The following is a 144,179-nucleotide window of genomic DNA, read 5'->3' as shown; positions in this document are numbered from 1 at the left end:
ACTGTGTTTTCTAGTTTTTTATTATATCCAACTGTGCTCATGAACTGTCTCACCTTATCACCTGAGCTGTGTGAGCAGCTCTGACTGACCGCCGCTTAAACTCGAGGGGTCTGTGATCCAACACAAGAGTCCACACTGACCTGAATAAACAGTTGCTGCTATGATTGGGGTGAAAGTAGCTCTAACCATGGTAGTGACATTTCTACCACATTCTGTATCCACAGAAATGACATTTCCACCAGTGGTGATGATGTTTCCACACACTGCTGTGCTGTGTTTGCCCACAGAAGACATTTCCCACCCCAGCAATGACCTTGCTGTGATAGCATTCCCACACATACCCTGTGTTTGGACAGTGGAGGCTTTGATGGAATATAATCTCAGTTCTTCAGAAAAGACTGCCCTTTGGCACAGTCGCCATGATCATACGAGGCCTTTGTACCAAAGTTTCTGCAAACCATGAATACACAGGAGTTTACATCTCTGTGATTTACCTACATGTCTACAGATTGCAGCCATATCAACAAAAAAAACATTGTTTCCATTACAAAAGCATGACAGCACTAAAACAAACAGGATGTCCCCATAATGCCTTAAAACGTGCTGTGTCACATGATCTGAAGGGCGTGAGCTTTGGTCTGCCGCTGGGCCTCCTTCTCGTGACATCACTTGATGACAAATGATTTGTAAAGAGAATATGGCAAAGCATTAAACTGAAGTATTTGATTGTATTTTATTTATTCTAATGTTTTCTAACAATGTATGACATTTTCCCACAGTAAAACTGTGCGAACTGTGAACTGTCAAGCGATTAAAGAAAGTGAGCGATTAACTAATTATGATCTGTAATTAATTAATCTAATTATTCTCTTTTTTAATAACACCTAAAAATTACTTAGAAAAGCCCTCGACCTGAGGTTTTTTTGTTGCAGCTTTTTTAAAGTGCTTTATAAATAAAGTTGGATTGGATTGGAATTGTTTATGCATTTGCATGTTTGTGTTTTCTCTTCTTTTTGTTTGACATAAGATTGTGGGAGATTTAAAGCCTCACACCCTGTAGTCCACAGTTCTCTGTATGTATGGATGTATGCATCATTACACATGTGTGTCTTGACAGGCTTGTGATGATGAACAACACACACTGTATGGAAATATGGACATGCAGCTGTGATGTGGGCAGCATTACTCATACTTGACTGTGTTCTCTGTACCTGGAGGATTAGACAGAGTTTCTGGTTTATTAGGTTCATGTGTACCAGCTGAGGACGTCTCTGAGGGACAGCACTCGAAACACTGTGAGTTGAGTAACTGCTCCAATTTCATCACCTTTTCTCTCTTTGTTCTGTTTGCGTTTGATTTGAAGTGTTTTTCTTTTTCTTTGATTGTGTTCTGTAACATTTCTGTTGAGCAGCTTATGTTTTTCACTTCACTTGCAGGTGTGTGGTAATGTCAACACCCTGAAGGCCGGTGGGTCTCATGAACGAGTGAATCAAGTGGAACACATTTGTTTTATTTGCATTTGTCAGTAGTATTTCACTTTGCTGGTGAATGGACTGCTTGGCCTAACATGAAAAAGACATTTAAATATCAGCATATTGAGGAGACAAGAGCAGTGCTGTGCTGCATACCTCTGCGTAAAGCCTGCACTGAATTCTGACATTTGTCTCTAAATACTCGAGTTAACTTCTGCATCTTTGGCCGAGAGCGTACTGGAAATAGTCCGGCTGGCTTATTGGAAACCAGAAAGCTGTGCGTATAGTCAGTTTAGATCACAGTACCCTTTTAAACCATAGTTGCATATCTTGATTGAGATCTACTGTGGGGGCGTGGCCTCAGTTGGGAGAGGCGTGGAATCATGAGGGGCAGCGAAGGCGGAGGAGCTTCCTCTGTCATGCTGCCTTCAGGAAACACAGGAACTGAGAGTAGTACGCTCAACGCCTTCCACACACCGTGTTCATGTGACATTTAAAAAGTTATTTTTGACATCAATTACAGTTGAGGATGGGTAAAGAAGCCCAGATTGTGCAGATATACATGACATGGTCAACACACCGCAGCATCAAAATATCTAAAATATCAGAAAATACAAACATTTTCAAAACTTTAAAACTTTTATTTGAAATTTGAAATGTTGTATTTTTTGAGTTCATTAGTAAAACTTAAAAATAAAAAATATTATAATATAAAAATATTATAATATAAATAATAATATTATATAATAATAATAATAATACAAAATTTGGCCCTGCTCTGCCTTCATAGAATAGTGAGAGGCATTGAGTACGGTGTCGAGGTCGGAGAAAAAGCCCTAGTGATCCGAGGGAATCTTTTTTTGATAGATTAGTTCTCTCTGTGTACGCTGTTGTGTCGGCCTGCACTTCTACCTGCATGAGAGCCGTGGTCTATTACAGGTCAGAGGTGCCGCGCCAGCGGGATCATATTTAAATTTGCAGGATTACGGCTGCTGACACAGGTGGTCTACAAGTGGTTACTGACAGTGTTTGTGAATTATGTGAAGTTACGGTATCTCGCCTCAGTTTTCAATCTGTCAAAATGACGGACAGCCTTCCCATTTTTCTGTCATGACGGACAATTCTCGGTTAAAGGGACCGCTGTGTCACAGTGTCTTTGCCAACAACGATTCCTCAGCACTTTATCAGGATTGTAAAACACCCACTCAACAGGATTTTAACATCATCATGGATCACACACTGTATAATACCCTCTGTGGGGATCACTAGACCCTCCCATACACATCAATCAGTACAAGAGTGTGGAAAAGTAGACTTCATTAACAATACTTTTAGTTGAAAAATGTGCTTGAAACTGGCATAAAATCCATTATGGATGATGACGTGTGCATGCAGAATGTATTATTATAGTTGGAAGTAATAAATGTGATGTAATTGTGGCAGAACATTTTATAGTTATAGCTCTTCCCTGCAGTTTTGTGAATCACACAAAAAAGTAAAATAAATGTAAAATGAAGGAGATAGGTAGATAGATAGATAGATAGATAGATAGATTGTTCTATTTAAGATTGTCAGATTTTCATACCAGATCTTAACAGGGCTACACATTGTTTTTATTTTCACTGCAATGTGATGCATTGCATCTTCGCATGTCTCTGCAGGAAACATACAATAAACCATATAATCGTCATCATCCTTCAGTTATGTAGAAATTGTCCTTATGAGCAAACCAACTGTCATGATTTCCACATGAAGCCTTGTATCGTCATTCTCCTGCTCTGCTGTCACATCAATGCATTCTAGACTGTTACACACATGTTCTTGGATGCACATGTTCTGAACATTTTCTCAACAATGTCAATTCAGTATGTTTATTTATAGACATACTCAAAGCCGCTATTGACTGCAGCCACCCAGCAGCGTGTACATCAGCTTAAAGCAGTAACACGATGTGGAATTAAACCATCAATGCCTGTTCCCGTGGATGATGACTTTTTTTGCAGGTAGCACGTTGAAGGGCAAGTGTGGAGGCTCACAACAAATGTAATGAGTCTGTCCTGACATGGCTCTGAGGATGGCCTCCAGTTAGCAATATTTTGTGTTAATTAAAATGTTAATTAGACTGTGCCTGTAGCCAGACTCAGATTTGCAGTGCACTCCCTCTAACCTCCCGTGGTCACTACAAATGTCACAACACAGCAGGGAGGAGACTTTGAAGTCCTTTCAAAGATGTAATTTGAGTCAAAGCAGTAAAACAGAAACATGGACATCTACGTCTCACTATAATTAAGAGGATGCGTATATACAGTGTAATACAAAATAAGTACTTTGTTAGATTTCTCACTATGATTTAATAATGAGGTGGACATCATCTTTCCTTGAAATAACTGTAAATAAACTAAATACCTCTTTATCCTCCACATGAGGGTTAAAAGTAAACATGACGCCACCAAATTGTCCCGAAATGTCAATTTATATGTCCATTGCATTGTACTACTCCTTCACATGAGAAGCACAAGAGCTCTGGCATGTCACTTCTAGTGGTGCCTGCTGGATATTTTTTGATTTATTTATTTCTCTACTACTTCCAGAACACAGTGTATCCAAAGGGCCAGTTCAACCTCCTTTTTTCTTAAGGTATCTAAAGGAGTGTCGCAGGGCTCGGTCTTAGGACCCATTTTATTCTCTATTTCTTTATTTATAATCTGTGTGACAACCTGTCAAACACCATCTACCATTTTTATGTCAATGACACAGTACCCTACTGCTGCTCTTCCTCGTTTGGCCAGCCTGTAAAGTTTTTAAGGTCTGCTTTTAATATGTTTCAGTCTCATGTGCAGGCACTGAAGTTGGTTTTAAAGACAAAGGCAAATCGATAGACTCAGTCTCCAGTTATAAATACCTGGGCTTTCTGCTGGATCAAGAACTGTCTTTCAAAGGACACATTGCTAACTTGGTTCGCAAATCGAGGGTGAGGCATGGGTTCTATTATTTCTTCTCCCTCAAAGCTCCCAAACTCCTTGCATCAGCTACCCTTTTACCTTTGCTTGATTATGGTGATGTTCTAGGTTAATGCCTCAACCAATGTCTTCAGTGCCTGAATACTGTTCATCACTGTGCTTTATGCTTTATTACAGGTTGTACTTGCGTCACTCACTACTGTGACTTGTAGTGATGTACTCAAGACCACCTAAACTGAGACCAAGACTTTGAGGGGTCGAGACCGAGACAAGAGCAAGACTTTGAGGGGTCGAGACCGAGGCAGTAAAAGTTGGACGTGATCCCAGCCGTCTCCGTAAGTGTCGCTTTGCCGAGTTTTCTTTTATGCACAAAAGTCTTTGTGGTTAAGGTAACCAAATTTTATTATAGATGAGTTGGCTGACATCTTCTCACAACCTCTTCTCCTGTCACACACATACACTTTTGTGGGGGTGTGTGAAAGGGGGCGGGAGGGGTGACAGCCGCTAACGGTGACAAAAATTTCAAATGATGAATGAGTCAAATTATTGGTTGTACCCGAAGCAATACGATTTACGCAAAATCACAGAAAGAAGTTAATCCAAAAATGCAGAGGCAATTTATTGATATCAATTTATTGATATCCCCACAGTTGTGGACCTGTCTTGAAATAAAATCCAGAGTCCGCTTTGTCCGAGTCTGAGAATAGGCAGAGTAAAAATTCAGTCGATTCCGAGATGAGACCGAGACCTTTAAAAAGTGGTCTCAAGACCGATCTCGAGTACTACAACCCTAGTGACTTGTATGCCAAGCTCAGTGGCCTTATTTGAGTATACGAGGGTATACTCACTGGATGACATTGATTTAGAAGGCTATTATGCATTATGTTCTTGTGGCATTTATCACTTGATCGTTCCATCTTAAATGTTAGACAACAGGAATTCATTGAACAGTGCCTGTGTTTTTAAATTGTTACAGTGATCATAATGACTGCACTTTGTTTGGAATCCCTAAATTACTATTTTAGTCATTTAGGGTCTATTTTAATGTATTTTTTGTAATCTTTTTGTACTTGTATTTATTATGACATGTGTCGCAGACCTCTAAGCCAGGTCGCCCTTGTAAAAGAGATCTTGAACCTACAGACTTTGATCCGGAGCTGCAACTGAAAAGTTGTTTATGAATCAGAAGAAAAAAAACAGCTGACATGGTAAGTCATCGATTAAAGATCAAACATGATGACTGTTGTTTGGAGCTGTGAGGGAGAGACCGAGAGAGAGAGGAAGGAGGAAAGAGAGAACAGCTGCAAAGGTGTACGAGCAGAGGAGAGCTGTGCGATAACTCGGCTATCTTATTCGGGTTATTCATTGCCGGAATAAGAGCTTATTTGGGTAATGCTTACAGGGATAAGCTTTTTACATGAGGCTAGCGTTACCGGACTACTTCATGTGCATGTTAACATACTCACTCACTCGAATACATCTGTTTGCTTTGGGACTGGACACCAGTCCAGGAGAGTGAATGACATTTGTTTTCAAAATTGTTTTCGATCTGCTGACACTTTTTCTCCTGTACATAGATTTCTGTTTTTTTCTCCATCTCCTCAGTCCACACCAACATGGATGTCCAGCCACCTGATCAACCTGCTTGTCCTTTGTTCATCCAACCATTTTTGGGTGCAAATCAAACCCTACAGCTACAACAGAACAATCTGGCTACAATGGACCCAGCAGACTCAGATCCATGCAACCCGGATTCGCTTTGTCAGGCTTTGGCCAGCCTGGTGAAGGAGGGACTGTGCATCTACTGTGGTGAGACTGGTCATTACATAGCTTCCTGCCCCCTTTGACCAAAAGAAAAGGCTCATACATCAATGGAGGGTTCTTCCTCCCTCACAAACCTTTTCAGTTTAAGGCTTATCATATCTGGCACTGATATTCCATTCCACTACATCCATGTGGATTCTGGTGCAGATTATAATTTTAGTGACTCCTCACTGAAGCCCTTATCACCAAGGGGGTCCATTATCTAGATGGAACACTTCTGGCTCAAGTGACCCACCACCCTGTACTACTCAATCTCATCCTACCAGTTACTCACAGAGAAACCATTACATTTCTGTTAATTCCTTCACCCCATGCTCCTGTAGAGTTAGGTCTATGGCTCTGTAGTTGACTGGAGCATGTTCTATAATCCCATCTGCCTTCTCTCTTGGTCCGTGGTCAGTTCACTCCTATTCCCTCCCCAGAATCACCTGACCTCTCTTCTGTGCACCCAGTATCATGTTCTAGGGTGAAGTGTTCAGCAAATAGGCAGCCCTAGCTTTGGACCCTCATAGACCACATGACTGTACCATAGACCTGGTGCCCCCTTGCCTACTAGCCTCTATATCCTCTCAGCCATGGAAACATATATTGATGATTCTCTGGCCGGTGGACTAATTCGCTAATTATTCTTGGTTGAGAAGAAGGATCATACCATACAACCCTGCATTGACTGTTGTCTTAATGCTATAACCATAAAACATATAGTCTTCTCCTCATGGACCTTTGAGCCCCTTCACAAAGCCACAATATTTGTTGGGTCTCCGCAATGTGTACTACCTCATTCTGCTGCAGGAAGGTGAGGAATGGAAAACCGCATTCAGCACTCCACTTGGCAACTTTGAGTATTTGGTCTTGCCTTTCGGCCTGACACATGCCCCTGCAATCTCATTGCCCTGGTCAATGACGTCCTCCGTGATATATTAAACCGCTTCATCTTTGTTATTTGGATGATTTACACATTATGGGAAATAAAATAAGGCGATGGGGTGTTTTTCTTTAACATTTTTTAAAAATATTATGAAAAAGCAGGTATTTGTTATTTATTGATTGCTCATTACCATTTATTTTCACACTTATTGGCGTATTAACGTGCTGCTGTGTCGGACTCATTGAGGAGAGAGTTCAGCTGAGGAGGACTGACATGATTAAGTTTATCACTTTTTCAGTCATCGTGAGCAGCTAGTGACACGGGGCAGATGGTGGTGTGGACTGTGGAGCTGTGACCGTGTGATGCACTGAGACCTGCAGTGACTGCACCAGTGATTCCCGGGGAGGCTGCTTGTATTATCATCACTATCAGTTCATAAAGTCTGGAGTTGTAAAACTACTCTTAACACGTTGTTATTGTTCCTAATAATATGATCATGAGTCTGCAGGTGGGCCAGCAAGAAGACCCGGGTTGGAGCCCCCGTTGGAACAAGGGCCTTTCTGCATGGAGTTTGCATGTTCTCCCCTGTGTGTGCGTGGGTTTTCTCTGGGTTCTCAGAGCTGCTCTGCACACACCTTGAGGACCCGCCCGGGGACCATCTGGCCCTGCAGAGTTCCTGCGGTGGACCCTGCTCAGTTCCCTCTGCACATCAGTGCTGGTGGAGGAGTGATCTTGTGACGGGTGGTGGTGTTGTCCCTGTCAAAGCAGGCATAGAAGTGTTTTTTTGGGGAGGGAGGCGTCAGATGTGCATGGAGATGTTCTTGACAGTTTGTAGAGTGATGAGTTAGATGCCCTGCCACATGCGATGAGGATCTGAGTTGTGGAAGTGATCCTCAGTCTTGTTGTGGTAGATTCTTGTGGCTGCCCTGATGGCCCTTTTAAGTACTGTACTTGTCTGCATCTCCTGATGTGAAAGCAGAGTCTTTGGCGTATTTTACTGTCATCCAGGGCCTCTCTCTAAACCAGTTTGAGGAGTGCCTACATGGCCACATCTTTTTTCATGTATTTTCAGATTCCCATGTGTTAGACATTGTTGGAAAACAGTTTCAGAATCTGTAAATAACTCAAAATGCCCCTTGCAAAACTTATTCCTGGTTGTTCAATGGATGGGCACATATGTGGGGAGAAGGAGACAGTGTTCATGTGTTCAGCTCAAAGACCATCGTCAAGGAGCACGGAGGAGACTAACACCCCTCCAGACCTTCAGAGTTACCCCTCCATACATGACTCCAGCTTCTGGCTCAAAGGGTTTTGGCATTTATTTGACTCTTCAACAGCTTTAGACTCAACATATGCTTCTCTGCTACCACAGACAGTCTCATATACATAAGAAGGTTTGTGCCGAGTGTTAGCACCACTTAGCTTTCACATTAGCATCACACCTAGCAACCTCATACTCTTTGTTAACTTGCAGTGACTTTTTAATTCCACTCTCTTGCAGTAGTACCACAAAACCCGGGCGAACCCAGTGTAATGGAAATACTTTACCTCAGGGACATACACTGAGCTTATAGCGGCTGAGTATATGATGCTAACACATACATTTACAGTTCAAACCCAACATAAATGAAACGTGGTGTTAGTGGGTTATCTGCTTTTCTTAAAGTCAGCAGTTTGATTCTCTTTCCTCTGGTCTGAATGTCAACATGTCCTTTGGCAGGACAGTTAAACCCAAACTGTTCATGGCAGCTGTGCTGGCAGGACATGAATGGCTGTGAATTGCAAATACCAGAAAAGTGATGTATAAATGTACATGTGTTTGTGGATATCTACAGAGAAGCCAGAACAGACAAACAGTTGGAATGTTTGTATACTTGTATAATTGTGTCAAACCTTAAGCCTTTTTATAATAAAAGCTGATGCTGGAGATTCTATACCATGTAAATTATAACATTTTAAATCATTGTTTTTATACAGTTGAGTAAATGGTTATTAACATAAAAGCCAATTTGAAAACATGCACTGTACATTTATTCATGCACATGTCTGAAACTGAATGAACTTGAGTAGAATAATAAACAATTGAATTATACTGGAATTATCATTAATTATGTTCAATGGTATGAACCTTCTGTTTTTGCTAATTTGCCAACCTGCTACATATGGTCACACTGACACACTCGATCTTACGTATAATCACTTAAATAGATAAAAACACAAATGTTCATTGGATTATTCTGATATTGTCTCGTGTCCTTTTTTTAGCCGGAGTTAACTGTGAGAGATGTCAGTGGCTTTTGAGTCCACACTGCAGCTCAGGAAAAAAAGGGACAGGGACGCATTAGTGTCCTATTCAGCTGCAGCTCTTCAGTCTATCCTGTATCCTGATGTATGACATCTATTACAATGCTAGTCAGTGAGAATCAGAGAATGGCAATGAATGGTTCTCCCAGTGTCAGCTCCCCTATCTCTGAAACAAAGTCATGAAATGAAGTGATTAAAAAGGAATAAAGATGAGGGAGCAAGAGGCAGAGGTGGTAGAGAAGCAGCCAGAGAATGAGGAGATTTCTGCAGTGTCGCTGCAAAATGACAGCTGGGATTCTATCTTAGCGGCCCAGCAGGAAGAAATCACAACTCACTACAGTGTTGTAATTAACTATTAGACATATGGTTTGCCAAATATGCCGCTCCATTAAAGCTGTAGACTTTATAGAAAAACATGGACGTAATCTTCCCTTTGCCAAACACATTCCTGTTGTAAAGCCTAAAGATTTGCGACGTAATAAGCTCCATATCAGTTTGAAAGTGGGCATTTACAGATGTTACCTGCAAATAGGCAAATAGCTTTTGTAGCTGACGTCCCATAATGCAACAGTCAGAATATAAACAACGCCATTTTGACGGGAAGCTGCACTGTTAAAATCCATAGATCTACACACTGCCATATTCACTGCCTCAGAGTGAGCATAGAAGACATTAGTGTGCCTCCAAAATAATATTTACCTGCATGTACTGAACTCTGCATCCACTGATTAGTATCAGTTATATTTACTTTTTATTCATGTATTCATGTGTAGCTTGTAGTGTTTACAATGTAACTTCAGTGAAGCAGGTCAGATCCTGACAATCATATCTGGATTTTTGGCTGAACCCAGCTTGACCCAACAGGTCCCATCGGGTCCAAATGTGCTCAGTTTGGGTATCCATTCTGTCCACATATGAAGTGACCACTTCAAATCAGGTACAGAATCCAACATTAACTATTTAAAATATCTTTATCTTACATGCTTTAATTGTGATGTGTAAGTGTTTTTCAGTGAAGAATGAGGGTTTGGTTTATAAAGTAAAATATGTTGGGATACTGGAGTAATGTCCTTTCCAGCTGTTTCCACACTCATGAAAAGCACTGAGCCTGGATGCCTTATATGGGTCAGATATATTCAGTCTGTTAAGTTCTGTGATATCCCGCTTGATCTCTGTGCCTTTAAAGTGCACAGTTAACTCTGACAGTTTGATTTTTGCAGCTTTCCTTTCCACCATAGTGGTTTACACAAACTCAGTCACATGACAACCAAAGCTCGATAGCATGTTCCATTCATAAATTGAAACATGATTTGGACAGCCCAGGGCTAAGTGGAATGGGAATGTGGCTTGTAACCAGAGGATTGCCAGTTCAAGTCCCTATCAGGTCAAAGGACTGAGGTACCCTTGAGCAAGGTATCCAATCCCCATTACTCCCTGGGATGCTGCTCAGTAGTTGACCACAGCTCCTAATTCTGTGAAGGTTCGGAGAAGAGGTTGGGTTTTCGAATTTCCCTACGAAGATGAATAAAATATAAAAAATCTCAACAAAAGCTGAAACTACAGATTGAGACCATTACCTCCTCTGGAAAATGTTAACTGACATCATAAATCAAGTGAGAAGTAGAAGCCCAGATTTCCACTCAAACTAAGTTATTTTTGCAGCCACTAGATTTGCCCCCTGGTGGCTAACTGCAAACCATGCTTCCTAAGCGTCACTTTTTAAACTAGAATATTACATAAATTGTCCACTGTGATTGAAGCACATTTTTGTCGGCGTTCACTTAAAGATAATGACACAGTCCTCGTGTTCACTTGATCATTTCCACCATTTTTGTACATTTGAATTTGAATACACTTTTCAAAGCAGAGTCACATTTTTAAGCAGGCTTGTGATTTAATAGTAGCAGAATAATGACCTCAGTTCACTTCAGATACAACATGTTCGCTCTCTCTCTGCATTTCCGCTGGACAGGAAATGGACAAAGCACTCTGATGTAGAAAAAAGTCAGAGCCCTTTATTAATGCATGGAAATAAAAGATGTTATTGAAAATTATTAATTCATTAAAAACAACAAAACAGGGACATGATAACATAATAAAAAAAATTACAGGGTTCTAACCAGGATTCTATTTTAGTGTAATGCAGGGCTCTCAAGTTGAAGTGAGATGGGGGGGTTTGGGTTTGAAGATAATATGTTAATATAATATATAACATTCCACTAAACCTAATTTTGCCTTTCCTATGAATAAAAGAGACATTTGACCCCAAATTGTCCCAGAGCATTGGTCGCTGTCTGTGTGTGTGTGTGTGCATTTAAAAAAAACAATCAAATGTTAAGTTCATATTCTTTACACTTCAAACTTATACTTTACTGTATTAAGCAGCTATTATAATAAATGAAGGGATATAATTGGAGTGATTACCTGACCGTGCTCTTTCACTCAAAACCTGTGCACACATTCACAGTATTCATCCTAGAGCGAGTACTTGCAGCGGAAACCCATTTTCAGACTTTACCCGGCAACAAGAAATGCTATTTTCAGATTGGCTGATAGGTTGCTAATTCAAGACAGCTGTATGAATGAACCACGCAGAGCAATCTGTCTTCTCATCATCGATTCCCAGATTACTAATGTATGTGCGGTAAGTTTTATCACTTCTCAGTGTGAGAGATGTCATGTGTGGAGTGAAATACGATGCGATACTACACGTGAGTTTGTTCTTAATTACCACACTTCCATGCTGGCATGATTAGATCAGTAGCCAAGAACATGACACGTTACAACAAGGAAATCGGCACAGCACTGATGCACAAAATTACCGTTGGCATAATGCTTCTCAATTTAGCGCGTCAGCCGCTAATCACAGCGTAACGGGCCGACATGCTAGAACCCTGAATTAAGCTCATCATAAAACTACCTTAATTGTGTTAATCATCCTTTTATTTTCCAAGTGGTTAACCATGTGATCTTATCAGGCACAGGTTCCCTGTATATTCTTTCACTTGTGTTCCCTTATTTAGACTAGAGCTGCAACTAACGATTGTTTCGATGAATCTGTCGATCTCGATTCATCGATTAATCGTTTGGTCCATAAGATATCATAAAACCTTAAAAAAATGTTGCTTGTTGTTCGTCAAACCTGGAAATGACCATCTTCTCAAATGTCTTGTTTTGTCCACAAACCAAAATGATTCACTTTGAATGATTTCTTTGTTATCCAGAGCAAAGAAATTAAGAAAATACTCACATTTAAGAAGCTTAAACAATCAGAAAATCTTGTTTTAACCATGAAAAAATCGATTATCAAAATAGTTGTCGATTAATTCAGTAATCGATTAATAATCCATTTATTGTTTCAGCTCTAATTTAGACAATTTAAAACACTTGTTCATATTAGTTAGAGAATATAAATGAATCAATAAAATAATTTTACAATATTTACATCAGCGTGCCTCAGATACCTTTTTTTTATATATTGCTGGACTACTTCTCACACTTGATGAACTGTCCCTTAAGATTAATGGGTTGGTAATTATTGTGAATTTTGAATAGACGTTTGTTATATACTTTATATAAAGCCATTTATTTATTTATTTAGACCCCAAATCTTCCCCTAAAGCAAGAAAAGAATGTTGCAAAGTTATGTTGAAAAGAGTCATTTGTGTGCAGAATATTGTTATTTGAGACATTTTAAATGTAAATGAAATAAATGATCTATTTCTTGTCACACATACACGTGAAATTGTGGGTATGCAGACGTCCTCCCCACACCACCACCACCACCACCACCACCTGCAGTGAAACCTTCAGAGGGTTTCAGATGTTGTTGGATGACCTGACAAGCACTTAGTTCAAAGTGTACGGTGGCCTTTAGATGTCATCAGCAATGCAAACAGCCATCAATGGGCCCAACGCAGCAAGAGATGCAAGACTGAAGTGTCTGAAAATAATCAGCTCACGCTACTGCAGATTCTAGACGAATAACATCCACCTCGTCTCACTTTTATTAAAGCTTTGTTCACTGTGCTTAACATTTAATACACCATTGACATAATCCCCCTCATTATCAGATTACTTCAAGTTCCTTTCATTACGACAAAGAAGGAATCCGAATGGGATGAGTTTCAGATCTGTCACTTTCACTGAAGTGTGGTGAAGGTGTGAGGGAGAAGAAGGAAAATGGCCGACAGCATTAAAGCACAATCAAGGGTGTCAGTTTTATTTGTTGTTATTTCCCAGGAAAAAGGACATTATATATACTGTATCTTTTTGTTGGTTCATTTGTGAACATTTTGAATTAAATATTGAATATTGAATTAAATATGATCATATATGATCATTACAAATCATGAGGTGCAAGAATAACAATAGAGATGCAGTCGCTCTCTTGTGGCATCAAAATAAGTCACTGTATGCTGGCACGCGACACAGTGTTTTCATGACGATCCCGATTATGGAAATTCACCACAATCCACTAACTGAGTTAGTTAGCTGCAATGTCACTAAAGTAACTTTTATTCACATTTCTCTCTCAGGAAACACACGTCTGTGTGTCCATGATAATCAGCAGTCACTACATGAGATTTACCTCATCGATGCCGTGCCGCTGCTGATCCGGGCTCGGCTTTGACTCAGCTTCTGATAAAAGAGCATCCTACAGGGATTTCTTTCATCAAACACTTCCGCTCCGTCATCGTAAATCTGTTGATTGGATCCTGCAGCGGATTTGACACATCAGGAAGCTGCAGCAAAACAACACCGTGGTTCATTCCAGCTCTACCAGGATAAACAAACCAGAGCAGCCCAGGTGAAGTCTTTCCAACTGTTCAATTCTATTTGTTTTCTCCTTCCTCTAATTATAATTATTGGATCTGTGCTAAGTGCAGGGCTTGAACTACAGGACCATGTATTCCATTTTTTCTTTGTTTCTGTTTTGTTGCATCATTCTAATGTTTCTTGTTGAAAGAAAGCTACAGGAGGAGGAAGATCGGTAAATGAATTTCAGCCCCAGGCTGAGTTTTGAGTTTAATTTTATTCCGTGATATTTTTTGTTGTGACTGTTTATCATAATAGAATCTCACCTGCGTAATAACATAATCGCAGACTAGAATTTTGAATTTCAGGCAACAATTTGTAAGGAGAAATAGTTCCTGTCATTAATATAGTGTAATATAATTTATACAAAAGTACAGCCAATATACTGTTCATACAGACAATTTGGAAATGTAGGGTATAATAATTCATATATTTATCTTTGCCTGCAGCAATAAGCTGCACCATTATAAGTCAATAACAATTTTATGAGCTCAAATTAAATTTACTGTATGCTGATGGATGACTCATGTATATAATAAATCATAATAGAATAAATGGACCAAATTAGGTTTAAGAGATATTAAATTTTCTCTTTTTTATTATATAAATATAGGAATCTCTGGGAAATTGCTTGTCAAATGATGAATATGACACACAGATAACAATGAAGTGGCAGTGTGCTGCTAAAGAGTACTTAAAGGGACAATTCAGGGTTTTTCTTGTCTTTGGACAGCCTTCTCTAACAGTTTTTAAAAATTCCATCATTAAAGTTTTTTTTTTGCATTATAGCACACACAGTTGGTGTTCCAATGCTGCCTCGATCTGTAAGATCAAATGAGATGTATTGTGATGTCAGTGTTTGAAATAAGTTGATTTACTTCAATGACAGGAAGGAGCAGATGGTTTTGGCATACACTGATCAGTATGAACACCTTGGTTTAACACTGGAGGAGCACATTTAAAGATGGTGTTAATGTTCTTGCCCAGTCTGCAGGGACAACACTGCTGGGACCTGTACTCAACAGGGTTAAAGGTTGTGATAACCTACAGTAGGTTCCCATGCCTATACACAACTGTACAACACATGTGTATGCCCTGTGTCTGATTATGCTTCTGGTGTTTGGGGCTTCCATGAACAAACAGGTTCCAATATGGTGCATTATAAAGCGATTTCATAAACTGACATCAGGTTTGGCTGTTTGTGGAGATATGGGATGGGAACCACCCAACATAAGACATAAATGTGAAATGCTTAAGCATTTCACAGACTCCAAAGTCTCCCTCACAAAGGAGACTTTTTTATGGGATGTCTAACATTGCCATCCCTGGGCAAAGGAGCTTTTTTTTACATGTACAATTTGACTTATGTTTTTCAGAACAAGTTACTTAGTAACATTCAAGAGATAAGGAGTAACATGTTTCAAAGGTTTAAAGATAAATGGTCAGTCGATATGTGGGACAAGCCAAAATTAAGAACATATTGTTCGATAAAAAAATGTTAAGTTCAGAACTCTATGTAAATTAAGCCGAGCTGTATAATAATTTGTATTTTGAATGTAGTGTACTATGTGATGGTGTCTTATAAACCAACTTTGTGTGCAGGACCCAAAAAACAACAAAAAGAAAAGCAATTAAATGAAAAGTAGACCAACAGCTTCTGTAATACCCAGAACTAAAAATTATGATTTCTCTATGGACATTGGTGGGAGAGAGTGAAAGTTCTGATCACATTTGACTTTATCGTCCCACAGGAAAATGTGTTTGTAACCACCTCACCAAATCTGAGTGATTAAAAAAGTCCCTAAGTGTTAAAAAAATTGGTTTTAAATCATGTAACATGTAGCTTCATCCTCTGCTCAGAGACTGTCAATGTCACATTTTCTCAGTGTTTGTACAGAATATTTACATAAATGCTCTGGTAACATGTAGAGAAGCGGCATTTTTGCCATTTTGGTGCTGCACTTTATCCTGCATCACCTCGACCAACCAGGGACGTACGCCTTGATCCTGTTCCTGGACTTCAGCTCTGCCTTCAACACCATCATCCCAGACATCCTCCACCAGAAGTTCAGCCAGCTCGCTGTACCTGCCCCCACCTGTCAGTGGATCATCAGCTTCCTGATGGACAGGCAGCAGTAGGTGAGGCTACGGAACCAAAATCCATCACTGACCCCACTGCTCTTCTCCCTCTACACAAATGACTGCCCTCAGGAGAGCCATCTGTTAAACTGCCGAAGTTCGCGGACGATACCACCGTCATACATCTGATCCAGAACGATGACGGGTCCGCATACAGGCAGGAGGTGGACCAGCTGGTCCACTGGAGCAGTCAGAGTCACCTGGAGCTGAACCCTCTCAAGACGGTGGAGAAGACCGTGAACTAGACAGTGAACTTTAGCAGAAACCCTCCCCCACACACTCCGCCCTCTCACCATCCTCAACAACACGGTGTCAACAGGGGAGCGCCACAGATTCCTAGTGTAGCACTCTCCCAATTCAACGTTAGTTTAGATTTCTCCTTAATGGAATGTCCCTTTTATCTATGAAACTTTTACATGGGAGGCAAATTGGTGAGAGCTACTAATATTGAATTGGGATCAATTACTGTAAATACACCTGTTAAATAAAATAGAAGATGACTCGGGTTACCATGCAGAGAGGCCTGGTTAGCTTATTAGTGTAGCTATACTGTTATGAACATTTACATTCCCATGCAGTAGAGTAGGATACACGTACCCTAACTGTAACTCTCCACTCAATATGACCTCTTTAAACTCACCATAAAACATGTCAAAACACAAGAGTTGAGTGCAATGATGAATATGTGGTTCAACTCCCCTCTGTTTTCTTTGTTTTTTTTTTCTTTCAATTAACTCTGAAAAGCTAAGACACACACACGAACAACCATAATAATACCCCAGGGTTTAGAATATGCAGTTAATGGTACCAGTTGGCGCACATGTTGGAGCTCAGTGAAGAAATCCAACTTGAATTTACATTGAAAACAGACAAACTTACACTCACATTAAAACCAATTCACAACTCGAACACCAATGTGAAAATCCGTTTGAATAACATAAAAGGGCGCTACACTAGGAACCACCCTCTCATGGGATCTGAGGTGGCCCTCACAGCAGAGACTGTACTTCCTGCAGCAACTCAGGAAGTTCAACCTGCCACAGGAGCTGCTGGTCCTCTTTTTACACTGCCATTGTTTGGCTCAGCCACAAAACAGGACAGGACCAGACTGCAGCTGACAATCAGGTCTGCAGATAAGAACACTGGTGCTGACCTTCCCTCCATCCAAGACCTGTACATCTCTGCAGACCCCTCACACTCCGGACACAAACAGTTTAAACTGCTGCCTGTTGGGCAGGCACTACAGAGCACTGTCTGCAAAAACAAGCCGCCACAGAGACAGTGTCTTCCCCCGTGCTGTCTCTCAAATGAACAGTTAAATGGACATCTCTGCATTACACACATTGCACACTGTTTATATATTTATTGTGTGTTTGTATTTGAGAGAAAAGTGGAACCAAGTCAAAATCCTTGGTTTTGTGCACAGACTTGGACAATAAAGTTGATTCTGGATTCCCCAGTTCTCTGAGGAGCATGAGGGAGTGTCTCACTAGACCACCAACTTGCCCCAGAAGTGAGGAAGAGGTGTTTTTTTTTTTTTTTTGAATGAAAACTAACACAATGCCAGCCTACTACGTAGAAGGGGTTCCTTTGTTCTTCTGATGAGGTCACACAAAGGGTGTTTCCCATAGTGAGACACTCACTTATGCTACATGGAGAACAGGGGTTACACAAGTAACCTAAAGATCCAGATGATGTTTGGTTAATATAATGTTGTCTAATTCTCAGATAATAGCAGTATGTGACAAAGATCTACGGTTTGTTTAACAGCACACTTGTTGTCAGTGTCACAGTGGATGTGGGTTCACAATATGCAACTTCTTTCACGTTTCATGTCACTCATCAAGAAATCATTTTTGAATGGCGTGGTGCCACAGTCACTCTCCTGTGTCTGCTGTTAGCTTCGGTGAGGATTTGAATGAGGTTTTGGAGGATTTTGCTCCAAGGGTCTCCCATATTACATGACATTTATATTTGGAACTGTTGTGTTGTATACAAAGATGCAGTAATGGTTGGTAGACCGCATGTACACACACAGGGTTCCACAGCTATTTTTCAGTGACTTTTATTTGAACAGCCTCAACAAAGCTTTATTTTATAACCCTCATATCCAAATCTTAGTCCAAAACATAACCAGTTCCTCTGACATGAGGTTATGTTTGTTTCATTAGGACCAGGTTTTAGTCTCCTTAAGGACTACTGGCCCAGATAAGTTTAGTGTTTATGTGAGGAATGGTCCGAAAGAGGACACAAATACAAGTACACACTCACACAAGAGACCAGTACATGTCTGTCCCCTGTTATATAGTTTAATGAGGCAGGCTTCACATTCTGTCAACACACATTCAACACTCAATACTCTCAGGCTGTCTTTTTTAATCAACCCACCCACTCACTTACAGCGGGTACAGCACATTTCCATAACTGCCTTCACGCTGCCTCATCTGTGGCTCTGCTGTTGACATAAACCCCATAGCTTTTTATTCACACATGTGGAGGTGACATGGCTGTCACTGTTGGACCACCATTCTAAAGGCTTTTGCACTCTAGATGCATTTCTGTGCACTTTATTTGTATTTTTTTTTTTTTACAATCTGTATCCAGTCACTGCAAGCTTCCAGATCAGTGACAAACATTTCCTGAGTAGCAATATTACTTTATTGTTTTTGACTTCCAGTGGGTGCACATGGTGTAGACAACGTAACTTTTGTTATCCTCAAGTAAGTTTAGTGGTAGAGATTGTTTTCTCTCTTCTTCTGGTCCGACATGAGGGTAGAAGGGGGCAGTAATTCAACAAATTACAAATGCCAACTCCTGTAAAAAAACACCAAATAAAAAGTGTTGTGTGTACATTTATCTTGTTATTATACCCTTTTATCACACCCTTAAAAGATGTCAGGAAATTCTACCTATCTTATCAGTAATATATTATGTCTCTGACTCGCTTTGGTAGCTGGTCTGCCTGTTGCATTTGAGAACCGTCTTCATAGCTGAACCCTGCATTCAAACAAGGTTGTTTACCTTGTTCATGGATCAATCACATGTGAACACTCCTCCATCGTATTCATGTCCTGTAAACTGTACAAAGCTCCCATCTCAGGATATCCTGTGTTGTATCCTGTGTAATTACACATTCCACTTGAACGCAACAGCAGACACAGTACGATGTCCAGTTAGAGGCAACCCTCTGGTTTTACTTCCAAAGAAAACCCTACTCCTTCTGGACTTGTATGTAACTTGATGTGTACATAATGTTACATTTCTGTTTTCCTGTCAGCATAGCTGTCATTTTTCTTTTTTTTTTTCTGATGTGCTGATGGTCAGCTTTACATTTTAATCCAAATTAGCACCAGTTCATCATCATCTTCTGTTTTTTTCCTGGTCCAATATCATGAACTGAAATAGCTTTTAAATTACTTTTACTCTTTAAACAAATTAAAAATGTGCTTGGGGTGTGTTGTAGCCTAAAACACAATGGCTGAACAATGTGAAAGGCTGCAGGGCAGCTGAAGCAGGAGGAGAGATGATGATGAAGAGGAGACTCATGTAGCTGATGATCACGGAAAAATCCGAGCTCTGCACTCGGGGTCAGCTCCACACAAGCAACTCCACACAGGTCACTGGTTGCTAGCTTGTTAGCAAAGACCACTAGCAACTAGGTCAGCAGCTAGCTTGTTCTCTCTTCTCGGGTTGAGTCGTCCATTCAAACTGACAGAACAATCAATTTAATGTCTCTAAGGGTCCTGGTCGAACACTCTAATTGAAACTGGTGACAGACTTCAACAAAACAGTTTGTTTTACCTGGCAGCTTCAATCCACTTCCCCGTTGTCTCCCTCATTCAGTCTCTTCCTCCCTCCCTCTCTCCCTCTCTTTTCTCTCTCACACAACTTTCAAAATAAAATAAATTCACAACCCATTTGTGTGGCTATGTTTTCCTATTCTTACAGGCAGAGTTAAACATTTTAACAAACATTCTTAAACAGCAACTCGTGGTGGAGGGGTATGCATGTCCCAATGATCCTAGGAGCTTAGTTGTCATGGGCTTTATACCAAACAGGTCCTAAGTGAGGGACTCTAGGGACGTGGAATGTCACCTCTCTGACAGGTAAGGAGCCTGAGGTCATGCGGTTGACATGTTCCGACTATATATAGTCAGGCTCGCCTCGATACACAGCTTGGGCTTTGGAACCAGTCTCCTCGAGAGGGGTTGGACTCTCTTCCAGTCTGGAGTTGCCCCTGGTGAGAGGCACAGAGAGGGTATGGGCTTACTTATTGATCACCCAGAACTTCAACCACATCCCGAGGGAAGCGGAAGACATTGAGTTCAAATGGGCGATGTTACGTGTTTCCATTATTGAGGCGACTGACCGGAGCTGTGTCCGTGAGGTGGTTGGTGCCTGTCATGGCAGTAACCCCTGAACCGTTTGGTGGACTCCGGCGGTAAGGGATGTCGTCATGCTTAAGAAGGAGTCCCTTTCGGGCCTTTTTGGCCTGTGGGAATCCAGAGGCAGCTGATAAGTTACCGGCAGGCCAAGCAGAATGCAGTCGTTAAGGCAAAAACTCGCTTTGGGTTGGTGGTGGGAGTCATTCGAGGACCTCCTCACTCCCACTGCCACACTTTCCAATGAGGAGCTGGGCCGAAAGACAAAGCTCTCAATTTCCTGGTTGATCTATATTTCTACCCTCAGCTATGGTCACAAGCTATGGGTAGTGACTGAAAGACAGAAATCACGGACAAAATGGGTTTTCTCCACAGGCTCTCCCTTAGTGATAGGGTGAGAAGCTTGGTCATCTGGGAGGGGTTCAGAGTAGAGCTACTCCTCCGCATCGAGAAGAGAGATGAGATGGCTTAGGCACCTGGTTTGGATGCCTTCTGGACGCCTCCCTGGTGAGGTGTTCCGGGCACGTCCCACTGGGAGGAGGCCCCGAAGAAGACCCAGGACTCGCTGGAGAGACTATGTCTCTCGGCTGGACTGGGAATGCCTCGAGATTCCCCCAGAAGATCTGGACAAAGTGCCTGGAGAGAGGGAAGTCTGGGGTTCTATGCTCAAGCTGCTACTCCCGCGACCTGACATCAGATCTGTGGCGAAAATGGATCGATGGATTCTTAAACAACAAATAACTACCATATTAAATGCAACTTTCAATAAACCATTAACATTATCCAATATTAATTTTGCTGGACAATTATTTTAACTTAATTGTATTCTTAAACAACATTCACTGACGATGAACTAAAACTATTTTTTAACCACCAGGTTACATTTATTTATTTTCCAAATTCTTTTGGGCTTCATAAAGCTCTCAGTGTTGAGTGATGCTCCACAATGATGTGGAGCAGACAAACACATTTCCATTCCTTTGACCTCTTTGTGGGACGAAACAATCAAGCAGGGTTAGAAAGTCACACGGTACATTATAGTGACGGATTCCTGAAAGCTCAATATAGACCTTTACATCAATGCCAGTTCCAATTGATTACTTTTAATGAGTGCAAATAAATAATGCAGGACTGTTCGTGCACGCACGCACACACACACACACACACACACTGTGAGGCAACAGAAACTTCAGTAAAGTTTAATGCCCTTCAGTTCCTTTGCCTCTGTAAAAATGTCTTTGAGCAGAATTGCTTGTTAGCACTTTGTCGCTCACTACATCCCCACAACGAAATACAGAAGACTCCTCATTCTGTACAAGTCAGCGTGAAATCAAGAGGAATATTTATCTTCCCTTTTTGCAAATGAGCCCATATAGTACATCTGTTCTGGAAGTATGGTAAAGCCTGGCTTTGAACAATACATCTCAGTTTTTGTATTTATATCACGTCACCTTCCTAAAATAATGGCCTATGTCATTCATTGACAAAATCGCCTACATCGTCAGTTGAAAATATCATACAATTCTACCCCTGTAGGATGGCCTTTGTCAAGAGTGTGACTTTGGCCGTTTTATTTTGCCTAAGTCAAAAGACAGTGCGACTAAAGCAATTTCACAGGCTTTTCAAGAAGAAGAAAATTCTACACAGACAACAATTTGCCACATTAATAGACATCAGTCAAGAACCCAGCAAAGAAGAGCTGGAGGGAGCCTTGAGGAGATGCACATGCCTCCTCAGCATTATGTTGAGTTAGTTTTGTTAGTTACACTTTATTAAAACTGCTTATGTCAGAAAGGCATGTTAAAAAGATTGCCTAAGTCATTTATTGCTCCTATGTTACATAATTGACAAACATTATTAACCGTGTCAATAGTCATCTATTGCCATAACATTTTTGAGTGTAATTACTAGTAGAAAATAATCAATATTTGGTTCAGTTTTTAGTGTTTAGTGAAAAACCTGATAAATTTCCTGATAAAGTATTTACAGAAAAGCTGAATTTCAGCCAGAGTATTGAATTCTTGCTTGAAGTGTTACCAGTAAAATGACTGCACCCCGTTGATACACCCATGCTAACAGTGGGACACCTACCAATTTTGCAGTCATTAGGATTCTTTTTGCTCCCTTTGTCTGCTTATGGTGAGGGAATCTGACAAAGTGCCCTGGGACTAAGACCCACTGAGCAAACACTAGATCAGTGGGAGCTGTCAGAGTATACTTTTATATATTTGAACAGAATTCACTAAAAGCACCATTAGGTCACTTTAGGCTTGGGTAATGGCAACCAGGACCCTGATGTTAACACAAGCTTGCAGTTGGATATTAATGAAATGCAAAGGTATTTCCTGGATAGCGAAAATTACAGAGAGCAAAGATGAAGTGAGAATGTCTACATTTTTCCTAATATAATTATAAAACCGCCATGTGTTAAAAAAGACAATATGTTTTGATGTCATTAAATGATAACAGACACATCATCAACTCTGAGAGGGAGAGAGCATGTGTGTGTATACAGCAGCAGAGCAGAGGTGGGCGCGAACAAACTGCCCAACAACTGTGTTTTTTAAACAGAATTAACTTCTGAAACCTTTCTCTGTATTTGTCTGAAGATTGCCTGAAGAATACATTGCAGCATTGACTGCATTGATTTATGTTGAATGGGTTTGTGCTGAAACGATATTTCATTTTGAGTTAAATTAAATTAAAGGTATACAGATACAAAAGGATAGTAAAAAGTTAAATGTTAAAACTTTACTAAAAAATTTGGAAAATGCATGAAATTAGATTTTCTTTATTCTATTTAAAAGGCTTAAGTGTTTAAAATGTTGAAGCAATGTTTAAATTCATTTAAAATGCATTAAAAAATGTTAAATTTAAATGTTTAATTAAAATTGTAACTTTTGTTTCTGTCTTTCAAGGTTTACAACCTAATTTATTGACCAGACCAATCAACTGACAAAGCCAAAAGGAAAATAAAGATGATTCAGTCGGAAATGTGAGTTGTCCTTGTGTCCTTTGGATGTTGAACAAGAGGAGGACTTGACAGTAATACTAGATCTTGGGTGGACCTGATAGGCTTAATCAGCATTATGTGAACTCATCTGAGAATGGAGAAGCACAGACAGGAGCAGGATGATGCTGTACTACAACAAACCCTAGGTACGAGGTTCACATGACTCATGTCCGATAATGTCATTTGTAACAGTTCTGGAAGGCACTCAGTAAGAAGGGATTACCAACTGGGCAGTGCAGGCAACAGACTCCCCATGGACACATAAACCCAGGTTAATCGTGTGTTAATTGGTTTGTGGCAATTTGATTAATTATTTTATTTGAGAGCATTGGAGTGTCCAGACCTCCTTTACTTCAGCACACACTGTGCTTACACCATCACTCTACAACAAAAGGGCTATTCTACATTAGAATAAAGTCTGTTAATAGGAGTCAAGCTTCAACGCAGTTTTCTGTTGTATGTTTAGAGATGGTACTTTGCATAAATGTGTTATAATGTGAGTTTATTTGAGTCATTTCAAACCTAAACCAAAGTCTAATCTTTGACCTCTTAAACTGGTATTTTAACTTTCTTTGTAAACCCTGCAGATGGTTCTGTGTGAAAATCTCAGTAGATGAACTGTTTCTGGAATATTCACACCAGCCCTTCTGGCATCAGCAACCATGCCATGTTCACAGTCACTTCATTTGCCCTTCTACCCTCATTCCGATGCTCTGTTTGAACTTCAGCATCAGCTTTGGCCATGTCTACATACTTGATTTCTTTGGGTTTCTGCCACGTGATTGGTTGATTAGATATTTGCATGAACAAGCAGTTGAATTTTAACAAACAAAGCAGCTGGTGTAATCTGTCAGTGCTGGTGACAAAGAACAAAGGACTGTGATTAGAAGATGCTCATCACACCAACAGCAACAATTCCACGTTGTTGTCTGAGTTGAAAACCTGTGGCACTGTAACGATGGGTGGCCGTTACCTCATATTCATTGTTTCATTGATATTGTTTGACTAACGATACACTGATTAATATTGTAACACTGAGGTAATATAATCACATGTCTATACAATGTTGTGTTGATTGTATTGTGTTCATGTGCTGCAGCCACAGGAGCTGTGAAGGAATAAGGAGTTGTTCTGCATCCTTCCTCCCAGGGTGATCATGCAAAAATAATTTCCAAGTAGGAAGTGGTTAGAGGGGTGTTTTAGAGACATAACCCATGCATTTAGTGTTGTATATATTTATTTGTTATTTGGGTTGTAGGGTGTTTGTCTAGTATTTATTGTATTTATATATATTGGCATGAGGGTTTATGTAAATATTTATTGTAGCTTTAAAAGGATTTATGATGTTACCTGGGGTTAAAATGGTATGGTCGTTCAATTAGAGTCAGCCTTTATCGAGGAGTCAGCTCCAGTGTTTGGGGAACTGCTGTAAGTGTCACATCGTGCTACTACTACAAAAAAAATAAAAATAAAGAGAAAAGTGATGGAACAACTTTCCACAGTCTTTGTTCTCCACATTTTGAAGGCCTTAACCCCTCGAGCCAGCTCACAGGCACCAAACTTAACCCTGAGCAGGCGGACAAACCTGTAGAGGAGCTTATCTGTGAGCCAAAAAAGTAGAACAACATTCAGCCTCTACAATGTGAGACTTTAGGAGGAAGAAATCATTGTTTTTTTGCAGATGTGTTCAGTGAAGTAAACAGCAGGGTCTTCGCTCCTGTTTCCTCGGCCCAGACACTGCCAGTCCAATCTGCTTCTCTAACCTTTAGGCCACTGCTCCCCTGCAGTGTCGTTGTGGTAAGATCTCCCCCATTCCATCTGACACACTATGTCATCCTTGTGGTGCCAGTAGCGGCTTAGAATACATTGGTGTACACACACAGTGCAGCCAGTGGGGTGCTTTGCATTAAGGCTAGAATCACAGCGGCTCTCTGGCTCTGCATGGATCCTGTCTGTACAATGTATATGTATATTTCATGAGCATAGGAAAATCAAAACTTCACTAACCTCCGTGTTTTGCTTTCCTCTCACTGGAAGCACAGCAAACTACAAGTAGCTCTTGGCCATATGAGATTCAAAAACACAACATACGTGAATATGCAATATTTCTAAAAGCTTATTGTCCTGAAATACTGGACACATACTCCATTTCTCTGTGGCGCACGGTGAGCAGTGCCTTAATTAGAGTGCCAGAGGGAGGTCGGTGGTTCGCTCGCTCCTTGTCTCCACATAAATAACCGTCAGTGCCTGCTGAATTAACAAACGTGGGCCGAGGGTTAATTTTGCATTGTTGCTCAACTCGCCCATCTCTCCAGCCTTTGTCCCTGTTTGTCAGTGTGCCTGCTTTGCATGCTGAATTCACTGATTAAGTAAACCTGATTAGTTGAGCCGCCCCTGCCAAGTTCACTCCATCCTTCCAAAGAGGATTTTTTTTTTTCCCCATTCTCTTTCTCCTCATTTCCCATTTCTCTCCCTTGTCTTTGAACAGATGAGTGGATGATGAGATTTGACAGGCCCATTTCTACCTGCAGAGTGGTACTTTCCTGGTTCTGAGTTTTTTGCTGATGGAGGCTGACTGCCAAATCAAGAGAACTGCAGTAAGACCAATTTGCAGTATCACCTGCAAACTGCTCTTTTCCCTCTGTAACTTCCCAGATATATCTATTACAAGAACTGCTTATATTGCAGCCTGTGGCCAAGTGGAAAGGGAACTTGACTTGTAACCAGAGGGTCGCCGGTTCAAATCCCCACCTGGCCAAAAAGGTACCCCAGAGCAAGGTACCCAACCCCCAATGCTCCCCGGGCGCTACTCAGTGTGCCAGCCCACTGCTCCTAATTCTAGGATGGGTCAAATGCAGAGGAATACTTTCCCTAAGGGGATTAATAAATTAAAACTTTATTATCACAGTCTCTATAGTCTATAGTCTTGTCTTGAGAAGCTCAGTGCCTTGTTTTCCTTGTGTGCTAACATTAAGGCTACATGTTTACCTGACTTGCCATACAAGATGCTGTATGTCTAAACTGTGACTGAAAGACCAGCGGGCATGTGTATCCTGTCAAGTTACTCTGCATGTTGTGTTTAAAGTGGAAATGGCGGTAGGTGTTAGGAGACTGTGAGTCTACGGAAAATCTGTGCAAGAATTTAACATGGCGGCGCACACCTAAACCACCTTTTCTCTGATCTTACACACTGAAAATAAGGTGTTTATCTGTTCTTTTTTTCCTGGCTGGAGGATTTGGAGGACTACATTGATGGGTGTTTCCACTGGCTAGTCATGGGGAAAACAACCAAAATGACTGTTACTCCTTCCTCTAAAAGAAGCTGCCCTGAGGACTTACCTGTAGCTGTCTCTCACCTGATATCCTGACATCAGTCAACAGGAAAGTATCCAGCTTTGATGCCCGAATGTCATTGGTTGAAGTCCTGCACAAAGAGTTTCAGGCACTGTGGGAATCTCTGGAGCTGAGCCGGCTGATTGAAAACCCTCAATCAGGGAATGAGACAACTCTGATTAGTAAATAAACATAAAGGAACCCCTCATTGATCTCCAGGTGAGCAGCATGGAGGACAATCTGCTTTTCTCTGGGATTCTGATGGTGGATCCAGGGAGATTTTAAAGATATTCAAACACACAAGTCATAGCTGTTTCTAAACTATATTACTGAACCCTGCTATACAGACCTGTTTCCCCTCTATAAGTCAAAATCATCTGAGCAGGTAATGCATTCCTCTGAGTACATGCTATGTTTGACCACTATATTAGGTACAATGCACATCCTCATAGTCCAAGTCCTTGATTGTGTTTTTCTGTTTTCTCCACTTATGTTTGTCACTGTTGTGATGTTGTTTATGACCACACTTACACACAGACACACACACACACACACACACACACAGTGCATTCTTAATCTTAATTACTCCATATTCTGGAGGTTGCTCACCTAACATGATGTCACTGTTGACCTGTTCCCTTGGTTCTTCTGTGTTCTTCTGTGCTTGGTTTCAGATCATGTCCATCTTATACCATGAATGGTGGCGCCGGTGTGCGTGTGTCTTCAGTGCCTCAAAAAGCTCTATCAAATTGGCATTTGCAGCTTTATTTGGTGGCTCAACACCAAGCCATGCCTTCCATGAACTGATTTAAAGTGTACAAATGCTATCATCATACATATCGTACACAGGCTTAAGCATGAGCAAAGCTAAATTGGTAACTTAAACCTACAAACAAATTCAACCAAAAATTAACATTATCTTATTTGTGTTTGTTTGTTTTTGTTTTAGATGAAAATAAAAAAAAAATATCAGTAAATCACTGAAATGTTTGTAGGAAATCAGGAATTTTTTTTTTTTTACGATATTAAAGTCTAGAAAAAAGGACCCTTGTCATACATAATTTAAACACAATTTTAAATAATAAATTGAAACACTCATAATAGTGATATTTGAATATTTTGGAATTATTTGAAAAACGTTATTCATTTAAGTTCATCCATTCTAATTATATCAGTCCTACACCACATGCTCAGAATGTGAATGGGCTCTGCTAATGATAATAGTAATAATGATACTACACTGATTAAGTGGAACAGTGTTTATGGGTTATGACATGGTTTTATTCTGTCTCAACTCAGGACATCTGCTGTGTTCAGCTGGTAACTCTTTCCTGTACCAGATACATTTTGCCTTGTCAATATTATTAGTATTATTATTATTATTATTATTATTATTTTTATTATTTTTATTATTTTTATTCTCATGATTATTGTTGAATATGTGGAGAGAAACATTTCAAATGTGGGACAGGTATTCACTTGGACTTTTAGATGAAGTTAGCCTTGGGTCGCCAAGTGTTCAAGGACAACCTTAAAGTGTCTTCCTAAACATGTGTGTGGCCTCCTGAACATTACATTAAAGTCAACAAGGGACATTAAGAGAAAAAAGCAAAAAAGAAAGAAGAAGTGTTCTGTGAAGACGTGTCAGACCAGATGATTTCTAAACACACACCACATCACAATACTATTCAGAATGCGGTGTTCTTGTTAAAGTGGGTTTATTTCTAGTTTATTGTGCCAAACAGACCCTGGTACACTGACCTGAAAGGAAACCAAAAAAAAACACTTTTTCAAGATGTGGCAAAAACCTTTACAAGATGCAAGTTACAACAACAGTTTTGTGAGATTCTGCAAAAGTACATTTCATTTTTTTCCCTTTAATGTCCCTTCCATCTGTCACAAGCACAGATCAGGGGAGGGATACAACCACTGGGCAGGATTTTTAGTTCTTTTTATTTTTTTTCTCCAGATTTTGTATGTTATATAAATGAAAGGCAGAGTGATTTATTTTCATTAGCTGCTTCATCAAATGAAAAGTAACTTTCCCTCTTATTTGGAAACTGGGCCTGTTTTTCAGTAGTGTCAGCACTCTCCCTACAGCTCACTCACTCACTCCACAGCTCAGTGTGTTACCAAGCAGACAGATGGAAATCCCTCAGTGTTTGAACTTCATCTGTGAAAATGATTTATTTAAATATTATTCTGATATTGTCATTATAATACAAACGGTTGCAATGTTCCAGTACAGAAGCCTCACACAATACCAAAGGGAGGAAAACAAAAAAAAAAGAGGGAAGAATTGTAATTCATCAGAGTTTCGACAGCTCAACAAACAGACAGGACCGCATTGGAAATGAAATACATTAGAAGAAACAAATACATCTAGTTTGGGATGAAGCGCGCGGCATATGAAACAGAACAGAGGAATGAATGCTTCTGAAATAACATCTGTGGATAAAGGAGCTGCTGCTTTTTGCCTTCACCCTGAGCTGTTCTCCTCTTTGGTTACAGAGGCATTGTTGCTCAAAAGCACTCCATCGAAACCCCAAACTCACCACTTTGCCTCACACTGATCAGAAATTCTAATCAGTCCTCAGTCTAGTCTGTCATCCTTTGTTATTCAAAATGTTGCAAAAACCCACAGTGATGGTTTCCCCTGGATTAGGATGGACACTTTCATAAAGGAGATGTTTCTAATATATATAGATATAGATATATATATATTTTTTTTTTGTCAAATACATTTAAACCAAGTTCATTTTGAAGAGATGAAGACCCACTTTGGACTCGTTAACACTTCAGTATGAACACATGACACCATTGTTACAAGTACAGAACATCACTGGCCTCTGCCTTTTTAAAGTTGATCTTTAAAAAATAATAATAACATGCTGATTAATTCATTTACAAGTTGTACAGATCCGTGTAACTTTTTACATGAGGGTCGGACAAAGTCAACGTGTCCACTCAAACTGTGCACACTCTCACCAAAGCCCCGCCCCCGATACCTTAAAATAAACTCTTATCTTTTTTCTTTTTTCTTTTTTTTAATTTCCCCTGCAAACTAAACATTCTACATCGTATTACATCACATGGCGCATTTCCAAAAAATGCAGCAGTCTATTTCCAGTCACAGCAGAGTGGCGTATTTATATATTTATATATACTGTATATGAAAGTGACGCTCGATGAACCGTCCAAACACACCCGCAAGCTATTTGGAGCTGGATGGATTTCGACAAGTTTGCCCACTTTTGCTCGCACACCCTGCGCCGAGGAGACGTCCGTCTCTGGCGTGATCCCAAAGTGTGGCTCGCTCTGTTAGCCTTTGAATGTCCCCCCCCCCGTCCCCCCCCACCACCACCACCACCAGTTCTTTGGGCAAATCTAATATGACTATACATGTATGCGCGGAAAAATAGCACACTGGGGGGGCACAGGGCAGTACATGTTGGTAATTACACTTGTATGTAAACAAGTGTGTGATTGTTAAACTGTAAAACAAACAAAAAAAAAACACACTTCAGAGCTGGCACAAGAAAAAATTAAATACAAATAAAAGTGTGTGGTTAGAGAGACAAAAACAAAGTGATGTTGTTGTCATTAAAAAGGAAACTGTAGCGTGTATGACATTCACTCGTACGGCAGCTTTCAACGGACGTCATTCCACTTTTCAATTATTCATCAAATATTCCAGTGTGAATTGGAGCTAGTGTGAAGTGTTGGTGCACACTTTGAGCTCAAGGTTGTGTTCTGGAAGGTTTACAATAGAGTTGTGTCAGATTGTCAAAGAGTGGACCCAAATCTCAATGATCCTGTGTGCCATCGGAAAATAAACCTCACATAAATGAAAGCAGTTCAGTTTTGCCCCAAACATGGAAATGAAGGGTTTGCTAAAACCTTACTAGCACAATGCAGAGTGAGTAAATCCACCCTCTGTAACACTGTGAACATGCCATTTAACTTACAACACAATGGGTGCTGGTCAATTCAAATGAATCACCCAATGGTCACTGATCAGGACTTCGAATGACGCATAAATTGTGACATTGTTGTTCTTTTTTTTTTTTTTATTCCTACACAGGATGCAATACAAATTAAAATGACAGGAGACGACTTGTTTTTGTTTCTTTGTTTTTTTTTCTTCACACCACATGAATAAAACAAAATAAATTCAACATACTACTTATGTGGCTCTTCTCGTTGAAGCCCTCTGACAAAAGAAACGCATGCAGACCTGTCACTAACAAGATGTGACATTACATCATCTGGAGAAAACAACAGAAGTCGACCTGATGGTTAACGTTAACAGTCTGAATGAACATGTACTCCGTTCCTTTAGTTCTTCTTCTCTGAGAGGGCGTATTCACAATGACGCTCCATGGCCTAACAATGGTGGATTTCAGCTACACAGCACATACAGAAATTCTAGGTGTGTCGAGTAAAACAGATATATATCTGGAATCCTATATGATACACAAATATAGATTCTCTTCTCTTTTTTTTTTTCCTTGTACGCGTTTGAGCAATGAACCACATGGACTGGAACATCGAAAACCATAATTAAGTCATTCTTCCGTGAGAATTATCCAGTTAAGATAGAGAGTCCGCCTTCACGCCACAGAGCTGCAGCGTACACGGTGTCGGGGTCGATGTCTGTACAAAAGGTAAATCCAACTGGCTTAAAGGTGACTGGTGTTTACACTGGCTAATAACAATGTGCTGGGTGCAAGAGCGGTGGTGGCTGGGAAATGAGGGCCAACTGTGCTGTCCGTGTGGTGGTGGTGGGGAGAGAGGGAGGGAGAGAGGGAGGGAGGGAGGGAGGGAGGGAGGGGGAGTAGAACAGGCAATTTTCTTGTTCACTTTGGGAGCAAACAGAGAAAGAGAGAGCGAGATCTGGGAGCAAATCATGTCAGTTCTTGGAATTATAACAAGGCACCCCTCGCCACGCCACACGCCAGGAGGAGGACGGTCAGTCCAGAGCAGGAAAATATTCTTGTACCTGGAAAGAGACGAGAAAGAGAAACACAAACGCCAACATCAAATTTCCTGCTTACAGATTCCTCCTTGATAAAGACACACATACACATCTTTTACGGTTTTGTGTAAAGCAAATGCAGAATGTCTCCTCTTCACACCAAAATAGTGGGTGAGAAAATTATGACAAGGTGGAGGAAAGAATTATGGGGTAAAGAGGCAGCAGGGGCTCTTTTCATGGGCCTGAAAAAGTAAAGTGACAGATATTTCACATCTAACTCATGAAAAAGCCAAAGTCTGATTTGATGAAAGGCCTTTAAATTGCCTTCGACAGTGTCCACCTACAGAGACTTCAACGACGGGGCAATAACTGTTGGTCTGTGATGGGTTTTAAAACCAGCTATTATTAGTATTATTATTATTATCATTATGAATTCATTAATTCATTTCACATGTGGTTGCCTGTTTGATTTTCACCCTCGCATGCATTTCCCATTTTTCACCAGATGGCGTGAAATATGACGGAGCATAAGGCTGCAGTCACCTGTAAGAGGTGTCAGCACGGCTTTGCTGCAGATCAGTGCTCAAACACATGTTGAATCAAACATCTGGATCTTTTTCTTACTTACTTAAAAAAAAAAAACCTCCTAAAACTAATCACATATGTGACTGTTCTCTACAGTGATAAAACAAATATACACTTTAATGTTAAAAAAGCTTCATTTGTTAAAGCCCTCTCATAATGTGTGAGTGACAAAAGTATAGATGTAAAGCAGCTTTGAGAGGTCGTCAAGACTGGAGAAGTGCTGCATAAATACAGACCATTTATCTTTAAAAAAAAAACAACAACTATGACTTCATAGGAAAGTGATATTATCCAAAGTCAATGTTTGTTTGATAAAAGTGATTTAATTTGCTAAAAACAATGAAAGCATTTGTTCCTTCATTTATTTTGAGGCCAAACATTTCTGTGCAAAGTGCTTCATTACAAAAAGATCAACTTAAAAAGGAAGGTTTATGCTGCTAATTATCCATTATTATTAAAAATCAAACCAAAAGATAATAAGAGACATAAGAGAGAAGTCTTATTCTCCAAACTCAGTATTATTTAATTTGCTTTTGTTATTCATGTGTTGTTATTGTTACTAAAAAAAATGTTTTGTTTGTTTATATGTTACACATTTATACATTACATATTCAAATGAACCTGAAAATCAACTGTGCTTTTATTGACGGAACCAAAACGTCTTCTCACACATTCACAGATGTGTGATCTGCTGCTGCTCTGGCCTGGACTAACTACCATCACTGCGGCCAGCGCTGACTCTTTCTGCAGAGCATCTAATGACTGCAAACAGGAACACACACCACAGTACATACTGTCTGAATTGTCCTCATCCCAAGGACAGTGAACCTGAAACGATGACAGCACAACCAGAGTCTCTATTAAAGCACAAACTGCGTTTATGTGGGAGGAAAAGGGACGTGAGCACATTGGAGTGAAAGACAAGAAAGGCGAGGAACAGCAGAAGTTGTAATCCAGTGAAAACAAGGCAGTGCTCGGGTAATGGAAGGTGAACTGTTCACTTCATCATATTGACATTTCCGGGATTCGTGTGCCAGAGCGGTAGATGGTTCTAGAATCAAATCTTCCTGGGGAACTCTCTGTTCCTCGTTGGCAAGCTTTGAGTTGCTGCTGGGGATAGAGGAATAAAGGAGGAGGCGATGGTAAGAGGGAAGGAAAGCAGGACGTGGAGTGCTTTGACCCTTTATTCCATCCCCACGTCTCATTTAGCTTAAGGTGATCTGGAGAAACAGTGGTGCCACAGAGGAGCAGCAATCACTCTGGGCCCAAGCATCGTTCACACGGAGAATAATTAATCAGCCTCCAGCTAAGAGCCAGAGCCAAGATGACAAACATACACTAACTCTGTCAGGGTTTTTTTTTTTTAACAATATTATACTCAGGAACATTAAAATGTCAACATTAAAGTCCACAAAGTACCGTTAAAAAAGTGAAATGGTACTTCATTATCTCAGGGAGAGGGGACGTGTCCTTGTCACGTTTCTTCTCTCGTCATGGCTACGGCCTCGGGAAAGAAGCAGCAGCAGCAGCAGCAGCGTTTCCTGCTCTTGCAGGGACGTGTGAGACTCTGGGCAGTTGCCAAGCAATCTTATGCCAATTGGAACACCCTGCTCCATTTTGTCATGCAGTCACATAGTGTATGGTGCTGTAGGGCTGCTACAGCTGTCATCTGCGTCTGTAGGTTTTAGGGAATCGTCTCCCTCGCTTTGTTTTCATATTACATGGCACAACATTCTTTTGGCCCAGCTGAAAGAATGTTGTATTGTTTGGAAGTCGCTGTTTATTTATTTATTTTGTCTCAGGTTAACTGGTCACACAATGTGAACTAAATACCATTAAAACTGTGAAAGGTACTTAAGTTTAAGACACTGAGGCATATATATATATATATGTATATATATATATATATATACATATATATGTATATATATATGTGTATATATATATATATATACATATATATGTATATATATATATGTATACAACAATGCCATTACACGACTTAACAGAGAGCTGTGATCCCGCAGTGAGAGCATTGTAGTAACTTGTGGATTAAATATATTGTTAGATGTGCAGATGTGTGTCAGTTTGGGTGAGTTTTATAATCATCTGAAAACAGTCTCTATCAACATCAGCAACAAACCTGACTGAGGGAGCTTTTGTGTGTATACAGCAGCAGAGCAGAGGCTGGTGAGGACAAGAAATGTTTATCCTGTCAAAGTGGTGCATGAGATTTAGGTCAACCTAGATGGGTTTCTCTATGTTCGTTTTTTCCTCAAATTGATACAAATATAACAATTATTCTTATTCTTAGTCTTCTTATTATTATTGTTGTTATTATTATTATTATTATTATTATTATTATTAATAATAATAATAATAATAATAATAATAATAATAATAATAATAATTGTTATAGTATTGATATTATTATTATTATTATTAATAATAATAATAATAATAATAATAATTCTACATAGAAGGTTTGAATATTTAGAATAAAAACTGGCTCCGAGGAGTGTAGAAAAGCTTGTTTAGGCACATCCAGGGCACATTTGCATTTACACCTAAAATGAAAGCTGACTGTGGAAGGATGTTAACATCAGGTCAGAGTGGAACAAGGTCTATTATTCTATAGTCATTTACTCAAGGTCATTGTTCCGCTGCAGTGTTCCTCTGAGCTTCTAATAATACATACATAAGGACAGAGATGTGAAAGAAAACCCCTAGATAACCTGTCATCCTTTCATGTCAGAATAATGTGTTTCTGATTATTTCCACCACCAGATAAAAGCGGATAATACAGGGAAACGGCAGTAATTATTAGGTCCTACCATGTCAGAGTGGCATGTTTGGAAAATGTTCTGCTGCTGGCTCACTGTGCTATAATAAACCCCGTCTATTGTTGAGACATCTGCTCCCACACCACGTATGTGGGCATAAATACAAGCAAACAGAGGAAATGGACGATAATGTGACCGAACAAAAGAGGAGATAAATAAAGCGAGATAAGACAAACCTGGTCAAAAAAATAGGTCAGTTTTTAGTAACACATTCAACATGTTTTTTAGAACTGTGGATTTACCAAAGGCTCTTGTTCTGACCGGGTCGTGAACCCAGGTCTTCTTGCTGCAAAGACAAGAGTGTTACCCACTACATCGACCGTGTGGCCCACTGTGGAATTATGTCAGAGTTATTATTTTAATAATGAAATTGCACATAAAATCACTTGCTATAACTGTAATTAATTGCAGAGTGACACCGACACCACTGCAGCTGTGTTAACTCACGAGCTGCATGGCTCACTGCTTTTATAGATTGCATCAGGGAAGCTTTCTTATAGATGAACATCTTCCACGTCACATGGTTGGAGAGTCGTAGTGAATGTCTTTAACTGCAGACGTTTTAGTGTGAAAATGACATTTCTCCTGACTAACTTAGTGAGCATAATCAGGCAGTTCATTGTAAACTATGTTCAGGTTGAGTGCTGACATACACTGTTAGTCATGAGGTGAAATGTGCGCTGATTCTTTATTTTTTTATTATTTTTTTAAATGCCTTTGCAGATGGACTGGTAGAACAGTTCATATTAAATTGATGCTGCCTCATTCAGCATTCTGCTGAAGGTCTGCAATAACAGTGGAATTATTGATTCATGCTCAGCATATGAAAAATCCCAAACACTTCAGTGGAGAATGACATACCTAATTAATTTGAGCCCATGAGCGTTATTGTTGTTAAAAGCGGTAACAAACACATCCGTGAGCTTCACTTTTACACAAAACAAAAACGTGAAAAGAAAAGTGTGCTGCACTGGGTCACAACATGCTAGCATTGCATTTGCATTTCCTTACTACGTTTTATCCGTATTTTGTTTTCCTTTAGGATTATTATCGTCATGTTTTTTAAAACTTTTACTTTTCTTCACAGGGAATTGAACAATCTGCGGTGTGCACCTCTGATACTGTAGTCAATTAAAAACACATATTAACTTAATGTGCATGAATTAAACAAGTACTTTGTCATATTGTATCGTGTGCCACTTACTTTTAAGATTGAGAAGACATTCTTGTGAATCTTAAAAATACTATTTATTCACGTTCATTTTTAAATGTGTGACGTGATAGCTTGAACTCCAAAATGCCTATAATAAAATTGAAAAAAATACAAACATGCATGGGTAGCAGTAGCATAAAGGATAATAGACACTGAGGAACGATTTTGAACCTGGTTGAAACCTGTTGACGGTAAACCTGGAGAAGGATTTTGCACAAGGAGTGGAAACGCCGTCAAATCCCATCGGAGAACCTCAAATTATGTAAATTATTTTGATTCTCAAATATCCGATATCATTGTAAAATTCAATGTTGAGTTGGATATGGATATTTTCAGTGTGTGTATGTAGGTAAGTACACACACACACGTGTAGTATTTGCAGTTAGTCATGGGCATTAAAAGTGTTGGCATTAAAAAAGGGCATTCAAACGCTTTCAATTAGATTTGCTGGTACATGCAGAGACCCTGAATAAGGTCAGTGGACGCATACATCATTTCCTACTTCTTTAAGTGCAGCGGCCGTTTTGACAGGAAGCAGGAAAAGCAGAAATAATCAACTGAACGATAGCTCCTCACTTTCCTGTTGCTGACCGGTTCCCTGTCACACTGTGCTGTACTTGAACATTGTTATTGTGATCAGTAACACCTGCTAAAACGTCTCCAAATGGCATTATTGATTTAGCATGTTAGCCTCCGCTACGTGGTGGATCAACTCTCCATCATCTCCTCTGACGGCCGGCTGCGCTCCCTCAACTTTTACCGCATAACAGGCATCAGGGATGGGGGTGGGTGGTGCGTTCCCCTCAGTTTTAATTGCACATTAGATAGCATCATACTTCACATGCCTCACACACACACACACACACACACCACCAGACCATACGCTGGTGGGTGAGTGCTCTCCCAGGTCTCCCCCGTCTCCTGCTCGCTCCTCGGTTGGGCTGAGGCTGGCGGTCTTGTTCTTCCCTCCCTGTCCCCCCTCCCTCTCTTTTCTGTCTTCATCTTGCACGCTGCAGGATCCAGATCCAGTTTGGAGGTGAGTCTTATCATTTATATCGTATCGTCGCCATTATTATTATTATTATTATGCTTAAAGTTGATGTTAGTATAATTCTTTATCAACAGTCTCTGCTGCTGCTTGTATAAATGACATCGTAGTTCTATAAACATTTCATCACTGTTTCAGAACTGTCTCGTCTAAACTTGACCTGGTCTCTCTCTCCCTTCTGTCTCTACCTCACCTCCCTCTTGTCCTTTCTCTCCCCCCTTTCTGTCCCCCTCCTCTCCTATGTCCCAGACACACAGTCAGAACATAAATAATAACAGTATCACAGACTCTTCTAGAGCAACACCACAGACGTGGACGTCTGCATGTCCCAGGACAGGTGTATAAAAAAGGTTGTAAGTGATAGAGTTAGTTGACAGCGAGTTACTTCGCTAAACTAAATAAGCTAAAATTGGTTGTTGTTATTATTTAATTTCCTCCAGCTAATTTCAGCAGCATTAGTTGTGCATATTTGTGCCAGTTGGGAACAAATACGGATCTCGGTGTCTTTGTTCAAGGACACTGCAGAGAGCCAGCTTGACCAACACCTGGTCCAGCAGCAGAGCTGTGGACGGTGTCAGGTACAAGGATCACACTCATTTTCACTGTCAGCTCTGCATCTGCAGTGAATATGGCTGCACTTCCTCTGGAGTCTGCTGATCACGACACATTCAAGCAGAACAGGAGGGAGATTTTGTTCATATATTATTGATTTATTGCTGAGGTAGTTTTTACAAAAACTGAACTCCTATAATTCTTGCTTTGCAGGTGAATAAGACACTGCGGCTGATTCAGGAAGCTGCTGGAGTAAAACAAGGAAATCTCATATTTATCCAATGACTGACTCCTTTGTACCTGTGTCTTCAAATAACGTTGACTGGTTGTTGTTGTTTTTTTTGTGTATATTTTATTGCTCCCGTAGATTATGAGCCATGCAGACACGTCACATCTGGGACAGGTCTGACCGCAGGTCTTTCCCAGGTCCCCAGAGTTAAAATGAAGCATGAGTAAGCAGCTTTCACTTTTTATACTGCTCATGTCTGAGGGAACTCCAGGGAAACTTGAGGTCTCTTGTACATTTCAGTTCTTAGCCTGGAGACTTTTCTGTTTTGTATACTGCAATATATTATTTATATAACTAAACCACCGTCCTTTAATTTACTCCATGAGACACCTGGTGTACAATAGTGGGTTTGCTGTATTTATTAAGTGTCGACATAACTGACTCCAATAATAATAAAACGACCTGTGGTGTGTGCCTGAAGCTGGGGTGTGATGAACAACATTTCTCTGAAAAGAAAATGCAAAATTGCATTGAAATGAGTGCGCTAGCTTATCCAACGAGGTCAGCCTGCATCAAACCTACCAACAAGCTCAGCTTTGGGCTACTCAACACCATCCTGTGACCACCTGATATTCTCCAACCTCACATATACTTCGCCACCCATTGGTACACCCTCATTGTCTCTATCCAGCCACCAATCATCACCTCTTCTCTCCATTATCTCGTTTCCTCCCAACATCCCAACTGCTGTTATCTCGAGTATCATTCAAAAATCAAAACCTTCTACCTGATCTAAGATCTCCCGAGCCACTATAAGACCATAGACCATCACATGCTCATACCTTTTTCTCAGTCGCATGTTTTTATATTCAGGAAATATGGGATTCACTTGAACTGTTATGCAGATGACTCCCAGCTCGATCTGTCTTCCAAGCCTGACTCCGCTCTCCTCCCATCATCCCTCTCTGACTGTCTCCTCAAAGTTAAATCCTGGGTCTCTTTAAAGTCTCTGAAACTCAATCGCAATACAACTGAAGTGCCTCTAAATCAACTCTGACCAAGTCTGACAATTTTTCTCTAGCAATCCACAAACTCCATAGTTCCTCACTTCCCCCCAAGTAAAGAGCCTGCGATTCATACTCGATGTAGCCCACTATTCTTTGAAGCTCTCACATCTAACGACACCAGTATCCTTGTGGATCCCTTCTAGATTACTGTAACATTCCTCTCTGCTCTACCTTCTCCATAAACTCCAACTGGTCCAGAATTCAGCTGCCTGGATCATCACCAGAACACCCTCCATGGACCACATCACCCCTGTCCTTAAACAACTCCACATCGATTATCAGTTTGTCCGTCTCACTTTCCAGGCTCTCCACAACCTTTCTGGCCTCCTTCACGTCTACACACCTCCGGTCCCTCCGATCTTCCTCCTCCTTGCTCCTCACCAGAGCCTTCAATCTTCCGTGAAATGAACTCTATCCTAACCGTATATTATCATTATTCAAAATAGAATTGCTTTTGTTTTAGATGTGTATATGTACGTGTGACTAACAATACCAATTGTGGACTTTTCTATAGTGACATCACCATGTTCCCAGACACAGGAATTAAAACTGAAACCCAGCTCCAGCCACTGTCTGTTCCCTGTCGTCCTGTAACAGAGTATCATTCTATGACACTTATACAACACGTATATGACTATTTCAGCTGTTAGCATGCATGTGTTATATGAGAATGTTCCACTGCTCCTATCCCTGACACTGAAAACACAAGTAACACAACACAACACAACGTCTGACGCTATTACTCTCATGAATGAATCACAAACATTCTGGGGGGGGTTTTATGTGAGGTGTTTTTCACTTTGAAAATAACCTTGCCTGTAAGAATCGTTAAGGTAAAGATGCCGTCTGTGGTCCCATGCTATTTTTAGAAAACAACAAAGTGAGAAGAGTTGTGAGTTATTGTTTACTTTTACAAAGAGAAAATAACATCAGCAGATTCAGCCATATGCTCATAAATCAACCCTCTATTTAGCCAGTGATTCAATCATTTCATTTGTTTGTCAATGAGCACAACTTTGTCCGATTTACAAGGTCGCTGTGTCATTGTAAGTTATATGGAATGAGAACAGATTCTTGTTGTTTTAAAAGTGTTTTCGCTTACGTGTGAGTTGTGAGTCTGAGCCGTGTTCTTTCCAGACTGTTCCGCAAACCGTTGCAAGTATTACTACTTGCTTGTATATGTCGTACAGAAAAAGGGAGGAGTCAGAGTTAGCGTGGAGGAAGATGTCCACCAGGCACAGGCCGAGATCAAATACTGATGCTTTTATGTTGACAAAGTGTGTTTTTTATGGATTTTACGGTGCTGTGAGGACATCGGAAGAAAAAGGAAGCGATGTCTGTGAGATGGTGTTTATCAGCTGGTACCTTAAAGCTGCCATCTGTCCACTGTTGAAAAAGCTGGGACATTAAAGCAATTTAAAGGGATAGTTCAGGTTATGTGAAGAGTGGTGACACAAAGTCAGAGCACAGCGGGCTGTAAATGCATCATGCATTGAATTTCTGTCACTCTTTTGTCCGCCAAACTGAGCACAGTTCCAGATCAACCATCGGTGTGTTATAAAGTCACTGTTGATGATATCTCTAGCAGCAACCACAACCTGACCACATTCACCTGCAGACGGCAGTAACTGTGGTAAAAAAAAAAAAGACATTACAGTATCTGTGGTTTGCAGACACTCACACTGGCAACACACGATCCTGGCACCTGGCGTTCTTTCCTCCTCGGTCTGCATGCACTCAATTATCTTCAGGTGTAATGAATAAGTGTATCTGGCTGAGCCGTTTTTTTTTGGTACATGCTGGCATAGAACAGACCCAGAATGAGCACTCTTCATTTAACCTCACACAACACTGGCACATTTTGCCAGAATGTTTTTGGCTTGGTGAAATGGTGACGTGCCGGATATCGATTTCAGGTCCAGCGAGGCAGTCGCGTTCAGTAAGGTAGGGATGTGAATCGCCACAGCACATCCGCAGGGAGCTCAAACTGGCTTAGTGCCAGCTCCATCTATTCCTGCTGATCCCCGACCGGCTGACTGGCTTGCTGACTGTCTCTTTAACTCGCTGCCTCACTTGCCTGGTGGCTCTCGGCTAAAAAAAACTGGCTGTCTGATTCGCTTGTTGACTGATAGCCTGACTGTCTGCCTCCCTGAGCCATGACTGGATTGTTGGCCTGGCTGACCAGTTAAATACAACTGGATGTCATTATTGTTATCAACTGTGTGTACACTCCAAAATCAACAACAATTCAGAGGATTTTTCTTGGTTCTCTGACAGCACTGTACTCGCTAATCAAAGTATACTAATGACTGGTAAGAGAAGCATGCAGGCTTAATCATTGGTGTCTGTTCTTCATTTCCACTGCTTTGAGGGTCGCTGACACAGGGGAACAGGCAGAGTCACGCCCTCGACAGAGATACCGGATACTCGACTTTACTCGATCAATATTGCCGTTGCCTCCGTCTGCTACGGGAATGTATGAGGAGAAAATCGATGACAAAAAGCTGAATTAAATCCTCATATAGTTGATCACATTCTAGCACATCTGTGTACAGCACCTTTTCATACTTGTTCACACACTCCTGCCACAGCAATCGGCATGTGGCGAAGCCTGGAATCGAACCCACAACCTAGCTATGACAGTTTAGAGCGAGCAGTGCTTCACTTGCTGTCTTAGGCCAATACAGACGTGTGTGAGCGACACTCGTGGAGCTGATGGACATAATTGTGTGAACTCACTTGAGTTCTCCCCACATCCACCATTGCTTTTCCGTGCTGTGCGCTCACAGGCATTAACCACATGTACACGCAGTGAAAAAAGAAAGCAGCGATGGAAGCAATACAGAAATCTGAAGTTGACACGCTGACATCGCATGCGACTGCCTGAGCAATATGAACGCGCGGGTGAGCGGCCGTCCTGCTGTTTCTTACCGCCCAGTGCCTCACTTTTAAAAGGAATATGGTGCTTCTCAAAAACACTCAGCTGCTGTGGTGGTTTTTTTTTTTGTTGTTGTTTTTTTTGTTATGAATGCGTATGCAATCAAGCCGAGGACAAAGGGGCATTTTTGTTCTCCCCTGGTTCCTTTTTTTTCCCCCTGTATTAAGCTCCGGTCACCTCTGAGCTTTGAGAAAACAACACTGCCAGGAACCATGGAGGGTGAGCTGTGATCTAACAGCAGCTGACACACCGGTGGGTAGTCGCTGTGAACAACCACTCTGCTGCAGCCGCTCCACCAGCCAAAGACGCCCCCTCCCCTCCCCCCTCCCCCCCATCTGGAAAGTGCCTCATTGTTTACAGATGCAGCAATGCGGAAAAAGGGAAATATCTGCACTCTCGCAGGTTTAATTTCATCTCAGCCAATTTACCTATTGTTGCTCCGCCGCCTCAGACCTGAGCACAGCGCTGTCGCCCTCAGCTCAACACCTCTCAGTTGCTCATGGAAAGTGGCTGAGGCTGTCTGAGCAGCTTCGGAGAGGCATTTATCAGTGTCACCCACGCCGTGCAGAGGACTCACTACAACACAGTTGTCAGCATAATTTGGCTACCTCATAATCTCCTCTGCAGCCCGGGGGATTATTCAACTTTTTACTTCCATTCAGTGGCAAGTAATATCTCTCTGTGTTTCACTCCAGGGTGCAGGAGGCTATCTGAGCACAGAGCGGGACTGACTTTGTGTTTGAACTGTCTGGCCAGTGAGGAAATGACTGGCATACAAATATGTGGAGGATAAGGAGGAGGACAATTATAACTCAGTCTGATGGAGAATTTAAAATATTGCCAAGACTTAATAAGAGCAGATTTACTGCGAAACACCTGAGGGTAAAAAAATATGGCCTCTAGACAGGGACTGATAATGTTAGACGATGAACCTCCTGAAGGTTCATGGACTTCACCACACAGAGGACAACAACAATAAATCAATTAATAATCCAAGAATAAATAATCACTGATAAGTCTCCTCAGTTTTTCTTAACTATTATTTCTCTAATTTCTTAAATTCTTTCTTTCTTTAAATGGTTCCTTTGTGGACAAAACAAGACACGGGCATTTCAGAACATTGTCATTATGAAGTGTTTTTTTTTCAAAATATTCATGACACTTTTCTAAAAAAAACAAACAACAGATGATTTGATCACTGAAGTAATCATTAGTTTCCGCCCCACTGAAGTCCATGAGAAGAAACTCACTCTTATCTGCAGGTTCAATTATTTTATGAGTTTACAGTATTTCACAAGAATACAGAGAAACAAAAAGACTCAACGTCTCGTGTTCGTGTAATAATGACCGTTGCCATGAGGACGATGCATGATCGTGCACATGCAGACAACTGAAGGGCTATATTGAAATGATCTATAGTGTATGGTTTGAACTATGTGGTGCAAGTGCATTAGAACACAGCACAGTTAGTGTCTGAATAATTCCGTGTTTCGAGAATAATCAGGTTTTGCTTTGCTATTTAAATGGTAAATGGTTTGCATTTACATTTACTTTTCCAGTCTCTACACTACATTCACCCATTCACTCACCCATTCACACAGCACATCGATGTGCAGCACATCCATTCACAGCCGTCAGGAGCAGTGTGTGTCTTGCCCAAGGACACGTCGGCATGCAGGAAACAAGTAAGCGATTCTCTGTTGAGGAGACGGAGCTGCTCTGGTGAGGGCAGTGAGAGTGACGCAGTGGGCAGACGTGAGTGAAAAACACCAGAGACCGAGCTGAAAAAGCTGTGTTTAAAAATGAAGAGCTTAAGGATCGTTAAAGAAATGTGTCACGGTGATGAAACAGTTTTTATTAAGACATTTAGTTGGTTTGGGAATCTATTTTAGCTGAGGGTGAATATTTTAATTTTATTTCGCTTCTTTTCTATTGATTTGTGCACACTCCTGTGGCGAGGATAACTCTTGATTCACGGCGCTCCTCGCTAAGCTTGACAGCCTGAACGAGGAGTTTGAGGAAGGCTCAACTTAATGCAAATATACTACAACACAGTGCAAGTGACACCCAGGCAAGAGCCAATCACGATCATCTTGATTCCAGGGGAAACAGAAACACGGTTGTTTACTACACCCACTCCAACCATGGAAATTACAATGATTGCCACAGTCGCCTGCGTTCCAATCTCTCTGTGGCGACACTTTAACGAGTCCCTGGGACTTAACAAAGAAGAATGACATGTTGGAACAACACACATGCATTTGTTTGTGTGTTTGGTGACCATTTACATATCAGGCCTGTCACCTCCACAAATACAGATACTACTGCAGGATACTGACATGTTCTGAATAAAACTCACATCATGGTATCATCATCTTGTAAAATATTGTTTTTATTTTTTTAAGGATGTTATTTGAAATAGTGAATGTGGGTGACGTTTGAGCTACTGTCATTCAAATCACCTGCTTGAGACTATGATATCTTAAGAATGCGTTTGGCTTTTTTATCTTGATGTCATTTTTAAACCACTCACTCTCCCACACCAAAGGCCGTACAGAAAATAAAAAATTTGGTACTGGAGGAAGTGACAAAAACGTCCTTTTGGAAAAGAGTGTCTAATAGTAAAAAAAAAAATACAAAGCAATGGGCACATTCTGAAGATAATGGTAGACTTAATCGAGCATTGATTTGATTAAATTGGCCCTTTGTTAAGTTGCAGGCATGTTTTGAAAGTGTGCACTCACCAAGACCATTCAATAGACATTAGACTGCATACATCTTTAATATGTTATCTGCGTTATGAACTTAATATGGGACAAAGGTAACAATAATATGCTTTGTAATCTCTGGGTCTCAGAATGGACTTCAAGCGCCCTGAAGCTGTGGAATAAATGAATTACATTTGTATAAGGTAATAAGGATACATTTTCTATGTGATTCAATGAAATTATAATATTCTTTTCTGGTTAAAAGGGTGTAGTCTCTGTGGTTAAGTGTGTTTGGGAAGCACCACAGGAGCTGCTTATGGACCTCAGCATCTGCTCATATGGGAAAACATGAGAGTGGGCGCTTGTCCATGCAGACATTACAAGCTAAATATTAAACATGTTCATTCTTTGTAAAGAGCCATGAAGCAACACTTTGCTTTATCCCAGGTGGAACAGCTAAAAGTCAAGTGCTGCCTCGCAGAAAGCCCAGAGGCTTAAAATGGTTTCTTTCTGGCTGTGATCCTCACCTGAAAAAAAACAAACAATGCTGTATCTCCTTCTCTCTCTGTGATCAATAAAAATAGAGGAATCTGAGATTTGTTTTATTGTTATGGAGAGGCAGTGACTATAGACTCGGAAAACACATACACCCATAAGCTTTAGCGATTTAGTGTCCCTAACTGCAGCTGGTGAATGTCTTACAGAATATGAAACAGTGTAGTCTACAGTCGCACAGACTGTTCTGTATGTTGGTGAAGGGCTGGTTTCTGGTTAACCCTTGTGTTTAGGTTGAACTCGTTTTAACCAATGTAACCTTCCATCAGTGTTTGGTCACATCTGGCAGAGATTTCTCAACTTCCATGACCAACAAATGAAACAGATTTCCACGCACACAGCCAAACAAGCTGGTCCCAGCATTTCAGAAACTGCAGATCTACTGACAATTTCACACACAACCATCTTGGGGTTCACAGGGAACGCTTCAAAGAAGATCAAATAACCAGGGAGTGGCAGTTCTCTGAGATCAGAGAAAACTGACCAGACCAGTGATGGGAAATAACCCCTTGCTACAATCTCTGAATGCTATTGTGTGTCCAGTGTAGCTGACAAAGTGTCCACTGTTTGTGTATGTACATAATATGGATAAATACACCATGCTGGGAGCCTATGGCCCTCTGCACATCATCAGTGTGTGTTGAAAAGCAATGACATCAAACCTCATTAGCGTTCTCACATGCTGCTCAAAGGTCAAACACATTCAACTTTGACATCGTCTGTCATAACCTCTGAAGTGCACAACCAGTCACGATTGAACCCGACAACCGCCCGAGCCGTCCGTTTACAGAGCGTTACTGTAAAACCACCACCGTCTCATGCAACTCAGACATGCAATTCCATGTCTGAGTCACACGCGATGGTGCAAAATCAATTTATTATATAAAGTGTGTCCAACTCAGCTATGCGAGGTGGCAATATGTCCCCATTTGGCTTGTTAATATTTGACATTTTCTGGAAATCATCTGGCGGATTGTTGGAACCAAGTCCAGCTGTAAATTGATAGTTTTACAGCTCTGTACATTTCAAATGTGTAGGGGGTTCTACCACTATCAACTGTGGACCGTCCACAGAGCACCCAATGTTGGGTCAAGTTGAACATAGTAAGAAGTTTCAGACAGACTAACATATTTAGGTGTATTTCAAACGTCCAGTTTTGATTGTACTAACTCAATAACTGGAGTTTTTTTTCTGTTGTCATGCAACCATACTGACTGACGTCATCTCCGGATTCTGGGTTCAGTTTCTGTCTACCACTGCCGTTAGCATTCCCCACTTTTTTTATAATGTTATACTGCTGACTGCAAATTGCACCAAAGGGAGTTGCACTCCAATTTCGTTGTACACAATACAATGAGAATAAAGGCTATTCTATTCTACTCTATTCTATTCAATCAATACTGAACATCCATACATTACGTCACCAGCTTCTCACAACTTAAGAAAACTAAAAAGTAATGAATGAAACGCTTGCCTTTTATCTTATGACCAAACAGTCTAGTAAACAAAGTATATCTAAATCAGATCATCTGAAACCATGACAACCTTTAACATGTTTATACATGCCTTCCTATTTTTATGATTTCAATTTTTTTTATTGTTATTATATTATTATTTACATGCATAAACTGTAGCTGGTCCAAACAAGAACCACTAAATGAGAACACAGTACACATATTTTAGCTTCAATACAGTTGTACTGCTGTCATTTTAGTATTGTAACATTTTAAGACCCGTTCAAAACTCGCACCTAAATCCAGATCAATTGACATGAAACCTGAAGTACTCAGCAAAAGCCTGGTTCTTGGCTAAGGAAGAAAGGGTGAATGTAGTTTGGACACTGTGTAAAACAACCTCCCTAAAGTAATCAGTTTAGTAAGCTTTTGAATGCCTTTAAAAAAGTGCATTCACGTCACGTCAGCTGTCGTGTCATCTCCAGCAGACAGCCTTGAAATATTCTTTTTGTGACAGAGGTAGTTGTTTTCCAAAGCACCACATTAGATGGAAGTGTTGTATACCATCCTGCTATGCTCTGGCGGTTGTTATTCAACCAAATAACCTATTTTAACTAAAGTGCATGGCTCACAAATGAAAAACATCAGGGAGGTTGTGGACCAAAACGTTATGCTGGTAATAAAACCTCTGGCCATATGAGTGTTTGTGTTCCACAACCCTCCCCCGGGGGCCTTACCTGAGCCGGAGTTCTGTTTGTCTGTGTTGGAGGATGTGTGAGAGGTGGAGGTGGAGGCCACCCTCTGGTCTGAACTCATGCTGTCCTGCCCCAGTGCTGAGCTGGACTTTCTTGGTTTCTTGTCAGTCAGGTGCAGCGGGGAGCTCTTCTTTGGAGGCTGCAGTGGTCGCCGTGGCCTGGCAGTGGCGTTGACCTTCAGCCAGGCTTGGACTTTGTACTCCACGATCTCTCCGTAGTTCGCCCGCGTCACCCTGCACTCGTACAGGCCCTCGTCGTTCTTGCTGACTCTGGAGATCTGCAGCTTGTGTGAGATGTCGTTGCCCTGGACCTTCACTGTCTGTTCGAGTAATTAAAAGAGACGGCAGTGTCATAACAGTGAACGCACTTGTAGAATAACACGCTGACAGTCAAGGTGAAGCTTTACAGAGATGACAACGATTATTGCATGTGATAAATATATTGTTTAGATCATTGACTGGCAGCTTCTCAACTGCGTCTTATTAGCCCCGACAGGTTTTTCGTGCATCCTGTGGAGTATGAACGCTCTGAATGACCTTTTCATATGAAATGGAGTCAAAACTTCCCACTTATTGGCCTTGAGCATTCAATTTAGAGATGCCTTGTAAATACAAAGAGTGAATGTATCACATCACATCGCTGATGTATTCAACATGATTCACAAGGAACTTTCTGCAGAGAAGTGTGGGATCGGATGTCAAGAAATAACATTATAGTCTATCCAAAATGTGTTCTTTGGGTGGTTCGTTCTATTAGATTAGCAATAAACGATAATAAAAGAGAACTGAGAGGTAGAGTCAATGCTTACACTGAAAACACCAGGGCAAGGATTTTGTCTGTGTGTGTGTGTGGGGAGGGGGCGTCTTTATCAATGGTAGGGATGGACAATTCAAGCTAAAATCCTAATCAGTCACTGGGGATTATCCTTTAACCCCATTAAATGTTCTTTGATCCTTCAAAGTCAAAGAAACTGCGAGGGGAAGAAAAAGTGTCAGTGAGAATGAAGAAGAACTTTGGACCGTGTTGAAGGACTGTGCTGTGGAGTCTGCCGCAGATTATCACAGGAAGAAGAAGAAGAGCATTGAACTTCTGATTGCATTGCACCTCGTAGTGCACATCCTGCCAGAGCGTTTAGAAGCAGAAGAAGGGTGTTAGAGTATCACAGGTTTAACCACTAACCAACATCCTGTTGGACAAGTATAGAAAGAGAAAGGAAGTAAAAGGAGACTGACATAAACAGCTGTGTATCACAGAGAGAAACAAAACTGTGGGAACACACCTGACATCACAAAGCGGGAGAGGACACAACCACACTTACTGTGTCTCCTCCAGCCAAAGCTGAGATGGTGAGGAAACAGAGTCAGGACGTCCAGTGTGGACCATGAAACAGAAACATTTCAGATGTTGGACAGCAGCACTGAGAGACACTTGTCATCAGACAACTGTGTGCTGCAGGAGAACGATGACTGCTAACAATGCCGCAGAGGGGAGAGCCTGGCGTTCACTGTAGCAGCAGCAGCAGCACTGAAGGAGACACCAGCTCCTCATACTCAGCTGCAGCCTTACAGGAAGGCGATGGCTGCCATCAGCATCTCCTGACAAGATGAGTGAACATAGAGTGCTACAGGAAGATGTGGAGGAAGAGGATGAAGAAGAGGAGGGAGCAGGTGGTTTGGTGGCCTTTGGTACAGGTCATAGCTGCCGCCTTCTCGATGACACGTCACATGAAGTCCTGCGCAATGCAAGGTCACAAGCTGTGAAGATGATTCAGTTGCTATGGGTCCAGTGAGCGGTGCTGATAACCAGGAGAAGCCCATTTCTGTTGAGGATCGAGAGACGTTGATCCAAGAGGAACTGCCTCTGGAAGAAGGCCACCTGTGCCAAATCTGCCACGCAGGTGAGGACTCTCTTTCCAACTTAACCTGGCTGCTGTACATCCACAAGGAATGCATCAGGACATGGATTGGCACTGATCTTACTCGGGAGGAAGCTGTGCTCAGACAAGAGCGAGTTATTCTGGTCAATCTAGCGAATTGTGAGGGAACAATGTATCATCTACGAAGATGGAATATTGATGGAGTTATTAGTTAGAGAAATTTTTCCCACTTGCCAGCCAGAATTGGATCATTATCTGTCGATCCATCTCACAGGTATCACTGTTAGATATGTTTATGAAGTGGAAGACATCAACCTGGATTGATAATCCACATCCACAATTGTGATTATGTGATTAAGGGGAAGACAAACTATAGTCAGATAGCTATTTATACTACGTGGGTGCTCACCCCTTTTTTTATATACGCTTTGACAAGCAGGTAGAGCTAACCACAGAAGATGACTATGACCTGGATGACTGAAAACACCGACATCTTTGAGAAATGTAATCTAGTGCAGAGTACATACCTTTGTTCAAGCAATTTAAATTTATTACTGTGTAATATGTATATATATATATATATATTATTGATCATAATGTCATAAAAAATACAATTAAAATGCTCTTATATACATGTAAGTAAAAATACAAAATATGAATAAATAACAAGCACTCTAATGTGGAAATAAGGCAGAAAAGTACTTTGTAATTTGGATTTACGGTCAGATGCAAAGACATATTTTTAAGGAGAGTAAAAGAGAGTGATTTAACATGTCAGCTGGTCGAAGTGCCCTCTTATTTATCTTCATTTCAGTATCTGCATTTATATATGTATGCTGCAATCTAGTATCAAGGTTTTAACTGGTAACATTTCCATGGGCCTGATTAGAACCGTTTGAATGGAAAGCTCTTCTTAGCGCAGACCTGCACATGCAGAGGGGCAGGAATAAAGGGGCAAACTCCTTTCCCAAGCCATGAAAGCAGAAAGTGAACCAATGTGACAGTAATAATATACTGCCACTGATTTCTTTGATTGCCCCTTTCTTTTGCTGAAGGTGTATTATTAGGGGAAATCAGTTGCTGTTGTGTTTGGATGGGGTGAAATGCTGCCAACTTCGGTTTCCCACAGCACACGTCTAAGAAGCACTGAGTTACAACCGTGTGGGATCAAATTCGTCTCAAATTTGGAGCTTCGAAATAGATTTGCACAACTTACACTTATTTTTGTTCCCTCGTCATCAGGATCAGGCTCTGGTATCATCTCCATCTGGAATAAAAAAAAAAAAAAACAGAAAGCAACAGAGAGGGAGTATTATTTTCAGAGTAATAATAATACAAAAAAGCCACATTGACCACATGATCAGACTGAGTGTGAGCACTGGGGCTGTTCTGCCTTCAAAGATGTCACTTTTTAAAAATGTATTTTTAGATTCTGTAAGTGCTTCTGCAGAGAAATCAAGCAGAGCCTCCAAACACTACAGCGAGCCAGCGAGGGAAAACTGGTTCAGACCAGCATGCTGTGCAACAAACTAACAGCTTTATGGGACAAATGATGCCTCCAAATGTGCATCAGTCTGTGCAGTGAAAGTAATAATACCAATGAAAAACTTATGATGAATAATAAAATGTCAGAAGGTTCAGGATCGCTTTTTTAGTGAGAAAAGAAAGACAGAAATGCATAAAACAAAGAAACACAGAATACCAAAAACCTCCTGCGATCATGAAATGTTCCTGTTTGCGTCCCAGTGGCATCATTCTCGTACGGTGGCAAGCGCTATGTCTACTGCCTACATTATGAGCCCAGGCATCGATTTTAGAGCCTATAATTTATTTATCCCACATCGGATGCCAAATGCTGACTACAAAGCTGAAGTAGACCAATGGTTGTGAAGCTGAAAAGAAGAACTGAGGAGGAGGAGTGAGGAAGTTTCTCCACAGCTGAGAGAGAATCGTTTTTTTTTTTTTTTTTTTAAAAAGGAAGGGCAGGAGAGGGATAAGATGGCTACTTATGAGCATTTGCTGGAGAGAGCATTATTTCAAGTACTGTAATTACTTTGGAGAAATGGGGCGCTTTTCTCTGGAGGATGTTCAGCAGACAGGTGATTAATGAGCAGAATTAGGAGCCGTAACTTTCCCTGTCTGCATGTATGCATGACTCTTACATCTCCACTCCACGGATCGACCTGGCACCCTCCATTGTATCAAGGAGACATCTTTAACAGTGAGGCAGGATGAATGGTCCTCCGACTCGTATTGGACTATCTAGAGCCATCCATTTTTAGCCTTGTCGTCAGTGTACGTCACAGTGTAGGCTGTAGCTCCTCTGGTCTGCACATACTGACTGTTTTGTCAGCGGCAAAGAAGATGGAGCAAAACGCTTTCAATTCTTATTCCACATTTCATTATGGGAAATCCTGTGAGGCTGTTCAAATGGCTTTTCATCACAACACAGCTGAACTCCATTACTCCGTAGCTTCCAGCATCTAATTATTAACGCATTTTTGGTGGTATATATATATCAGTGTTTTTCCGTCTTTGTTTCATATTTAAAAGCTTTTCTATCAAAGCAAGCGAGCAATAATTCACGGCTCAGCCGAAAGGGTTTTATTTTTTCTTACCAAAGACGCAGGAATAGAGTGAAGACTGAAGTGTACATAATGTAGACTGTAACTGTTTTATTCTTGATAAAAAAATAAAAAAATAAACGACACTACCCACAATGCAATGTTATGCAAAATCTCAGGTTGGTGGAACGTCTTTTCTAATCTTGATAATTTGCTCACACTCGTCCATGTGCAGCCCAGTCCAGTACCTGCCATGTTCATGTCTTCAACAATGTGTTTATTTCTGTCTAGTTTATTATTTATGGGTATGTCACATGAAGAATCAGCATAGTGCGACCCAGCATGACGGATTAGAGAAGCGAGAGAGTCTCTTCATTCATGGTGGGATCAGGTTTTGCTCTTGGCCTGGTCTTAGGCGTCATTGTGACGAAAATGTATCCTGTGTTACCACAAAAAGAGAATATGGAGGTTTCCACGTGTTTTACAAGCGGCAAGTGTTAAAAAAGAGTAACATCATTGAACTAGTTCTCTTGCGTTTTTCTTATTCAAACACCGTGAACGTCAGCACTGCACACACGGATCTGTGTGTGATCTGTTCTTTACATCTATACATAAAGTTATTTAACTGTTGACAATTAGAAGCTACAGATTATACAGGTTTTCTTCTTTTTTTTTTCCATTTAACCATTTATTTGAGTCTGCCAACAAAAACAGGTCCGCAACTGGACCAACTTGCCTGTTGCCAGGCAACACAAACAATAAGCATGTGTTTGCACCCAGAGGAAAAAGATATTGAGATCTGTGTTAGTGATTTGTAAGTTCTAATGAAGTTATATTGTTTCCATAGAGTTATCGTTCCATTGCTCTATTGTTTTCTGCTTTTAGTCTCCAGAAATTGTATTATTATTATTTTTTTTGGTTCTTTTTGGCTCTCTATCTTTTGTCACCATGCTCAGAGTGTGTATCTCACCTGTGCACACTCGCTGCCATGTTCTCTCTCACCTGAAGTCCCACTCTATGGCTGTGGTTGGTGTAAGATGTATGTGTTTCTGCCTCTGTGCAGACAGCTGGTTTACCCCCAGGGGAATGTTGGTATAGCAGAAGGTGTCTGTTGCAGCTACCTCCCTCCTGGGCCGCAGATAGAAAGCTTTTGCACCTGTTGGAGTTATCCTCAGGTATTTTGAGATGCCACCGGGCAAAGGGAGATGCTTCCCTCTCACATTGTGCCCCGTTATTTCCCGGAAACAATTTAAATTTAATTATAATGTGAGGTTTCTGTGAATGTTATTTACTGTTAATTGTGTTTAATTTGTAAATTCACAATTTGCAGTGCACCTTTACTGTTACCTTCTGTAGCTCCCTCCCTCTCTCTGCTGTATTTTGGTATCATTGATAACGCTAATTTAAATTGTATAGGTTTAATGGGGCGCTTTTGGCTCGGGTTGGCTGAATTGTTGCACTCAGTGCTACGTGACGCTGCAGAGATTTATTGTGCCTTCACTTGTTGTTGTGCATGTGGGAACAGGAGGTTAGGAAAGAGGGACAGACGACAACTGTGTGCTTCATTGTCTTCTGTGTTCATTTGTGTGTTTACTGCTGTAAATCACATTGTTCATGTTAAGAAAAAAAGATGGGTTTTTGTGCAGAATGTGCAGCTCACACACACACACACACACACACATCATATATTGTTTTATATTGTAATAATGTTAAATGAAAGCTGCATTAAGTAACACAGTGCTGCGATGCATTGGTGAGGGTACTGGTGGATGTAGGAACAGGAGGTTTGTGTTGTTGTCTTCTGCAGAGACCTGATTAAATGCTGAAAACACAGTCTTGAGAGTTGTCATCCTTGGCCTTGACGACACATTTGTACACAGATTCTTAAACATGGAGCTGGTACAAAAGCACCAATCCCTAAATCACCAACTTGGGCTTCAGACTCTCATGACTCGTGACACATGTTACTAACGAGTAAGAAGATTTGATTGGAGGTGAAAAGTGCAGAATCCTAAACGTGTAAATTGGTGTTGTTTTTAAGTTTTGAACGGCCATTTTGAAGCTTTTTAAACTGTGAAGAACAGGCTGTTACCGAGAGTTCACTAATCACCACCTGAACCAGTAACCATGAATGAATGAATGAATGAATGAATGAATGAATGAAACCCTTACTGACCCAGAAAGTGCATTTTTCTTGTACTGAGAGTACCATAAAAACACAAAAAAAACACACACAAAAGGCCAGACAGCATTTGTCAAACATGACTTGCACAAAACAATCAAACAAATTTGTTACAATTTGTAACAAATGAGCAAGTCAGTCAGTGTGTTCAAGTATTTAAAAACAGAATATGAATCATCATTTGTTTTTTGTGACAGTATCTCCACACTCGAAGGTTAAAAATATTATACCCCAGACTGTTGCTTCTAATTCAAAGGCATTGAAAAAAAAAAAAAAAAGGGGGGGACTTTATGAGTCTGAAACCATTATTCACCCAGAACTGTATAAGTGCAATTAACATAATAGTGAGATAATGGATGTACAATATCAATTAAGAATCCTGACATTTATTACCCAGTGTAAAAGACATTTATCTGTCACTGAGACGTTGCTTTGTGTGTCCTTAAAAGGAAGCGATAACATGTTAGATTTATACCTTTTACAGAGAATAATCACTCCTGTTTAATTTAACTGCTTCAATTCATCAATGACTTCTTATCTAAATGTGTACCTGACGAATGTCCCACAAGTAAGTTTTGAGCCTGCGACAGCAATGACACTTTAGTGGAAAGTAAGTTTCCATTATTTTCCCATTTATATTTCATTTCTATCGCGTGAGTGCTTTTCTGAGCCAAAGCTGCAGCTGCTTGAAAGTATCTCAATTTCAATCGCTTGTCTCTTTATTGCAAAACCCTTTAACCATGACATGCTGCCATCCTTCTGCCATGTCTCTAACAGACTCCTTGCAATATGTGCTCTGTGATTACTGGGCATCGTAGACTTTTCAAAGATACACAGGGGCTAAATTACGGTCATGTCAACACCATCATGGACCTTTCTTGTCTTGATGACCACTCAAAGCTGCTTTGCACTACAGTTGTTGCCATTAATCCATTCACACTTTCATCACCCATCTTTCCCATCAGGAGCAACGTGTGGCATTTAGATGCCATGGAAAGGGGGTCAAACTCTGGACATGGACTCCTGTTATCTCAAGCTTACAGAGCAGGGAATATGACAACAGTTATCACCACGCAGTCAACATTACATGATTTATTCAATGTGCCAATGTTATATCTAATGAGCCTTTAAAAATATTATTTTATGACATATTTGACATTATTTTTCGCCCATCTTTGTCTGTTACTGAAAATCAAATGCATTGATTTCTGCAAAGTTTTCTGGAAGGATGAGCCAAGAAAGAATCCATTAAGTTTTGGTGCAGATTCAGATAAGAGGGTGTATCCAGGGGGGAGGTATAATGCTGACAACTTAGAAGCTGTTTATATCCAGCCTGAAACGCACAATGATTCATGTAGTTATATGCAAATAATAGGTAAATATCTTTTTTTAATTATTATTATTAAAGTTAGCATTAAAATTAAGTTTATTGTTGAAGGTTCATGTTGCAACTAACTATCCCTCAACTCACCCTTCCATGTGTGTTGGAGAACCTGTGTGATCTTCAGGTAGCATCAAAACTCAAAAAAAAATGTGTAATATTATAATATAGATAAAGTGTAAACATTACAAATTGCAATGCAGTTTTTTGTAGTTCATACTTAATTTGTTGTTAATTGTATTTTATATAATTCATATTGTACATAGTTTGAGCTAACTCACATCCATACTCAGTACCAGAGTTTCATTAACACAGTCTACAATAGATGTCTCATTTTAATGTTTGATTGGCAGTCATTAGGCTAATTAGTGCTGATAGAGTGCATTCACTTAGTATAATATGAATGCACACATAACAGGAGGGGGTGGATTTGATTATATTTACTTAGGTTGCTTTGTCTTCACTGCGTCTGTGACTTTTCTTTCATATGCTCTGGAAGTGGTTCCCATGTTCAATTTCCAATGTATTCTACAGTAACTGAGTAGAGTAACAGTATATTTTATTTAATTCTACAGTTTATGTTCGGGGTCTTAAGTATCCATTACAAGACCATTTGCTGATCCATAATGTAAGGATTGTGTGGAACGCTCATGTCTACGTGTTTCTATGCAGAGGTTTTAATTTCCTATGACTACATATGACATTAGGAACTGTTACAGAGTAAATAAATGTTTATAATTTATGCCTCTCGTTTGCACGTGGGGTAATGGGATTAGTTGCTCAGAGGCGTTCTTATGGCTTCTCACTGTAATGAAACCATTTGCCGGATGATGGTCTGACGCACAGAAATGTTAATCTATGAATCGTCTGTGCACCTGCCTCACGTGGAAAGTCTTCTTTTGCTCTGAAACATGACTGACTGTCACCTTTTTCACCACGTCGGCAACTTGCATGGACAATACCGTTCAATGTTTGATGAGCTCTTTTCATGAGATCAGCACAATGATGCAGGTATGCTGTGAGAGGAGAGCGAGCGTGAAAGTACGAGCATCAGTGAACGCATCACAGCCAAGCAGAAACAAAGCTGCGAGTCACAGAGGAGAACGGAGAGAGAGAGTGCAGGTGACGTGACCCCAGCAGTCCTGGGACCAAACCTGCGCGCTTGCTTACAATAACAATCCGAGACATTTTTTGGCAAAAACAATCCTATTTTTTACGGATAAAGTTTACACTGCAGCCATCGCCACCTGATGCAGCGGCCGCCCGAGGTGATCTACTGGACCAATTATGAAACTTTTTTAGTTCTATTCACATACACACTCACATTTATAAGCACAGGGCACAGGTCGAAAATTACCGGAATTCCCCTTTAAATACATGAAGTATGAGTAACCTTTTTCCTAATTATAAATCACCGTCTTTATGAAACAACATGGATGTTGTAAGTTCAGACAAATGTAATTTACACCAATCATTTCCAGACTATATATGCCCCTCCCCAAGCCGCCACCATGGTGGATGGGTTGTCGGGGGCTTTATGCTCCTGGTAGGGTTAACAAAAGCCCTCGGTGAGTGACTGGACAAAGAGTGGTTCATAAAGACCTCCTACAAAGAATAAAACAAATGAACATCACTCTCCCCTGCCCAGATGCGGGTCTCCAGGGCCCCCCTTTGGAGCCAGGCTTGGAGGTGGGGCATGATGGCGAACCAGTGGTGGCCAGGCCTGCACCCATGGGGCCAGAACAGGCATAGCCCGATGAGTCAACGTGGGTCCGCCTTCCCATAGGCTCACCATACGTAAGAGGTGCCATGGAGGTTGGGTGCAGTGTGAGTTGGGTGGTGGTCGAAGGCGAAAACCTTGGTGATCCAACCCTCGGCTGCAGAAGCTGGCACTAGGGACGTGGAACTGGCTGGAAGGAGCCTGGGCTGGTGCGCTAGGTTCCCGACTAGATATAGTCGGGCTCACCTCAATACACAGCTTGGGCTCCTCTAGAAGGGTTGGACCCAAACCATTCCACTGTGGAGCTGCCCCTGGTGAGAGGTGCCAAGCAGAAGTGGGCATACTTATCGCCCCCAAGCTCGGAGCCTGTATGTTGGGGTCCAACCCGTCCTCGGTGGATGAGACTGTTGTTTGTGTCTTAGCACCAAACAGCTGTTCAGTGTACACATCCTTCTTGGAGTCCCTGGAGGGGGTGCAGGGAGACTTCAATGCTCACATGATTTTTGTGATTGGGAGGAATGGCCACTCGCTGGACGCCTCAGTATTTCCCCAGAAGAGCTGGACGAAGCAGCCGGGGAGAGCTTCTCTGATCAAGCGAGACTGTCCTCCAATGAAACGTACATACAGGTCGTATGCAGGAATTACGTCCTATGTCTACGTCTACGTGTCAACTCTCAACTCGAAGGTTGTGGATTCGTGCCGATGTGTAGTTTATTGATACCTTTTACAAGAAATGTCATTGTACTTAATAAAAATAAAGATGATTCTGATCCTGGATTTGGAAACTGTGAGCGAGGGAGAGAGTGTGTGTGTGTGTATATGTGTGTGTGTGTGTGTGTGAGTGTGAGAGAGAGAGATTTCATATGATATATTTGGAATTTCTGGCACGAACTTTCAATTAAAATAAAATTGAGTCAACTCACTGTTTTAAATGTACTACAATTATAACACTGCTGACAGGTACATCCCACTATAATTAAAAATGAATACTAATGCAGCCAGTTCTGCTCATTTCTCTGGTTTTACTTAATAATCACCTGTTACACAATAGAAATAGCTAATTTAGACATTAGGGATTTGTTAATGTGATTCACACCTGCTCCACCGTCAGCCACTGTGCAAATTAGCACTTATCTCAATAATTTGCAAACATTACGTTAACAATCAACAAACAACTTTTCTCATGATAATGTGTGTGTTTTTAATTCTGAGTGCTGCAAAAGTGAGATTTATTGTGGTGTAATAAAGGTTTTTCAACATGTCTGTATGGATTCTTCAAGTAAACTAGGCTAATCGTTTATGCCCAAAAGAAAATAAATAGTGAGAATTTGGTGTTTTTGAAAAACAGTCTTCAGTACCGCGGAGTTATTTGTCTTGTCAAAAATCAAAAAGTCAAAAAGTCCAGTGTTCAACTCTTTACTTTTTATGTGTACCACATTATCATATTGCCATGGCAACTGTATAGTTGTGTGTGTGGCCCGGAGATCATTTGCATTAATTCTAACCCAAAATTTGATGTCCTTAGCAACTGAAAATGTTTTACGATGCGTGTCGATCACCTTTTGTACTCATTAACAGATGTAAGAAAAAACATGATCCTAAATCAAAGTATCTGACTTTATTATTATTCTCACACCTCTTGTTCTGCCGTTCCCTTGACATCTGGAGCCATTTTCTTATTAGCTGCTGCTTTGTTGTCGGTGCTGTTAAACTGGCGAAATGTGCTCAATGTCACATAATGTCAGGGCATTTTCTAACGCAGCGTTAATGGGGTTTGATGGCAGGATGTAGCTGCCACATCTCAGTGAAACTCTCTTACTCTCTTTTTTTTCAGAAGACATATAACCACAAGGGAATGTACACATTGTCATTTTATGTTTATTTTCTTGTCTGTTAATGAGGAACGTAGAACATAATGAGCTGGCTGTCAAAATACAGGCCATTTCAGAGGCAAAGTGAAGAAACTGGAGGAATTAAAAGAATGGACAAACATTCTTCTTTATTTGATTTATATAGTGAAAAGACAGCTGTTATAAGTGATGCTAGGGTGTCTGTGGTTGTACAGTGAGGACGAAGTAACACATGATAAACAGGCCGTCTATTCACTATTCAAAAACATGAAATTACTGAAAAACTTCATTACTGAAATAGATGTTTTACATATTTTACTAATCCACACTCTAAAAGTGGAAAACCGACAACCACCTTTATTAAGAAAGCAGAATCTCCAGTCGTCTGTGGTGAAGACAAGGAAATCATTCATCCATCAAACTGTGATCCTGGGTCAAGATTAAAGATTCTTTATTATATTGGTCTGCCATTAGCTTAGATGTCGTTATACTGTATCTTTCAGGCTAAACAAAAGTTGATCTTATTTTTCATCTTTAACAAACTGTCCAATATTACGATTCATCTCACAAACAATTTTACTCATTTGTAGTATTTTGAAAACAGCCCCTGTTAATATGTGTTGAGTAAATATTAAACTGGTAAAGTAAAGTCAACATTACATGACACAATGATTTTTGAGAAATTGGTCACGTCACCAAATTCATGCAGCACACAATTGTTCCGCTGCAGACTTCATCCGTTCTTCTCCGTTTTCATTTCAAAACAATGGTTGCAGTTATGCAGCAGGGCAGACACAGGAAGCTGAGTCTCTTCTCTGCAGAAAGTTCGACTGATGAGAAATGGTAACTTCTTTAAACAAGCCAAATTAAGCAGTGAAACTAAAGCTGCAAGTAAGTTTCAATGTTTTCTAAAGCAGCCATTGGTCAAGGTGTGGTGGATAAGAACCAGTCAGAATTAGAATGTCGGGAACTGTGTTATTTCAAGCTGGGATGGAGGACTGTCTTTATCTTAGTATACAAGCTTTAATGGGGAATTGATTTATTAAATAAGGTGTATCAGCCTCCACTGTACGAGGTGTTGACAAGTCCCCTTTCACTTTGTTCATCATTGCAAGTCTTGCTACCATCGAAGTACTTAGAAGAAGATTCTAGAAGATTTAGTTCTTTAAGCTGAGAACAAAAATCGGTCATCTCAGTCAATACGCAACCAGCCTCTACAAACACCACACAAACAGTACAAATGTTTAAAAGGGAACCAAAGGAAACCAGTAACACACAATAACCCAATACATAAATATTCAAAGTAACAATTCCTTAAAAGTGTGTTATGCAGCCTGACTGCAGAAGGAATAAATGACTTGGAATAGCGGTTAGTTTTGTGAGGGGTTCACTGTAACGTCGGCCCGAAGGCATCACGGAGAATTCCATCACATGAAATGATGTTTTTTTCATGTGATGGCCGATCATCAGCCACCTGTTTCTCTTAAAGGGAACCAAAGGGAAGCAAAGTCCCTCCAGTGAACTTATGATGCTGAATTTTGCCATGTTTGTGTTGCTCTTTTTCTTCTGTTATTTCCTGCTTTAACTATAGTGCAGACTGGGGTCTGACTGAAAGTATACATGTGTTAATCATTCAGCTCATAATGGCATGATCTGTTTGTGTTAGTCTGACTTTGAGTACCACTCCAGGTGGACTTCCATGTTTACATGTATTCTAAAAGTACAGTGGTAATCAGATTTCTCTGTTTTTGTGGCTCTGAAGTGCTGGCGTGTATGGTCAGTGGATGTTTTCAGAGCGGAATGGATGCATTTTTTAAATCAAAACAAAGTAATGTGCCTTAGTTTAAGAGTCTCTCATCAGATTGAGTTAAACACAACAAGGCGTCACAGTCGAACGGTTGAATCTCCACTAAAGCCCAGCTGGAATCCCGCTCCCTGCTGCAGTAGGTGAGAGCGTGTGTTGTTAGTCGGACTGAAGAGCATCTGACTGGACCTGAGCGGCATTTTGCAGGTAGGTTTACATGCTGTTTAATGTGCTGCAGCTGAGCAGCTAATTGGCTTTCGAGCCTGTGAACTGACTTTGGCAGCTCGGGCCCCCGCCGAATGTTTGCTCTGGTCGCTCATCCAATGAGCTGAGGTGCAGGACAAACTGTGCGTTCCTGTCTGTAACTGAGATGAGACGAGATGAGGAGCCTTAAATGGGAGAGTGTGGGTTGTTTATCAGAGTGTGCAGCAGGCTGTTGCTGCTGTTTGGCTGCGTGTGACTGCCTCTGCCTGTGATCCCTCATGCTGATGTTAGTGGTTTATTCAAGATAAGATAACGATGGCAGAAGGGAAAATTACATGGAGACCTCAGTGTGTTGGCAAATAAAACTACAGATATTTTAGTGGAGGCACCAATTTGAAAACACAAAGTTTAAACTAACTAATTAAATAGCTCCCTTGTGGCTCAGTGTTTTACAAAGCAGACAGCCTTTGTTTTTTTGCGGCAGACAAACCAAATGACATTATATCTCAAAAATGTTCAAACTGAACAAAAACTCTGCTTCCAAACCTTAAATATTTTTAATTTGCTAATTGTTGTGCCATTTGGAAACTGAACGTCTCTCACTTCTAAATTGTTAAAACAAACATCCCATGTGAAATCATCTGAACTCTACAATGCAGCCCAGAGTACAGGATCATACCTCGCCACTGTGCGTATCTGCACACCAGAGATAAGTGTGAGCTCACGTTTCTGAGCCAAAATGACATCACTTATCTACATGTCTACAGATGTGCATATAAACGTGACTGCTTCAGGTGCTTCCGGCTAAACTGAGGAGATGAAGGCGATGAAACTCATTTCCTGGTAATGCATGTGGTAAAGTTTAGTCACAGAATAGGTCGAGAAAAAAAGCCTCAAAAATCCTTTCCATAAAAACACAGCAGAATATATTGTACTGTCCTCACAACAATCCAATCCACAACAAATATTTGCATCTCTGTGACTTTACTATGCCACTTTAGAAATGATGATGTGCCACAAAGGAGACCACATTTTTAATTATTTACAGTTGGTCAGAATGTATATTATTGTATGTTTTTTTTTTATTTACTATTGTATTTGCTGTTGATAGCTTTGAAAGTGTTCAGTAATCAAATGTAAGATATTATATCTGAAGAAACAGAAACTGTACAAAGACAACATTGCCATGCTCGACAGAAAAGAGATAATTGCATCATTGTTCCTGGGAGACTGCTCTGCTATCAAGTTGGATTTAACGTGTCCTTTCATAACCACAGCAGTTATTTTTTTTTCTACTCCAGCCGAAACACAACTGTTTGTGAAGTGTTTATTTAGTTTAAAATAAGCTCATTTATCTTGTAGAACTCATATAAACAGAACCCTCAGAGGGGAACACAGTCTGAGAGTAAGTGCTGCATGTGTGAGGTGCATGCATTGATACTCAATGACAGATACTTCACTCCTCAGCTGGTATCATCTGGTCTGCAGCAGTTCCAGTGTTTTGGGTTTTTTGTACCCTCATCAGCTCCCACATGTTCATTGATTTGCAATCATTGCCACATTATTAACACTGATGATTATTCGTTTACTTTTCTAATGATTCAAATCGTATGTCATGTTTACAGCAGGATTAGGGTTAGGGTTATAACTCTGATTCACTTGAGCTCCTCCTGTCTCTTCTCGCTCTGTCTCACCTTTGCACACGCGCACACACACACACACACACACTGACAGCATAAACATCTGTACAGTCACTGACATCAGAGTGTGAGGACATCAGATTTGACCATAAGTGGTATCAGAAGATCTATGGACTATGCATTTAGGTGTGAACAGTCACGTTTGAACAGCCGCCGGCCACACTGCAATGTGAAATTAGTGTGATTTAAAAATAAGAGCCAGGAATAAGGAAAAGCCAGATCATGCATCCAGGACCAGTTTTAATACCAGGTGTGAACAGTCATACTTTACTGTATCTACATGAGATCAGATCACTGAGTAATAAATGGACTGGGCCATCATCGGTGTACATTTAGAGTGCATAAAGAACAAAGTGCCTCCTTATTACAATGCTCACTGACTCCAGCTTAAAGTTGTGTTGGTTCTACCCTCGGTTGTTAACCCTAATTACATCTCACAGCTGACACGGGTCCCATTCACATGCAAACACTAATCCCCTTCACAGCCCATTGGTTTATGACAAGAGCAATGTTAATTACATGTAAAGCCTGCAATTGTGCGTGTGGAAAACATGAAAGTACTCGGATTGTGTACAATTACTCCATTACTTTATCCAGTGAAGAGGAAATGATCCTCTGACAAGCCAATGTTACAGGAATTAAAGACCAAAGGAGCGCATTTAATGAAACGTTAGATGGTCTCAAAGTGGCAGAAGCTGATTCTATGGACGTCACATGACCTGTATCTTCCATCATATCAACACTCTGGCAGCCACATTAGTGTTGGAATGAGGACACATTGGTCCCGCTGCACAGCGCTTAGGTTAAACATCAAAAAGTTTTCACAAATAGCCACAGAGATGCCCTTTAGGCACTTGACTCGCTTTGTGTTGGGGTGTCAAAATCCCAAAAGGTTTAACTCCAACCAATTACACTCAACTGTCTACAATGTGCTGCTGCTGGAACAATGTGAACTCTACATTATTACACCCATAACAGAGACATGTGAAAAAACATACTGGAGGCCCATGGAACAAATAACAACCACACAATAAACAAAGGAAGCAGGAGATCGGTGATGTTTACACATGGGCTGAAATCTAAGAAGATGCAGGTGAAACTCTGGGGACACAGGTGAATCATATTTTGGCAAAATATGATTCAACCTTTGGCAACACATGAGAAAAATAAAGAGTAAAAAAAAGAAAGAATTCATCGATATTATCAAAGCAGACTAACAGGGTTTGTTTTCCAAACATTTAAATGAGATCTGAGAATGTCACACCATTACTTATTATGAATTATTATAATTACTGTTATTATTATTATTATTATTATTATATATGATTATTATAAATATTTTGAATTTTACATTACATTTCTTGTCACACTTTAAGTTTCTTACTTCATTTTTTATGCTACAATGTTCACAATCATCTTAATTTTGATTTATGAACTCTAAATACTGTAGAAATCACAGCAGATTCTTTTAGAAAACACTATTTTGAACTCACATATTTCTGGAAGGGATCTTTTTATTATTATTTTAATTACATTTTATTTTGTGCTGCTGTCATGGCCAAGGAAAAGGTTACGTGGGAAGAAGGAATTGCTAGATTTAAATTTAAGTAATTTAAGATTACATTTAAGTTAAAAAGATGTATTATTTCTACTAAATTCACATTTTTGCTTTTGAAAATATATATATAAAAAAATACACCATTCACTAAAACACCTTAATTACTTATTTATATTTTCCTTTGAGATAACGTTCAAGCCTGGTCACTGTAATATTGCCTGCGTCTGTAATTATTGTAATTAGGCAGCTATGTTTGTGCATATGCCTTCTGTCCCCAGATAGACATTTTAATCAGTATGGTGTAATAGGAATTTCATATTGCTTTGTCTTAAATTACAATCTTCCATTTTCTTGTTTGTTAGCTCTTATCAACATGTTCACAAGCACTGAATACGTCCAAATATAGCCTTGACTGCACATCTTAAAACTAGCCACTGCTTTTACTTCTGCTGCTAATGCTGCTGCTGCTGTTGTTGTTGTTGTTCAAACCATGAAGCCGTGGAAAAGCATATTACTGACTGATCAGATTGAATACACGTACACTGATACATATATACATACATATATATATATATATATATATATATATATATATACAGTGGTGGGCGGTCAGGACAATATCAAAAAAGTATTTTTATTATTATTATTATTATTACTATTTTTTATTTTTTTTAATAATCAAATTAATGTGTGTCTGAACGTGTCTGAATTCAATTACTTTTTCAGTATGTTATGATTATATTTCCAGAAAGAATTATTTTTTGTGAAGCTGAGCTGGATTTTCCTGGATGTCATTAAACGCATCATAGCTCCGTGGACCTACTCTAGTAGTATTGCTGGCCTTTTGTTGAAGCTGCCATTTCCTATTTGGTTATAACTTTGACTGACGTGTGTCGCCAGCCAATCACAATTTGATGCATAGTGACAGAACGCCCCAGGCCCAGCGATGTGTCTGGCGTCAGCCCCTGCTGTTCAAACATCAACGACGTTTGGACCTTTGGAGGGTTTTGAAGTAAGCTATGGCCACTGCATTAACACCACCGATCTATCATGTTTCTGATCTCCTTCGTGTGCACTTTTCACGGCGATCGTTTGGAGAAAAGAAGGAAATTATTTCAAGAGGAAGACCTACACCGAAGAGGTACATCATTTACGGTAGTTCGAGTGTTAATGATACATTGATAACATTTTTTAGAAGTGGTGAGGACAAAACTGTTGATCATAAATAGTGCCGTGGACTTGTTCCCCCGCGTATAGCTGACGCCTATGCTTATGTGGAAGCTTGTTTTTGTGTCATATAGTTGCTTGGGAAATTGCGGTTACTGAGTGACATAACAGGAGATGTGGTGGTAATGATGCAGTAGCCTATAGATGCACAGTGGTGTGCGTGTGCGCTATGGTTGTTGCAGATCAACTGTCTCGTGAATATAGTGCATAATAGGGTGTTTTGTATGTGGTTGTGTTTGTGCATGTTTTTTTTTTTTTTTTTACTGAAGGCCCTGACTGAAACCCCACGGTACGCTACTGTGTATATATATATATATATATATATATATTTTGTAACATTGTGCATGTTAAACAGAGATCAAAGGTACAACGTTCAGAGTTCAAGTTCAAGTAGTTCTGTGGTCATTATGTTCACGGGACAATGTAATTACATTTGCATAACACTTCCTGACAAATACAGCATTTGTATTATATAAATAATCAGTCTTAATTCAGCAGAGGGCAGTGTGTTGTAGCGCACGGTCCCACTTCTGAGGCACATTCATTGCAGAGTTCAAAGTGGGGATGGGGAGGTGGGGAACTGAGGCCCAGGGCCAAACACACATACATAATTCAGTAATGCAGAGGGGCCGGTTTGTTTGGATCAAAAAAAAGAAGAGAGAAAATAAAAATCAAAGGTTAACAGCCCATATTATTAGACAGTCATAAATGTGTCAGAAGAAGAGAAATAATAAATCCGTCAGACAGGAGCACTGAACAAAACTTCCTCACAAGTGAACGACAAAACATCACATTTGTCACTAACTCCATAATCAATACATATGATAGATGTGCTGTTAGACGTGAGGCCACGATCATGACATTGATTGTTATTGATGACAATGATATAACCGGTAGCATATACGTCTGTCAATATCTCAGGCAACGCTTCACTTTAAAGGCAGAACGTGTAGATGGTGGATAGATAGTATCAGGGTCACACAATAGTGATCTCTGGCGACGTTGAAACCAGGACTGGGACTACTCATTTCTGCAGAACCTTTTCCTGCCAACATAGACGAGCACTCTACACCTGATACACCTGAGTGTCAAGACCACTGAGGCAAGGTCTTTGTGGGGGGGGGGGTTGATTCTGCTCGCACATAGAAGTGATGAGGTTGTGCCAAATGTTTCAAAGTCAAAGCACAGAATTGCACAGACTGGTGAACTTGATGTTCCTTTACTTCCTTTGGCCTGACTGCTAGCCCCGCCCCCTTGTTTGTTTATTTCTTGTTATCCCCAACCCCAGACTAAAGAGATTAAAGAGAACACCTGCATCCTTTGTGCTGAACATACAGCATCATTTAACTCCTGTTTATCACACTGCTGAAAAGTAGAGGCACCTCCTCCATTACATTATACTGATACTGGACATAATTACACTCCAAAAATTACCCTGGATGTCCCAACACTGACACACTACTTCCATGCCCATGTTAATAAATTGCCTTGTTCAAAGCAAATGCCATGTCAAATCTGGACAGAACCCCCCCCCCCCCCCCCCCCCCACTAAAAGTCAATTTCAAATATTTTTATTATAAATTGTCCCATGCAAAAGTATCTCATTGTAGCCCTGTGGAATATCTAGAAGACAAAAATGTGTAAAGTTCATAACAAAGGTTAACACATAATATAGTACATTCATACATGGTATAGATAGAAGTTTAAAAAAAAAAAGAAGAAATTACGACTTGCATATTAAAACTACTCAAATGTTAAATGTAATTTCAAGTTCAATTTCTTGTATTGCGTTACTGGATTTAAAATGTATATTTATGTTTCTTTGATATTAAGCTTGTTATGCTGGAAGTTATTATGAGAAAGACATTCACATTTCTATTTCTTTATTTTCTGAGGTCATGTGTCAAAGAGAGAGAGGGAGAGGGAGAGAGAGGAGGAAGAGGAGGAGGAGGCAGCGTGGCACAGTTTACAGGTGCTACGTAATATAAGTTATCAGTGGAAACACATGACCCACATATTTCCTGAAGTTGGTTCCTGTATTATTGGAGTACTCTGTTAGTTCAATGGAGCGACTGTTGTGAACAATTTCATCCGACGAGGAGTCTATGTTCAGACAGTTAGCCACCTGCGTTAGCCTAGCTCTACGGTGAGCAAGAAGCTACCACTCTGGGATGCTAAGGGATGTAAGTTTGCCGACACATAGGAGTAACCATCGACATCTGCTGTGAGCGGCACTGCACGGTATTCGGGAGCGAGGAGCTTTGTGGTCACTTTCTGCTCAGGACACTGTGAGTTACCATCAGTTTTTTTCCTTCTTCTAACTCAGAGAGGGGAGCAGCTGCCTTTTAGGTTAGCTACTACGTAAGCAAGCAGCACATCAGGCCTGCAACAAACTAACATTGGTATTTATAACTATCTTGCCGGCTATAGGGCTTAAGTTTTATTTAAATTTAATGAAGTTTAAAGGAACCATTATTTGAGTTGGGAATTTAATGTGCACTTGAAGTGTGTTTTTGTTTGGTGTTAGTTAGTCCAATAAGAGGTGTGTAACGCAAGTGAACCACACTGTTTTCTTTTAATTTGACCGTTTGAAACGGAATAATATTGATTTGATTATTGGACTGTGTGATTTAAATGTGAACATTCGTAAAGTGTTATTTTCAGTTCTGTGTGAATATTAATGTTCTCATGGTAGGTTGGTTTTGGGAACGATGGGTGAAGGTTGTTGATCATAATATCATAATAATAATCTAAATCTGGTTTTACTGTTCTATTGCTATTGATCACAGTGAAAAGACTAAACCAGACAAACATTTCTATAGTTAGAGATAACACTTTATTTAAAGAACCCAAGCTAGTCACCTCTAATTATACCCAAATTGGCAAGGGTATGTCTGCATAAGCAGAGAAGGACAGTGTGTGTGAGTGATGTGAAGAAACAGTGATATTCAGGGCTGTTCTTCACCAGTCGGGCGTCAAGTTTACAGGATTTTATCTTACATTATGTTGTTTTTTTTTCTAATATGTATGATCTGAGGCACCAAATATTGTTTTATTATCAAAAATATTTCTGGATATGAAAACATCTTGAGCACAGGCTGTGCAAGAAAAACAACGTAAGAGCAGCAAGTCGAGTGTGTGTTTCCAGCTCAGCCGAATAAAACGTGGGCTGAATATAAACTGGTAACCGTTGCATAGCACTCTATTCATCAGTATTTCATTTACGGCTGCAACATGTCAATCTGCTGGTAGCACGAGAGAAAAACTCGCCATAATGGGTCGACTTTATTCAACGTTGTGGCAAACCATGCAGTTGTTTTGATTTATTTCTGTGTGCATCTGAAACCAAACCAGTCGCCAGGTTTATTGTTTATGTGATTATGTGTCGTCAAACCACAGATATGTTTTTCATATTTACAAACTAAACTTATTTACATGTTTACAGATGTGCATATGTTAGTGTTTTAATCATCTGTGTTGCTTTTGGCAGAGATGAGACAAAATATGATGGTTTTCCTTCACCGAAACTCATCATCCATCATAAAAACGTCCCAGAATCCTCTCACAACAATCTGAAAAATAAAAGTATGTAGTCTTGAACAGTGTAGCAGACATTTTTGGAGGTCTTGCTTTCCATAAAAACTCACTGGAATCATAACACAGAAACAATCTGCAACAAATCTTCCACTGCGTGGCATATTTAAGATGACTCATTTTCCATCTTCATTGCACCATAGAATTATGCAACAGATCTTGTGGCATTTGGTGCGGAGCAGGTCTCACACGTTGCTGCATCTTTTTTATTTGGTATAAAACTTAAAACAGTTCTCAAAAAAGCTGTGACTGTGTTATAAAATAAATGCCACTAAGATAATAATCTTGGATTTTAGATTCAACTTTAGATTAGTAGTGTTGACGTAATGCACATATTTCATGAAATAAACCATCCATTATTTGCTACTTTATTTGAATAACATCTAAAATAAACATTAACAGAGCTGATGCCAGAAAAGCAGTCTAAATACTCGCCTGTGAATCTCACATTCCAATCTGCAAGAGATCTTTGACATTTGGTCTCAGACTGCAGTCACGCGGCTTCTCTCAGCTGTTCACTCCACACCGCTGCCATCCCCAAATTCTTGTGCACTGCATGACTTTAGAAATGTTCCCCATTTGACAAAATGAAACATTCAGATATGTTTTTTCTTTGCAAAATGTACAAATGTAATGTTCACATCTGGTTTACAGAAGAATGAAACAGGAATGTTTTTAGGAGACCAGGCTGTAGAGCCATGACTGCATATTATAATATTCATGCTGATTTGAGGCGTCAACACAACATGAATGATTGGATGAAAATATCTAATTGTGATTTTTTTTTTCTGACATTTATTGTGATGGCAGTTAACTTTGTGATGGAAGTTTTATTTTTAATAAGTTTCATTAATACAGTAATGAGAACACATCAATGTTCACTTTTTTTTAAAAGTTGCCTTAAAAAAAAAGAACAAATAAATTGCATCCTTTGTGATTTGCAAATTGCATTTTTTTGTCAAACTGCAATTTCAATTTAAAAGCAATTAAGTGTTCAGCTGTGGTCGACTGAGAAAGAGCGTTGGCAATAATCTAACAATAATTCATTATTCATTACAGAAGTCTATTTTGTATTAACCAGAAATATGTAAAGCAAAGTTTTTACAGTGAAGTGACTGTAAAGTAGCTGCTTTTTGTTGGTCTTGCATTAAAAATTCAAATGAATTTACTTCCACATGAATAAAAAAAACGGTGCTGAATATTAAGACTTGGTACACTGTACCAAGTCTTAATATTCAGCATTTCTCCTTCTTCTTGTTGTCTACGTTTGTAGGTTGGCACAAAGCAGAAGTGCAACCAATAATGTAGTGGAAACATTCACATGCCCAAAAGAGCATGATGAACAAGCATGGAAATGAATCCGCACCTTTGAGGAGCCCCTAATTGATTTGGCAGTTTAATTTTTGTCCTTGCTGGCTAATCCATTTCCAGGGAGACGTAGAAGGTGAAACGGCAAGGCTGAAAATGAGGGAGGACAGAGGCAAAGGCAGCCTCTGATGAATACTGAATGAAATGAGAGAGTCTGAGTGAAATGTCAATTCAAGACGACGGCAGGCAGAATGACAAAGTACTGACTACTCACAATGCGAATGGCTAATGAGAGCAGAGAAGTGCCGTTTGAGAACGCTGCATTGTCACTTCTTCGTCTGAGTTTTTCAGGCGGAGCTTGGAGATTCTTGACACTGTCGACTTCCCCTCACAATTGAGTGAAAAAATAAAAGCAACAGTGGTCTGTCCAAATCCATCAGAACTTACTTACTCCACTGTTAGAGAGATTAAGTCTCCTCTCCTCCTTTCCTATCAGCGACAACACTGCAAATGACAAATGCCATGCCAAAAAAAATAACAATGAATTAGTTTCACTTCACAACTATAGTTAGGTTTAAATGTTTACAATAAACAGTAATGTATCACGCTAAAACATTCAATATTTGAGGTTGCACGTTATAATAACGTGAACATGTTTCACTTTATTATGTGGCACTGATTAGAAGAGAGAATCATATCCAAGTTGGACAAAAGAGAGAAACCACAGCTAAATTAACGGAGGACCCTTTGGTTTCCCTTTGTCATTCTGTCTGGTCAATGTTACATCCATGTTTTCAGCTTGACGTTAAATCTTCAAATGCCTAAATGAACTCTGCTCCTAATCTGGGGAAACCAGTAAACTGTAAAATATAAAATCCATATTAACTTGTGGAATAATGTCTTAACTTAGTATTTATAACATATTTGGACAATTTATTAAGTTTCATGACTTACACTGTTGGCTAGACTGTAGGTTTAAGTAGTGAAGCATCCACAACTGTTGTGTTACTGCGGTGTGATTTAGTGGAAAAAAAACAATATTAAAATTAAATGTATAGTTATTCACCTAACAAGATATATTGGAAAAAAAAAACCTTAATCTTTTGTATTGAGAAAATATTTTCATGACGTTGAGTTGACTTGTGTTTTTAAGTTCAACCACTTTGAGAATCACATCTATTATAATGTGTCAGCAAACTCAAAACACACTTCAGCCATATTTAGTGATGATCTTAGCACAATTGGATCCAACCGCATAGACAGTAGAGGTGTGCAGGACAGATCCCTAATGAGTGCACAAAAAGAGGCTTTGAAGCATATACCCATACCCAGGAAGAGAGTTTGTGTTCAAAGCTCTACACGTACAGTAATGGTGAGAGGCAGCAGGGATGATAGCTGAGGATGAGGAGTGGAGCAGTGCCTGTAAAAGGTCTTTGAAATAAGATGACAATTACAATTGCAGCTGCACAAGACAAGAAAAGTCAACTTGAATGTGTCAGCAGAGAGAAGAAGAGGAGAATATTTCACTGCTGTTACTTCTATAATGTCTATGTGTGTGTATATATATATATATATGTATATATAATGTCTCTTTCTTCCATTTAAATAGGATAAGATGTTTGTTTGCTTGAAAATAATGACTTTGCCATCATTGGAAAAACTATAGTATTTATGCTTATGGAAGGACTGCACTCACCACTGCACTGCATGTAAACATCAGTGGAAAACAGATGTGCAGAAAAACAACCTAAATGCTTCAAAAATTACCAGAGAAATTGGGACATTGAGGACTGACAATCATAGGCGATCATCACTGAGGAAAAACACCTTTCCACGTATGTCTTGTCTGGTTTAGAGAAAAGTCTTCATGTCAAATGAAATATAACGTGTTTTGCGGTCCTGTAGAGGGCAGTATGAGTTCTAGTGTTTCAACATCAAGCTAAACTATGTGATTATTAAATAATATTGTTGTATTTTTTTATGAACAACACAAGATTCAGTCATGTTTAAAGACCTCAAACCAATGTCTCTACATGGGAAAGTTACAGCCTCCATACCCACAAGTCGAAAGTGATCATAGAATAAATCTATGCTCGCTCTGTGTCACAGTTTGACAGGCTTTTCTCACTTGTAAACTGCTCAGCCAAAGTCCATAAAGAGCATCAGACATTTTACATCATGGCACGCAGGAGTTGTTTATCCACTGCTGCCTGCATCACTAAGTTGAAATGTGTCAAGTTTTGTGACTCTGGTGTCGTCAATCCTTCGCTCAGATTTACCTGCACAACACAACCAGGAGACCAGCAGCTCCTGTGTCTCTGACACCTGAAAACACTGATTTGCTCCGTCTGTACAGCACTTTGGTGCGGTGGAGTGAGCCATTTACAAACTCTCGTTTCCAGCCAAAAAAGTCTGAGTAACCGCGAGATCAAACACCAAAAATATTCTTCAGCTATCACAGACATACGTGCGTGCAGGCTTCCTTCAGTGAGCTTTTTGTCTTGTAGTTAAAATAGTTTTTTTCTTGTGTCCCAGCTGGCAGCCATGTGCTCAGTAACCTGAACTGTGAATTTAAAGTAACATGCAGGGGCTTTGATTGGCGACAATAACACGGGGTTAAAGCTGCCTTTTTAAAACCAGCACAAGTTAATTCATCCAAGGGAAATAAGGGCAAGAACAATGCGTATAGTTGTCGATCAACCACCTGTCACGCCTGTATGAATTATTACTCATGTCTATCAGGAGCAAAGGCAGAATTAGGTGCAGATTACTACAAAGACCACACTTTGAAACAGGGGAAGACGAGGAAGATTGATGGCTGATTGCACAAGAGACTCGTGTCATCATGCTGTCCCCTGTAATTATTAATGGTCTTTACTCAAATGTATGCAAATTGTTATATTACCATGAAATTGGATAAGTACGCTGTAGGTTCCTTGCCCCCAGTATTTCACAGGTTTTAAATGTAAATTTCACAATAAACACTATTGTTATCATTTCACCGGCTTTATCCATGAAGATATACCTTTTATTGTAAAATTACAATAAAATGTGCCTACACTGTATTTGATACAGTTAAATATTGTATTTTTACAGGACAATACTTATAAGCACATTAGCATACTCGTGACTACACATGACCAGTGCAGTTACTGTAAAAAGCAGTATTTATAAAGGGAGATACTGCTAAATCACAGTAAAGTTACAGTCCAACAGCTGTCACTTTACAATGATTTATTATAAAATGATACAGTAACCTACTGTGAAAGCATAGTAGTCACACTTGAATTTGCTGTGACGTATCGATCAATGTACAGTCAAATGTTTTACAGTGTAGAGTAAGTACTTGGAATATATTTTCTATGACTTGAGTGAGTAAAACTCACTGAAGCATTGTTGTGTCGTGTTGTGAGTTCACGACTCTGAGTCACATTTTTGTATATCACCATTGAAGAAAACACAATATCCGTCATCGACCGTATACTGCTTGAGCGTGTTTGTGCGAGTAATACTTTGAACGTCTTGTATTTACTAGATCATCATTAACTTTGGTACTCAGTGTTGGATGGAAACAATCACACTGAACCATTTAAATCTGAATGAATAGAGACCAATCTGAATATAATTTTAATTGAGACCATCATTTTTACATGTTATATACTGCGCTATTAAAAGCACAGCTTCCATTTTAGTTTGTCAGATTATGCATTTCAGTTTATGTGAGTTTGTAAGTCTAAATTCACGTCTTGCGAGGCTTTTCTTTTGCCTATTTGGTGTGAGTTTTGAAAGGTATCACCAGACCAGGTGGTTTCAGACGGGGCAATTCATCTTAACACCTTTTCAAAGCCACCACTCGTAAAGCAGCCTCGTCTCCAGAGTCCCGTCGCATTAGCACAATCTGTGAGTTATGCTGTTATAACACAGACGCTGGAGAGACGAGAGGAGGATGTATGTCAGTATTTTCTTTTTTTCTGAGGGCATTTGTCGCTTATAAAAGCTTTCACCACATGCTAGCCTAGAAATTCAGCTTTAGCTGTATTTCCAACGCCGTAAAGAGGAAGATATTTAACTATTGATCATTTGAAACTGCACTAGACTGCACACACAGCTTCCTCGTGTTTACCAACCAACCCGACGTGTGGTGTTTAATAGCAAAAGAATACCGAGGGGGAAAAAAGGAAGAGAGAGCATCTATCATTTCCTGCAAAAATTGGAAAAATCAGCCTCTGAGGAAGCATCATATGGTGTATTTTTTTTCTGTTCTGCTCATAAATTGTGATCTTTCAATACCTCCTTTTCTCTGAGGAGGCTTCCTGGCAGCTGTCGTTTCCAACAATGTGAATTTTGTATGACAAAAACCAGACTTTGTGCTTTATTGCATCCCATTTCTCATATGTGGTGTGTCACGCATCACTGATGGGCCTTTCCTCGCAGAAACAGTGGACAGTGTTTGGGCTGCTTCTCACGCAGCAGGGCATCTAGGCTCTGTTCATCTTTTCTAAGAGGTTATTCAAATAAAGTGGCACATGGTGGGTGGTTTATTCACTGAAATATGTGCATTACTTGGCTCAAATTCTGTATAATCTTTCTATGAATCACCGTCTTAGAGAGAATAGAATAGTTCATTTAGAGACGAATGGATGACAACCACTGTTTTTAATCTTCTATAGAAATTAAGAGTCACACTGAAGTTCTGTCCTCGATTCATTTTCATTTTTTCTTTTAAATAATTTTTTATTTATTTGTTCATCAGGTTCATTACTATTTTTCTACGGGTCAGTTTTAAAGTGGATCATGCCAAGTTTCAGAGGAAATCATGACAAATCTCCCTGTATTTGTGTGTTTCAGTAGGTTAGTGCATTCACAGTAACACAATAATCATTCATCAAATAATGAATGTATATATATACACTGTATATATACAGTGTATATATATATGTATACTGTATATATGCTTATATATACCGATCCAGCTCAGTTTTATGTCACGTTTAGAAACTCCTGCAACAAGCACGTTTGCGTTCTGGATGTTAAATAAAATATGATTCACCAACTGCATGACCTATTTCCAACCCCACATGTATCCACACACAGAATCAGATGGATACTTGGAAATAATTAGATTTTTTTTTTCCGTATTTGATGTATTCTCATTTTGAGAACATGATGGCTAAAGGAAAACAAAAGAAACCATGTATCTAATGACACGTGGAACAGTTTCACATGTGAATTAAGAAGACAGCCGTCAGGTATGCTGCATTCCATCGTCTATTAAAGTCAATCCAGAATAAACAGAGCATCACTACACCAGAAGCAACATTGACATGGACATTTGTTTTTTTAACCTGTCCTCTCCAGTACCTAAGACATGCAGTATGGTTGACTGCATTCCCTGCGGTGTCAAAAAGATTTGCTGTGCACAGGAAGAGTCTGTGATACTCAGCCTGTAGTTATTATTATTTTTATTCCTATTTATTTATTTTCTGACTACTGTATGTGATGTGGGTAACCGGACCAGACAGGGGGATAGGGAGTGGACAGACAAGCTGTCCCTGCCCAGACCTCCAACCCCAAAACAAGCAAGGAGTGAGCAGGGGATGGGCACCTGGGAGAGCACTCATGCCCACTCCCATGGTGTGTGACATGCGATGTATGTTGGTATCTCATGTGCAGGTAAAATGGAAGGGAAAGCTGTGGCACAGACAAGGACAGAAGGCATGGACATGTAAAGACATTGATGGTTTTACGTGGACAGAGACACTCAATGAAAACTGTAAATAACTCAGAAGATATCGCCTGTTTTGCATGTTCTGTCTTAATGGTTGCATCTCCTGTGACCTCGTACGATTGGATCTGAACATCTCATCCCTTGAGTGAAATGATGTGATGTATCTGATGTCAGTGTGTGTGTGTGTGTGTGTGTGTGTGAGTCAATGAGTGTGTGCATGAAACTGAGTGGATCAAAGCTCTCCTCATGCCGAACATAAAGCTTCACCATTAGAGAGAATACATTATGCGGTGATCGATGTTTTCATTCTGCCAGTGACTGCAAATAAATTAATGTAAGAGCACTGATTAGTGTATGCTGTGAAACTACCGTTGGTCAGAGGGACTCCGCTGATGAGGCAGTCTCTGAGGACAGAGGACAGCATGGAGCTCAGGAATGTGGACAAATGTGTCCTCAGACCACCTCTGATTGTCATGTATGTGATTGGATCTGAGGACACATTCAGGAGACACTGGGGCTGTTCAGACCTGAACAATCGGGCTGTATTGGATCACTAAGGACAGATGTTTTAAACCAGGTCAACATCTCCTGTCAGAGGCAAGATTTCCCCAAGGCTGTAAACAGATGAGGTGCCAATGTGTCGCTCTCTCACTCAAATGATTTGATTTATATTATGCTGAACGGTTATTTAGGGAATTATGGACAATAAAGCCACAGACACAACACAATATACTGCCTCTAGTGACAAGCTCAGGTCCACAATAAGGGTGTTGCAGCTAATGCACGCCCAGCATCATAAACTGACTGGACTAACAATGGCATTAAACACAGCTAAGTGTTTATACACTAACTTAATAAATGTTAAATGCTAAAATAAAATACAATCAGATGAAAACACAAAGCTCTGCCAAGGCTGCTCAGTTCCTCACAAGGTGAACGGAAAAAAAGAACTTGGTGATCCAGAAAATCGAATAATATTTTGTGTCTACAAACTACATCCACAGAAAAGAGTTAGGCATGCACACATGCAGCCAGGCAAACACGGCCAAAAACATTCGGCTTAATTACGGGTTTTACCAGTAATTATCACTAAAAAACTAAAACAGCGTACATTCATTTCCAAATAAAATGTCCAGTGTGTAACATATAGGGGGAACTTGAATGTACCAACTATAGGCATGTTTGTATGAGAGTGTTTGTTTTGTAGCTTTCGAATAATCATTTTAAATGTATGTAAGGTGCCGTGTGTCTGCAGCTGCCTGAATGGACAAACCAGCTCGCTTTCCCACATCTTGCACGGGAAGCTTACAAAACTGAATCTGTGTTGCCTTTCAGGCATAAATTTGAATGAACTTTTATTCTGAAGGAGCTTTTATTTTGAAGGGCCATTTTCGAGCCGGGATGTTCCTGGTTCCCAGGTTGTTTACGTTAACACTTTGAGGAGACTAGCTGAATGTGCACAGCTACATTTCTGTGTTCAACTGCATGTATTTCATCACTGTAAACGCCACAGACACAACGCCGTAAGTGAATAATGTCATAGTTATGTTCATAAGTTAATGTTAAAAGTACTATTTACATGAAAAATGCATTTATTTGTATCTAAAAAACTTTTTATTTACATGAGAAACGCACGTTACAGAGCTAAATGGTCATTTTTGTATTTGTCTTTGTTACAGTTTTCACTCTGACCTTGTATAATGAGAGAAAGAGCCACAGTAAAGAGCAACTAAAGCTTACGACGACTCACGTCTTCATATATAAGGAAGACTTTAGCTAGTTGTATAGCTGCAGTGAGGACAACATAGCATCCATTCTGCTCCTTGTAGGCCACTGTAGTTTCCCGTCACTGCTGGGAAAGGGAGAGGTGACAGATGTCACAGATTATTTCGCAGACTGGACCTTTCATACAACACAATGTGTTGTAAGGACATCTCCTAAATGGTCCAGTAAACTACAACAAGAAGTCAAATAAACGCCGCATTGTGCAACATAGCTGTAGTATCTTGCAATAAAAAGAGTTGGTCTTGTAAGTTTGACTTACTCTGACAAAACCTCACGCCAGAGCTTGAAAAGCCACCAGCTGAGCTTTGAGCATCAGAGTGGATACACACTTCTCTCTGTCAGATTAATGTTTTCTGGAAAACGAGCAAACTGTACAAGAAACAACTGTGTGTGTGTGTGTGTGTGTGGCACAGACCTAAGAGACCTAAGTTTGTGAACGATGTTTGTGGACCTTTGAATTCTCACATGGAGCCCCTCCCCTCCCCACAGAAATGTCCAGATTTCAGTGGAGAGCTAAAAAACAGCTACTTCAGGATCACCCTCACAGTTTTGGAGCCGACACAATCACCGCTCGCTTACCAGGTGCTTTTCTGTGTCCAAACCTTATCCCATTCCTACCCAGGAAACAGTTATTATCGCCCTCATCATCTCTTTTTAACCAAAAGGTCCAGAAGTTTAAGTTAAAACACTATCACACTGTTACGCACTTTAGTTTTTGTTTGGATGGTTGTATCATCAGTCATTTTGGGCTTTTGTGGCCTATTAAGACGTTATGTCACATCCATGTTGAATAATTACCACGCCATTGCAATTATTCATGCAAAGTATAATAACATGTAAATTACTATCATGTTTGAGGGAAATTAATTGGCACATTAGTCAAATACTCAGGAGCTCCATTGTTAGCGCTCTATATTCAATCACACCTTAATTATGATGTAAAACAGGGTGAGCTTTTGTTTATAAGATTTACATGAGATGATCGACGGGGTCATGTTACTTTCTTGATAAGCCTGGAGTTAAGAAAACAGAAAGATGTTGCATCAGAGAAGTTGGAAAAAAACAAGTGATCACAGTGGAAATAAATAATAGTAGCAGAGGTGCTTCAGATCAATGTTATTAAACAATTGCTTGAAGCTTTGGAGTCAAACTTTTCTCTGCTTCTCCTGTGAAGCTCAGCCAGGGAAGGTGTGGGTTCTACATTATTGAAAGGCTGCTTTGATTCTGTAAGCAATAGACCTCTTAAAGCAGATAAAGAGAGGGAGGGAGGGAGGGAGAGTCTCTCCAGAATACTTTGCCATGAATCCATTGCAGCTTTGAAGTTCAGATGCCTGACTTCAGAAGGTAATAAAATAATTATCACAAAAATTTCCCAAAAGTTAAAAGAGAGAAGCAAAAGCACAGAAGTGGAGAAATTTCACTTAGATGTCACATCATTTCCAAAAAAAAAAAAGAAGAAAAAAAGTGAAACTGCAAAAACTGCAGCTTGATTTCTCATGCAAGACTTCAGTCCCTGGGAAGAGGTGTGCCACACGTGCATTACATCATTAAAAGATTATTTGTAAAACATTTTTCATGGATAAGTTGTTGCTGGTTCAAAATTCAAATTCACTAATTTGCCTATTTCCGATGCCGGTTGATCAGTTCTGCCTCAAAGATGAAGTGAGAGAACGGGGAAGTCTGTTTTTTATCAAAATGAATACGTGATCACTAACCATTGTTGTCATACATCCATACATGTATGCACGATCTGCATCCAGACTAGTGTTATGACTAAATACTGGACATCACATGAACATCATGAGCATGCATTTCTTCTCATCTACAGATCTTTTCTCAGTGTCATAAAATACTAATAGTCAGTGTAATTATACATGTTGTTGATGTCATGTCTGATTAGATGTTTGGATTAACCAGCAGGTGTACCTAATAAACTGACCGGATAGACGGATAGAGTTAGTGAATTCTGATCCATAATGAAGGTCCAACTGAGTTGAATTCCTGTGACCTGCTGCAGTTTCAACAGTTTTAACACTGATGTTTAAATGGCAGCTGCCACAGAATCACCATTGATCACCACATAATACATATCTATGTTTTTTTTCTCTTGTTTTTTCTATTTAAAATCTTATTTCATGATAGAGTGTTGTGTGCATTGATTCACCCCGCCCCCCCCGCCCTTGACCTCTCACTCTTACACATCGACGGCCGACCCGGCAAAGGAATTTTTGGTCATGTGCACAGAAATGATACACGTGTATTTGCATATAGAGCGGGGAAGTGGGGTCTCATCACAAGTGGTCACTGAGGACACGCTCTCATTACCAGGTGAAATGTGACAATCTCGAGTAGATGTGATCCACGACGCATGCTAATATCAAGAGGCATCGCTTCATCTTTCATAGTCTACGGAGCTCTTCAGTCTGGAGCCACCGGTCCCTCGTGCGTCATTCCAACTGAGAGCGCCTCTGTCTCTAAAGTTTAATTGCCTGTTGCTCGTTGATAATGGATCGTGTTTCATTCTGAGGAGCAACCCTGGACAACTTCTTCAGCTCAGCAAGCATTAGTGTCTTAATCAATTTTATGAGGTAAACAATCACAGCAGCCAGTGGAGACGTGGACACGTCAGAGGTGCGAGGGTGCTGGGGTGGGAGACGGATATAAATTTTAGGCAAAGTGAAGTGTATCGCAAATGTTTGCATTTATGACAGCAACAAAAAAAAATCTTCAATGACGTGATGGTGAAAATAATGATTAATATGTTCACTAAGTGCTTTTAAGAGGAAATTCTACACGACAGCTTTAGAGTCTGCTGACCAGTCCAACGCATAAATCAACAACTAGTGGCTATGGGTTTTGTTGTGATTTTTTTTAATCATCCCCTGAAAGTGATTTCTAATGACTGTGATGGTTTCCTTTACCTTTGGTTCTTCTAGCACAGCAATAAACTCTTCTTGGAGGAGTCTCCTCTTATCACTTAACACTTTGGCTCACGGTAACTCTAAAGTCCAACTGCCAATTATGAGGTTGTTTGCTACGGATGTGTGTGGCCCATGAGGTATTGATCTTAAAGTTTCAATTACGCGCTAAATACAGACACAACCATGAGATTCAAATGTCAGTCTGTATATGCAAATGAGTGGTAGGGAGCCTTGTTTTGTTTGGGCCATCCATTATCTACCGCTTTATCTTCCACCAGAGGGTCACGGGGGATGCTGCGCCAATCTCAGCTGACGTGGTTTGCCAGTGTTTTATTTGGGCATTTTATGATATCATTTTTTAAATTATGTACTTCACATTTATTTTTATGTAAACACATTTTTAATTTAAAAGCATTGGAGGGGACACGGACCCTGCATGTGCTGTGAGTTTGGGGTTCCCAAACATTTTGGGTCGAGGGGCTCCTTACCAAGAACAACATGTGTCCCAGTGTCCCAATGCTGTAACACTCCCAAAAACAACGACATATCATAGCCATTGTCTCTCAGAGTGACATACTGTTGTCCAACTGTGGTTAACATCAACTGAAGATCTGGTTCCATGCCGGACTACTTCCTCACCCACTGTCCTGCCTGGTATGGCACCATTTTATAATTGAATATCATTTATTTTGCGATTTGTGGTGGATCACAGGGTCTTCCAATCAGGCTATTTTTTATATTGCAATTGTACCAATAAATAGTGATATCATCATGGCACAGTTGACACAACTGTTAAATGAATTGATAAATAGTTATATTCTACCATTTCTACCATATTCATTCACACATAGAGCTATCTTGTTGGAGATACTCCAGACTGTGGTTCTGTCCCTGTTGTAACTTGGTGAAGTTCCAGAATAGGTGTACCGTTCCCTTTCATAGTATTTTGAAATGAACTCAGTATGAAACTGTTTGACAAAGGTGTGGTGTCGGCCACAGACTCAGATCAGTCCTGCTTTCAGCTGCAGTGTGCATCCTTCTGCTGCTGTTATTCGCCTGACTTCACAGTGTCCTTGGAAAAGCACTGTGGATTTGTCAGCAGCCATCAGCGGCTCTGCCCTTATCTTAACACAACTAAACCTTCATTTACCAAATGTCCATCAGCAGGAAACAAAAACAGTCTCCTTCACTTCAACTGAGCAAAAACCTTTGCTGCACTTCTGGATCCTGTAGCTTTTCCTTCCTGTTTATGTCAAAATAGGAGTATTTTTTCTCTGGTTTGATTCTGTGCAGTACAAGCATTGCTTTTACTCGTTCATTATTCTAATCGGAAATGATGTCCTTTGTAAAAAAAAATATGTACTTTGCGTTGCAAATGCTGCCTTTTTTTTTTAAGTGTAATTGTATGAGGTCTTGGACAAGGCTGCCTGAGCTGTGTGTGCCCTCGTTGGCCCCTTGTTCAAAGAACCAGCACAACACAGCTCGATGAAAACATGGCCAGGGCTAACCTCATTAAATCTATGTTTGCAATGCCTTAAGAACAGGTTATCTTCTTATCATTAGACAGTCATTTTACCACTGGAAGTGATTTTGTAAACCTTCCTCTCCCACACCAAAGTACACAGACAAAATCTGCTTGTTGCTTGTCTACTGCGGCCTGGTTTGGTTGACGTCACAGATGTAAATCAGAATGAAAGATTTCAAACACTGAATTCACAAAATAGCACATTTGAACTTGCAGCAGTGGAGGCAGCATTGAACCGACACCTCCTGTGTGCTGTGACGTAAAACTGCTGGGGTTTTTTCCATGGACTAACAGTAGGTGCTGGAGCATGAGCAGTCACAGACCCTAGGCAAACCTAGGGACCTGTGCAAATGAATTGTATCTTAGCTTTGTTAACCAACGCTGTGAGGCTGATGAGATGCTGCTGTCGTATGCAGGCTGCAACCAGTCTGAACCAGTGTCTGCAGGCAGAGGCAGAGAATGATCTCCAGTAACCAGTCCTCACTTTGGGTCTCATGTCATTGCATTACCAGCATAAACCCTGCTGCACTCCGGGTGATTGATACCGCCATCTCCAAGCAGATGTCAGTGATTCGCTTTGATTGACAGTTTGAAATGACTTTCTTTACTCACACAGAGTGCTTTCTCTGACTGCTTCCACCTGAGGATATTGAATCGGTAATTTGTGCTGCACCCCCGCCTTCCCTCCAGACACACACAAACACACACCCACACATATACACATATTTAAAGATGTATTTTTTTTGTTCAGTTCTTTTCTTCCCTCCGATGATGTACCGCTCTTCAGGCTGCCACTGACCTGAGGCTGATGGAGCTTTGTCAGTGGAATGTCTGCACTGTGGGTGTATTTAATTATGATAAACCAACCACAACTCGCTCTCAAGGTCTGCACAACATGATTGTATTATCTTATTGGACTGAGTTGAATTATTCTTTCTACCTTCAGTTTGCTCTGCCAAGACACGCTCACAAAAAAAGGAATGTCATGTGGTTTGTGTAATTTACAGCCACATTCTCATTGCTGCTGCTGCTGCTGCACTATGACAGCACACATGTCAGGGTTCTGGCATCTCATCTAGGGTTATGTAAGTGGTGAGCACAGATAATCCTTCAATAAAGAATCATTGGGAATGTACTTCCATGGCCCTGAATGCAGACGTGGTGCTGCTTCGTCATCTCAAGCATGCTATGGAAAATTGCCTCCATGTTAATCCAAGTGTTTGTAGAAGCTTGTGACAACTCGTATACTCCTGCAATCCTCTTCTTTTTGTTCTCTCTCACACTGCCTCTGTTTTCCCCTTCTGTCTGAAAGACGGCTGAATAGAAACATACAGGATGATTCAAGATTTAAGTGGAAATTTAAATGAGGTGCAAGGAGCTATAGAGTAGAATCAATGCAGAGGCTCCGGCAATGAAGTGGTGTCACAGGAGGAGGCAGACTTTAAATGAGTTCACTGCTCTCACTGCCACACAACATAGAAAAGGACACGTAATGAAAAAAGTGAGATTAAAAACAAAAAACTAAGCTCCGTGTCAGGGTGTGTTTCAGGTAGTCAAGGGTTATTCGCTATATAATAAGGTTCCATTAATGCACATTTTCACATGAACATTAAATCAGATGACACAGTGTATTACAAAAGGGCTATTAACCCACCGGGAAATAACAGCCAACCCTTGCTGCAACGTGTAGCCAATATATGCGGATTGTTTGGGTTTTTGCAGCCCACACAGGCTGGGTCACACACACACACACACACACATTTTAAAGGGAAGTTTGCGAATATATTTTGGAAATTGAGGGAGGAGGATATACTTTACAACTCTAACCAATCTCATCAACGTCCAACATTCTCAGCATCTGCACAACCACATACAGTTTGACGGACAGAAGTGAGTTAGTGTACAACTCACGACCCTACAGAGAATAATGGATACAATATTATTGTAATGGGTTAACGATACATTTCCAATCCAATTTATTTATAAAGCACATGTAAAAACAATGTTGTTGACAAAAGTGATGTACACTAATAAAGCAAACATTTACATAAAACACAAACAAAGCCCAACACACACAAACACATACACAGCGCAAACTCACACTGAGTCGAATGCCAAAGCGAAGAGATGAGGTTTTAAGAGAGATTTAAAAACAGGAAGTGATGAGGCCTGCCTATTGGGAAGTGGCAAACCATTCCATAATTTGGGAGCTGCTACAGCGAAGGCACGATTGCCCCTGATCTTCAGCCTTGTTTTGGGGACGAACAGGAGCAACTGATCAGCTGGTATTAAGGACTGTGAAGGAGTGAAAGGTCAGAGAGGTAAGGTGTAGCAAGTCCATTAAGACTACACAAACAATAGTAAGTTCAAATTGATTCTGTGGTAGCCAGTGGAGCGGAGCCAAAATTGGAGCGATATGCTGTGAATGTGACTGTGAATTGACTGTGAATTTTCGTCAAAAGGTGTGCAGCAGCATTCTGAGCTGAAGGTGAGCAATGGGAGTCAGGCTAACCCCGACATAAAGAGCTTTACAATCATCTAGGGCCAAGGGTCAAGATGAAAAATGCAGCAAAAACACAAGTGTTGTGTTTATATTTTTGTTAAGTGTGTATCTCCGTGTCACAGAGGGTCCACTGCTAGGACAGGAGGGAGGAAATGGGTTCATGGGCTTGAACAAGCTGGCACTCCGAGGAATGCTTCGTTGAAAGCTGCATTCTCCGCGTTCTCCTCCCCACTTCAGGCAGTTTCCTGCGTGCCTCATCCAGGAGCAGCTGAATATGGCGGTCACGCTGGGCCCGGTTCTGCTCCTGCTGTTCCATGTCCTCTGCTTGCATCTCACCCAGGACAGCTACGTGTTCCCACCGCGTACAGCTTCTTTTTATATTGACTAGATCACAAAGTAGAAATGGGTTGTTAACTAAAGCAGGTTAAAATATAAAATGTTAAGGAAATACATTTGGAGCTAAAAGCTATATGATGTAAAACCTATTTATTATTTCTTACCAGTGGTTACACGTTGCTTTAGGTTGCTTGTGGAGAAACTGGTGCCGGTGGCTCAATGCTGATGGCGGTGGCTGAACCCCTCCTCGCTTATGGAAAGGGATTCTTGAACAAAGAAGTGTACACATACACTTTATTCACACACAACACTATATGGTAACACATAAAAACAGCATGTTACACTGTAATAGAACAAGCTTAATCTATGAGATGTACAAAGGAGTTTTTTACATACCTATGTAAGCTAATCGTGTATACAGACACGGCTAGCCGAGTAGCTAGCTTGTCTCACTGTGTCTGCATATATGATGTTACTTTTAAAAAGACTTGTGTTTGTTAAAGTGAGCTTCCCAGCAGTGGTTAAACATTGCTTTCAAGCAGACCAAACACTGAAGTTACTAAAAAAAAGGGCTTACCATCATCCACCGTCGCCTCCAAAAAAGACATGGAGGCCACCCGCTCTCCCTCTGTTTGCCGGCCGATGCCTGTAAATACCGTCCATCGGGTCGAACCACCTCCAACTCTTGCGGTGTATTTTTGTGGACAGTAGCCATGACGATCCATTGAAAGTATTGAAGTATTGTATGTAATCAGTTCCTTGGTGTTTAATGCAGAGGAACCCGGCACTATTTGGGTGTTAGCGATGAAGGCAGAGGAAAACCGCTGCATTGGAAAGTTTAAACACGCAACATCAAAGCGCAGGAGGGACAACCTGACAAGACGTTGAGCAGTGAAAGACAACAGGCAAATATGATACACTTGATTAACAGTTGCTCTCATTTTAATTATTAATAGGGCACCACTTTCATCTAAGGAATAAAACTCTCTAACTGTCATGTATTCAAAGTAAGCCCCATTTACTAATGGTTAATCGATTAATTAGAAATCAATGTCATTCCTGCAGTTATGACTTTTTGGTACATTGATCTTAGTTTCTGCTCAGAAGAAATATCCACAGACTAAGACTTTGTGGTAAGTGGATATTTATGTTGGTAAAGAGTTAACAACAGGATGGAAATAATAACGGCAGATAGATGGGAATAAACGCTAAGTCAAGGGGTGTGTGTATGAATTAATATTCTAATATGCAAACCCTCAACACAACATCAACCATGATATCAACACTACTACTACGCCCTATCTGACATGAACTCTGAATCAAAGCAGCATGGCAAAAGCAGATGAATGAAAGAAGCCTACTTTTCTCTGTGAGACCCTTCACTGAACAGCTGTAGACGGCCGGAGGAGTTGTAGCAATGTTCTTTAGGTGGTCTTCAGACAACTGTTGCAGGCGATCGTGGCTCGGGAACAGTGCTTCGGCTGCTGCCTGACTACTGCACTTTGTTGGTTCTAATAAAAGCTGAACTATCTAGTGATGCTAAATGACTAACAGATGAACTTACTAGGAAACGTACTACGTACTAGGAAAAGCAAATGTTGGATTATGATGAGAAGCTGAAAAAAACCTTACTCGACTTGAATGAAAAGATAAGCTAAGGGATTAGATAAGAAATGATCAAATAGAGAGAAACTTGTAAAAAAAATAAATTGAAAAGGTCAGACTCGGCTAAAGAAACCATCTAACTAAGAAAACAAAAGACCTCTCACTGGCGACACCCAGCACATTGGTTATATCCAAGAGGGCATGTCGAAGGAAATTGGGGTGTCAGCAAGATTAATTTGTTTTCCGTGTTATGCACAATAGACTCAAGCTTTTCACTGTGGTCAAATATTGATACACATTTCACAAGAATCAAAGAAACAGAAACAAAAAAACAAGCCTAAAAAGAAATAACATGTTCTTTGTATAATGATATCCTTTATTAGAATGACATCGTTCAACTGACTAATGTAGGTTTACTACAAGATGAGGTTGGATTAACCAAATTTCGTATTTTTAATTCCACCAATGTCCCAATGCATTGTCAATTTTCACCACATGATGGCATGATGGTCACGTGTTAAAGGTGACATGGAATGCTTGTATCACACATATATGTTAGTTATGGAGGTCTACTTACATATATTAACTTGTTTTCTTGGTTAAAAACCTCCTATTCGCTGCAAACAAGCCGATCAAAATATCTCCTCACTGATGCTCTCATCAGCCGCGCTGTTTCAGACCAAAATCCCACCCCCAGAACGTGGACTGTGTTGTGATTGGCCAGCCAACGAGAGCTTTCCCACTGTCCTGTGATTGGCCAGGTACCTGGAAGTGACGTAATTAGCACGTCAGCTCTCAGATATGCAGCTCCCCCTCTGGCACGGTGGATGCTCTGCAACTCAGCAGCTACAACGAAAGTAGTTCTTCTTCTTCTGACTAGTGTCCGCATCAGGAGGAGCTACGGTAGTGAGAGGAGTGGTGAGGTATACTGATGACATCATCAGTGAACGGAAGTGCCTTTCCGCTTTGCAGAGCCCATTAAAACAATAAAAGCCTATTTTTGTTAGTTCTGAAACTTTAGGGTTTCATAAACGAGATAATGACACAGATACACACACAAAAGCAGCGTGAATTGGAGCCTTTAAAATAAAGGTATAACAAGAATTTAAGACATTAATCTATAACTTTGTCATAGTTCTGAAAATGAGAATCACATTTATAGAAGAGGGTGAGCTGTTTAACATTAAAATATTGCTCCTTTGTATAGTTTATCTCAGTGTTTGGTCTAGAATTAAGCACATTTCTGCACAGTCACTTCAGAATTTACAACCGACATCGGGTTTATTTGACGGTATAAGCCAGAGAGGTAAGAAGAGGGGGTTATTGCGAAGATCAGATAAGTTCAAACTCCAAAAGTTTGTGTGGTTGGTGTCATCTATTGCTCTTTCCCTGGTTTTTGAATCAACAAAGGTTTCTTCTGCAAGCTTTAAAGAGACACCTTTACGATTCTAATGCTAAGGTATCAGGACAACGAAGCAGCACATTTCATCCGGCTGTGCTGAGTTTTGGTCGTCCTTGAGCCTCCAACTCGTCTTCTGTTTTAGGACACCTCTGTTTCCCCTACATTATAAATGATGTCATTGCTTTAGGTTTCACAATGTCCACAATGCTTAGCTCGCTCGAGTTTTTTTGCAATGACTATGTTGGTCCAGCAATGGAATGATCCAGCCTTCACTCGCAGCTAGCTTATTTAGTCTGTCCTTGATTTTGGCCATGTACTATTCTTTGGAACAACAGCCTCCATCAACACCAGTCAAGCATCTGCACTGTCACTGTAAACAACGTGCACCAAACAATATGAGGCGTCATTTGGTAAGCTACATTAACCTTAGTTAACTATAGTCAACAATTAGCCTCTAACAGTGTAAAGCAATCATGAACTGCAGATTATCCACTACAGCATAATGAAAACAGCACTATTCGTGTAAGAAAAGGCATCAGACAAAACAGTCTTTCTATAGTGATATGGATTGGTTGCTTGGGGAGATTTCTTGATTTCTTTTTAATTTAGCTTACTGTGTAAATAACCTATACAGTATGGTGGCCTATCAGACCTACATCATAATATACACAATGCGGGTTCAATGATAAGAGCTACAACACATGAACATCATAACCAAACACAAATAAAGTCAATACACAGGAGACTCAAAGCTAATTAACAAAGCAGGGAAAACCACTAGGAACAAGTCGCTGGAACTGCCTAACCTTGGCTTCAGGCAAACAACTGTAACTGCTGATTAATTTGACTCAAGATACCAAGAAAACCCAGTAATGATGTAGATGACATCAATATGCAATGCTGTTTTAGAACAATGATTAAGAAGGGAAGTGATGTCATTAATAGTTATGAGTTTTGTTTATTGACGCCATAAAAAGTGACTACAATAAACGATACAATAACCATCAGTGTATAAAAGGATCATCTTCACAACAGTTCCTGTGGCCTGACCTGTGACATCCAACTGTTACCATTCTGCTGTTTGCAGACACATGCAGGGAAAATGACCTGCTGCACTTTAAAAAACTTTATAAAATAAAATACTTTTGGCCTTGCGTTAGGCGTGCATGTGTGATTGAATGCCATGTGTGAGTGTCTCGGTGGATCCTGGGAGCTGATTGGTCCTGCTCAGCAGGTTCCAGTTCGAGGCCTGATCATCACAGCTGCAGTGGACTTCCCTGTCACAGCCAGACTCTGTGCTTGTTTTTAAGAAACATTTGAAATTGTTTGTTTTACTTCTTGCTGGTGGTTTATTGGGAGTTAGAAAGAAGGAGTCTCCACATTCTTGTTGCGGTGAGGTTTTTCCCCCTGGTCGTAACAATCGGCGACTATTCTGGGATGGTCCTTGTGTGTTGTCCAGCATCTGATTTGAGAGAGATCTGGACATCCATGAAGTGATGTAATGTGTTCCTTTTTTGTGTAATTTTGGTGGCTTTTTATTTGACTGTGGTAGTAAAAAAGGTGATCGATAAAATGGTCTCACAACGTTGCTACTTCGATTTTTTTTGCCTTTCTCCTCAAATTGTGCACTTTCCAAAAATAATTCAGATCTTTTTGTGAGTGACACATTTTCCTTCTTTTTTTCTTGCAACAAGCATGTAGATATAAAAGCACGAATAACTTTTCCAAGGTCAGCAGTAAAGGTTTAACGGAGGCAGTAGTGCAACATTACGGCTGTCAACTGTTGTAAAACTGTGACAAAGAAGACGATGAGGGTAAAGGAAAAAGACGACAGTGATGTAACATATATGCAACGATACAGATGCCAAGAACATGAGGCAGTAATGCAACATTTTGGATGTCAACGTTTGTAAAACACCAAGACCAACAAAACCCCTGCCTTATATCTGAGCCAAAGCACCTGCTTTCTTCTGAAAGTAGCTGATCAAGTCCTTGAATTCTCCCACCCTGGGATCAGAGTGCAAGTTCCTCTCTAATGAGGAAAAAGCACAAAATGAATCCTTAGGACATTTATAGTGGTTACGACTCTCCCGCACACTTAGTGACAGGAAGCATCAGTCCTAATGTAATGTGAACATAAGAAAATGATATAGCCCAATAATTTCTTCCTGGTTCTAAAGCCCTGGGCATGTGAACACTTTGCCCATGTGGTAATCTGTCATTCGGTCATTGGTTATGGGACATTAGGCAGCCACTCTTTGCAGCACAGAAGTCAGAGTGTGAGCTACTTTACCAAAATCACACCAAGCAGAGTGTCTATCACAAACCTTGGAAGAGACCTGCATTATTTTGGACTTGCTAATATCCAGTGGACAAAAGGACAATGGTAATGCCCAGTAAGCTCCGTTGGATATATGAGAAGGAAGTTGCTGTGTAACACGTTAAGCCCTTGATATGAGTACACTGTGTCTGTGAGTTCCAAGTTTTTCATAAGAGAGTGTTAACACACAAAGTGGTCCAACAATCAAGAAGAGTCCTGACTCTCTTGGAAACGGTTGATTCATGTGTTTTATGGAAAACTAAAGTCTGGGCAACGGAGCAGGGAAGACATCATACAACCTCACCGGAGTTCCAGGTGATAAAATCCATCAAAACATTTAAAAGAACACCTGCTACTGCCTGCTGTCTTTTAGGGCTGCTAAAGTGAGATGCGGCTATAGCGCAGTTTTGTAATAAATGCTCTGACATTTTGGGAAATGCACATTGATTGCCAGCTTACCCAGAGTCAGATGAATAGATCAATATCATTTTCATCTCAGTGTAACAACTACACAGATGTAAGCCTTGAATCAGGGGAAAGTGTTGGCATCAAAAGGGAAAAGAAAATGCCCTGAAATTACTCCACAGCTGTTCTTTTTGTGCCTCGTCGACATGTAGAAACATACTAAATAAGACTGATACAGATGCAATTTCACTTAGAGTTGAACACTGGAGCTTGTATTTTTGGGTTTTGTGGAAGTGAATGTTGTGCACCCTTCAAGCTAAGAGTGGGATGAGATAAGACATGTATGGTTTAAAGCCCATATATCAAAGATGCCCTACCTGTTGGGAGTGGAATACATGGGTTCCAATAAGTTACAGCAGTTCATCATCTGAACTTCTAAATGAATGAAAATGTGGAATTAGCTTTTGGTGAGAGTGCTCATTATGAGATCCAACGCACACACACACAAACACACACACACACACACAAACAGTCCACTATTTCAGTTAGAACAAGACCACAATGTATTTATCTTGAAATATACAAAGATGAGCCACAAGTATATATATATATATATATATAAATATACAAAACAATAGCCATGTTGAAATAGTAAAAACCTCCTTAATAGTACAAAGATAAACAGTGGCAGTGTTTGTGGTCCTGAAACTCATAATGATAAAGTCTGATGGCAACAACCAACCTTTTTATTCAGGGTGGCATCAAATCTGCTCCTTTTCAATCATAAAAACAGAAACCAGCTCTATAGACCCGTACTTCCACTCACACGTAGCTGGTGATGATCACTGCCATTCACAGTTTCTTCCAGGCTCTTTTAATCTTATTGAGGCAAATGATGCTCATTACACCAAAAACTGCATTATTTGTGACGAGTGTGTTGAGGTCATGGGAGCTAGGAAACACAAACTAGTCAAAGCTTAGACTTGCATGGAGCTTGGGTCAGGTTGTGGCACTAAGGCTTCGTTGAACCCAAATCAGATTTGTAGGCATATCCGAACTGTTTACATTACATAATATATACATAAGTGATCAGATCTGGTGTGTGTGTGTCCTAGTCTTTCGTATGGATTTCTATAGTTGCAGGGCACAACCCAGAGAAAACAGTTCCATCTCTCTGGACCTATAGCATTGTTGTTGTTGTTGTTGTTGTTCAAGTCGCACTGTGAGGGACGCAGAAGCCCAGGATTCTGCTGCATGCATGTAAATATGATATGGTGACAACACGGGGGCTTTTATTCTGAAAACTGTTGTATCAGGGTTTGACTTCAGGTCCTCAGCAGGTCCTGCTGAATGTAAGGGTTGTGTTCATGTTTTCCTTGCTTCACCATTCATTTCACTTGCTGTAGAGTCTGTAAATCAGGGCTCTTGTCTTAAATCCATATAAAATGCCTATTCTAAGGCTAAGAAAACCAAACTGTACTGTATAGTACAACTACACCATGAAAAAAAGCAGTATTAGTTAAAGTATTAATTATCAACGCAGACAGGCACTAAGGGTTGTGTAACATAACTAAGGTGCAGCAGGCGGTGCCTCAAAAGTGTGTAGGCAGCAGCAACACGACAGATGTGCAGTGGTAAATGGTCTCAGCAGTGAGTGCACACTGCCAACTCCGACTCAGTCTCTGTACCTGCATTGCTATTCACAGAACTGGAAGTTAGTTTGGCTGGAACATAAAAGCTGAGTCAGCAGGAGGAGGTGGAAGCTTTTGTCAGCTTTGGACATATGGCTGCTTCCTGGAGGCAGTGCTTAAGAGAATGAACTCCGTTTGTAACAAACTTGCAAAAACTAAAAGAGAGTTGGGGAAGCTTTTTCTTTTTTTTTTTTTTTACCCCTAAATTATTGAAGGTATATATCAGAACAGCCTCTTTAACCGAACTGTGAGCTTGTTGTTGCTTTGCTGTTGTTTATTTCCCTCTCTCTCCTGCAACATGTCAGCAATGGCATGTTTCAGCTCCGTACTTGATTTGCTAAAACTAACCTTTTAACGCCACATTGATTATCTTGTCTCGTCTTTAATATTGATGACTGTTGTTAGGTGTAGTAGTTTTGCTTTGTTTTTTTTTTTATAAACGCACACCCAGTTTTCAGTGGTTGGCCAATCAAGTGTAGTAGAGAGGTCTGGATTTTCATACTTCTCAAAACTGCCTCATTTACTTGTTTGTGTCTAAAGAAGAGACACAGTTCAGAAGTGTGAATTTGAATTCCCATTTGAACAAATCTAGAGCCCACACCTCTTTAATTGATTTGTTTTTTTTTCTCACCAAAGCAGCTGTGGTTCAGGAGGTACAACATGTTCGCTCCCCAACCTCTGCAGATGACAGGCCCAAGACCCAATGTGTGAAATATGACTCATGCCACCTCATGATACCATATACAAAGGCCACAAAAGTATCTATGTAGATGGATGAATGGATAAAAGTGACTGAATGAGTGGGAAGCATTTTAAATGGTGGGTCAGCAACATGTTTTTTTGCATATTGTATATAATGAAAATATAGTGATCTGAAACTAGACTTCTGAACATCCTCTAACATCAGCCTTGGAGAAATCTGGCCCATAACTGACCAATAACAGCGTAGTCCAAATAGAGGGTGCTGATGTGTACAACAACCCACGCTCATAAAACTACTGAACATCCATTTTTTTTAGCAGTAGAGTCCACTTTTGAAACCTCTTGGCATAATCAGCCATACTCTAACCTTTGTGTTTCCACCTCGCATTAGTCATGTCTTAAGAACAAATCAATAGCTGTGTGCAGTGCAGAATGTCACTCGGCGACATGAGAATAAAACACTTGCTATACTGAGAAAAAGAGAGTTGCATATGTGAGTGGCTGATGTGCATGGAGGCTTGAATATAAAACACGTTTATTGGGGGACACCCTGTTTTTTGAATAGTTGCCAACGATCCTACCTGTTTCAGCCAATTTCAGCAGTTGATGCATTCAAATCTTGAGTTAATTCAGGACATTCTCAGATAGAAATATTTAAATGTTATTTTATTCAATGTTGTATACTGACATATTGAACGTTTTGTGCAGAGCAGAGAAAATGCTAATCATTTATTGCAGAACATGTCGATGACATCAGTCAAGGATAAAATAGTTTGAGTTTATGATAAAACAAAGATATTAGCATTTCAAACAAAGTGATTGTCAAATCTAAAAACCACGCTAAAGAAGAGGAAACACACCCAGTCTTAAAAAGCTCCAGACCGTCAGTGTCCAGCATCACATGATGAAAACAGGAACTACACTGCAGCTTTAATCACCTGTGATTGACACTCTGCCCAACAAAGGCCTTCTCTAAATGAGTCCGGTTTAGCTTTCAAAAACGATTGGATGAAGCTTCACACTAACTTGTTTGTTTTGGATACTTTTCAAGTCTTTCAGACTATCAGGCTGTTCTTTTATATAAATGGATATTTGGCAAACAGTGTCATTAGAGAGTTGACTGAAAAGAAAGTTGAAAAGACGGAAGTGCCAGTGTGCCAGACTCGGAGTTCATGCGGGACTTTTATGTTGATCCTTACGTGTAACCGAAGATAAACTTTTATCCCTTTAAAACTGTTGAGCTATGAGGGGTGCACTGAACGGAGCATGGCCGCAGGAAATCATTAGCTTACCTCAGTAAACTGTCCGGGCTGAATGATGGAAACAGAGCCCCCACTCAGTCTGAGTTATGCCTCCAATCAATCGGCATAATTGTTTGGTGGCGGCGCCCGATCGATGAAAGGATTATTGGCACCGACAACACATGAGCACATATCAGCGTGTGATCAGTGTCATAACTGCTCCAGTGCAACAATACATTACATTTAGTATCCTCAGACTGCTATCCAGCTAGCGGAAGCCTAAAGCAATTAAAGGCTGAATCAATGCTCTGAGTCAAAACACTGTGACAGCTCTATTATCCGTGGATATAGGATGCCTAGTGGAGCCCCATTTCTCTCTCTCTCTCTGCTCTCTCTCTTCCTGCACTCACACTCGTTCTCCCTCATCTGTCTTTAAATGCCTGCCATGGAGTAGATACTGTACACAGCCGCACTATCACACACGCGATGCATCGACCTTTCCTGTTTCCGGCCGTTTTCCTCAATAACGTTCTTACCTCGCCATCTTTCAGCCTCAAATAATCCCCCCGTCTGGTATTTTTCAAACTTTTTCGAAACCTATCATTACCCTGCTCCCTGTCAGTCAGCGTCTGTCTTTTTTTGCCGTCAAACTCCGGCACATCAGTGTCAGCCGCGCGTCACCGCTGACAGAGCTTTTTATCTACTTCCACCTCTCTAATGCGCAAAGACTCCTCTACTTCTCCAAGGTACCTTACGGCTGAAAATGATTTTTTTGGTTGCATTTGTTCATTCTGACACATATAATATTTTGCTTCACTGAGCACCGCAGCTGCTCAGAGCTGAAAATGATCTCCAATAAATCTTTCAAAATGACATTATCCCCTCTACTCTTTTGAAGGCTAACATCTGACAAGACCTTCTCGTCAACCAAAATAAGCCAGCTACCGTTTAGGACACTGAGGTCACGTCCTTGGTAAACTCTCTTGGAATTTTGGGGATTAAGCAGCACAGAGGGAGATGACACTAAGCAATAAAACGTTTATTTTAGCCTATATTCAGGACTGTACCTAATTCTTATTAGTGTGGAGGGGGCTGTTCACATGCAGCATCTTTGGTGCACATAAATACACCATTTTAAAGGCATCTCAACTTTTTTGAAGTTAGCAAACCCTTTCATACTCGGGTCAAACAGGTCCACTCTGAAATAAGCTTTGAAATCTCCATCATCCAGACGAATGGCACTTTTCCCCACACACACATTCAGGGAGCTGCATTGCTGATCATACATTGTCTTTTTTTTATTAGTCAAATGCATTCATGAATTCATTAATGAGGCCGTAGTAACTTCCGTTGCGATTTGGATTTAAACTTTGACATTTGCATCAATCATTCTTAAAAGTCCCTGACATTATTACCAAACGTTCAGTGGGGGCCAGCATGCATTTGCAGTTTGTAAAGGGATGACAAGTCGACACATTTTTATTTTTTGGATAGCGGTGATGGAGAGCAATGTCTGAAATACCCATCAAAATGTCAACTCTCCTCTAGGTGATCAGTCAGGTGATAAATAAGGAATAAATGAGAATCTCTGACAACAACAAAGAAAAGAAAACTCATCATGTGTGGGAGCTGTAGGGCTGTGAAAAGGTCAACCAGTCAATTTACAGCCTACCTGTCAGTCTTTCTGCTTCACCGACAGGGGAAACCGTGCTCTTGCGCTCATCACATGCAACCAGTGTAAGTCGATGCTCAGGGTACGGTCACACTTTTGCACAATGATGATTGGCCGCTGAGGCAAATACGCTGTGCAGTATTTGATGTACAGTGAAATGCACCTTGAGATTATGGTCGATGTCAACTTCCGACACGTCCAGTCACTGAAGCGGAACCCTTGTTTTCCTTTGTAACTGGAGGCTGATCGCAGAGTTCTGGAAAATTAAACAAGAATATGAACCTTCTGTTGTTGTTGTTGTTGTTGTTTTTGTGTGCAGATTGTTCCAAACAAACTGATCAGTCGCATCATTGCAACCCGTTTCCTGTTGTATTAATGTGACTTATCAGTGCTGATCTATGCAGCATCACCTACTATACCTTTTAAAAAAGTGAATAGAACAAATTACATTTACTCGTCTCTCTTCTTCTCTTTTTAAGTTAATTGTGTCCTAACATTCTCACCTGTGTAAGGCTCCAATAATCTTATATTTGCAATGTTTTGTCATTTCTTTTTTATGACGTTTTTCACTTGAATAATGTCAGAAAATCCCTGCCGATCCCTCTGTAAGATATATATTTAAAATATTGCAATGGAAACTAAATCCTCTCCTCCACCACGGAAAGAAAAGATCTACATAATTTAGGGCTCTGCATGTAAAATGAGCTCAGACTTCTATGAACGTAAGTTAAAATGAGCAACTGTCTCACAGACGAACACATGCAGCGGTCCTGGTTTCCTGTGCTGCAGTCCGTCAGCATCAGGGTTGTTAGTGCGAGTGACGCAGCTGCCTGAGGAGGTCTCACTCCGTCCGTATTTTAAGTCACTTTACACTCATTTTAATGAAGCGCTGCAGGTCTGGCCACCGACATCACACATGGTCATTTGTGCACTGGCGTCTTTGTTGTGCATTCCTCACACGTGTCATTTCTCATGTTACTTCATTAAAGCGACACTCCTGACACTGAAGTGACTCTCTGACCTCCATGACTTTTTCAGAGACTTTGTCTCAATAATTGTTTTCTAATCACACGTTTGTTTTATTCTCCCTTCTGTGGATTCATTTATTAATTAAGATCCCGATTAACCGCTGTAATGTATAACATCAGCTACTCTTCCTGGGTGCTACAGGAGCATTTATAATTAAGAGATGAGCCGATATGATACTTGGTGTCGTATCAGTCCTATACTGATCTATAATCAATAATAATAAAAAAAAGCAATAAGATTAATTATCCCTGACTTACATAAAATAATCCACACACTACCCAATAACATCCTGCACATCTGTAATGTACTGTACATACAGTATACAGATTGTTTTCAACTTTTGTTGTATAGTTTATTATTATTATCTTTTTTCAAATATTATATTGTTTTTTTCTTGATTTTCATTGATCCTTCTTTAATCGTATTGTGTCTTAATCTTATGCTGTTTGGAATCCACTCGAATGCCAAAGCATGCTCCTTTTATATGTTTAAAGCCCAGAAAAAGAGACAGCAACATTGTATAGCATTGTATTTTTGAAAAGTTCTATTCAGTTATTAAATACATCAGTGTGTGTTGTTAACAGCCACGCGGATTAAAAAGGGGTTAAAACCATATCCGGCTAACTTTGGTATCTGTGGAAAGTCAAGATTATAATATCGGTATCGGTATGTGTTATTAAAAGATAAGAAACAACAGTCTGTACTTTATACTGAATGGGAATTGAAATAAAACGTGTATGTCGACTCATGACGTGTTGTAAGATTGAACTCATGCATGTGAAGTGTTTACTTTAGAATAAATCCCAAATATAAGAAAACGTTGGTGAATTTCACAGTCTTTGCCGCACACAGTGAGTCCAGCTGTCTCCATCAGTTCCAGATGCTTCCCATGCATTTGTCTTTTGTGACTTCCCTACAGCGCAGACAGTGTGGACGTAACTGGACACGGAATAGAGGCTGACAGCCGCTCATTTTTGAACAGACTCCCTCCGTCGTTCAATCTCACCCTGTTATTGTTCATTATTTGCAACGACTTCATCTTGTCATTGCAATTTGGAGATGCACCGTTTTTTGTAGAATTTCCAAAAGCAGCGTTCAGTTGACCTATTTGTAGAAAGAGTAGAGTGTGATTATCTTGCTTCTTCCTTTTTTGAAGTGTTTTTACCACATTATTTTGTCGCTTTTCTGTGTTTCTGACTATTTCAGGTAAAGGCGAAAAACGGTTTTGCAGAAGATCGCTTTTATTTATGTTTGAGTTGAGGAAAAAAATGTAATCTTGGAGCCAATGTTTCACAGCAATTTCATAGTGAATGGTGGACCAATAAACGTTGATCTTGTCTCTGTGGGGTCGACCTGTGCCCCTGTAACTCTGAGTCTGACCCTCTCTGAACACATGGTGAAATAAATATGTCTCACCATTCTATCCGGATCCCTTAACCCTGATTTATACTCTATCGCTCAACACCGTTGATAATCGTTGCTGGACAAAAGTGGACGAGTTGTACGACATTTGAAATGTACGCCCTTGCAAAAGGTTTCCGTTGTCCTTGTTGTTCTTGGTGTTTTACGACACTCGGCATTGACAGTGTTTGCACTTGGAGCTTCTTCTTCTTCTCGTTCCCTCTCCTTCAGTCGTCTCTGTGTGACCACACGCTGTCGGACAGTTCTTTGAGCTGTGACATCTTCCGGATTGGTAACGTTGGTTTCTATCATATCTGTGATGCTCTTCCCGTTGTTTCGATAATGGGAGGATTTCATGTTGATGCAACTGGGAGAAGTCACAACTGGCGCCTGTCCTAGATGCATCTCCTTTGACCTCTAATGATAAAATCTGGTTTCCCAAACTTATTTTAAATACACACTGACATCATGGTGGTTAGAAAACTATGTTTGTATTGTTGGGTAATCATTTTGCCATTCACCTGCGATGCTATACCAGTACCAGCTTGTCTGCTGCTGTGCACTTGTATCTGGATTTCCAACCAGAGAATAGACCTTAACCTTTTTTTTTTTTTTTTTTATCTTTTGTTTTTAAATTCTTAAACTTATCTGCATTGTTGGTTCAGTCTGCTCATTAAAACTTAAGATGCTCCCATGTCCAAAGCTGGTTTGAGTTTAGACCTGTTTTTAATGTGATCTGCAGTTGATTGGATGTAAATATGAGGTATTTATACAATATTGTTTTAAGCTCAACAATAGGGAAGGAATTCATTTTACATGTAAAACATGTTGGCAACTAACATGTAATCATCTATATAAAAACAGAAATAGTGAGAGACCTTAAACCATAAGAGAAATGAATAAAAGTCCAAAAGAAAAGCAATCTGGGCCATGAGTCCTGGAAAATGAGACGGATCGACGATAACCTGCTGCTGCCATTATACAAAAGCAATGTATACCGATGTTCTCTTTACTTGTCGCCCTCCAACTTCAACTTACAGCTTCCTGGCAAGCAAAACATATGTTCCCACACAGCTAAACTGCATTCTCATTTACCTTTCATAAGGAATGTGGTTCCCATGTGTGGATGACGTATAACCACGGGTCACGTAGAGTTCACCAGCATTTCAGGCACATTTTTTACACGGAGGTGGACGAGCGAGGAGGCGGTCGTGACGAGATGTCGGTGTGTTTTTATGGACGGTTAGGCTAACGCCTAATGTCTTTGTGATCTTTAGATTTGAGTGTTTGTTGTTTTTCAGCGTCACATTGTTATTTCAACAAGTTTCCTTTTCTGCTTTCTCCTGTTTTTTGTGTTTTAAAAAGAAATGCAAAATACGTTATAAGACCTGAGTGAAAGGCGTTTCCCTCCGTTTTACTTGGAAACACAGATCATTTATAATTATGGGTTATCATTTCATTGATCCTGGCACATTGTCACGTTTCCTGGTGTGAAAAACACCTCTAACTGCTGATCAGTGGCGAAGTGTGAGGCCACTCGGTTGTTGCAGGCTCGTTGATATGCGTGTGCATCATCTGCTGCGTGCGTGAAATACAAACATGAACGCACTCATTAGGGCTTTACCCTGCTGCATAACAAGTGGTCAGAAATGACACTCGTGTCGACGTGTCATTTATCAACTGTAGTTTTACATTTTTGAATATATATCCAGTATGTTTCCTTAAAGTGAACGCCTCTGACTTCTGTTCATTTACAAGTTAATTTGAAGCATCAATCAAGCAGACTTTAAACTTGTTCCATCCATCACATTAATATCAAATTAGCATATTTGTTCAGTGCTGTGTCGTGATCACAGTAAAGGCACTGATTAAGAAAGCTTGCATTGCATTAATATGAAAGGCTCCTAACTTTAAAATAAAACAACACAGACTTAATGACACAAAGCCAAACTCTGTGTGAGATTTGATAAAAGTAAATGATAGTCACTCTCAACAGATACTGTTCTTCCTCTCTCATTAATCTGTGCAAAACCTACAAAAAGAGACGTCACCGCTGGTTTAAGAAGAAGACCGGTGCTGACAGTAGAATTATCCGCCAAAAGTAAAAGTATAAGGATTTACAACTGGCGTCTTTTGAAAAGCCAAAGACAAGTCATCAAATATTGTTTTGTTCCCTGAATGAAACATAATTATGAACCAGTTTCAAAGCTACACTTGTGGAAAAAAAAAAAGCAGATGGTAAACAGACACAGTTTCCAGACACTGGAAACGAGGATATTTATTTTTAAAGAAAAGTGACACATTTGTGTTTTCCACCTGAGCAACTCATGGGTTTCTCAAACTACGTGTTCAGCTAAAACACATTTATCTGGAAGTCTTCCTGATCAGAAGTTTCACCAAAGTCATGAGCTGCTTTATTTCTGATGTCATATCCTGTACAGTCACTTTGTACCGCTTTATCTTCAGGGTCGCGTGATCAGCGATCATGATCATGATCAGCGTTTTCATTTGTCAACACTTGACAGTACTTTCATATCGAGATCATGTGACTGTGATTGCTGTAATAAATCATTCATTGGAGCATGCTGTTTCATTGATCCATTGAACCACGTTATTACGGCCCAGAATAATCCTTTGTGAAAGTACACTATGTGATGTTCACCCGGTGTTGTGTTTGTTTTGTTAATCAGAAGTTAAATCATTAAATCAAATTCAATGGACATATTAAGGAATAATCTAAATATATAAGTTGACAAAATGTGTAAGAAGTTTTTAGTTATTTCAAAATGGACTAAATATTCAGATCACTAGATGCTGTGAATATCAGCAACATATTCTGGTTTCTTTCATGAACTGAAAAATAGACACGCCTCTTTACAAACATTAAATGTTTTGTCATTCATTTTAATTACATTTTATTAATAAATGTCAGTATTTTTTTGTCATAACCAATAACATTGTTTCCCCCAACACTATGATTGACATTATTAAATTAAAATAAATAATTTAATATCAAATGATTCGTCATAATCTGTTGAATGCAAACGTTTGTGTTCGATCCTCCACGTGTAGCTGACGGATGGCGTCAACAGGGCGACACAGTGGATGAGGCGAATGTCTGTGGAGGCCGGGGGTGGAGCCAATGTCAGCTGACATAGGGTGAAAGGCGGGGTCACACACCGGACAGGTCTCCAGTCTACACTCACATCTACGGTCAATTAAGGGTGCAATTAAGCTTGTCCCCAGTCTGTGTTTGGACTGTTGGATGAAGCCGGAGCGCCTGCAGAAAAACCCACTCCACACAGAAAAGCCTTCAGTCAAACCGAGATCCCAACCAGTGAAAAAAAGGAATTACGTTTATCCAAACTAAAATTCAAAGAACTCTATTTGTCCTTGAGGGGCAATTTAAAAAAAACGCACATAGAGCAGCTGTACCCATTTACAAGAGACAAACAGAAGAGGGCTTTTTGTAAGAATAAAAAAAAATATAAAGAAAAGAACCAGATATAAATATAAAACAACTGTATTTACATAAGTTGCAATAGGAAGTAAGTGGCGACAATAATAAAGCAGCTGTGAAGTCAGTCAGAACAGAAATAGAATAAATAAATACAAATCAAATTGTGTAAAATTTACATAGGTTTACATATATTTACATAGGTTTTTCAACAATTTTCTTTTTTTGAGTGTGAGCCCACACTATTACGCAGGTGTTGAGTGGAAATCCACCCACATTGAGCACTGATTTATATACTTGCCTATATTTATCATCAATTAAAACAAAATGTTCGTCTTTTCTAATTAAACGGTGCCACACTGTTAATCGTGTATTTTTGATAACGGCTACGTTGTCTCCTTCAGAATGTCTTTGAAAAAGTATGGGAACCAAAACAATGTTAGTTATGTTCATGTCTGAACTGTGCTAATCAGTGTTATGGTGTTTGAACTATTCATGACACGTTTGACATAAACGAGGAAGTGAGTGAGGCTGATGATAAGATAAGATAAGATAAGATCAGATCAGATCAGATCAGATCAGTTCAGATCAGATCAGATCAGATCAGATCAGATCAGGTCAGATAAGATAAAATAAAACGAGATAAGTATGGTAGCAAAGGCAGTAAAGGGTAAGCTAATAAATATTGACTATTAAAATGATATATATATCTATACATATACATATACATATATTAGACTATGCAGTACATACATACATAAAATATCCAGATTATAGTATTGCCTTCATATTTACAATGTAGACCAGAATTGCATGTTATATTGCAAATGGGATGAGAACACGTGGTCAGCGTAGAGCAGAGCTTGTGTGACAGTCTACAGAGCCGTGATGCCGCTCCTTCGGACATTAAGTCCGTTTCAGTCTGTCTCTGATGCTGTGACGATGTCCTGCAGGAGGTGGGAGAGGTTTATCATAGATGAGAGTTTGGCTACCATTCTCCTCTCTCTCACCACCTCCACCAGGTCAAGGGGGCATCCAAGGAGCGAGGTGGTGTTGGTTATAAATCTGTCAGCCTCCTCCTGCCCCTTGTTGAGATAACACTGCTCGGCAGTGGCTGCAAATAAGACCTTAGTCTCGTCAACAGGTCAGGTTTATGGTAATCCTAACCCAATATAATCTGTATTTATAGAGCATTTTTCTAGTCTTGAAGTGCTTTACATTACAATGACACTCAAACTGCTGAGTTTCTGCTGTACGTGATCAGGCTCACTGAGATGTCTCTGCTTGGACTTCCTTCACAGACCGCGTGGACATGTGCACGACCACGATCAACAGCACAAAATACACACAAATAAAGCCCCGCATCACACCGCACCGCACAGAGTGGTAGGGAAGAGGAAGCCAGTGCAACCTGGTGACGTTTCCAACAACCAAAAAGTCTTCAGGCTTTGTTAGAAGCCTCTGATTCCAGTTAGAGAACAGTCTCTAAGTCTGACAACTGCTGCGGTGACAACAAAATGGCTTCCTTTTGCTGACTGGGTGAGAGTAGGTGGGTCCAGTAAGAGCAGTGACAGCAAAGGATCCGCCGAGCGAATTATCTGCGGCTGATATAAAATCTACCTCCCTTTCTTGTCTGAGCTGTCAAACAAACACTGTCATCTATTCACGACGAGGGGAGCAAACACGATCTCACGCTTCACAGGAAATAACATGTGTGTGTGTGTTTTAATTAGTTTCACCACTACCTGGATTAATTTAAACACTTTTTCTGTGGGAGAAAAAAAAAAAAAACTGTGATAAACTGGTGCCTCACATCAGGCAGCAGCAGCAGCAGCAGGTCCTTTTTTAAACATAATCCTTGCTGCCATATCAGCAATAAAAAAGACATTAAATAAAGCCAGTGCATGCACATTCACATGAGGGAAAATAGACAGCGTGCATAAGTTGATTTCCACGGTGCAAACCTCGACACCTCCATCGTTACCAATGCATTATAATCTGCTTTCACTATCAGACAGCAAAGATAAACCATCTCCCTAATCCACGTTTAATTTCCTGTCCCACTGTGAGGTGTATATAAGCCCTTTTTCTGCCATCACTGGTCATTATCTGCAGCTGATTAAAGCGCCAAAAGGAATATGGTGGATTCTCAGCAGGTTGCAGTGTGCAGCAGTGGCTGATGAGCATTGCAGTGACGAAAGTGTGAAACCACGGGTTTCAAAGTGGAGCCGAGGAAATAGTGTTCTGTTCCACGGTTCTTTGTTTTTGGCTTTCACTGCTTTTTACGTTTAATATTCTATGGATTAATAGGCAGACAGAATACGGACGAGTGCCTCTGCTGACCAGTGAAGTTTCACTCTCCACAATGATTTTCCAGACTTTTATAACTCACAAATGTCGGCATTAAAGGAATTTAATGTTCAAGAGGCCGCCATGACCTTTGGAAACCCAGATCTCGTCCATGAATCCAAGCCAGTGTTTATGCCAAACGATGACATATGCACACAAACTGAGCAAAGCAAGCAAGAAATAAACACATGAAACAACAACACTCAAACTGAATTGATTACTGATAATCAAAAAAATAATGTTTCACTCATTCATTCATTATTTACAGCTGCACTGATTTACATCGTCATTTCAACCTGAGATCAAACTGTAACCGTGTGTAATGTAAATGGCAAATGTTGAATTATCAATATTATTATTGGCCAGTATGATTGTGTGGGTTATATATCTTTTCATTTTTGGATTCTGGATGTTTGTAATATTTATATGTTTATGAATATTTGATATTCATTTTTTTTAGCCTCAGGAGACGTCGTCCACCATGTGGAACAGCGATAGTGTTCAAGCATCCATGTTTTCTCCCACGTGAAAACCCGAAATACAAAGTGCATACAGTCAATTGTGTGTTAACAAGTGATGTAACATGAGTGTCAAGTCTTTTCGTTTGCCTACAAATGTATTTTAATTGCCAGAGGCTTTGTGCCTGAGAAGCTTTTTAAATCAGGTGGATAATGAGCGACACAGTCTGTATGCAAAGCAGGTCACTGAATGAGTCAGGCACAGGAATGTTTACCCACACAAATATTTGGTCCAAAAGAATGGAAGCCAGTCCACCACGAGTTCTGTGTGATGACACGTCAACAGGTGCTTCAGTCCCTGCTCTTAATTTGAAAAAAACACCGGTGGAGCAAACATGTTTCCTGTGCTCGTGAATGTATTTGATTAAGTTAAATTGAACATTGTCTTACATGATGATCCACACAGAGGACCTTCTCACGTCCTCTCTCTCCCCACTCATAGATAAAGGTATAGTCTCTCATGTTTTAGTGCAATAACAAGTCTCTGCTACAGTCTGGCCACTACACAGAGCTGTGTATATACACAGGGGACAGTAAATAAGGATTTGCTTTGCATTCATGTAACAATCTCTCCCAGATATTTCCCCAGAGTTCTCCTCTATCCTTATTGTATCATATCTCCCATATGTTTGTGGTTTTTTTTTTTTCCCATCTGCCCATCACCTCATCCCTCCTTCCCTCCATTATCTCTTTCTCCCACAGCACATGAATGCAGAAAGACACGGTGAAGCTCCCGTGGATCCAACAATGCAGCGATTTAAAGTTCCAGCGCATCAGGGGTTTTGTCGGCTCTTTAGGAATGAGAATTCAGAGCAGGGAAAGCAATATGGCTCTCACAGTGTGTCAGAAATAATAAGGCAGCATTATTTATTGTTGTGACGGTGTTCTTGGTGTTTATCTACCCGACGATGTAAACATGGCACCATGACAACCATGCAGGACACAAAACCTTTACAATTGTGTGGATGACATCAAAATACAGACCAAGTTCATAGATACGGTGGACTGACAATGGAACGTATACTGCAATATTGTCTGCAGTGCAATCACAGGGTTGCAGTATTTATGCAGTATTTATGCAGTATTTGTTACATCAGTTGTGTCTCCCTTCTTTCTTCTGTGTTATTGTTCTATTTAACTTAACTTTTTTAATTGTGATTTAAATAGAATCATACAATTGTTCCTATTATTCACATTTAGTAATATCTATTAGCAGTAGTAAACATCTAATAATGTAACAAACATATAATGCAATAATGTATACATGTACACTGTAGGAGTACCTGGCAGTTATTACTACATGTACAGTAGTACAAATGTGGCAATGTAAACATGCAATGACATAGTATACACATAAAAGTATGCGTGTAATAATGTAGTAATGGGTACAAAATACTTAGCGGCCATTACTACATTATACACTAATTATTTAAATGAGATCTGAGATCTGAGATCTTATATAATAATATATATATATATATATATATATATATATATATATATATATAATCATATAAGATAAGATAAGATATATATATATGTATATATATATTATATAATAATATAATTATGACTGCTGACAGACAAACACAAGACGAATGGAGAAGAATCTTAAAAAGAAAATATCTATATTCTCGTCATATTCGACCGTCAGCTGTGAAAATGCATTAGGTGTGTATTGTATGAGCACTGAGCCATTTCAGCACTTTGATATCCAAAGAAGAGAAAAACAACCAGGCTTCAGAATCAGATTTATCAATACGGAGAGAGGAATGGATGCGCATTTCTTTTTTCCCCTCAGATATTTGTGCAATCGTCTGACCGAAGCTCCATCTGTCATCCTCTGCGACACCAGTGCAGTCAATCATCTGCCAGAACAGTCACTCTGCTGCCATCAGGAGCAAATCAATGCCCTCCAACCACAAACCCATTCAAACCCATTCTCCTCATTTCTATCATTGATTCACACACATGTATGTATACAAACAAACAAGCAACAATAAATAAGTATTGTGTGTTTGTACAAAGTTATCTGTCCTCAGAGCTCCACCATCGTCCAAAAGAAAAACAAGTCTTGAGGTCATTACCAGCCAAACACACAATGTTTTTATTTAATCCCACATCTGTCCAGATAACAGAAGCGCCACACGACATCCGGAATGTGGATTAATCCACTACAAAAAATAATCCATACCAACCACGCCAGTGTTTCTACTGAGCCAACAGTAAATATTTAAAGGTGACGATGTGTCACCTGCTTCATGACAACGATGATGCAGCCAGATTATTCACAAAATAAATCTCCATTTGTGTTTCTGAATGTGGACCTAAAAGCTTCGAAAGCGTCTCATCTAGACGAGAAGCACAACAAGTGAAGACGAGTTAAAACAGCGATGGCTGAGTGAAAGCAGAGGAAGCAGACGACATACATGCTGGTGTGGAAGCAACACGTTGACCCAACACTCCTCTCTCTTTCTCTCTCTCTCTGATTCCACAGCTCAGTTAATCTTATCCTCATCACATGACGAGGTGGAACCAATCACTGATGGCGATAGTGCATGTCAAGCCCTGGATGAGATGATGCTAATTGTCATTAATGGTCTCTGTCTTCTTCTCTTTCCTCTCTTTGTATATTTGAGGTTGTTGTTTTTGTTGTAATCTGCTGAACTTGCTTCTGTGACACCGACTGCACGTCCGTCTGTCCCGGACGCTGTCGCTTGCTGCACAGACTGTAAAAAGCCCGTCATGTGTCAGTGATGTTGGGCTACATCAATAAAATGCACTTCACTTCACTTGAAGCGGTTTCAGGGACGTGACGCTATGTGATTTGATCACGTACTCGTTTCACAATATGAATATTCAGCTTGATTCATACTGAGAGAGAAATGGTAAGAAAGTGGCGCCCGTTGCAGGCGGCTGCACCGGACGCGCGGGGCGGCGCGGTAATGCAGCTCCCACTGATTTCAAAGGGAGCCTTCTTCCCGAGGCTGATAGTGGAGCCTGACTGAGCAGAGCACCGTCCACTGACTGAAAATGAAGCCTCTGTCTTCTCTCTCTCACACACACACACACACACTGAGACTGCAGTCTCCTTTGGACGCATTTGAAAGCCATTACAATCACTACAGACGTGTGTGCGTAGCGGGGCGACGGCAGCTGATGGGGGCCAGTTTTCTAAGACTGCGCCTGGTGCATCGTATTGACTCCTGCTATATTTTATGAGCGCGTGACTGTCGGCGGCGGAGGCCGTGCACTGATGGAGGGGCGGGGAAGGCAGACAGTAAGGTCACTCAGAGAGCACGGCGGCCAATGGATTTTATGCTTCCATGCTGTTACACCCGCTGGATTTATAAACTCACTTGTTAGGAGAGGTAAAGGCTTGCTGGGGCTTGAGTGCATTTTGGTCAAAGTGCAGTGGTGGATGTTACTGCACTTATGTAATGGTCATTTGTATTCTGACCACAGGCCTGAGCTGATCCCAGCCAAGGAAAACCTTGCATCATGTCTGCATAGCTTCTTTTTTTTTTTTTTTTTAATCTCACTTTAATAAAAAAAAAAATCACAGCACATTTGAACATGGCCTGGGTCAGATGAGTCCAGCAGCCTCCACAGCCACTCACACACTCCAGGCAGTATTTGAGGAAAGAAATGCAGTATGAATATTTAAACGCAGCGCACATCTGCCTTGAGTCTGCAGAATTATCTCTGACTCTCTGTGCCCTTGATGATCCAGCTTCGTAAATCACACTGCGCGGGGGCAACCCTGACCCGGTGCCACCAGGGGGCATAACCTTCCTCCAGTGATCGGTATAATCCGGCCCATTTTTTACAACTTTCCAAAATTTAAGCATAATTAATGCAGATCTTGTCTTAGCACCGTACTCAACAAATACAATCGCTGATCCTCACTTTGTGGAATTTTGAGAGGTTTATTTAACTTTCTTACTTTGCAAAAAAATGACCGTCAGAAGCAATGTATGCATTTATAAGAGATACACACACACTCACAACCCCCCCAACCTCCATATTAGAAGAAGAATTAGATTTAGTTCATAGTTTTATTTGTAAAGTAGTGATAGTGAGTTCTGACGCTCACTCTCTCACACTTTGCCCTTCTGCTCGTCCATGGGCTTCCACCATATTAAACAACTTGATGGTTATAATGGGAAACAATCTATTTCATATGCCCACTCTCAGACAAACGGATGAGTGTGTGTGTGTGTGTGTGTGTGTGTTCAGATGAAACATTCCCTCTGCTGATTTTGCCATAAAATAATTGAGCAATTTGAACTATACTTAGTGCTCTTGCTTTGTTCTCTGTGCAGTTCTAAGTGCTCTCATTATGTATTTAACTGTTAAAATGTTAAATGTTGCTATTTAGACTTTTGGAAGGTGGAGATCGAAGATAAAGCTCTTTTTCAAAAGCCCCCTCATTCACCACATCCTCAGGACCAGCCTGGTGTATCCTCTCTTAGATTGTTCTTCCCTCACAGACACCTTTAAAGTGATGTGTGACCATGTATTTGTTCATATAAAGAAAAACAGCTACCTTTACACATTTAGCTCAGCTTTTCTTTTACCCCCCCCTTAAATTACCCAGAGACAATCCCACTGCAAACACAATTACAACTGGACAGGGATGTAAAGATTCCCTCAATAAATTGATCTTATGTCAAACAACAGTGGCAGGATTAGTGGGATAAAAAAAGAGTGAGATCAATCCCAGAGAAGGATCCAATCCACCTCTTCAGCACGAGAGGGCTTTAGAGTTTAAAACCCCGAAAAGAGGAAATCACTAATGCATTTGTTTTTCAAATTGAAATTCATGGAAATGAGGCTCGTGGTCCACCATGTGTGACACACCTCTCAGTTATCACAATTACCCAGGAGGCTGGGCTTTGTAGATCTATGATGGAGGTCAGAGCAGGAACTCACAGCCTCCAGATATTCTTATGAACTGTTTTTGTATTTATTACCTGCACCACAGAAAGAACATTATCTTCTCACCTCTGACTTGTTCGTGTGATATTACAAGAGAAACCACAGATTGTTACATCAGCGGATCTGGCACAGTGTGTCTCCCCCACGTGAAGTGATTTACAGTCTTTGGTCTGTTTATCTTCACGTATATAAGCAGAAACCATCATAAAAAAAAAGATCATTTCAATAACCCTTATGCAAATGCAGGGTTTTGCACCTCTGTTGCATGTCAGTACATGAAATACATGTTTGCATAAGGTAAAAACACACAATAATGTGAGTATAAAACACAAAATAATGTGTGAATATTTACACTGCAACTCTGATACAAATACGGTACAAATAATCCTGTAGGTATTTCATTGTTTTGCCTTCTTCTCCCTTAATGGGACGCCATAGCAGATGATATATACATATATGGATATATATATATATATATATATATATATATATCCATATATGTATATGTATATACAGTATATATATCTGGTATAATCACCTTATATGTGACATATTGTATATAGCAATGACACTCTTGGTTTACAGATCTATTTCATTTGAGACAAAGAACCTGAGGCCTTAGGGGAGATGATAATATTGGTTGGTGGTTATAACGCATTATTTTGATAATCTATAGTACAATCAATATATATTGATATTTACAAATAAATGATTATGGACAACAAAAATGTATTTTCAATGACGTGAGTTAAACAGCTATAGTTCGTTTGTATGCTAAATTCCAGTGAAACAAAGTCCACATGGTCTGTTCTAAATTCTAAATCTTCTGCAAAAATAAACCCTTTTCAATGTAAACTGAGATTAAAAATAGAAAAATAGAGTTTTACAAAATATGGTCCACAGAGCTTTGTGGAAACGAGATGTTATTCCGGTCAATGCATTTAAGTAAAAGTAGATTTTGCAATAGAAACGATGCATTAATGGACACACAGTGGAGCACACGGCTGGCACGTTTGCCTCACAGCAAGAAGGTTTGCTGTTGCGTGAGTGTAGGTTTCCTCCAGGTTTTCCTGTTTCCTCCCACAGTCCAAACGCATGCAGAGGTCAGTTGGCGACTCTAAATGCAATGTGTGAATGTGTGAATGTGCGAATGAATGGCGGTTCACCACTGTGAGCTGGGATTTGGCTCCATGACCCTCACGTTGAGGATAAAGCAGGAGACAATGATGAATGAGGATTGCATTAATGAGAAGAAAAGCTTCTGAAACACTTTAAGCAGCTCGTGCCAAGCTGATTGACTTTGCTGTTATGTTAGTTTCCCTCTTCTTTTGACCCCAAAATGTACAAAGCTAATAAAGCACATTTGGTAACAACGCATGCAAATGTCCACAAAGCATTATTAGACCACGTGATGTACTTTCCAAAGCTTTTTATACATGCATTAACAAATGTGCGTTTCTTTGTCACCCACTGGCACCTGTGGTCCCCCGTCCCCGGGGGGACGCTGCAGTGCTGAACCTGGACTTTCTTGTTCTTGTGCTTGTGGGGAGTAATGAGATCAGAGCCTGGAGACTGTGCCGCATGTAACAATATGAACTTTAATTAAAAAAGGGGAAATGTTGCTGTAAACAGCTTTAACACGGTGTACAGGAAGGTTATCCACAAGTACTTTCAATGTATTTTTATATATGAAATGAAAGAGTAAATAATTGTCTGCTAAGGACTGAAAAAAAGAACACTAAATCTTTTTCATCCTTTAATGGAAAAGGCAGGTAATTGAATTTGCATAATAGTATAGTTATGTCCTTTAAAATAACCTGTATTTTGTTTATTTGTTGAGTCTTTATTATGTACAACTAAGTAAACACAGAATGTTATTAAGTAAAAACCTCATGATGATGATTTTTAATACAGTGGAAAATAAATGCTTATATAATAAAATACATATTTCAAAATAAATGTCTATATTACAATAATTTCTAATCTTATATGAAATATACTTATACTTTTATGATATATCATAATATATGTATATATATATACACTTTTTGATAAATCAGCAAAACGTACACTGAAATGTTTATTTGTAATATTTTATTATTTTTATTTTCAGCATTAAAAATATCCCATCACAAGGCTGCTTTGAGGCATGTGTTTCTTTATCTAATTCGATTCTTCCGGAATATTACAATTGTATTTGCAGTTAGATATTTTAATGAGATTCCAACGCTATTCATTTTAATAGATTTGAAATGTGATTACTTGGGCTGAACAATAAATCATTTTCAAATCGCAAAATGAAACAACACAATAAGGAAATTGCAAGATGACAAATCTTTACAATCTTAAATGTGCACTGGAATATAGTTAAAGGTCCAGTGCGTATTATTTATCTATCAAAAAAAAATTGAATATGACATTTTATTTTACTTTCCATTAATGTAATTATAACCTAAAAATGAATCATTGTACTTTCATTACCTTGGAAATATCCGTGAAGTTGGTTCCAAAATGTAAGTTCACAGATAGTCGTCACTACATCCTACCACACTTTCACATTAATCACAAAATCGGTCCGAAAAATAGCAATTACATATTTCTGCTAAAATTGTTCACCCCCAATCGCCTCCTGAGAATTGATCAAACTACAATGAAAGGATGAGAAGCAGGGAAATCATGGTGTGTGTGTGTGTGTGTGTGTGTGTGTTTGACATCGACACTTCTACACTTCCTACATGTAACACTGAGCAGTGGTCAGTCGAATCTCTTTAGATACCACGTTAAAAAAAGATGATCAGACTCAGCTGGTGATTCAATATTGTGAGAAGCGACACTGAAATGATGTCTTTGCAAGAGCTATCATTTCAAGTGGTCTGCAGATACAAGTCTGTGCTGCGTCAGTGTGACACTCCACACCTCTTAGTCCTCATCCAGTTCATTACTGCCATCTCAGACAGCTGGCTTTCAGAAACAAAGCCACGCTTTTAAAAATGGAACAACGATATCTCTGCTGTGACACGCGGGCCTTCTAAAACCACAGGGATGCTACATAAGCCCTTAAATAAGCTACTTCCCCCTCAAATTCACCCTGAAATACATACATTTATGAATCCACAAGATTATAATCTGTGTTTCTCTTGGAGAAACGTTGGTATTTTAAGTGTCATCACAGCCTGCACCGCGTCAATTCGCATCCAGTACGCCACACGCACTGATGACCCAGCACCACCACGGCAATCTGCTCACGTTCTGTAACAGGAAAATAAATCATTATAGTACTGTTGGAAAAAATAATAATAATAATTTGCTTTCATCCGCTGTCTGGCGTCATGCTGTTGTTATTCGATTTATCTGAAGATGCAAGAAAATGTCTTGTCAAAGCAAAGCACTGCGGCTGCAAATTACTTTGACAAACACTAGGGCTTTATACGCACAATAAATGTATGAAGTAAGTATTTATAGAGTTATATACACTTTGGTATGATATTACATGTTGTATGTATATGTCCACATTGTCCTGAAGTTTGATCACAGGTTTTAAAGCTGGAGAAGATTCTCATTGCTCATGGAAACGATGCTCCGTAATCTCACCATTAATAATGTCTTCATTCATTCAGCCCGGACTGAAATTTGGCTTGAAATTAAAGATTAAAGATGGCAGTAGCTCATGGTGGAGTGGTTATCACTGACTCATGAATACTAATGGTTTGGAATAAAGACTCCTGACACAGCAGTTTACTTCCTGACTAACGTAAGACACAACAGTCTGCGAGTCAGGGACCGACTGAGCAGTTACAGTGGACTTGGGGTCATTTGACCGCTGCAGTGACGACCTTTATCTAAAATATCATACACATGTGTTTGTCCCACAATTCACTGCAGATACAGGCTGAGCCGTTCTAAGTGTTTCCATCACACCACAGGCGTTGCATAAATATAAACCTGAGATATCCAGCCTGTGCTTCATGTGAGATAGAAGATGGCGCATCCCTGCACTGCACTCGGTGATGTATACATTACACAACAATGCACAACTATACAAACACAGCAATGCATTCTGGCCCAATTTGTGACATCATAACAAAAGATTGCAGGACTGCGTCTCCCACTAGATCCTCAAGTCTGTTTGTTAGAAGACACACACATTGATGCACACTTAAGAAAAGGAAAAGAAGGTTTCTGGCATTGGCCTCGTGTGTTGCCAGGGAGTGCATATCCATTACATGGAAGTATGTCGGTTTGGCAGCCTGATGTGGCCTAAATGGACGCGCTGCCAAAGGTTATCAGAATAAACAATAAACTCTTGTTCGTCCTGCCTCTTGTTTTACATGATCTTTTCAGTTGGTTGGTGAGTGGATTAGGAACAGGAACAGGTTTGGAACTATGTTTCTGTATGTTCGAAAAATGTCTTTGTAAGGTCACAGCGACCTTGACGTTTAATGACCAAATCCTTATCAGTTGAGCCTAAACATGGGAAGAATGTAGGCTCCAAACGTATGGACGAGTGGACACTGACCACAGCTGTGGACGGACGAGTGGACACTGACCACAGCAGATGTGAAGTTGGGGGATAAATGATTGTCCTTTAGATATAGAGTCCATGTTTTTACTAATCGTGTGGACCTGTCTTACTCTTTATTTTTCTAATGCATAATATGCAGAGTTGTACATATTACATATTAATTATAATATTCTAATGAAATAAAATTATTATTACATATGAATAACATTTACGTTATACGCGGAATTCTGCTGACAATGACTATGGATCTATGTACGAAATAAAGCCAAACAGTTTGTGGGAAGACAAAATCAATTATGATTATGATTATTTTCCTGTTCCTATGTTTATTTGCTGGTTGATGTATTTCGTCTTCTGTGCACTGCATACCAGATGTTGTGTTCTCTCTGTGTGGATAAGGGTTAGGATGATTTGTTTGTTTGTTTGTTCATGATGTAAGGGAATGAAAACAGGGCTAAACTTGGGTTAAATATATATATTTTCACATACCATAGAGATTTGGTTTTTTTTTAAATGCAATGTTAAAGATATATTATGTATTATTTCTGTATTAAATGATCTAAAAACAATCAGAATAAAATATTTCCAATAGTCCAAATCCAAAGCATTCACAAATGCTAAGAAGGTGACGGACCACTTCACTTGTCTTTTCCCCCAATAAAATGTAATTTCATTTCATTGTGTGTATTTTTCACTAATGATCTCGACGACTGCACATTCTGTTGCTGAATCTCCCCATGAAATACAAACGCACATGGCAACACAAAAGAACGTGGAAAGACAACGATTCCCATGATCCCACGCTTTTGTTATTGTTTGATTAAGAGACTCATATCAGCAGAAATCACAAACTGTGCATTTAAAACTAGATCACAACGCAAACTGCGTTACTCTGATGCAAGAATTAGAACTGAATGACGTGAATTAATTCTAACATTAATGTGTTGCATTTTTTAAATTGGCACAGAGCATAGAACAGACACAACTGGAATCATTCGGGGTGCAGTTTCAAATTAGAATACTTGCAAAGTTGATAAGTGAGAGATGAAGTCATCGGCACACCCACACATGAGTTTTACTGGGGGAGTCCACTCTGATTTCTTCCACCGTCCTCTTGTTTGAGTCATCTGTTCAACTCGTACCTCTCCAGCGTATTTGGAAACACATTTTTACTTTCTAAGGCATTGTGGTCATTTCCTCTAAATTTCCAGGGCACCAGCTGGTTCCCAAGCCTCACACACACACACACACACACACACACACACACACACGGACGCAGAGCAGCAGCTTTCATGTTTAACAGCCTTCCGTGATAAGAACTGTGGGCAACAATGTGATGTATGCATCAATAGGCCACTTCAGCACCACATCCAAAAGTCACATGGGATCAAACAGACATCAAAGCCGCAATGAGAGCTGAGCAACAATGGAACAATAATTAAAGCCTCGTGATATCAGCCATCACACTCACACACACTCTCACACACACACACACATCTCTTTTTTGCAGAAATTCGAACAGCATCATTTGATGCCTGTCACTTCAACACAGACAAACCCTTTCCATGCAGCCATACGTGCAACATAATAACATAAGCGAGTCCTTTCTAGCAAAAACCCTGGGATCATTCCTCGCGGGCTGAGCGAGGGAAACTGTCACAGGCAGCACTAATGCAACACAATCATAAACTGCCAAAGCTCCTCCATTGCACTGTTTAATGAGGCAATATACAAGAATATGCTTTGGCTGTATTGATTCACCCATGTTTTATCCATCCATGAATAATCAGGCTCATTTACTCCATTTATGGTGTAATTAATATCCAGAACGAGCTCATTTTTTTTCTTTTGCTTTTTTTCCCCAGTGGTCCTTGATTAATGATCTTGTGGTTGTTGTTTTTTTTTTTTTCCCAAGACATCAGTGTTCAGTTTGTGTTTTTTTTTAACTGTTTGAGGGGAAAATTGTATTTTTTTAATCAAATTAGATATGAAATAAATGTTCACATCTCAAATGTAAGGAGAAATAATGGAATCCAAAATTAAGTTGGATGTTTTTTTTACAGAAATGTAATTTGAGGGTATGTTAACGTACAGACTATAGTTCCATCCATGACATTCGAGCAGCAGCAGTCGATGTTTATAGGTATGTGTTGTGCTTTTGTTTTTGTTTTTTTCTTGCAAGATAGTAGATGTGAGTAAAAGTTGTAACATCAGTGCCTAAAAATGTCTTCAGGACGTCTACACAAGCGGGATGATGATGATGACATAAGGTGCTCGTGCGTAATAGCGCGGAAACATTTTGGATGGCCTTTTTTCCCTTCATGAGTGGGTGTGCTTAGAAGGAAACTGACACAGCTCGTGACGGGGAAAGGAAGATGTGGGGGGAAAAAAGATAAGGGTCCCTTGTACCTCCTCAGCACCGACGTCCTCCTCGCTGTCAGTGGGTTCCGGCGCTTTCACGAACCACCACTGGATCTCCAAATACACCGAAGTGGTGCCGCTCTGGAAAGCGCACGCCATTTCTATGTTTTGTCCCTCTTTAACAGTCATGTTAGAGGGCAGATCCGTGAAACGACCTGCAGGGTAGACAGAGGGATAAAGGAAGAGATGGAAGGGAGAGTCGAAGGAGGTATTATCACTTTAATGATCAGGCTCGTGGCTGCATTCACACTTCATGATCGCGGACGGGGTAACGCTGCCATAGCCGCCGCCGCCGCCGCTACCAGAACCATGGTTAAATGTGCGCTCTTTGTTTAAATTGAATGAGATGACGATGGGCTCCCACACACACACACACACACACACACACACACACACACACACACACACACAACCCATCATTGCCACAGATACCGACGCGGCTTCATCCGGGAGGGGAATTTACATAACGCACAGCAGCACCGCGGCCACAATCTTCTCCCCATTTCTTTTTCCATCTTCGTGCATTAGTCAGTGGTTGCATCTCCACATCCACATTAACAACGGAATAAACTTGACCGAAAACATGGCAATTAACAATAAAGTGGGATTTAAGAGTGAACGCAGCCCCTAAAGAGTGGAGTGTAGGAGGATATTCATTCCGCAAACTTCAATAATGTACACGTGACCACAGGGTTCCTGGTTTTACAGATGCAAAGGTGTGGAGAAGTAACCACACAAGAAGCAGCAGCCGACTGTGACTGGACTGTGGATTTCAGGACCACGGACAGCTGTATTCAGCGTCAGCAGAGGATGAAGCGCTGTCCGTGGTGCTGAAGCGACCGCTTCATCTTCCTCAACCAAAACTAAACCACTATTTCAATAACTTATTCAAATTAGAGCCAAACCTGGGTTGTTGTTGGGTGTTTTTTTTTTTTAGCACGAGAGAAAATGCAGCCTCTCCTCGTTCACCTCACAAACCACTTGATCTCAAACAATCACCAGTTGCATTTTCTCATCATCGCGTCCTTTATTTATTTTTTTTTTCTCTATCACATATGTTTATAATAAATCACCCGACTTGAAAATGAAATATCTGCCCCTTCCCTTTGCGCGCCCTCCTTTTGCTTTTGCAGAAAGGCTGCGCACTTTTAACACTTTCTCCGACCGAGCTGCTTTCACCGCGCAGGGCGGCAAACACACGATGACACTGAGATATAAACTGAAGGAACAAGACAAGTGCAACAAATGTATGTACTGTATATGAGATCCTTACCCTCAAAGGAGAATCCGAACTGCACACAAAATCCAGCTAAGAAAACAAATCCAACAGTATCATGAGAGGTCCACATCATTCCAGTATAGCGGGCACGATTTTCACATCAGCCGAAGGAAGAAGAAAAAATAAGAGACGAATCTTTCCAACTGCAGGGAAACAACGCGGAAAATAAGCCTCTACACCAGCAAAGTCACACAGTTGCTGCACGAGTTGGTTTAGACGGAGACTGCCGACGGTGGAACATGCTGCAAAAGCCCAGCCTTTCGGTAAACCAAGTTGTGTCTTCCTCCGTTTTCTCCTTCTCTCTCTGTTCCTCTGCAGGAGACACCGTCGACTGCTCAGCTCCACTGAAGTCTGTGAAATAGCCGCGCTGCTGCTGCGGTCTTCGTCTGCGCTACCGGAGAGACGTCAGTCTAGTGGATGATCAGTGTAGCATCCGCGCGCGCGCGCACACACACACACCTACACACACACACGCACACACACACGCACCTCTGCAAATCTAGTCCTCTCCTGGCCGCCTACTGTCACCTTGGGCCGCCTGGTTTTCAAAATGCGCCATGAGAAATCTTTATGAGGGGATTTCATTTTTACTGTGCGCCAAATGATGTAGAGTTTTGCATGATTTCCCTGATACGATTATGTCATCATCGCCTGTTGTTAGGCACCTATATTATTCTTTGTAAGCCTCTGATTTGTTCATTAACACGGGGGTTCCATTCAACTCGCGCTGTGGCCTAGAGGATGTCATGAATGAGCTGAACGTTTTGATGTATGAGCAGTTGAAATCAAAGGGTGGATAATGGTATATTAATACAGAGCAAGAAAATGGTTATTAAATGCAATGTCAGCATTCTCAACGAATGATTATAATAATAATAACAATAACAATAATAATGATACGAATATTATTATTATTATTATTAATAATAATAATAATAATAATAATAATAATAATAATAATAATGAGTAAAACAGGAACTCAGTAGTCAGGAATTGCGACCCAGCAAGTGCAGGGCAAGCACGGCACGACCAGAGTCATTAAGACAGAAGAGACCCCTGCTGCAATATTATTAGTCTCCTGTGCAGACTGGGAACATTGTCTGCCCTTTGGCCACAAATCGTGTCTATGATTTTTTTTTTTTTTTTTTTTTTTTTTTTTTTACTCCTATAATTGATTTGGAGACAAATCAGGGATCATCCTTCTGGGACAAGCACTTTTCTCTTCCGTCAACAAAAGCGTCTGCAGGCATGAGGTATTAAAAAGAGCCTTGTCTCAAAGTCATGCTGGATAATCGCTGGTCCCAGCTGTCAGCTGCTTCACAGCACATTCACGACTGTAGGCCTACTCTCAGGCCAAATGACGGCGTCTTTTAAACTTCAATTCTTTACAACACTTGACAATACAGTGATTTCACTGCTCTGCTCTGTTCAACTATTTTAAGTAACATTGGTTCTGATTTTACAAAAAACATGTTCAAGATTCAAGATTCAAAGTGTTTATTGTCATATGCACAGTAAAGAAACACGTTTCCCTGTACAATGAAATTCTTACTTTGCTGTCCACTCAAAAACACCAGCATAAAGTAAAAAAGAAATGCTTATGTAAAATAGTAGAAATATACATAAGGAAAATATAAATATAAATATTACCAAAAAAAACTAAATATATATATGCATGAAATAAGTGTAAACTGGTTGTGCAATTCGATGCTGTGCAAACAGATTTAACAGATGTAAAGTGACATGTGTCAGGTTTAAAGTGACGGTAACAGATTAAGTGACAGTGTAACCAGGTGACAAGATTATTGTAGTCCTGTTCAGCTGTTAAGGATTCTGATGGCAGTGGGGTAAAAAGAGTTCCTTAGACGTGTGGTCCTGCATTTGGCACTCCTGTACCTCCGTCCTGAGGGCAGGAGTGTTGTGGGTCCATGTTGTGGGTGGGTGCTGTCCTTTATGATGGTGGCAGCTCTCCTGTGGACTCTGCGGTGGTAGATGCTGTGCAGTGAGGGCAGTGGGGACCTGGTGATCCTCTCAGCTGTCTTTACCACTCTCTGCAGGCGTTTGCGGTCCATGGCCGTAGTGCTGCCGTACCATGCGCTGATGCAGTTGGTCAGACTGCTCTCCACGACACAGCTGTAGAAGTTGCTGAGGATCTTTGTCGACTTGCCAAACTTCCTCAGCCTCCTCAGAAAATACAGCCGTTGCTGTGCTTTCTTGACCAGCTGTGTTGTGTTGGTGGTCCATGTGAAGTCCTCAGTGATGTGGACCCCGAGGTACTTAAAGCTGCTCACCCTCTCCACTTCAAGATCCCGGATAAACAGTGGTTGGTGAGGTCTCCTCTCCTTCCTCATGTCCACTATCATCTCCTTCGTCTTGTCTGTGTTTAGGGTGAGGTTGTTGTCCTCGCACCAAGAAACCAGACTGTCCACCTCCGTCCTGTAGGCCGCTTCGTCCGCCGCAGTGATGCATCCTATCACTGCATGTGTTAAGTAATGTTTAATTAGGGTAGCAATGGTGGCTCAGTGGTAGCTTGAGTCAACTTGAAGGTTGTGGGTTCAATTCCCGGCTCCACTCTACATACTGATGTGTCCTCCTGATATCTGTGCTGACAGTGTGTGAATGGATTTGAAGGATGAGTGATAGAAAATGTGCTGTATGAAAGTGTGAGTGAATGGATGAATGGCACAACTGTAAAAAAGCTTTGTGCTCCCTTTCTCTCTATATATAAATGTATATAAATATAATTAGAAACATCATCAAACCTAATTTCCAGTGGGAACTAGCATGCTTGGTTTATGCTGTTTCTCAGCAAAGAGCACGCACAGTGCCGCCCGTGCCGACTATGTGTCCATATCTTACACAGCAATACTTCGTGTGAAGGCTTTACTTTAAATATATCGTTTATAAATGCAAACCTATTCTTACATTTCTCTAATCATCAGACTTTGTTGCAACATGGAAGAAGAATGACGATGGCCCAGTTTTGAAGCGACATCTCAGTCTGTCGCTTCAACAGATGGAGCAGAGGAGGTGAAGGTCTGCTGAAAGTCACACACCGTTCAAAGTGGTTAACTCATCTTAATTCAACCAAGAAACTCAAGTTGCTTTAATGACACTGGGAACACGCAGTGACATTGTCCAGGGTGAAGGGTATGAGGGAGTGTACTTGTATCTTTTACCTCTTTAGGACTTTTTCGAACATAGACACTGACCTTGTCAGGACCAGTAGTCCTCATGGAGATCAAAACCTGGTCCCAATGAGGCAGAACCTTGTTTCAGAGGATGTGTGTTCTTTTATCAGATACATAGTGCTCCCTGTATGTTAAAGTAACTGTACACTGATCAACAGGTTTTTATTATTCAGTTGATTAATTGTCAGTTTATTTGATTATCTTGATGAATCAATTAAAAATGGTAAAAAATCTCAATCATCTCTATCTATCTATCTATCTATCTATCTATCTATCTGTCAATCTATCTATCTATCTATCTATCTATCTATCTACATATCTGGCTTCTTCTAGCAGAGCAGCCGAACAAACATGACATGTCCGTCATAGCAAAGATATATAATATAATATAAGAGTATGTAACTTCCTGGAAACCTCAGACTAGATTTCCCTTTAAAGATTCCCAGATGAAGAAAAAACATGGCTTTATTGTGAAGTGAAATAACAAGTCTGCTCTGAAAAAATGATGTTCCCGATATTGCGACTGATCTGTGCAATGAAACAGTGCAGAAACTCTGTTTACTGTATGTACCAACGGTTTCCGTAAATTGAGGACATTTCATGAAGTCAAATGTGTTTAGGAAGCGCAATCTCAATCTCAGAATCCATCAACTGCTTGTCTGGAAATAAATTAGCCTCTGGGGCAAAGATACAACAATATTGTGCGGCTTCCAGTGTAGACTGCAGATATCTGGGCCAAGTCTTCCATTTTCCATTTGTGGTTTAGTCATTATGGTCCAACTAGCAACACGAGACATGGAAATTGAGTTGTAGATGAGAGAGAAAAACTTCGGTTTCAGTCTATTAACAGCTAATTGCATATGAATGCATATAAAAACGAATGAAACAGCAGGTAGATGATGCATCAATGTGGCCGGCCTCTTTTGTTCTTCACACACATTGTTCACCTGATCACATGTTATTGGTCCAAATGAAAACAGCCCCAGCATTTTTGATTCTGCAGGTTAACAGAAATATTCAGAACCATTTGAAAACCCTAAGATTGTAGGTCCAATAATAAAATATCATTTTTAATCAAAATATTGATACCATTGAATGAGCCCTTTATATAACATGGGGAGAGGGTCCTGCCCCATGGAGACTGCCATGTTACCATCTAACGCTCAGTCTAAGGAGGGCTTTTTTGTGTCCACCTCAGGGCCACCGTACTTTCTCATTTACAGTCGGAGTGTGAGGCTAACGTTATTCAGTTGGTTGAAATATGAAACTTCAGTAAAGATGCTGGTTTTGCTGAAACCTTTGTCTTTTCTTTTTTATTCAGTGTTTGACACAGTACTCCCAAAAATGTACATTTAATTAAGACACTACGACAACGAAACAGCAATTGCACGACGTACTCACCTGGTATTAGCAACACTATGGTTAAGGTTTGGTTAAGTTAAAACTTAAACTTAATTCAACTGAACTGTTTTCTTTGCTGCCCACAGGAAGTGATTTGTTTTAGGTCAAAACAACAACAACAAAATTCCACATGCAAAACAGGGCAGCGATGAGTATGAACATCCATGAAAAGTTATAGCAGTTCCCGTGCACTGCAGCTGTATACACACAGACACTCCCTCGGTCAGGTCCCATGCCTTTGTTCGACAGTGTCAGTTTTCACATGCAGCACACACACAATGTTACAGTGTTTCTGTGCACAAAGACAAAACAGAGGCGGAATAATACAATAACTGCACAAACAACATCCATTACCAACATGTATGCACTGCAGCTTTAAGGATTAGGTAACATTTTAGGTTCAGCTATGTGGATTTTGAAGTGAAGGTATAGCTCTGTCATGTAGCTACAGCGATACACATGTGAATTCATGGAGCAATGGGTTTGAAGGGCTGCGGCAGTGGCAGGAAACAAACAGCACTTTCACATGTTAACGTTTGATGTTTCACTGACCCGTCCTCCCACCTCGACCTCCTCCCCACGCAGCTCTGTCACACTATCATAATGTCACCTGACTTCCTCCTCTGCTTCTCCCCATCATAATTACTGCAGGCACGACAGGGCTGCAGAAACAGCTGGTGCTGAAGGTCTCCGAACTAGTTCAGAGGCAGGTCTGTAGCTACAGCTGAGGGCTGTCGTGTCTTTAGTGTGAAATTAGCAGACGTTTCTTTTTTTTAAATCTATTTTTGTGCATCTTCACTTTGCTTTTTTTTTTACCTGCATGTCATTTTTTGTGGACCTAACAGGCTTTTTCCAGCATTTATTGAATCCATTCCTATATTCAAGTCAATATGCAATATTATTGCACAGCTACTTACTAAAATAGAAATGATATTGACATGACTTCCACAAACAGGTTGGAACTGTGTCAGTAACCATCTTCCTGTCGTCCAGTTTCCATTCCCTTTTAAACCTCTAACTTCTTGATCTGGGGGAAATGTGGTAGTGCAGATATTTAATTTTAATATTGTTTCACAAGTCAATCCTGGAGCTGAAAGGTCTACTGCTGCCATCATATGTGTGTTTGTGTTACTTAATAAAGGCTTTTAAACAACTCAGTAAATCAATCAGTTTCTATTTATGTAGCAGGTTTCAGACAAAATAATGGATGTGAAAGTGGCTCACAAAATTACAAACAGAAGCACTGGTGTCTAAAAATACTGATGATAAAAGAAACAAAAGAGAAGGTAAATGAAAAATATTTATTTAAAATGTTTATATTTAAGGAAATAAATATTGACACTAAACCCCTGAAGTGCAGGCTACAATATAACAATGGATTTGCAACAGAAATGATGAGATAAGAAAGTGATAAAATATAATTTTGAATAAATAATATAAAACTAATTTATCAATACAATTGTCAAAATATAGAGCAAAAGGTTCACATGGAGCAAAAATCATACAATCAAAAACAAATATACAATCAACAACTGATTATATATATATACAACAGTGTATAATGGACATTATTTTTAAATAAATAAACTGGTCTTTATATTTTACAGACAAAATCAAATAAATCACACTAAATGAAATATGCTTTTATAAACTGTAAACTGTGGCTGAAATTGAAGGGGTTTCACTTTGATGACCTTCGTGGTGCAAAATCAAATGTTCAGGCAAGATAACAGACCAATTATCTGAGTAAATAAAGCATTTAATTTTTGTGCCTTGCGGGAAGAAGAGGTGATTTGGACAATTGCCCTGAGTATTTCTGAAATCCTGCCTTTGTTTTTTGTTTTTTGTTTTTTCCACCTCTAATGGCTTTGAGGGGGAAAAGAACCTTCACATCTACAGTGATATTTGTTCTGGTAACTTGATGTTCAGCTGTTGCAGACACTGATCATGGGGGAGAGAATAAAGCCGTGTCACCTCTTCTGCACCAGACCCTCAGCGCATTTCCACTTTCAAGAAATACCATCTGCCCTGTCAGTACAATGGCCATTAGGCGGTGAAACCACAGTTTAGCTGGTTCCCTGCCAGCGCCCATTTTGTCAGCCTGAGCACACTCTCCACGAGGCTCGCCGAGTGCAACAGAGTGCATCAAAAAATAATTAAACCCTTTTTTCCAGGGTGATGATGCAAGCAGTAATTAATTGCTTGAATTGCATTCAGTAATGTTCATTAATGTGACTAGCACAATAATAAAGCTTTCTACCAAACTGTCTCATCGCTTGTTATCTCACTTCCCCAAGGTTTCATGGTCCTAATATCTGGTTGTGCAGAGTAACTGGCATGTCAATAAGGCTCAATAACCACACAGCAGCCAGTGGAGTAGTTATGAGAAACATATTACCATGTCATAAAAAAGAGGGGTTTTGAATTGTGGTTGTTTATGCAGAGTCAGTCCCGACTAGAGGCCCACGCTCACTCACACGAGTTCCAATGGACAGTAGCTAAAGCTAAAGCCAGCCTGAAAAGCCGCGAGATGTCGCCAGTACGCGGCATACAGTGATTTGCATATTGACAATCTTAGACAGTGCCTTTTCATTATATTCTATGTGTATTCATCAGTTGTGTTTTTGTTTTCTATATATTTGTGCGTTTCACAGTTGAATACACTCAAGCCTGTCTAAATTCAGAATTCAGACACGCAAGATGTGGATGAGTGTGAAAGATTAACGGTGAAAGTAAATCATAAAGTGTGGGGGAAGAGAAAACCAAGCCATCCACGTAGACACTATTTGAATCCAGAAAAGTGATTTGTTAGCTGCGCTGCACATGCGCAGCTTGTTCTTGTCTGTGACTGCGCCGCATGGTCGCAGTGCATGTCTCCTCCCTCTCTGTGTCTCCACACCGCCTCTGCACCCGCAGTCAACAGAGTCAGATGCAGCTCATTCATGCGGCAGAAATGGCTTTTTTTTTTTTTCCTCAGATAGACACTTGGGTTATGCCAGAAAGTCGCAAGATGCTTTTTTTGAAAAAAAAAAAAAAAAAAATCACCTTGGGGGGTCTGAAAAGTTTCTAAATATAGTGACACATTTGCCAAGTTGGCAACACTGCTCTCATAAAAAACGTGGCCTTGTAAGTGGAGACACAAGGAAAACCATATTTTAGTCACCAAACAAAAGGCTTCAGTCTGCAATTTCTGAAGAATATATTCACTTTAAATGTACTCGTTCCTCTGTTTAGAGGGCAGAGGTCAAGGTCAGTTACAAGAGATATGACATGTGTTGAGTCTATGATTGTAAACAAGGGGTTATAATGTTAAAAGTGACAATGTCCAGTTTTGATGAGGAGAAAGCCTGAGTGTAGATTATGAAGGACCAGGAAGTACTAATTTAGGCTGAATTAAAGGGATAGTTTGAGGTTTTTTTTTTAGCAGGGGGTATGAAGTACTACTACATATATAGTAATAGATATAGCATGCATAGTGAGTTAAGGAGTAATGGCAGAGCAATTTAACTTGGCATACAATAAAGTCAACATTTTCCTTTGAAATAAACCCATATCTGGATTAATTGTATACTTTGGAAATTATTATTAGAAACATTTTGTGAACAAAACCTGACATTGTGGTGTTACCAAACATCTACAGAAAGGGGTTTTCCAATGCTGACATGGTTGCTACATTATAGGGATGATGCTCCAGCTTTATCAACTGTGTCATAGTGGACAGCTGAATTCAAGAGGGGAAGGGAGAGCCTTGAAGATGACCTAAGGTCCAGACATCCTGCTACAGCCACCATCCAACATAACATAGATGGTGTTTTGACTGTGAATCAGCGTCTGCCATGACAGAGTAGAGAACCTTCTTCATAATGAACGTGGCGTGTCTTAGGTTTTTACCTGGTGCGTGCGGCAGGTTTAGACCCCTGATCACCCCTGTTGCAGAAGAACTTGGCAGGTCTTGAAGCAGATCCAACTGGATTTCTTAAATGTGTTCTAACCCAGGATGAGTGCTCGAACCACCACTGCGGTCCATGCACTTTTTTTTGAATATCAGGATGAGAGCTTCTATACCAAGGGCACCGAAGGGCTACAACACAGAAGCATGACTGTAGACTGCAGGGGAGAGACCACTGCATCATGGTCTGACTATCAACCTTTTAGCCCACACTTGTACATTAAATAGGGTTCAGTGTCCTGAAACACTGGCAAAGGATTTACTTTCCTGTATAGATTTTATCTCACAACGTGATTGTTTTATCTTCAGATGGTGGATCCAAACATATTCTCTCTTTTCCTCCCTTGAGTGGCCTAGTACTGCGCTGATCACCTTCGATTCTTGCGCAAAGAAAAAAGTCAATTCAAAATCTCTTATGTCAAACACAATTAAATCCATTATTCATTATTCATTATTAAAAACAGAGAAAAGATATGGACACAAATAAACAAGCTGACAGTACTGATCACAATGTTTCCATGTAAACTGTCAACTGGAGGTGTGCGGTTACATGGAGTCAACTGAAACTGCTGTCAATCAATATTCAATTATTCTTTTGCTTATAAAAAGTCGACCAATGAAGTTCGACCAGTGATTATATTCAAAAGGCAAAAACGGAACAATGTTTTATCAATGACTGCATTAATAAAAACGTTTTCTTTGTTCTTTAAAGTCATCATTTGTGGTACATATAGAACCACACGGTGGCAGCAGCAGCAAGCATTTGGTTAGTGGACCGTATGAGAGTTTGTAGATGTGATTTAATTTACGAGGTTTATTGAATGTATTTCTTCTAAGCTCAACATGTGGTGGATCCTGCATTACTCTCACCAGCTCTCATGTGCTGGACGTTGTTTGTTTTTTGTTTGTTTGTTTTCTTGAATTTGTCACATAATCCCAACTGGATCCCTAGTAGCTAACTAATATTAAACTTCCCCTGATATTTCACACACCAAGGCCACAGATGTGTTTGTGCTACAGAGATGAAGTAGTGTTAGTGTTTTTCCTCCTGCCCTGTCCTAATGTGTTTCACCTGTGTCCTTGTTGTCCCACCTGTGTCTGATTATCCCGCCCTCCCTCCTGTATTTAGTCTCTGTGCTCCGCAGTGTCTAGGTCCATTCATTTTGTTTCAGTTCCCTGTGTTTAAGGAGTTGTTTTCTTTTTGCCTTCCCCTCCTTGTTTGGTTTGTATTTGCCTTTTTTTTTTGTGGTGTTGTTGTTGTTTTAAAAAGGACTCAATCTTTCAGTCGGCATCTGAATGCTAATGTTTGCACACGGTGACACTCCGGTTGACCGTGGTTCTACATCACCGCTCAGTTCACGTGAATAAACAGTGACCTCATCAATAAGAGGTTTTTGCATGTAGTCCTGAGACTTGTGGCTAAGCTTCACAGCAGTCACAGATAAATGATCACTGGGGTCATCATCATTACTAAGTGAACAAGTGACATGTGAGCTGTGAGTGATGTGCTATAAGGTATAAATGGGCTGTAGAGCATTGTATGAAATATTCATGGGCCTCCTCAGACATGTTTTGTAATTCCAGACCATCATGTCTCGCTATGTTAGATGTGTATATATATATATATATTCCAGAGTAGTGCTTAAATTACTCTTCACCCTATTTATCTGACTCTCAGTGTTATGCCACTGCAATTGGCAAGTTTAAAAAGAAAAAAGAAAGAAATAAAAGCAGAGTTGGGGAACCTTTTTTTCCTTTCATAGGCCATTTCCATTTTTATAACATCCTTCAAAGACCATACTAAATTGCTGGGCATTTATATCTCACAACCTCTTTAAAGTCAAAGCAGCAAGATCTGATTCCTTTTGGTGAGGGGCCTTAAGTCTGATGTCAAGTGGTGATGATGATGATGAATCTTTCCTCACCATATTCGACTTCAGTTATCTGGTGTTGGACATTGCTGTTCTAAATGACTTTGTCTGGTTCTAGAATTTGCAGTGTCTAATGGCCCTTTTCCAATATGGTCTCGCCTCGCCTCGGCACGGCACGGCACGGCACGACTTGGTTAAGTTTGCATTTCCACTAAAAGTACCTACCTATACAGTAAGATCAATGTGGGCGGAGTCATCACTGCACGGCTGCATGAAACTGCGGTTGACTTTGTTTTACACACACACACACACACACACACACAGAGTGACAGTGACTTGTAAACAGTTGTTTTCAGTGTAACTGAATCATTAGAATCAGTTGATTAAAACTATTTGTTAGACTCCGTCTGACACAGTCACTGGACTGAAACACAGCAGCAGGGTTTGAGATCAGCAGTGCTGTCTCTAAATACACCAGACTCCTCTGTTAAATATGGATATTTTAGACATTTCCCTGGTAATTGTTGGAGATTGACCCACATTTTTAGGATTGTTCAGTCTTTTTAACTGATCTACAGTTCAACATTGTTCGGCTTGATTCTTGTGTCGGACGTCTCTTCCTGTGACGACACTCAGTCTGACGACATCACACATAGTATCAGCTCAGCGAACTTGGAACCTCGCTAGAGCAGGTACTAAAAAAAGTACCAGGTACTATGCTAGTGGAAACGCAACTTAACTGTGTCGTGCCGTGCCGAGGCAAGTAGAGCCAGTAAAAACACGCCAAAACACTTAAATACATTATGTAAAAAGCAAATATAGAGTTTATCCTCTGTACACATATAGTTGACACGCCAGAGTCATAGTTAGCATAACTCTTCCTCAAACATTGTAACAATATAAAACCCCCCAACAAGCTTCATCAGTGTTTGGTTTTCTAGTGAGCTGAAATGTCTTTGTCCTGAAATGGGTCTTCCCTTGGTGCACAGACACACAGAAAGCTCTGAGAATGTACGTGAAATTCCTAAACGCTGATGAACTGTGACGTACACTGGCTTTGGTCCCTACTAAAACATGTATGAGTGTGTTCAGCTCCTCCAGTGGACACAAGCCTCATTCATTTGAAATCATTCTAATTTTCTAAAGTTATTTGTAACACATTTTCCGATAGGGTTTTTTTTTATTGACGTACACAACATTTTAAATTGTCTATATAAATTCATCTCTCTCTCTTGTTAAGAGCCAGAACTTTGGAGGAGATTTAAAAGTTTATCCCAGCACATTTGTCCTTCCAATTTATCACTTTGACTTGTTTTGAGCTGTAATTACACTTGACATTTTTGGCGTTTTCCCATCACTACCAATAAATGAGTTACACTGGAGAGTCTTTTTGTGCTTCAGGAAAAAAAAAAAGGCTTTCCAATTATCTTGGAAAGTGCAGCGTACGGCATAAACTTTCACCCAGTTCACTGTAACCTAATAGGCATCTTAGTCAACTATGCGTTCATTTTTTATTTATCCATTTGACTTACACTTTGGTTTTTGGTCTCCTGTTAAAGGAGACATAGACCGGAAGCTCCAATTAGCGCTGCGTTTGTGTGTGTATCTGCGTCATTACCTCGTTTATGAAACCCTAAAGTTTCAGAACAAACAGTTCAGCCACTGCTGAGAAAATAGGGTTTTATTGTTTTCCTGGGCTCTGCGAAGCGGATCGGCACTTCCGTATGTTGATGTTGTCATCAGAAATCCTCACCACTCCTCTCACCACCGTAGCGCCTCCTGGTGCGGCACTAGTCCAGGCACATCTGGTTGCATACATTCAACCGCAGAAGAAGAAGAACTGCTCTCGTTGTAGCTGCTGAGATGCAGAGCATCCACCGTGCCAGAGGGGGAGCTGTGTATCTGAGAGCTGGCCTATCTATTACGTCACTTCCAGGTACCTGGCCAATCACAGGACAGTGGGAAAGCTCTCGTTGGCTGGCCAATCACAACACAGTCCACGTTCTGGGGGTGTGATTTTGGTCTGAAACAGCGCGGCTGACGAGAGCGTCAGTGAGGAGATATTTTGATCGGCTCGTTTGCAGCGACTGGGAGGTTTTTAACCATGAAAACAAGTTAATATATGTAAGTAGACCCCCATAGCTAACATATATGTGCAAAACGAGGATTCAATGTCACCTTTAACAACCACCACATTCCTGGACAGTTTCAGATTGTGTTTTTGTAGGTTTGGTCATTGTTAATGGTTAAATTTGTCTGGATAACAGCATCAACACTGCAGTTGAGTTGCATCCAATGTTTAATCACATTGTGTTTGTTATTCTGTTTCACATTAAGTAGTGTCTCAATCCAGGGTGTGGATACTCTCAAGCGCGCAGTAGACGGTGGAGATGGAAGTGTGCTGTGTGAAATGAGATGGTCTCGGTCTACATCGCACAGGTTTCCCTTCTTCTACTATAAAATGTCGGTAGGTTGTACACCGAGAGGTTAAATGCTGCCCTCCACAGTTCAAAGTCTTGAATCCCAGTTCTCTTGCAGTCTGACGGCCGGACGTACATCCTAAAATCTGGTGTATTTACACATATCTGATGTAAAATAAGAAAATATTTTATTTTTGAAAATAGTTGTAGAACTAATATTAGTATTATTTAGTGGTTTATTTAGTCAGTTTAGACTAGTTTTGTGTTGTGACAGAGCCATATACATTTTTTAAATATTTCACGTAATACTGCAGTAAATGTGATGTTTCTCAGATTCAGACAAACTAACCTGGGATATGATGTAAAAATAGAACTTATCTCCTCACAGATTTGTACAGTGTCATGCACCAGTCCCCAAGTCCCAAGTGACCACAAACAATTTTTGTTGTATATTATGAAAAAGAATGATTTTTTTACAAAAGTAATTGGAATAACAAAGTTAGATGACAATATTTTAACTGAGGTCTTGGCTTCATGGTGGACTAAGGCCAAAATAACAAACAAAAAGGTCCCTGTCTAGAAAATAATAAACCTTACCTAATCAACCTTAAAGAAAACAAATGACAGGAAACTAAATAAACAGGAGAAAACGCTGCAACAAAACTGGCAGTCGAACAAGAACTAAACTACTCAAAAGGTCTACAAAGCGGAGGAGGAGGAGGAGGAGGAGGAGGAAGAAGAGGAAGAGGAAAAGTGTCTGCTGCCATGCTGAAATCCTGCCCTCTGACATGTATCAGGTTGTGAGTACAGCCAATCGAGAGCCAGGGCCCAGAACCACTCCACCAATCCTGGCACGGCTATGGCACACACCTATTAGCCTAGGAGATTGAAAACAGAAAAAAACCCACAGGGCACACACACACAAGGCACACACAGCAGTTTGAAATAAAAATAATGACTGCAGTCATGACAACAGAAGTAAAACATTATTTCTACAACAACAGATTAACAACAACATTATATAACTAAGTCAACTTAACCAATGCAGTCACCTCTTTAATTACTAATTATTCACGAAAGATAATTTTGGACATGGAATATTGCTTTCTTCTTCAAAGCTTCCCAGCAGCAGCGTCAGACTACAGCGTCTCATCCTGTGTGTCGCTATATCAACCACAGGGTCAAAACCTGCGACCAACGGCTCGATATCAATTTGCAATATCTCGATACCCGCCTAGCGGCTCAATTTCCGCCTTACACATGCTACAGACGCATGCTACTAAACTCTCATCTAACCTGGCACCTCATCCTACAAAAGTGGCCTTAACAAAGAAACACAGCAGCCTAAGCGACTCCTCCAGTGAGGTCCCTGAGTGGTGAGTGTGGAAAAAAGCTCCTTCTCCTTGACAAACACTCACAGAAATGAATCATGGAAGAGTTTAATTTTAGATATAAATCTATTTGATTTTATTTAAATACACATATTTTTTTAAATGTATGTATTGAAATTAATTATAATCTGAATAATCCTTTCAATACTAAAATATATTGAATGTAATTACTTAACGCACATTAGGATGGTTTAAATATTCAAAGCTGTGAAACAAACAAGATTATTTTATTTCAAATGTATGTGATTGGTTTACGTACACCTTGGGGGAAGTGACATCACAAAACCAGAAATGACATCCTTATTTTCCACTGGACGCCATCATGACAGTTCTGCAACATGTGGTGAGTAATCCAAGCCATCCTTTGTCTATTTACATTTGTGAAGGTTTTTTTAATCATATTACATTAATATCAATTAATTGATGATCAAATCTACTCTTTCGGCTCCCAAGTGGCTCCTCAGATTTTTTGTTACTTAAATTAATTTATTACCAAATGATGTGTAAAATGAATAACTAATGTAAAAAAAAAAACATAAAATATAACATATGTGTATTTATATGGCTTTATTAATAAACTTAACATATACATAAATACATTTTAAATTAAAAAAGACTTAATTTGTGAAAAAACACAAAATCAACTAAACATCACTCAACAAAATATAATGTGCAAAACAAAAAGAAAAAGCCGCATCCAGGTGAGGTTTTAGCGATGATTGGCATTCAAAAAAAACAATGGTCTCAGCTTTGAGGGGCTGATCTTGATTCTCCTTTCTGTTATAATCTGCCCTGTTTTGGAGAAGATTATTTCTGAGGGGACAGATGTTGCCACTATGCACAGTCTACGTGCCATCACATGTGAAAGACGTGGGTAGACTGAACACTTGGTCTCCCACCAGCTCCTCTCGCTCTCGTCTCTCTCCCTCCTGTTCGTGTGTGCTGCATGCGAGTGTCTGTAACCAGGTGAGTTCAGTCTGGTCAAGGAGGGAAATGTCCGTGGCTTGGCTGGCCTCAGCACATGCGTGTTAGTGTGCTTCTGACACTGACCACCATGGAATCATCTGTTTGTTTCAGAATGAAGACATCAACATGAGGCGTGATTGTACGCTGAGCTGTCTGAGCATCTACCTCAATGAAGATCTGGACACACTGGTTAAAGCATGGTAAGTATATCATCTTTTTGTCCTATGTGCCAGATGTTTATTAGTTTATCTCCAGGTGTGCCTGATAACATGTGGCGTTCATGAGAATGGGAAGGACATGAGGTCACATTGACCTTGAACTTTCTCATAAACGCTATGTCTACAGTGCCTTAAGGGAATTTCTTCAAATTAACATGCACTTGGCCTCAAGATAAGATAAGATAGCTTTTATTTATCTCACAGTGGAGGGAAAACAGCGTTACAGCAGCTCAACAATAGATAATCAACAACAAATAAACAATATACAAGTAAGTAATACAAGTAGGAAATAAATTATTTACATATATAAATATAAATATACATATGTAATAAGGTGCAGTTACTCTTGGTAGTAAAAATATACAATGAATGTAAACATGGCGTTATGGCAGACCAAAAATGAAACATGATAACAACAGGGACATAAACATCATTATAATATTTATAATATTTATACACTGCAGTCGGGATGAATGACCTGCGGAGGCGCTCTGTCCTGCACTTAGGGTGCATCAGTCTCTGACTGAAGGAGCTGCGTAAGGCCCCAACAGTCTTGTGTAGAGGGTGTGAGGTGTTGTCCATGATGGCCGATAGTTTGGCCAGGGCCCTCCTCTCATGGATGACCTGAATGGAGTCCAAAGAACAGCCACAGACCGAGCCGGCTTTCTTTATGCTCAGTGATGAGCTGTTTAGATTTTGGTGGTCAAAGGTCAAGGTTAGGGTGACACAGCTCCTTGTTCTGTTCCCTCAATCTCTAGGACATTGAATGCAGTGAGGCCGAGGCAGACGTCACAGGGATGACCATGGCAATCTACACTGTTCGAGCTGAGGGTGATGGTCCTGGTGGACGCTCTGCAGAAGTTGGTGTGGTCCTGGAAGGCGTTCCAAGTCAACTATGCATGCGTGATGCTTTATGGCTTGATCTACGCACTTAATCTAAGCTATCCTAAAAGCTTGAAGTATACATTTGAAGCATACCAGAAGATCCTGATGGACCTGCAATCGACTAAACTTTCCAAAGTACAAGCACTGAAACTGAAATTGCTCATTTGACGGGGATGGAAGGAGGACGTTGAGGAGACTGGCCATACATGCTGATAACCATGTTTTTATATGTGTTCTTGTACGTTCACGACCTAGAAGATTCACACATATCGAACACACAGTTGACTGAGCACCTACTGTTTTTTGTTTTTTTTGGAGGTCTTTTTTAAATTAATTTATTATTGATGGCCACAGAACACAGAGCTTGAAAGCCAGCAATGTTGCTCTATAAGAGATGGTGTATACTTTAAGGGAAACCTTGAGTTGAAACTGTATCCTTCCTAACCTGCCTCTGTTAGAAAACATTTGTCATGTTCCATCTAGCTGCTGAGTACTGTCTGTGCCTGTGTCTGGGTTAAGTTATATAATGTATATATATAATGTAATATAATGTGTATAATACAATACATTTGTTGAATCAACAAGGTTGTCTGATTGTATGCTTCATTGGGATGTTGAATGGGGAAATAGAAAAAAAAACATTGGATATTAATCATAAAATATATAAAATATATGCATTTTGATTGAATTGAAGCTTAATTATTATGTATTTCCAACAAATTATTCATCTTGAATAGGTAACCTAACTATTATGTAATTCGACATAATATATATAAATATACTTAATGTGTTCTGAATACATAATCTGATTAATATGTGTTTAAATTCAATAAATTATATTAATACTGAATACATACACCTGGTGAATATGCATTTCAAATGTATAGGTTTTATTACACTTATGCATAGGCATCATGTAAAGTTTATTGGGTAGGTTTATGTTCAAAAAATTAAAAATATTAAATGGAACTTTGTCATATAATTATATTACATAAATCTTAAAGGTTAGGGTTAAATATTTATGTGAGTGCAGAGGGGTTTGGCAAAACACCAGCCAAGTGGTGAGTCCACGTCTGTCTTCCAGGAAACAGGCAGCGATAGCTTAGCAAAAATCCACATGAAACATGACCAAAAAAAAACTTGAGGGCTTAACCAAAGAGCTGATGTGGTACCACAGGTTGAGAACCAAATGACCTGGCGACGAGCTGAGGAAGCCTGGAGCTTAAGAGCAGGAGCCAGAGTAATGAGCCACAGATGAAGGAGATGAGTGATTAGATGACCGGAGGAGGTAGCTATGGGTTTAATCTTGGAAACGTGGGGTGTATGATCATAGTACAGGGAAATTTGAGACAGACAGTGGTCGGATTAATAATTCTCTCTATTACAAAGGGGCCAATGAAACAAGGTCACAGTTTCTTGAATTCAGTGCAGGGGTGAGTATCCTGAGTGAAGAGCCAAACCTGTTGACCAGGGCGGTAAGAGGGGGTCTGGGTCCAAACCTTGCGGCAGTGATTTAAATGGCTCTGGACAGAAGGGACAGACCAGAGATGCTCTTGTGAGAGGAATAATGGTGGATGATAACCTAGCAGTCAAATGGGGATTTACCAAATTTATCAAACTAGACTTGTGAGCATATTCAATCCAGGTCAGATGGTCACTTCAAGTTGTCTGATTAGCTCCAGTTACACAACAGATGGCAGATTTAAGCTCCTGATTTAGTCTCTCTGTCTGAATATTGGTTTGGGCATGGAAACCATAGGAGAGACTAACTGTGGCACCAAGGGCTTTACAAAGAGTTTGGCAGACTTGGGGACGTCTAATGCAAACGATAACAGTGGGGATTCGACGAATAACACATTGAACTAATAAATCAGCCCTTTCTGTAGCTGTGGGTAACTTGGGGAGAGCACTGAAATGAGCTGCCAGTCCAGTGCTATGTGGGACCAGGGGCAACTGGAAACTGAAAAACAGCTGGGGCATTGGTTAGACTCAACAGGATGACTAGATATGTGAAATGTCCTAAGGGGATATTGAAAGCTGTTCTCCATTTGTCCCCATCACAAACTAGGTAGTATGCAGTCTGTAAATCCAATTTAGTGACAACTTGAGCTTCATTAAGAATCTCGAAGGCAGAGGAGAGGAGTGTTTTGACAGTTATGTTGTTTAGTCCACGCTAGTCAATGCAATGATGCAAGGAGCCATCCCTGAGGTTGTCCAGCTTACTAGAAGAAAGAGGGCTACCAGGCAAAGGATATTGCACAATCATAGGGATAAGGAGGAGGTAGAGAAAGATCCTGTTCTTTGCTTAAAACCTCCGCCAAATCTGGGGCCTTTCTAACAGTGTCAGGGTTCTCAAAACTCCTGGGACGTTTAGCAGACCAAATGCATGAAGAGTAGCACAATTTACTCCAGCTAGCTATTCTACCCTCTTTCAAAGTGATGGTAGATTGTGTAACCGAAGCCAAAGAAAACCCAAAACTAGCGTAGAAAATGGAGATGGTAACAGGAACAGGGTAACCTGTTCAACATGATTTCCTGAGATCATTCATTCATTCAAACGGGCACCTCCTAGCAGCATGGGTTCTTCACCAGGAGGCTGGGGAGAAGATCCTTGGGGGGAGAGGTGGTAGCAGACAGTTGACGGACTGACGAGATGATCTCTCCCGTCTCCAATCTCTCAACTGATTGTCCAGTCCGATACCAGGGAAACCAAGGCGTTTAGTTTAGGGGTTGCATCACATAATGCTAGATAATCCTTTAAGGGCTCAGACGAGGTATTCCACCTTGGCTCCTCCACCAGGGTCCAAAGGTCCACAGAGAAATCTGCCAAACTGCGTGTTCCCTGATGCAGACAGAGCAGACACTGGGCTGCTTCCTCTCCGTCACCATGGTCTCCAAAAACTTGCTAAATTTCTGTCATGAACTCATTTAGAAAAAGAGAGGTTACTGGAGTGTGTGTTATAAGCCTCGGCCCAGTCCAGAGCTCTGCCGTGTTGGAGTCCATAATGTACAACATTTCGGAAAGATCAGTAGGAAAAGATACCGGCTTCTGTTGGAACACCATGGTGCACTGGAATTGAAATCCTCTGATCAGTTGGAACTGTTTTCCTATGGCCAGATCGTTCTGTTGTAATGAATGAGTGGGCAGGATCCAAGGAGGATACTGAGAGGTACAGGTGAATTAAAGATAATTCATTTATTTAAAAGAGTGATAAAAATAAATAAATACTACAGAAGAGTTGAGGCAGAGGCTGGTCAGTGAGTTCTCCTTGAGGTCGGATCGATGGCTCTGAGAGAGAGAGGTAAGTCAGTTTTGGCAAAGGAAATTCCAGAATGATAATTTCCTGTTAAGTGAGAGTTTTACTGACCGTGAGATGCTTGAAAGGCAACTTTAGGTACTTTCCCTGGAAGGCGAAATGAACTCTGCCGTGAGGTATTGATCCATGGAAGGGGAAACAGGCGTGGTACCACAGGTTACGAACTGACGACGAGCTGAAGAAAGCCTGGAGCTTAAGAGCAGGAGCTGGAATGATGAGCTGCAGGTGAAGGAGATGAGTCATAGATGACAGCTGACTATTATTATCTTTGATAGCATTTGGTTTACACCATGTTGTGTGAGAAAGTAGTTTAAATGTTTAAAAAAATGTGGCAGCACAAGCACCAGCCAATCAAGTCATGTAGTATTCCAGCAAACTAAAATGATGTTTATGTGATTATGGTTGAGCAGTACAACATTCAAATGTAGCTCTCAGACCACAGTGCTGGTGTTTTTGTCTGCGGTCACCATAAAAACAGTGTGTATTAGTTTCACACAGGATATAAACGACCTCCTGTGTGAACTCTGAGTGAACAGAAAAAGGCTGGGACGTCATTCCTTTACATAAGCTCTCAGTCGTCAGCAGATCACTGGCCTGTGCTGTTGGATTTGGTGTGACTGGGATGTGCTCTGTCATGTTCTGTGTCAACAAGTTAATCTGTTCTTGCAGCTCCCGCAGCATGGCCTTCAAATCTATCATGTCAGTAGAGGCAAAGCTATTTGGTTGTGCACTTGCTCTGAAGTACAGATCACAGATGGTAAAGAGAGAATAACTCCGAGCCCTACCTTTATTTGGCTTCCCCTCTTATTCCTGATGGATTGCTGCTGCTCTGACATCTGGTCCAGTCATGGGGGTTTTGTTGCACCAGTTGCTTCTGCTCCCTGCACAGAAAGTTCAGAAAAAATCAACAAATTGGCCTCATAACAAAGCATCTTCATTATCAGGGGTTTTGTGCTTTATTCATTCCCTTTGAGAAAAGACAGCAGGGTGTGAGGGGTTGTTTGGGTAGGGAAGTCTGCACTGGCTCTGCATCTGGCTTCATCCCAGAGAGAAAAACCATGTAAAGTCTGTCACAGTCTGGTTACATTGCAGAGCATGTATTCATTTCACTACATTAACATATTTCCGTTTCAAGCTTTGCAATTGCAGCTATGTTTTAAAATGTGTTTATACGGCACGCCTTTTAAGATTATCATCAACTACATCATCATTATTATTATTTTTATTATTATATATTATGTGTTAATTATAAATTATTAATAATATATACTTTATTAAAGACACAAAGGTCCATAGCACAAAAACTAGTCAGTGAATCAAATAATAAAAACAGTAAATACATAAAGAATTCAGCCACCTTCACCTGTGTTCAGACAGCAGCGCCTGAATAATTAACATTCAGCATGTAAAACGATAGATGTGTCACAGGTCAGCAAACCAATGTTGACAAACCTTTCACTGGCACTACTCCATCATGCCATCAAGACACTTTTCCATGTATAGTGTGAACAAGTTCAGTCACATTTTTTGCAGCTGAAAGATTTCATCTTTGAAATCCCTTTCATCTTTGAAATGTTAGAGAACCTCTGTAGCCTTCAGTTAGCATCAAAATATGTCTGACTCCTTTTAGAAATACTAAAGGCTCATTATTAGATAATGAAAAACAACAATTCATACAACCAAGTGATTGCCCACAAAATAAGTCTAATTATTTCATTATTTACAATGACTGCTATTCTTATCATTGTTATATATTATTCTTATTATTATCATTATTATCACTATTGGTTTAATTACAGTTGTTGTTTCACACATGTGGCTAACCTGAGAGCCATCCTATATAAATGACATTCACTTGATCTTGACAAGCCTCAGATGGTCATTGTTTCCTGTCATACAGGGCCGCACATTAATGACCCGTGGAGGCCGGCTTGATTGAATGCAGGACTTGTGGACAGTAATTGCTCACCGTTTGTTCCACACTGCTGACCTTTGACAAATGAGCTATTTGTGTGGAGTCAGTAGTTTGTGAAAAGCCCTCTCCACGAGCCGATGATCTTATCAACAATTATTGAGGCCAGCACTATCGGCGAGGGGAAACCTGTAAGCCTTTCTCTGACTATAATACAGAGCCAGTCACACATCAATGAAAACATCTCATCAAACATTTATCCTATCAGTTATGCAGCAAATCCATTTGAATCAGCTGAGCCCCAGGTATAATTACAACCCATCATGATAAATAATCTTTTAAGCAAAGTTACTGGGATGTGTTTGGGCGTTGAGTTTCTCGCAGCCAATGCATGTGATGAAATAATTAATAGCAGCATGAACATCACTACACTTTTGTTTCTCTTAATGCTAATTATCTGCCTCGCTGTGCAGGATTTCTGCAGGCTCACTGTACTTTGGCTATAAACCCAAGGTCTCGGCTCTGTATGGGTTTAATGAAATAACATGGAACAATATGTGGCCGGATATGTTTGGATTTTCTAACTGTTGTCTGGTTGGACATGACAATTAATATAGTATTAATAATTGACTAAAATACTGATTATGAATATTGCATATTGATATACAGTAAGCTGGTGTTCTGCTTTTTAATTTCCAAACTGGTGTTTAAAGTTTTCATTCTCCTTTTTAGCAAAGAGATACTTTTTTGCTTAGTGTGTGTATGTCGTGTCTGATTTCCTTGTCTTAGCCCAGCACGTATCACAACACTCTCACAACATTTACAGATTTCAGAGCACATAACCAACCATAAATGTGGCAATTAAAACAAGGCACCTCTGCTCAAGAGTTTATGTGCTACAATAATGACTTTATTAATGATCAATAAATAATTATGACTTGCTGGTGACAGTCATTAAGAAAGGGTCATGGATTCTTAGATTTTAAGTCATGGCTAAATCAACACAGGACTTGTTTCTACAACAGCATATCAGTAATTAGAAAAACATGTTCCATAATTAAACACTTTCTGTCTATATAAAATAAATATATCTACACTATTATATTAAAACAAAACTCTTAGGCAGGCACGTGCACACATAAGGCCCAAGGGGTGCTTGAGCCCCTGCCCTTTTTGTGTGTTTTTAACAAATAAATAAATTCCTGTTATATATAACACTGCGGTTATCTAGTGCACGCATGTCCTTGTAATACGATGTTGTGTGTGTGTGTTGAGCCGCTTTCTCACACAAAGAGAGAAGCCGCTGCCTCCTCGAGAACTCCACACCACGCATGTAGATGTGACGTGACAGTGGAGCGGCTTAAACCTGTGAGTTATAAACAATTTTTTTTTTTTTCCCATATTTATTTTTGTATTTTTTCTTAAATGATCAATGATAAAGTCTTTATATTCAACAATAGCTTAATAATAAATCAGTGTTTTAGTGCTTTTTAGAATTGCATGTCTTCCAAACCTCAGTATTATGATAATGTGAATAAACTCATGTTGACAATAATTTGTTGATAAAAAAAGAAATGGCAATTACGTAACACTCACAGCTACACAGGGTACTCAACTAAGTAGTTCACTTTGTCTAAGTACTTTGATTATTCATTTTACATTAATGAATCTACATATTATGTTATTAAGGCCTGGAAAAAAAATGTTGTGCGCACATACTGCCCTTTTCCTGCCCCTCTATAATCATGTGGACGTCCACCACCGGCTTTGCTGTTTTTTATGTCTGACATATGACGTGATTATTGGCATTTAGCAAACTATCAATGAAAGTAACTGACACAACAATGTGAATGTAATGCAACGTGAACTTCACACAAACATGGTTGAATCAGGGAGGCAACCATGTTACAACAGTGTGTCACGGTGCAGGTGCGCAGTGTCATTACAGATCACAAGCTCATGGTCAGGACAGTTCATTCAAGAAAAGCATGTCACGCACAACTAAAATGCAACAAACTGTAAGGATTGTGAGGATTAAAGTCTAAATACCAGAGATGGGAGTGAGTCACACACAAATACAAGTCAAGTTACGTGGATATGGAAGATGAACATGATTCCACATTCATCCTTTTGAACTTTTGAACAATTTGATTCAATTACTTGGAAGATTGAAGTCAAAAGTCGCTTTTGTATGGATGTACTATTCATATCTAAACATTAATAACTTCAACATCTATAATATTGCAGGGACATTATTCACAACAGCCACACACCTCTTTAAGAAAATGTGGAATTTGCCTGATCACATCCTGTGAATTTAAGTCCAATAACAGCAGTGTATTGTGTTACTGGCAGTGAGGTGATGTTGTGTCTTTTTAAAACGCCAGTATCCCACGTCTACTACACACACTTACTCAGACCAGAGAGAATACGACCAGCCAACATTAAAAAAAAAAAAAAGTCAACTCGACCTAACATTATTACATTATTTTAACATAATTGCAAAATCATTTGAAGTTTCTTTAATTAAAATGCATAATTGATTTGAAGCCAGCTCTAACAGGCCTCAAACCTGATGTTAGCGCTCATATCACAGTCAGTGTTCGAAGTGGGCCCAGTGTGTGATTACTGACTACAGTGTCATTAATCACTGGATTAATTTGCTTATGTGTATAAGATGTTATGTGTACTCAGAGAAAAAAAAAAAAATAAATTCTGTTCAAATTCGGCATGAAAATGGTCAAAAGTCACATTTTAATTGTTCCTGATTTATCACCATCAGCCTAATTGTTTGGAATGTCTTTGCTCTCCATCTCTTGGGCTTGGATATAAATGGGTTTTTATATAATTAGATCACTCATCTCATTATATTAAAAGACTGATTACAAAATCCAGTATGAGTCAAAAATAAAGTGCTAAACATAGAAGGCTCATTATTGTTACTCCTTACCACCATCCGTGCCACCTGGAGGGAGTGAAAACTTGGTGTAACTCATTTGGCAAACATTACTTAGAGTGTGCAAAAGTAACATTTGTGAGCCGATCAGGGACCAAAGGGACCAGTCCTGTCCTTTGTTTTTGTTTTTGTTTTGTGTTGTACAGCGTCTTTGAGTGTCAAGAAAAGCGCTATATAAATGAGATGTATTATTATTTTTATTATTATTATTATTTGTGACACTTCAGGTGTAATAATCTCAGGGACAAAAATGTAAGGGTTTTCTATTCAAAGTTATTAGCATGACGTGCTAGCTATAAACTCAGGTATCTTGACTGCATTGGGTTTACAAAGATTTTACTCAGGCTCATTTGGGTTCATCTCTACTAGATCAGCCGGTTTAACATATTTTTCTCTCCATGCTTTTTGACAATTCATTTATTTTCTTTGGATTTTATATAAGTATGAAACGATAACGTGTAAATCCATGGGTAAAGAGCTAAACATATTGTGGCTCAGCTGTAATGTAGATTCCATCAGGCCAGTGGACTAACCAAATTCTTGTGACAGACAAACACGAGGCTGGACCTGTGTGAGTCCAAAGGGTGACAGGCAGTCCTCCTGCATCATTAACCCAGTTTGTTGTGAGGACCTGCTGCCACTGTGAGGTTGTGTTTTTGGCAAGCTGTGTTATCTGTGGTGATGGGAAGACTGATTGCAGCTACACAAGGGGGAGGAAATTTCCACAGCCCATCTATCTCAGCTGCAGATAAACAGATGGGAGACTGTCGGCAGTACAGGCTGAGCACAGTGCCTCCCCTGCTGTCCATTTAAGCATTCAGTGTTCCAGTGCAAAAAGTAGCAAATAGCCAAAAAAACAAGCACAGGCATGATTGTTTTTAAGGTGTTTATTTGTCATTCTTAGTGAACCGCAGTCTCGTTCACTATTAATCCACGTCCATGA

General features: G+C 40.1%; 1 protein-coding gene across 1 annotated transcript; it reads right to left on the bottom strand.

Annotated features, from left to right (window-relative positions):
* Positions 1-30,458: 30,458 nt before the first annotated feature.
* Positions 30,459-119,186, bottom strand: vstm2a (V-set and transmembrane domain containing 2A). The gene is made up of 5 exons (XM_058644188.1): positions 118,754-119,186; positions 117,469-117,635; positions 51,131-51,181; positions 48,021-48,357; positions 30,459-32,115 (listed from the first exon to the last, which is right to left on the bottom strand). The coding sequence occupies exons 1-5, from the start codon at positions 118,830-118,832 to the stop codon at positions 32,039-32,041; spliced, it is 711 nt and encodes a 236-aa protein (XP_058500171.1). The 5' UTR covers positions 118,833-119,186; the 3' UTR covers positions 30,459-32,038.
* Positions 119,187-144,179: the final 24,993 nt, after the last annotated feature.

This window comes from Solea solea, chromosome 1 (assembly GCF_958295425.1).
Source record: "Solea solea chromosome 1, fSolSol10.1, whole genome shotgun sequence".
In the NCBI taxonomy this organism is placed as follows: Eukaryota; Metazoa; Chordata; class Actinopteri; order Pleuronectiformes; family Soleidae; genus Solea; species Solea solea.
The sequence above is the reverse complement of the archived record's forward strand: the minus strand, read 5'-3'. Positions and strand labels throughout refer to the sequence as shown.

Bases quoted from the DNA above. Each gene is read 5' to 3' on its own strand.
- vstm2a (XM_058644188.1), bottom strand. From the start codon at position 118,832: ATGATGTGGACCTCTCATGATACTGTTGGATTTGTTTTCTTAGCTGGA. The intron at 117,636-118,753 runs GTAAGGATCTCA...TCTACCCTGCAG, and splicing joins GTTCGGATTCTCCTTTGAGG to GTCGTTTCACGGATCTGCCC. The intron at 48,358-51,130 runs GTAAGTTGTGCA...TTACTCGAACAG, and splicing joins ACGAGGGAACAAAAATAAGT to ACAGTGAAGGTCCAGGGCAA.